The sequence below is a fragment of the Homo sapiens genome, chromosome 8, assembly GCF_000001405.40.
Source record: "Homo sapiens chromosome 8, GRCh38.p14 Primary Assembly".
In the NCBI taxonomy this organism is placed as follows: Eukaryota; Metazoa; Chordata; class Mammalia; order Primates; family Hominidae; genus Homo; species Homo sapiens.
The window spans coordinates 110031788-110175966 of record NC_000008.11 but is presented as its reverse complement, the minus strand read 5'-3'; the positions used below and the strand labels follow the sequence as shown (position 1 = coordinate 110175966).

The window sequence follows — 144179 nt, the reverse complement described above, 5'->3', positions numbered from 1 at the left end:
GTTGACTACATTTTCTAAATAATCTCTTCAATTGATTCATTTCTCACCATTCGTACTGCACCACTCTAGTTTTAACCCTCATCAATGTTCTTTACTAGGAAAAATATCTGTATTCATTTCCAAGGCTTTAACCATTTATCCCTCATTATCCAGTGTAGAAGGCACTAATCACATGTGGCTATTGAGCACTTGAAATTTCATGGCTAGTCCAGATTCAAATATAGAATAAGAACAAAGTAAACACACCAGTCATTATATAAGGAGAATATAAAATATTAAGTTAATAATTTTTATATTCATTACATTTTAAAATCATAAAATTTGGGTATTTTGGATGAAATAGTACATTATTAAACTGAATTTTACCTGTTACTTTTTACTTTTCAGACATTTTTGGAAGTACATATATGGCCTGCATTCTACTTCTGTTAGGTGCCTCTGTCTAACCTACTCCTCCATTTTCTTGGCAGAGTCATTTTTGATACAAATTGGATTGTGTCATTTCCTGCATTAGTCATCTTGAATAGGTCTGTCATATCTTTAAGCAAGGTTACCTCATTGTGCAATTATAGAATAAAATGAGAATGGTGTTGCCTTCAGTTGTACAATTCTACCTGCAAGACAAGCTTAAATTCTCTACCAAGGATTAAGAGTCCTCTTAATTTATTTTACCATCTTTATCCATCCCATGCCCTGACCTAATATTGAACTCTGACCACCTTAGCCACACTTGATTAGTTGCATTTCCAATCTACTCACTTTTCTGACTTTATGCCATTTAAGATCCTGTTTATAAAGCTTTGAAATGCCCTATTCTAAGCAATCACTTACTATTTTTAAAGGCCCAGCTGAGACTTCAACTTTCCAGAAAGGATTTTCCTTCTAACCCTCTACCAAAAAAACTAATTACTTTCTTCTTTGTTCTTAATAACCTTTAACTCATGCCTGTATTTTGTACTTATTACTTGTAAGGATTAGTATATATGCATCTCTCACATTAGAATGCAAGTGGTTCAGACAAGAGACCACTTGAATTCTAATGTGAGTGACATGCATGTAAATGCATGTATAAAAATATGTGTGCTATGGTTAAGCCCATATATTTTCTCTCTACCTATATTCTATTCTGCAGTAATCTAATTCCTTTTCATTAACAGAAAGACAGAGACATGGCTGGTCCTGGAGAAAATACTGGGGATTCTAGCATTCTTTAGAACATTTTTTAAAATACAGTTATTTTTCATCTAGTAATAAAAGCCAGCCATAAAAAAGATAAATAGCACATGATCTCATGAATAAGTGAAATCTAAAATGTTGAACTCATAGCAGTAGGGAGTAGAATGTTGGTTACTAAAGACTGTGTTTGTGTGCCTAGGGGAAACTGGGGAGATGTTGGTCAAAGGTTACAAAATTTTCAGTTAGACAAGAGAAATAAGGTCAAGAGATCTATTGTACAACATGGTATCTGTAGTTAATAGCAACGTATTGTACTGAAAATTGCTATGACAATAAATTTTACGTGTTCCCATCAAAAAAAAAAGGATGTGAAGTAATGCATATATTAATTAGCTCAATTTAGACATTCCACAATGTATACATATTTTAAAGCAGCATTTAATACCCAATAAATATTATAATTTTAAAATAAATTTTATTGTATATATTTTAGGTATAAAATATGACATTATGAGATATATACAGATAGTAAAATGGTCACTATAATGAAGTAAATTAACATATCAGTCATCTCACATATTTACCCTTTTTTAATTTTTGTTTTGGTGGCAAGAGAAGCTAAAATATACTCATTTAGCAGAAATCCCAAATACAGTACAATCTTATTAACCATAGTCCTCATGGTGTACATAGGGGTCTCCAGAGTTGTTTATTTTACATATTTGTAACTTCGTATCCTCTGACCTTCATCTCCCCATTTCTCCCCCTCTCCACCTCCTGCTTCTGGTAAACACTATTTTATTCTCTATCTCTGGTATATCTGACTTATTTTTTAAAAACAATTCCACATGTAAGAAAATCATGTAATGCTTTTTATTTCTGTATCTGATTTGTTTCACTTAGCACAATGTCCTCCAGTTTCATCCATATCATGGCAAATGGCAGGATCTTCTTCTTTTTCAAAGGCTGAGTAATATTCCTTTGCATATGTATACCACAATTTATTTAGCTTTTGTCTGTCCACAAAAATTTAGCTTGCTTCTCTATCTTTGCTGTTGTGAATAATGCTGCAATGAACATGGGATTGCAGATATATTTAGGAGGTGATGATTTTATTTTTTTGCAGATATGCCCAGAGAGGGATTGCTGGATTATATGGTAGTTCTACTTTTATTTAGGAAACTCCACACCATTTTCACAATGACTGTACCAATCTGCATACCCACCAACAGTGTTCAAGTATTTCCTTTTCTCTATATTCCCACATTAAACAAATGGTGTGTATGCCATTTATTATCTCTTTATTTTTGCTAATATCCATCCTAATAGGTGTGAGGTGATATATTTGTGGCATTGATTTGCATTTCCCTGATGATTAATGATGTTGAGCATGTTTTTATTATCTATTGTACATCAAGTCTTCTTCAGAGAATGTATCAGCAAGTCTTTTGCCCATTTTTAATTGGGTTTTTTGTTTTCTTACTAGTAGCTATATGAGTTCTTAATACATTTTGGATATTAAGATATATGGTTATAACTCTTATCAGATATGGTTTACAAATATTTTTTCCCAATCTGTAGGCTGCCATTTTATTTTGTTGATTGTTACCTTTGCTATGCAGAAGTTTTTAGTTTTTATATAGTCCCATATGTATCCTTTGTTTTGTTTTCACCACAGAGAACAAAGCTGCCATAGTCTCATTGAAAAATACAAATGGTAATTCGGCCACGTTATGCCCTGTTTTGCTTAAATAATCAAAAATTACCCAAGTTTACCTGAGAGTCTTTGTCTCAACATCTATGCTATGTTACCAATTTTAATTTCAGTGGCTTTTCTGAGTCCATAAAACCACAACAACACAAAATTATAGCTGTGTATTAGTCTGTTCTCATGCTGCTAATAAAGACATGCCCAAGACTGGGTAATTTATGAATGAAAGATGTTTAACTGACTCACAGTTCCACATGGGTGGGGAGGCCTCACAATCATGGTGAAAGGCAAAGGGGAAGCAAGACACGTCTCACATGGCAGCAGGCAAGAGAACGTGTGCAGCGGAACTGCCCTTTTATAAAACCATAAGATCTTGTGCGACTTGTTCACTGTCACGAGAACAGTAAGTGAACGACCTGCCCCCATGATTCAATTACCTCCCACCAGGTCCCTCCCATGACACGTGGGTATTATGGGAGCTACAATTCAAGATGAGATTTGGGTGGAGACACAGCCAAACTATATCATTCTTCCCCTGACCTCTCCCAAATCTCATGTCCTCACATATCAAAACCACTCATGCCTTGCCAACAGTGCCCCAAAGTCTTAACATATTTCAGCATTAACTCAAAAATCCACAGTCCAAAGTCTCATCTGAGACAAGGCAAGTCCCTTCAACATAGGAGCCTGTAAAATCAAAAACAAGTTAGTTACTTCCTAGATACAAAGAGGGTACAGGCATTGGGTAAAAACATCCATTCCAAATAGGAGAAATTGGCCAAAACAAAGTGGCTACATGACCCACCCAAGTCCAAAAACCAGCAGAGCAGTCAAATCTTAAAGCTCTCAAATCATCTCCTTTGATGCCATGTTTCATATTCAGGTCATGTTGATGTAAGAGGTGGGTTCCCATGGTCTTGGGCAGCTCTGCCCTGTGACTTTGCAGGGTACAGCCCCACTCCTGGCTGCCTTTACAGGCTGGCATTGAGTGTCTGTGGCTTTTCCAGGCACACAGTACAAGTTATCAGTGGATCTACCATTCTGGGGTCTGGAGGATGGTGGCCCTCTTCTCACAACTCCACTAGGCAGTGCACCAGTGGGGGCTCTGTGTGGGGCCTGTGATCCCACATTTCCCTTCTGCATTGTCTTAGGAGAGGTTCTCCATGAGGGCTCCACTGCTGCAGCAAACTTCTGCCTGGACATCCAGGCATTTCTGAACATCCTGTGAAATCTAGGTAGCGTTTCCGAAACATCAGTTGTTGACTTCTGTGCACCCACAGGCTCAACATCACGTGGAAGCTGCCAAAGTTTGAGGCTTTCACCCTCTGGAGCCACAGTCTGAGGTGTACCTTGGCTCCTTTTAGCCATAGCTGGAGCAGCTGCAATGCAGGGGACAAAGTCCCTAGGCTGCACACACCAGGGGGGCTCTGGTCCCAGCCCACAATACCATTCTTAACTCCTAGGTCTCTGGGCCTGTGATGGGAGGGGCTGCCACGAAGGTCTCTGACATGCCCTGGAGACATTTTCCCAATTGTCATGGTGATTAACATTGGACTCCTTACTTATGAAATTTCTGCAGCAGGCTTGAATTTCTCCCCAGAAAATGTTTTTTTTGTTTTTTTTTTCTATTGCATCATCAGGCTGCAAATTTTCTAAGCTTTTATTCTCTGCTTCCTCTTGAACAATTTTCCACATAGAAATGTCTTCCATAAGATTCCCAAAATCATCCCTCTCAAGTTCAAAGTTCCACAGATCTCTAGGGCAGGGGCAAAATGCTGCCAATCACTTTGTATAGTAAGAGTGACCTTTACCCCATTTCCCAGCAAGTTCATCATCTGCCATTCATCAAGTCTCTGGGAAGTTCCAAACTTTCCTACGTCTTCCTGTCTTCTGAGCCTTCTAAGACTTGACAAAGTTCCAAACTTTTTCACATTTTCCTATCTTCTTCTCACCCCTCCAAACTGTTCTAACCTCTGCCTTACCCAGTTCCAAAGTTGCTTCCACATTTTCAGGTATCTTTACAGCAGCATCCCACTCCTGCTACCAATTTACTCTATTAGTTTTTTCTTGCGCTGCTAATTAAGACATACCCAAGACTGAATAATTTATAAAGAAAAGATGTTTAATTCACTCACAGTTCCACATGGCTGGGGAGGGCTCACAGTCATGGTAGAAAGCAAGAGGGAACCAAGACACATCTTATATAGCAGCAGGCAAAAGAGCATGTGCAGGGGAACTGCCCTTTTGTAAAACCATCAGATCTCATGAGACTTTTTCACATCATGAGAAGAGCGTGTGAAGGACCTGCCACCATGATTCAATTACCTCCTACTGGATCCCTCTCATGGCATGTGGTAATTATGGGAGCTACAATTTAAGTTGAGATTTTGAGATATGGATGGGGTCACAGTCAAGCCATATGAGGCTGACTTTGAAAAAGATGGAGAATGTACTTGGAAGATTAATAAAGGTCCACATAATTAATGGGGATTGAAATTATTGACTTGATAATGAACAGAAACTAAGATATCTCCATATTTTAACAAGCAGGGAATTCTATCAGTCTTGATCATAATGTCCTTACCATAGATATGTAGGTTGTCTTCAGAGGTCTTCGGAGGCCTCCACTGAAAATCTGGAGCAGATATTTATTTTGTGGACCTGGAGCCTCTGCCACCATAACACCTCATGATTGATGAAATCTCTATTTAATTATTTAGCTTCTCAGTGACTGCAACTTTATTCTTTGGTGTCTTGCCCCTGTGAGAATAGCTAAGAATGGGGCCACAAATAGAGGCATAAGTGAGGCTCACCTCAAAGTTTAACCCTTTACTCTGAGATATTTCCCAGAGTTCTGAGTGTGTTAATTGTTCTCTGATGTTTCAATCAGTTAATTTTATAGTTTGTATAGATTTCAAAGATATACTACTAATTAGTAGTATATTAGAAAGTACTCCATTACAGGCAGAAGGTGATGACCCTCCATTACTGGCATTTTGTTTAGAGGTCTTTGAATGTAAGTCAATAATTTAGACTTTCTAATTGGCCTACATGCTGGATTATAGAATAATTTACCAATGCAGTAGATACAGGAAGAAGGAAAGGTTGAAAGGGATGCATAGAGGGGACGCTGAGTAATAACTCCACTTTAATACATGATGAATTAATATTAGAGGGAAAAATTGGTGAAATGTGTAATGCTTCATAAATTTTATGCATACTAAAGTTATTACTAGATATATATGACTGAGTCACTTGATTATAAACAAATGTGCCCTGCTCATATAGCTCTTGACTTGACTTCATCTTTCTAGTAGCAAGGTAAGTCACACATGTGGGAAGCATAAAATTTGAAGCAAACATAACGACGTACTTTCTCTAAGTGAACACATCCAATGATGCTATGGTAATACTAAGGATTTTCATATAAATCACTTTATTTTAAACATTGTCAAGATGATATGTCAAGTTTTCTAATTAGTTATCCTGAAATATTCAATTAACCAAAACAGGAAGCCAATGAATTTTCACAAAATTCTACCTAGAGCTAACTTGTAACCTCACAGTTCTTCTAGGATATATCTTGATATTCATCAGTTCAAAATATTGGAATATTTTAGATTCTGAAAGAAAAACTACCATCTCTAATGTCTTATATGTTTTATTTGTATTTATCAGTCTAAATTGGGTAAAGTTGACTTGGCAAGACCTCTTTACCATTGTCTGATCTATTATTTGTCTTTTTTTCTCATCAAATAACACATTTTAAAATACATTGATATCTTTAAAACTCAGGCTGCTTCCTCAGGTTACCCACAATCTTTCTAACCTAAGTGCTATTTTTTAGACTAGAACTTTAATAAAAATGAAATATCAAATATGGTAAGATTTTATATATTAAATTTGTCAATTGCTAAAAAAAGCTCATAGAGGCCTAAAGGGCAAAAACCTTTTCAAATGGATAACTGTTCCAAAGGTCATAAAATGTACCCAGAGCCTTTAAACTAATTAGATTGAAAAGCTTGATTCAGCAAATGCAGTTTACTTACTACAAACCCCATTTGACCTCCACCAAGTTTAGAAATGATTTACATTACCTGTGACATTACAATGATGCCTCTATAACTTTTCTTCAATGTAACAAGGCAAATTTTCAACCCTGGAGATGATCTATGGTCCACCTCCTTACAATTATTAGCAAATGCATATAATTCATGAGTGCTTTAGAGTACAATGTACTGACTTACCTTTTGCTATGGTTTGAATGTGTCCTTAAAAGTTCACATGTTGGAAGCTTAATCCCGATGTTGAAAGGTGGGGCCTAATAATAAGTGATTAGGTCATGCAAGCTCTGCTTTCATTAATGGATTAATGTTACCACAAGAGTGGGTTAGTTAGAGTGAGAGGGAGCTTGCTGTAAAAGTGAGTTCCAGCCCTACTTGCTCTCTTGTTCTCTTGTGCTCTTCTGCCCTTCTGAAACCTTCTACCATGAAATGACACAGCAAGAAGGCACTCACCTGATGTTGAAATCACAACTGTGAGAAATAGTTTTTTATCTATCTAAATTACCTGGTATGTGATATCCTGTTATAGAAGTATAAATAGACAAGACACCTTTAATATTGTTTTTATATATAAGAATATATCCCTTTAATTAACATCTATTGCGTGCAATGTCCAACCTTGGTGACAGACAACACCACTGTGAAAATCACAAGTGAAGGGAATTAATTTGTTTTTCTAATTTAATTTACCTTATAATTTTGAACAAAAATCACATAGTGTATATCTATGCTACTAATCACAGATGTTTAGTTAATCTGCTTGTTAATCACCAAAACTAATTTTTGTCAGTATTACATGGATCTCATTTATCTTGAATATGTAACTAGAAGTAGATTTTAAAACATTAGTATATAAAATTAAGGAGAGGTATGTGAATGGAGAAGCAATTTGTCTTAATTTGTATATAGTTCAGCTAAGGTGTTTTATTTCTGTTTGAAGTCAAACACATTACATAAAACATAGAAAGTGCATCATATATTGGGAAAATACAAACCAAGTATAGTGGCTGCCTGGCTCACAATTCTTACCTCTTCTCTAAGAATGGCCAGAGAATTCGAGGGTGCCATCACGTCTACCCTAGTATCCATAAATGTTTGCTTGACCCAGGCCAATTTGATCCACTATTCCTATGGAAATTTAAACTTCAATGAAGAATCAAATTGACCTGGAGGTCACTGAACCTGAGTTGTTTGAACTCAAGAAGAAGCAGCCACTGAAACCTTACCTTTATAATACTAAAAGAACACTAAGCCTTAGTTTTTAGCTGTTACATCGATTTTATTAGTTATTCCAATATATTTCCAATAAATTATTTTCTTTTTCAAAACCTTATAGGTAAGCAGTAGGAATTCAACTCTGAAACTGGTAGAAGGTAGCCAGATGTTATCTCTTTTGCACATTCTTATACATGTATTTCTAATGCAGAGAGATAGTATTGTATAATGATGAAAAACAGATATTTCTGTGATCCAGTCTTAGCTCCAAAATTTATTTAGCTATTTAACCTGGGGAAAACCATGGTTTTTCTATGTCTCTGTTTTCCCATTTCTAAAACAGAATAATAGTTCCATATGTCTAATATAGTTGTCAGCATTAAATAAGCAAACATAAAGTAGGAGATTTAAACCTAGCACATAGAAAACAATATTTGAGTGTCATCCATTATTATTTCATAGCTATTAAGTCATAGATAGCTGCAATTTATACAGAAAAAGAGAACTCAGAGCTGGGGCAAATCCAAAAGCAAAGACAAAAGGGGAAGACCAAAGGTTAGGATTCAGGAGCAAGTTATGCAATGAAATTTTCCCAAATAATTGCTTTCTATGGACGAACCTCATTTGAAAAGCCATGTGCTTGTTTCCAAAAGTCCTGCCTCTTTTTAAAGAAATCGCACTAAGAATATAAAATCCAAAAATTGTATGCTTTTCTCATGCAGCTCTTTTATAACAAATGAGAACTAAACTGTGAACTATTGATATCATTTAGGTGGTGCCATGTTTTATTTGTTTCATTTTCTTAAGGAAAATATAGTAGAAAACAGGTGTGATTGAAATAACTTATACTTTAGGATTGTGGTATAATAAAATCATGTCAAATAGTAGAAAAAAATCCTTAACTAAAATATTAATAAAACGAAAAATACCCAATGACTCAAGAAACAAAACACCGTAGCTTGGTGTCTACAAAATGAATGCTTTGTGAAAAGGAGTTATTTGAAAACTTTTTTTAAAAAATTTGGCTCAATGAAATAAAGACTCATAATAAAATATGTATTGTTTCATTTAATGCTATGTGGCTAAAACTTAAGATATAACACATCTTAGGCATAACTAACAAAATATTTATTATCTTTCAATGCTTTAAAAAAAAGTATTATGCTGGCTATGTTGGATAAGCATTCTGTGTTAGTTCGTTTCCACATTGCTGTAAAGAACTACCTGAAACTGGGTAATTTATGAAGAAAAGAGATTTAATTGACTCACAGCTCCACAGACTTTACAGGAAGCAAGACTTGGAGGCTTTAGGAAATTTACAATTATGGAGGGAAGCAAAGGGGAAGCAAGTATCTTCTTCACATGGTGGCAGAAGAGAAAGAGAGTTAAGGGAGAAATGCCACACAATTTTTAAACCATCAGATCTCATAAGAACTCACTATCACAAGAACAGCGAGGAGGAAATCCACCCCGTTTAATCACCTCCCACCAGGCCCCTCCCCCAATTCGACATGAGATTTGAGCAGGGATAAAAATCCAAACCATATCATATTCTAAAGTTAGTAAAAATTAATTGTTTTTGCTATAAGGGTAAAATGATAAAAATATATGTAAAAGTATGACTTGCCTTTTTATACAATTTAAATGTATTAGAGAGACAGATGTGTACCAATAAACAAGTACTATGCAAAGTAACATGAGTTAGAATGGAGCAAAGTAGAAGATGGAGTGTAAACAAGGAGAACGAAGTTACTAAGTCCTCCTGTGAGACTAGGAAAACCACAAGAAAGTAACACTGGAGCTGAAGGGCACTATATGCAAAGATATGCAAACATAAGACAGCATTTCATCTTTAAGGAATTAAAGATGGTATTATGTTTCTGAAGTTTAAAGCATCAAAGAGGATACCTAAGGGGAAAAAATACTGGACATACAGGCAGGGACCAAATCTATATTAGATATATGAAATTATTGTTCAACTTTAAAGATGAGAAAATTGAGACATAGAAAAACTATCTTGTCCAAGTTCATATAGGTAAATTATAAAGGAACTATGCTGGGTCCAGGAGTCAACATTATATCTTACAATAAGGATACATACATTGAAGAATTTTGAAGAAGCTCTATGATACTTGGATAAAACATCTTTATTTGTAGGAATCAGGCTATAAGTCATTAGTATTTGATACGCATTCAGTGAAAAAATGAATTGATCAATTGCAGTAGAAATATTAAATTACAAAAACATATACTTGAAGTTACTCATGATGAGATACGAACCTTACTATTAATTGATTTGAAAATTACTATGAAGCACTTAAATTCATCAGGTTTGACAAAATGATTAGAGAAAAAAACAGCAACAAAGAAAATTAAGTGTTCGCTCAAAGCAAATGACTTTCTTTAAACTTAGTATAATCAGAAAAGTCCCTGGATTAGGAATAAAGAGGTCTTAATTCTACACCTCTTACTATTTTTATTATCTAACTACCTATTAACAGAACATGACTTAAAAACTAGTAAAAACAAAAAAGTACTGATTAATGCATTCTCTATTCTTCTGATGAAACATATGAGCATCCTGAGTTTTAAGCAGCAGCAATAAAATTTAGGATGTTATATCCTTATTTATGTTATTAACAGTAACTTTTTATGATGACCGTAAAATATATGGATTCAAAGGTTGTAATTTATATTTTACTATACAGACCATCTGCTTCCAAGTACTTGTCATTTAATCTAAATGATGGGAATAGATAAGCAAATTCTACTTTCTGGATTTCCTGGCTAATGACAACTTAAAGCCACTTCCACAGCAAATGGGTACATTCTTCGTTTTACTTCAGAAAGCAAATAAGTGGTGCATGATACAGGATTTAGGCTATTAACAAAAGCACAGTCCTCTTGGCTAAACAGAAGACTACAAATTATGACATAGTTTTGGCTAGTCTAAAAGTGACCTAAATAACAGTGGCTTAAGCAAGATAGATTAACATTTCTCTTTAAGTATAAGTAGTCCATCAATAATATGTTGACTCTGTGGTGGCAGGAATCTGATACCCTATCTTTTTATTTCACTATGGAGTCTTGTCCTCTTTTTCATGGTTTGAGATCATTCACTACTACCATATAAGTATTACAGCCAGTGAGGAGGGGATATCTCACACCTACTTAGTCATATCTTCTTGGCTAGCACTTAATCACATGGCCATTCATAGCTGCAAGAGAAATTTGTTAATCTAGTTTTTATTATGGGTAGCCATGTGTTAATTTAAAACCTGCAGATGTTATTCCAAAGAATAGCTGTCAGGAGCATTCCATACCTGCCACATCCCTGATAAAATTTTCATGGAGAAAACAGTGATAAGCTTAGAATTGAGGCATTAATTATATGATATAAAAAGAGTTTCAACTATTTGCAGTAAACATCTATAAATCTTCTACAAATTTCTGTCACTCTCAAACAGACGTTTATTAAGGGGATAAAAGATTTTTACTAAGTATATTTAAATCTGTATAGCTATTATTTGTAAATGAGGTTTTAAATAGTTATTTTTATTTATTTTACCAATCAAAACTCAATTTTCTTTTTTTTTCTTTTCATACCCTGCAGATTACTAGGAAAATCTCTTGTTGGGAGAATGAATGAATAAATAAATAAATAAATAAATAAATAAATAAATAAATAAATAAATAAATAAATGTTTAGTACAGGAATACTTTAAAAACATAGTTTGATTGCTTTGTATGTGAAAATTATGTCAATATGGATTCTCATGTCAAGGATTATGGATTCTTGTGTTACGGGTTCTTCACTCACCAAGGGTGAGGAAGCTTATTACACCAAGTTATGCGCTCCAAGTTTATTACACCTCCTTTATCTTAATTTTTTTGTGTATTTATCTGCACATTTTCTACCTCCTTCCATGATCCTATATTCAGCAAGCTTTTGTATTAATCTTATTCATCTCCTTTAAGATGCCCCATAAACCATTCCTATTATATAGTGTTAGTGAGTCATGATACTTCTCTTTGCCAAATGATTTTATTTCATATAATAACTGACAATGAAGGATAATGCATGACCAGAACAAATGAATCTAGAGCAACTATTTTTAAGAGACTGAGGCACTGAGTAGGAGAAATAATTTTCAAGCATTTTTGCCTTTTCAATGCTCCTCAATTCACAACCCATTAATAGATATCTATTCTCTTACATAAAGACTGTTTCATCTCAACACATGAGACATAAGTTAACCACAGACATTTCTTTCATTGAATTAAATGGAATGCTTTATAAAAAGCTGAAATCACTTTAATAATGGTATATCTAACAAATTAAACACATCAATATAATTAAAACATTGAATTCTCATTCTATCATTCAATTTGTCATTTTTTGCCATGTATATGTGGCTATAGAACTTACTAAGCTCTTTGTAGAAGAAATATTTAAACATTATAAATAATATACTTAAAATATTTTTTGAATATGTATGGCTGAAGCTTAATTTTCAACTTAACTCAGGACGTGTGATTATCTTCTTAAGCATGGGCTGCATATTTTTCTACTGATTGAGAATTTTAGTAGGATAATTTTATTATTGAATCTTTTTGAAATAAGTCATACATCTTCATGGAGATGTAATTATTATTTTCTACATAGCATTCTATTTCTAAATGCAATAAGAAAGTGATGTCATTCAATGCACAAATTGGGTGATTAGAATTTATTTGCATGAAGATATGATAAATAATCTTTAAATTTTAAAATAGATTCTAAGATTAAAGTAAGATACTTCAACACTGTGTTTTGGATTGTATAACTTTTATATAAAAGCTTTAAGTTTAGACAATGAAGAGCATATATATACAATGTGAAATAGAAACTTTTAGACAAAATCTGAATTACTTGATACAATTATATGAATTTGGTGTAAAAGTCACTATTTCTGAACTAAATTGATAATTTTTAAAGCCTCAAGTATATGATATGCACCAAGTATCTTATTCCATATAACATTTTTGTATACTGAGGTAACTGAATTCATCTCATATTGTCACATGAGTCCAAAAATGTGTCAACCTGGTAAAAATATAAGCTTTAAAAAAGAGGCAACATAGAACAGTTGAGAGTGCACACCCTGGAGCTATACTGACCAGCTTGAAATTCTGGCTCTGTTGCTTATTGGCTGTGCAACCTGGGCTGAGTTACTTAACCTCTCTGGAATTCTGTATATCCATTTTTTAATTACAATAATAGGGTACTTAGGATTGTTGTGGAATTAAAATTATTTGATACAACATAGCACTTTTTCTCATGTGGAACAAAATGGTCATTTAATTCCTTAACCAGGTGGTTAGAATAGTCACTGTTATCTTTATGCCTTTCTGTTATTGCTGTTGGGTAGTTGTTTCTAGTGTAGATGATGAATGGAAAAATTTTCTAAAGGCATGGCTTGTCTCTCATTTATCATCTCTATTCTCAAGCCACTAACTTAATTTTATCAAAATATGTAATAACAAGTGATAGAAATTATATTTTACCAAATAAATATCAGATGATCAGACATCTATTTTAATCTTTATAATATACTAGTTTTATATTATTTTAATCAATTATTTTTTATAATTTTAATTTTATACATTTTTATTATGAAAGCAAAGAATGAAATTTTTAAAAAATTATAAAGGAGAAGAAAAATTGTAATGCTCTCATGCCATCACTTTTAGTATTTTCTTTTCTTTCCCTATATTATTTTTCTCTGCACATTTTACTTAGCCATAATTATAGTGCATGTAAAATTTTATATCCTGCTTTTCTTCCTTAACTTTGTAACATAAACTTCTTCTTACTAGTACATAGTCTTTATAAGCATTATCGTTTAACAGCTGCGTAACATTTCTTACTAGTCTCATAACAATTAACCATTTCACAAACAACTTTGTTTTTTATTCCCTATCTCAGTGAATAACATGTTTAATGTCTAAACCAGAAGCTGAAATCTTGCTTGACTCCTTTTTCATTCACTGCCACCTTTCACAAATCTCATCAATTGTAAAATTGGATATTCTTATTTTTCTCAATTTAAGGTGAATATAAACACCTTTCTCCAGCAACTCTGCTGCTATCTCAATTCAGGACATTATTTTCCCTAGTATGAATTATTGTACGATCTCTTAACTAACCTTCCTGCTGACTATCTTGCCTGTTAGAAATCTACTATCTACTCTACAGTCAGGGTGATTCTTTTAAATGACAAGTTTAAGCAGTAGCTTTCATGCTTAAAATGTTTAGCCAGTATTCTCAGAGCAAAGTTCCAACTCTTTAATGTGTCACATAGGCCTTCCCTGATTTGTAAGTCTGATAGCTGCACTAGCCTCATTTCATCATTCTACTCTTTGTACTCTGTCCTCTGTTCATAATGAAACTTTTGCATTTGTCAGTATGAGTCATTATTACCCTGGACATATGTACATGCTATTTCCTTTACATGAATTACTTTCTTGCTTTCCATTCTACCTTTACTTCCAACAACAGATAATCACTTAAAATTAATTTGAGATATTCACAATTAAAGCAAGGTCTTGATTACAGGCAAAGATGAACTGAAAGCTTCTTCTATGGACTTTCATTAAAACATGGCTTACCTCTATGCTGACCTTTATCATACTCTATTGTCCTTGCCCTACTTATAAGTCTATTTTCCACAATCAACAAAGTAATCACAGGCTGGGACTAAATTTTGTCCATCTCTAACATAGAATTGTGTCTTGAGTTTAGCAAAATTAATTAAAAATGGTTAAATAAACTAATTAGAGTATTAATTTACCTTTTTTTTTTTTTTGCCATTACAAAAAAACACTTTTATAAACAGCTTTATGGCAGCGGCTTCTTCCTCTTTTCTTTCTTTCTTTTCTTTCTTTCTTTCTTTGTTTTTTTTCTTCTCCTTCTTCTCCTTCTTCTCCCTCCTCTCCCTCCTCTCCTTCCTCTCCCTCCACTCCTTCTTCCTCTCCTTCTCCTCCTACTCATTCTCCTCCTCCTATTATTTTTCACATTTATATGTTTTTAATGCCATTTGGGTATTCTGACTCTACATTCTGATACAAAATTTTTAATTAAGTAGATTTTGTGTAGTTTTAAGCCTTTGAACATACTTCTAGATGTAGGTTTATTATTAATCTATTGAACTTAGTGGGATGGTCAAATACAGTACTCTCCAAGCGTTGGTTCCTTAAATTAGTACTTTTCTTCTAGATTGGTTTTATCATTGAAAGCTCTTATTTCTAGAACCAAGGGTACTTTCCCTCTGGTAATTCTGTATGTGTTTCACTTCGTTCTGCCCTATGTCTGGGGAACAGGACATTGATTAATATTAATCATCAATACAAGAACTTTGTAATTTGTCAGTAATTCTCTCTTTTACACAAGATACTTTTTCATATTTGTATTACATTCATCATTAAGATATAAAAGAGAAGAAATATGGTATTGCTATGGTTAAAATAAGTGAAAATATCTAGAGATAAGTTTTTCTGGAAGGTAGAGTAAAAATACTCATTCATTTCTGTTGGTTTGTAAAGCTGCCATAACGAATTGCCAAAAACTTGGTGGCTCAAAGAATAGAAATTTATTCTCTCGCAGTTCTGAAGGTTAAAAGCTGGAAGTTAAAGTGTATGCTGGGTCTTTCTCTCTCTAAAGGCTCTAGGGGATAGTCTGTTTCATGACCTTCTCTTAGTTTTTGGTGTTGCTGGCAATCCTTGGTATTTTTTGGATTGTAGATTCATCACCCCAATTTCAGCCTTCATCATTACATGGCATTCTCTATTTCTCTGTTTCTGTGTCTCTTTCTTCTTTACACAAGGATGGAAGTTATATTAAATTAAGGGCCTATCGTTCCCCGTTGTTCCCTCTTCTAAACTTAATTACATGTGCAAAGATGTTATTTCCAAAATAGTTCATATTCTGAGGTTCCAGGAAGAACCCAAGTTTGGGGGAGACAATATTCAACTTCATACAGTTTATTTGTTAGTTGTCATTATTATCACTAATGAAGGATTGTTATGAACAGAGAAAAGAAAAAATAATGAAAAAAGAAACACTTTAAATGCAATTGGAAGGAAGAATATTTGAAATGGTTAGGGTTTAGCATATAGCCAATTCTCAATAAATATTTCTGAAATGAATTCCTAGAGATATAAATAAATATTACTACAGGCAGGTTTATTTGTTTTAACTATAAACCCTCACTCCGAATTGCTAAGGGTCATTAGTCTGAAGTTGGGAAACCTCTGAATTTTTTAATTAAATCAAAGTTGTCTATTGTTTAAACATTATTGAATAACTAAATTATACATATAAAATGTCACCAGTATATTTTACTAAAATTATCCTTTGACTTGATAAATATAAGAGTGGATCATGGGTATCATATAACCTCTGACAAAAAAAAATCAAAGTGCTTTAAAGATTTTTGTTTTCTAGGCATGGTAAGAACGTTAATAAAAATTCACATAATTACATGTAAATTATAAATTATCACACAAAGGGGAAAAAATCTTTATATATATATACAAACTGAGTGTACAGAAATAATCATGTGTTCCTTCAGAATATGCAAGAAACACTTTATTTAATTGTTGAACAAAACTGTCCAACAAACAATCAAAATTGGCATATTCCAAATTAAGGAGGTTTAACTGAATGTATTTGCAAAGTTCATTTCATCTTAACAGCCTCTAATAATGAACTTTATTCTTTATTTCCATAAAAATGATAGAAAGAAAGTTGAGAATTCTATGAGTTTTTATTTTTCAATTGGAAGGAGAAAGACATGTTTGTGGTTTTCAGCAAACTGTTTTATCTTTGATTCTACACACACACACAAAAGCTTCCAGAGTGGCCCATTTTTCTACTTTCCTTGGAAAATAAAATATGCCTTTGGGACCATAATTTTTCTATATTCTCACATGAAAGAATATGAATAAATAAGCTGATGCTTACTATTAAAGGAAAATTGAGAGAAATGAGAAAAAGAAGGAAGGAAGGAGGAAGACAGAAAGAAGGAAGGAGGAAGACAGAAGGAAGGAAGGAAGAAGATGGAAGGAAGGAAGGAAGAAGACGGAAGGAAGGAAGGAAGAGGAGGGGAGGGGAGGGGAAGAGGGAGGAGAGAGGAGGGGAGGGAAAAAAGAAGGAAAAGGAGGAAGAATGGTGCTACCATAGAGAACTGCCCAAGACTGGGTAATTTATAAAGGAAAGAGTTTTAATTGGCTCACAGTTCTGCAGGGCTGGGGAGGCCCCAGGAAACTTACAATCATGGTGGAAGGGGAAGCAAACATGTGCTTCTTCACATGAGAGCAGCGAGGAGAAGTATGAGAGCTGAGCAAAGCAGGAAGCCCTTTATAAAACCATCAGATCTCATGAGAACTTACTCACTATCATGAGAATAGCATGGGGAAAATTGCCCACATGATTCAATTACCTCCTACCAGGTCCCTCCCAATGCATGTTGAGATTATGGGAACTACAATTCAAGATGAGATTTCGGTGGGGACACAAACAGACCATCTCAAAAGGATAAGGATATGAAAGGAAGGAAGGAAACAAAGAGAAAGTAAATGAAAGAGTTAAGAAAGAAAGAAGGAAATAAACAGTAACTTTGGAGCTTTTCTTAATCATGTCATATGGTTGCTAACTTCCAGATGCATATATTTGTGCTTTGATATTTAACATTGTAGTGATTCAACAGAAAAGAGCCACCAAATGAAACAAGTTTACTTCTTTTCTAACTAGTATGATTGATAATTTTGTCTGGTCCTGTTTCTTAATTTAATCCAGATTTATGTAAAAATGATTATGTTTTCTAATTCCACCTTTTTCCATTAAAAATGCACGTACAAGTGTCTAGTACTTTTAAAAAAATATTAAGCTATTTAGGCAGGATGAAAAAGAAATAGAAATGGCAGTATCCATCACAAAAATACAGTAAATTACTTATTTAAATTAATATTGTAAATAAACCACAGGCTTTTAAGGAAATCATCAAATGAGTTTTATTAGAGGATTACAGGACATCTCAAAACTTGGTCATATCAAATAGTCATCAGGACAGCACTATTTTCAATCAATGATTTGAAAATCATGAGCCTTGAAGAACTCATAAAATATCATTGTAAAAATGTTTTTTACAAAACATGGATATTCTTTTTTAATAGATTTGAAAAAGTGGCCAGCTATTAGGCTCAGGGAAACATATTCAATGATTCCAAGCAACTGAGCATTGATTACATCTATATCATCCTTACCAAATAATCTTAAATGTTCTCCTGCATGTAGCTATGGGGTTGGCATTAATCTAAATCATTCGAATCATAAAAGTTAATGACATAGTGCAGGGAAATTCAATACGAACATAAGTGCAATGTATTATACATAAGTATGAAAGAGACAGAAATCAAATTGAAGTTGTTAAGAAGTTAGTATTAGTCGGTAAATTAGATACTCAATATTTATGTCATACCTGGCTCATTTCTGTGAATTTAGCAGTAATTCCCCAGAAAATGTGACTTTCTTTGTTTTAGTCCTTCCTGGTTCTTGAACAATAAAAACCACAGAGAGTGAATAATCAAAAATCATCATCTTCACACATGGATTCCTAATGGTGAATCACCTTAACGACAGGATATCTCAGTATTAACCTCAGAGTCCCTGCATTATTATTTCAGTCCTTTCTCCTAGTAGCCTGGCATGAAAATATGTGCTTTTTGTTGACCACTGGTCACAGGAAATGTTGCCACTGCAGTGTTTTTTCATCCTGTGCTGAATCCCAGGACTAATGTATCACCTGCAGACGGGCTTCTGCTAAATATCTAGTGTCTAGATTATATTTGGATACAAAAACTGGTTTCCATTCTCATCCTAGGCACAGAAATATGCCTTTAGTTTGGCAAATGCAATTCCCGGGGCACTGAACAACATTCCTAATCCAAGCTGTGACACCGAGGCCCAGATATTCATAAATGACTAACTGTGATTTCTTAAACCAGCATCCTTGAATTTTTCCCTGAGTGTTTGCTGGAGAAAAATGATGAGGAGAAAGGGAAAAATTCAACCTAAAATTGGAGTGATTAACAAAATTAGAATTATAACAAAGACCTGGAAAATTTCAGTGAAGAATTAACCAGCCAATCCAAGGTGGATAATCCAAATTTATTCTAATCTTAGTTAGTTTCATTATCCAAGAGATCAGACAGAACTGGAATATCTAGTAATATTTTTATAAGCATCATTTAGGAGTGTGACTTCCCTACCAAGAAGATGCAAATTGGAATTCTAGAATATGCGTTCAGCCCTGGGGATGGGATTGGTAAGGGGGCAGATTCCTTAGGATATTAGAATAACAGTCCAGGGCAGGATCTAGTCCCAACTCTTGTTGGATTCCTTCTCTAGAAAAAAATCAAGAACCAAAGCTTGAGCATAAGGTTACTCAACCACTTGCATTAACAAATGACATGTGAATTTAAATCTTTCATGTTCATTAATAATATAAGTAGCAATGTTCAGATTCACTAATGAAAAAAAATTATTCTGGTAAACATTAGACAAGACTGTCCCTGCCTTTGGATCTGAGGAGAGAAAAACCCCAAGATATTGGTCCTTTGGTCTGATGTTCTACAATCTGATTCTTCCAAGACTTCAAGAACGTAAGTGTCAAATGAGTGTTAAATATTATAAATATTAACACCATATGAGTATGGAAGAGGTAAAGAGCTTTGTTCATGAAACTTTTTCCTGAAAAGGTAGAACTTGAGCTGAGATTTGTAGGATAAATAGGAAAAGTCTGATAAAGTGATCAGGGTATTTTAGGAAGAAGGTATATGAGAACCAAAGGCCCAGAGGCAGGAGAAATTTGCCTATCATATCTAGAAGACTTAGAGCAGACAACTTGCTGTTGTGTCTATATTATACTCATTTGCATTTTAGATAATAAAATCCTGAATAATAAGCATTAATTTGTACATAATCTGGGAAATTTTAATGAAAGAGGTGGAATTTCATAAGATCAAGTGATATTTTATTATATTTTACAAGTTTTTTTCCTTTAAACACTATCAAAATTCAGTGAAAATTGAGAATTTAAACAACATGTAGAAAAGAGGCAAAATGTATTTGTTTTGCTTGAATTATAAAGCTCAATAATTTAATTCCTTAGCTGACTTTTTATAATATTACTATTGAAGAGGGTGAGAAGGCAGCATTCAGTAAATTCAAGTGGAAAAACTAAAGAAGAAAAAAAAACATCTATTGGTATGCTACATTTCTAGGGCATATAAGATAGTATTAGTGTCTTTGGTCCCATTCTTTAATAATCTAAACTAAAGATGAAGTCATTTTTATTTTCTAAAAACATAGAAACCTTCATAGAAGACTAACTTCAAAGTTAAACTATTCTGACTTCATTATATAGCCAACAGCTTGAGGACATGGATGATACATAACTCTCATAACCTATAAAGTATATTGCTCTCATAAAGATAAAGCTTTTGGCTAGTAGGTTGCATCTAGTACCATGCTCAAAGGTTACTATAGCAACTCTTTTATGCAAACATGCATGAGCAGTCTTTCACAATTCTCAGATGATTGAAATAAGGGAAGAATTAAAGCATATGAAAGTTCTTTGGAGACTGCTCAGTTGTCAGTATTACTCCTTTGTCAGGTAGCCACTAAATATTTTTAATGCATCATTTTATTTCATCCATGGGGATGTGTTATAGCTACTGGAATTATTTTTCCTTTAATGATGTGTATTATAGAGCAGAGCTACTAAATTAATCTCAGGAAAATTGTAAATTGTTTTTTCTATTTATCCAGCTCACATAGAAAAAGGAGATCTGACTAAATATCTCAGATCTTTGTGTCTGAGATATCCTGCTGTTAGGAGAGAGAGAGGAACAAAGCACAGGCTGTCCAGAGAAGTTCCTCTGTAACTCAGGATGTTATTTTCCCTAGCGGGGACAGGAATAAGGTCCAATACAAGTTTAATAACAAATGGCACATGTTAGAGTCATGAAAAGAACATGATTCCTCCCAAAACTGAACCAGGAAGAAATTGTATCCCTGAATAGACTAATAATGAGTTCTGAAATTGGGCAGTAATAAATAGCCTACCAACAACAACAAAAAAGCCCAGGACCAAACAGATTTACAGCTGAATTCTACCAAAGGTACAGAAAGAAGCTGGTACCATTTCTTCTGAAACTATTTCAAACAATTGAAAAGGAGTGACTTCTCCCTAACTCACGTAATGAGGCTAGCATCATCCTATACCAAAACGTTGCAGAGATATAACAAAAAAAGAAAACCTCAGGCTAATATCTCTGATGAACATCAATGCAAAAATCCTTAATAAAATACTGGCAAACCAAATCCAGCAGCAGATCAAAAAGCTTATCCACCACGATCAAGTTAGCTTCATCCCCAGGATGCAAGGTTGGTTCAACATACACAAATCAACAAAAAGTAATTCATCACATAAAAGAACTAAAGACAAAAAAAATACATGATTATCTCAATAGAAGCAGAAAAGGCCTTCAAGAAAATTCCACATCCCTTCCTTTAAAGCTCACAATATACTAAGTATTGAACGAACATACCTCAAAATAATAAGAACCATATATGACAAACCCACAGCCAATATCATACTGAATGGGCATAAGCTGGAAGCATTCCCCTTAAAAACCAGCACAAGATTAGGATGCGCTCTCTCACCACTTCTATTCAACATAGTATTGGAAGTTCTGGCCAGGGCAATCAGGCAAGAGAAAGAAATAAGGGGATTCAAATAGGAAATCAAATTGTCTCTGTTTGCAGATGACATTATTGTGTATTTTTTAAAAATAAGAAAAAAATAACTGTTTAACTGGTTAATTTTAATTAAAATGTAACACATATTTTGAGCAATATGCATTGCTTTGTTTAAAAGTTTGAAACGTGTTCGCATTGTTCAATTCCCACCTATGAGTGAGAATATGTGGTGTTTGGTTTTTTGTTCTTGCAATAGTTTACTGAGAATGATGATTTCCAATTTCATCCATGTCCCTACAAAGGACATGAACTCATCCTTTTTTATGGCTGCATAGTATTCCATGGTGTATATGTGCCACATTTTCTTAATCCAGTCTATCATTGTTGGACATTTGGGTTGGTTCCAAGTCTTTGCTATTGTGAATAGTGCCACAATAAACATACGTGTGCATGTGTCTTTATAGCAGCATGATTTATAGTCCTTTGGGTATATACCCAGTAATGGGATGGCTGGGTCAAATGGTATTTCTAGTTTTAGATCCCTGAGGAATCGCCACACTGACTTCCACAATGGTTGAACTAGTTTACAGTCCCACCAACAGTGTAAAAGTGTTCCTATTTCTCCACATCCTCTCCAGCACCTGTTGTTTCCTGACTTTTTAATGATCACCATTCTAACTGGTGTGAGATGGTATCTCCTTGTGGTTTTGATTTGCATTTCTCTGATGGCCAGTGATGGTGAGCATTTTTTCATGTGTTTTTTGGCTGCATAAATGTCTTCTTTTGAGAATTGTCTGTTCATGTCCTTCACCCACTTGTTGATGGGGTTGTTTTTTTCTTGTAAATTTGTTTGAGTTCATTGTAGATTCTGGATATTAGCCCTTTGTCAGATGAGTAGGTTGCGAAAATTTTCTCCCATTTTGTAGGGTGCCTGTTCACTCTGATGGTAGTTTCTTTCACTGTGCAGAAGCTCTTTAGTTTAATTAGATCCCATTTGTCAATTTTGGCTTTTGTTGCCACTGCTTTTGGTGTTTTAGACATGAAGTCCTTGCCCATGCCTATGTCCTGAATGGTAATGCCTAGGTTTTCTTCTAGGCTTTTTATGGTTTTAGGTCTAACGTTTAAGTCTTTACTCCATCTTGAATTAATTTTTGTATAAGGTGTAAGGAAGGGATCCAGTTTCAGCTTTCTACATATGGCTAGCCAGTTTTCCCAGCACCATTTATTAAATAGGGAATCCTTTCCCCATTGCTTGTTTTTCTCAGGTTTGTCAAAGATCAGATAGTTGTAGATATGCGGCGTTATTTCTGAGGGCTCTGTTTTGTTCCATCGATCTATATCTCTGTTTTGGTACCAGTACCATGCTGTTTTGGTTACTGTAGCCTTGTAGCATAGTTTGAAGTCAGGTAGCATGATGCCTCCAGCTTTGTTTTTTGGCTTAGGATTGACTTGGCGATGCAGGCTCTTTTTTGGTTCCATATGAACTTTAAAGTAGTTTTTTCCAATTCTGTGAAGAAAGTCATTGGTAGCTTGATGGGGATGGCATTGAATCTATAAATTACCTTGGGCAGTATGGCCATTTTCACGATATTGATTCTTCCTACCCATGACCATGGAATGTTCTTCCATTTGTTTGTATCCTCTTTTATTTCATTGAGCAGTGGTTTGTAGTTCTCCTTGAAGAGGTCCTTCACGTCCCTTGTAAGTTGGATTCCTACGTATTTTATTCTCTTTGAAGCAATTGTGAATGAGAGTTCACTCATGATTTGGCTCTCTGTTTGTCTGTTATTGGTGTATAAGAATGCTTGTGATTTTTGCACATTGGTTTTTTATCCTGAGACTTTGCTGGGGACTGTTGTGGGGTGGGGGGAGGGGGGAGGGATAGCCTTAGGAGATATACCTAATGCTAAATGACGAGTTAATGGGTGCAGCACACCAGCATGGCACATGTATACATATGTAACTAACCTGTACATTGTGCACATGTACCCTAAAACTTAAAGTATAATAATAATAAAATAAAAAATAAAAATAAAAATAAATAAATAAAAAGTTTGAAACATGTAAGAAACCTTGAATTTGCCCATATTTCTAGGAACATGGAAATGTTATTCATTGCTTCTAAAAATGAGTTTGCATTCTTTTTGTTCTTAATTTGCTTTAATTTTGAATTGAATTAAAGCAATACTGACATTTAAAAAAAAAGAAAATAAAACCCCCAAAACTCCTTACGCTGATAAGCAACTTCAGCAATATCTCAGGATGCAAATCAATGTGCGAAAATCACAAGCATTGCTTTACACCAACAATAGACAAGCAGAGAGCCAAATCATAAATGAACTCCCATTCACAATTGCTACAAAGAAAATAAAATACCTAGGAATACATCTAACAAGGGAAATGAAGGACCTCTTCAAGGGAAACTAAAAACCACTATTCAAGGAAATTAGAGAGGTAACAAACAAAAAGAAAAACATTCCATGCTCATGGATATGAAGAATCAATATCATGAAAATGACCATATTGCCCAAAGTAATTTATAGATTCAATCCTATTCACATTAAATTTCCTTTGACATTTTAACAGAATTAGAAAAAATTTATTTTAAAATTCATATGGAATCAAAAAAGAGCCCTTATAGCCAAGACAATACCAAGCAGAAAGAACAAAGCTGGAGGCATTACACTACCAGACTTCAAACTATACTAACAAGGCTACAGTAAGAAAAACAGCATGGTACTGGAACAAAAACAGACACATAGACCAATGGAACAGAATAGAGAACTCATAAATAAGACCACACACCTACAACCATCTGATATTTGACAAACGTGACAAAACCAAGTAATGGAAAAGGGATCCCCTATTTAAGAAATGGTGCTGGGAGAACTGGCTAGCCATATGCAGAAAATTGAAACAGATCTCTTCCTTACACCTTACACAAAAATTAACACAGCATGGAATAAAGACTTAAATATAAAACCCGAAGTTATAAAAACCCTAGAAGAAAACCTAGGCAATATCATTCAGGCCATATGCATTGGCAAATATTTCATAATGAAAACATCAAAAGCAATTGCAACAAAAGCAAAAATTGACAAATGGGATCTAATTAAACTCAACAGCTTCTGCACGGCAAAAATAACTGTTATCAGAGTGAACATACAACCAACAGAATTAGAGAAAATTTTTGCCATCTATCCATCTGACAAAGATCTAATATCCAGAGTCTACAAGGAGCTTAAATACATTTACAAGAAATAAACAAACAACCCTATTAAAAAGTGGGCAAAGGACATGAACAGACACTTCGCAAAAGAAGATATTTATGTAGCCAACAATCCTGAAATAAAGCTCAACATCATTGATCATTAGAGTAATGCAAATCAAAACCACAATGAGATAGCATCTCACACAGTTAGAATGGCTATTATTAAAAAGTCAAGAAAAAGCAGATGCTGGTGAGGTTGTGGAGAAAAAGAATGCTTTTACACTGTTGGTGGGAATTTAAATTAGTACAACCATTGTGGAAGACAGTGTGACAATTTCTCAAAAATCTAGAAGCAGAAATACCATTTGACTCAGCTGAGTCATATACTGAGTATATACCCAAAGGAATATAAATCATTCTATTATAAAGATACATGCACACATGTGTTTATTGTGGCACTATTCACAATATGGACGACAGGGAATCAACCCAATTTCCCATCAAGGATAGACTGAATAAAGAAAATGTGGTACATATATACCATGGAATACTATGCAGCCATAAAAGGAAATGAGATCATGCCTTTTGCAAGGATATTGATGGAGCTGGAAGCTGTTATCCTCAGGAAGCTAATGCATGAACAGAAAACCAAACACTACATGTTCTCATTTATAAGTGGGGGCTAAATGATGAGAACACATGGACACACAGGGGGAAAACATACATTGGGGCTGTCTGTGGGGTGTGGGGTGGTGTGGAGGGAGGGAGAGCATCAGGAAGAATAGCTAATGAACGCTATGCTTAATACCTAGGTGATGGGTTGATCTGTGCAGCAAACCACCATGGCACATGTTCACCTAAGTAACAAACCTGAACATCCTGCACATGTACCCCAGAACTTAAAATAAAAGTTGATGGAAATAAAAGGTAAGAAGATCGTGTCCTTTTCAGAGACATGGTTGGAGCTGGAGGCCATTATCCTTAGCAAACTAACACAGGAATAGAAAACCAAAAACTGCATGTTGTCACTTGTAAGTGGAAGCTAAATGATGAGACCCATAGTGGGGAACAACACACATTGGAGCCTTCTGGAGGCTGGAAGGTGGGAGGAGGAAGAGGATCAGGAAAAATAACTAATGGGTATTAGGCTTAATATCTGAGTGATGAAATGATCTGTACAACAAACCCTCGTGACACAAGTTTACCTATGTAAAAAAACCTGCACATATACTCCTGTACTGAACAGGTAAAACAATTTAAAATTATTTAAATAATAAAAAAGAAAATAACGTGGGTTCTAAAGTATAAATACCTGAGTTTGAGTCATGGATTCACAAATTGCTACGTAAGTGAACCCTGCACATCATTTGAAATGATCTCAACCTTAGTTTCCTACATTTTAGAATCACAATAATAATGCCAACCTAGTAGTATAATTGTAAAGATTCTGTAAATGTATATGAAGTATGTAGCATAGCAGATGGAATACCACAATTTCTACTTAATATTTTTGTTATAACAATGAATTTTCAAGGGGTATACATCTAGGGTCATCACTGTTTCAAATAAAGGACGGTCAAGTTCTAAGCTAGTTCATCCTGGGGAAGATAATTTAACGAAGAGTAAAACATGATGTCAGCCCTGAAATCATCACATAGTAATAATTCCACAGTATCTCCCTTGATAATGCTGAATCCATCTGAAAATTGTCTGTGAATCTGCAAATATATAAATACATTGTATAAATCTAAATGTGTACATATATGTTTGTATATGTATATTGATGCATATATGAGCATGTTATGCATAGATGTGTAATTTTATATACATGTATATGTGTGTGCATATAGATATGTCGGTGTATCTGTGCATGTGCATACACACAAACACGTACACACCCAAGAGGATATTAAAATGCTTACAAAGAGCTCTCCAAGGTGCTGAGAACCGATTGCCTAGATCCTTTGTCATTTTTCCCTGTTGCTACATGATGCCTACAAAAGTGGCAGAAAAGTGAATATTAGCATTGCTCCAGAGAAACTTCACTGTCACTATATCTCATCCAAAGATATAATACCAAGATGGCAGATAAATAAACAGACCATAAACCTCTTGAAGGACTGTCCAAAGTCTTTTGTAATAAGTAAACATGAAAATCTTCTATCACAATAGCTACATATGAAAAAGTAATGATATAAAGAAGAATACTGCTTTGACTTCAGGATTATAGGAAGCTAAAGAGGTTACAATGGAGGTGGAAGGGATGGAACAGGTTTACTGTGTTCTGGTTACCAACTGATATGGTTAGGCTGTGTCCCCACCCAAATCTCCTCTTGAATTGTAGCTCCCATAATTCCCACATTGTGGGAGGGACTCGGTGGGAGATAATTGAATCGTGGTGGCAATTTCCCCCATACTGTTTTTGTGGTAATGAATAAGTCTCATAAGATCTGATGGTTTTATAAGAGGAAACACCTTTTTCTTGGCTCTCACTCCCTCTTTGCCCGACGCCATGTGGGATGTACTTTTCACCTTTCGCCATGATTGTGAGGTCTCCCCAGCCACATGGAACTGTGAGTCCATTGAACCTCTTTTTCTTTGTAAATTACCCAGTCTCAGATATGTCTTTATTAGCAGTGTGAAAATGAACTAATATACCAACTCGTCTGAGTCTGATGAAGCAGAACACACTCATATGCAATGAGTTATATGAAGCAAATGTGTTACTTATAGATAGGCAGCAAGAAACACAAGCAGCCCATGAGCCATTGTGAGTCAGTCTTTCAGGGCTCAGAAAGCTGTCCGAGGGTGAATGGGGTCTGATCCATGTGCATCACAGCTGAGGGACCCCACAAAAGGCTCAGGGTCGTATATCACAGGAATACCATGAATCACTGGAAAAAAGCTTCAAAGATACCCTGCTTTTAGGAGAGAGAGAAACAAAGACCATCCTGTCCAGAGAAGCTCCTCCCTAACTCAAGATGTTATTTTCCATAACAGGGACAGGAACAAGGTCCAGGTTGTTTCAGGCAGTTTCTATCTTCGGACATTCCATTCTCACATATTCTGCAGTTATTCTTGAGAACTACAAGCCAAAAAGGGAACATAATTACAAGCAAAACATGGGGGAGAACACGGTCACCTGGAGAACTGTTTTGCTGGGGAACAGATCATTAAACTGTCTAGTTAGTATAGTGTTTAAAAACTGATTAAACAGTGAGATGTTTAAAGATAACAAATGGCTCACATTCTGATAATAATTTCCTTGACTCACAGGCTTTTTTGCTTGCCTTCAACTATTGAAGATGATAAAGATCATTTATATTAGCTAACGTGAGAAAAAAATGGCTATGTCATTTCCAATTCTAGGCTACTTTTCATGAGTTCAGAAAATCTATCTTTAGCTGATGTTTGACCATCGGCCTTGGCTTTGAAATTCCAAAATAGAATCTGTCGCGGCATTAATAGTTATTCAAGAAACCACTGGATACCATTCAATAAGAGAGGGGATTCTTTTCCCCTTTTTATATTTATTTCATTAATTAAAAACTTATTGAGCCACTGAGTGACCTTTTTCCCTTCATGTCATCAGGTAAAAATGAGTTTAAATTCATCCCATCACAAAAAAGAGATCTAGAGGGGTCGGGCGCAGTGACTCACGCCTGTAATCCCAGGAATTTGGGAGGCCAAGGCAGGCGGATCAGGCCAAGGTCAGGAGTTCAAGACCAGCCTCGCCAACGTAGTGAAACTCCATCTCTACTAAAAATACAAAAATTAACAGGGTGTGGTGGCACATGCCTGTCATCCCAGCTACTTGGGAGGCTGAGGCAGGAGAATCGTTCAAACCCAGGAGGTGGAGGTTGCAGTGAGCTGAGATCGCACTATTGCACTCCAGCCTGGGTGACAGAGTGAGACACTATCTCAAAAAAAAAAAATAGATCTAGAAATAAATGCAAAATTAGTTTATGCCACTATAGTCTAGAATAGCAAATTAATTCAAATATCTTTATAAATCAAACATTATAATAGATAACATTGTTGTTAATGAACATACAAATCTCTAATTGAAAAATAAAACACCTAGAACATGAGAATATCTGCAATAGAATATTCTGTCTATGCCAAATCCTTATCAAATACTTGACACTCACTGGCACTAGAATTAAGATGCCATTTACTTGCTATTTTCCTACTACCTAATACATTTACTCTACATGATTCAACTATAATCTAAAAAAGTAAACCTTAATTGCAATTTATCTTAGTTTTATTTTCCCTCATTTTTAGTTTTATTCTTGTAAGAGATATTATTACTAAATAGTTCCAGTGTGTTTCTTAAGCCTTGCAAGTCAATTTAAATGGGATACACTGAAGGTCTTCACATTTCTATTAGACAACAGAAGATCTATCGAAGAAGGTCTTCACGTTTCTATTAGACAACAGAGGCCTTGGGATTTCCTTGAAACTCGCATCATATGCTTATTCTCTCTTCCTAAAGCCATGGGAGAAAGGGTTTAAAGCAGTACTGTGAATGGGCAGTTAGTATATGTTAACTATTCAGAATAGTCTATAAAATGCATCATTCCTGATGCAGTTAACTCATTTTCTGAAGGAATCCAAGAGGTCAAATTCATTATTTAAAAAAAAAAAGAATATAAAATAAAAGCTCTATTATCAAAAGTCACTACTCTAGTTATTCATGGCATGGTTCTGACTGCTGCCAGCTCTCACAAATGAAGCAGAGTTGGATGGTCACCTCTATAACACAATTAGAAAAATGTGCTCCATGGTATTGCAGAATTGCCAAATAGTAGCTGACAATGTCCACTGCAATACTAGAGTAGAACAGTTTCCAAATAATTTTAAAAGCACCTTTTATTGACTCATGGGGGATTTTTCCACCATCTGGGAAGAGCATTCTGGAAGCCAGAATACATTTTTAGAAATAGTTTAAATAGACAAGAAATGTCAAGAAAGATTCCATCTTTGTGGAAGTCAGTGTGGCGATTCCTAAGGGATCTAGAACTAGAAATACCATTTGACCCAGCCATCCCATAACTGGGTATATACCCAAAGGATTATAAATCATGCTGCTATAAAGATACATGAACACGTATGTTTATCGTGGCACTGTTCACAATAGCAAAGACTTGGAACCAACCCAAATGTCCAACAACGATAGACTGGATTAAGAAAATGTGGCACATATACACCACAGAATACTATGCAGTCATAAAAAAGGATGAGTTCATGTCCTTTGTAGGGACATGGATGAAGCTGGAAACCATCATTCTCAGCAAACTATCGCAAGGACAAAAAAACAAACACCGCATGTTCTCACTCATAGGTGGGAACTGAACAATGAGAACACATGGACACAGGAAGGGGGACATCACACACCGGGGTCTGTTGTGGGGTGGGGGTAGGGGGGAGGGATAGCATTAGCAGATATACTTAATGCTAAATGATGAGTTAATGTGTGCAGCACACCAACATGGCATATGTATACATATGTAATGAACCTGCACGTTGTGCACATGTACCCTAAAACTTAAAGTATAATAATAATAAAATTTAAAAAAAGAAAGATTCCATCTTGAAGCAATAATACTAGGTTACATCATCATATACTCCTCTAAGAAATGTCTCATTATTTTCAAAGGGAACTGCCCTCTGTATGCCAAGGCACAAGATCCAGTATACCACATTCCTGAGACAAGTATCCCCAAGTGTAGGGATGGCACAGGCCCCCCAAAGCATCCTTATTATATTAGTACATCAAGCCCAACGCTAATGGTAATCAATTACAGAAGCTATAAAAGCATTCCTATTTCTGTTTTAAATGTCTTAACATGTAATAGCTTATTTTAGAACACTCCAAAAAGAGTCAAAATATTCTAAAACTGAAAGAAAAATAATAGTACTAATAGTCACCATTTTTGGAGTAGCTATTATCTGTCAGGCAATTTATATCCTTTTTAAAAATATTGATACATTTTTCTCACATATTATAGATTAAAATGGTGGGGGTGGTCAACAAATGTAAAGCATTTGTCTAAGGTTATTCAAAACCACGAGAGGTCTTTCCACTACCCAACACCATTGTCAGGAATGGTTTTCAATCATATTTAGCCATAACAAGAACTTGTAACATAGCTTGTAACCATTATAAGCTATGCATAAGGAAGGATGGAATAGAAAGAGAAAAGTATGAAAAAAACAAAAACAAAATTCTTGGCCACTACAAAGAAATTCTGTGCATATCTGTTTTAAGCCAATGCAAAGACAAATTAGATATATTTCATCAGATAAAAAGTTTAAATGGAAAAAAATGGTCACTCAAAAAATTAGACATACATAGATATGACAATGATAAAAACAGAATTTACTACATTCTATGTCCTAAATCCTGAAGTAGAGGACTATCACATGAGCCGTATTCCATTTCATTTATAGAAACAACTGTGTAACTTAGGTACTATTATTATAACCATTTTACAGATAAAGAAACTGAAATGGAAGAAAATGAAGAAATTTTGCAAAGATTACATGGCTAGTTGGTGGCACATTTAAGATTTAAAACCCAGGGCGTTTAACACAGAGATGCTGTTCTAAATACTACTACGCTGGCAGTCCATATCATTTTCTCTATTACTTGTGATATTTTGATTTGCTCAAGATTTAAAAGATGCCATTATAAATGCTAAAATAGCCTTCAAAGTGATGATCTCACTATATTCTCCTACATAATAATCATTCTTGTGTTTTTCACTAATATACCAGAGCATCCCCTTGCTTTATTGTCTAGTCACATATATGTGTGTGTAAATATCCAAGAAGTAGAAGTAATATTCAGGAATTCCGTTTTATCTATTTTTCTCTTAAGCTAAATATTTCCATAGTGTTTCAACCTTCCAAAAAACTTCCAAAATGTCAACCTTTATTTTTCCTAACACAACCTAAGATTATTAAGCCATTTCACAAATTTAGGAATTCAGACTTAGAACAGAAAAGTGACCTACTCAATATCACATACTAAGAGGAAAAAAAGTGGGTCTTCAGCCTAAGATTTCTTACCTTGGAGTTCTTTCCAATATTTTATTTTTAAAATAATTTATTCTTCTTTTTAGAGAGTAGAAATTCCTAAATTTGGTTAAGGAGGTCACTGTTATTAAAAAGAAAGATATCTTTGTTTCTGAGAGTTATCTAAATGACCCATTGCCAAAGTATTTCTCTACAAATATAGGGCAATACTTAATTTCCTTATGATATTGAAATTCAGGCTTGAAAACTACTACTTACTGTTTTGCTTGGGGCAAATAAAAGTACAAAGTCTATAAAAAGAAAAAAAGAACACTGACTTTATGGTTTTATTACTGGCCTTAGGACACAAATCTAAATAAAAATTTTGTGTGGGATCTGGCTGGTGCTTTATACCTCTCTCTAAAAAGAAAATACAAAGCATGCTTACCATTTGTATGCAGGAAAATTAACACAGAAATTTCCACATTTGAATTCAACAAGTTAGGAGTACAGTGCATCACAAATCACATTACTGCAACACTCTCTAAAGCGTGGTCATTCACAAATTGTCTGTGTGGTTCAAAATATCACACAGTGCTGAGCTTTCTTACCTATTTGCATATATTTGTGCTTTATACCTGCAAGGCCAAGGCTGCAGTGGGGATCTAGGGTCTCCTTAATTCCCAGTATAGTTTTCAGCAGTCAAACTTAGGCCAAACTATATAGAACTGTGTGTAGCCAAGCAACAGCTTCTAATTTGCTGCAGAGTTTGAATATTGCAGAGTAAGTGGGACTTTGAAGCCGTCCTCCAGGGATGAGTAAAGCAGCAGTTCACTTGCTCCTCCATTTGAACCAGTGACCTGAGAACCTTAGGTTCTACTTTGGGATCAGACAAGACTTTGTGAAGATTGCAAAACTCTCCTCATTTTTTTTTCTATCTATACTTCTGTAGAAGAGAAACTGAGACTGTAGTGTCAAAAAGTGCTTCAAAAGTATATTTATAGCCTACATCTGAGTATACTGAACAACTTCAAAGGAAAACTGACTCCATTTATATTTTAAGAGCAGAAGCTTGTGTAACAGAATTAACTCAATGAATGCAGAAAAATCATGTCCTCTCCCCTTTAGCAAGACTTGAAACATATTGTTTCCCTTTAATTTATATTTTCTATAGCATAATAATCAGTCTTTTTTCATAATCTGTAAGCACCATTCATACTCTAGTAATCATTTTCATTTTTTGTTTCCTTGACTTTTTTTTCCTAGAATTATAATTGCATCATCTTTCGCCACTAATGAAAGGGTTGAAATGTATCTTTAAAAAAATTATTTTTCCAAAAGCTGCTTAACATGATAGTGCATTATAATGATACTAATTTAAAGTTAATATCTGAATATCCCCAAAAGGAGAGATTTCATCTAATATTTTATGCAATTACCCCAACTTATCTGACCATAAGAGCCAACATGCCATCACAGATGGCCATTATAAAGACAGGCAAGACACATGTCATTCTTTTTGGCTGCCCATTTGATGTCTCCCCTTCTAATGTTGGCAAAAACTCTCACCTTATGAGTGTTCTTGCAAACATAGAATCTGAAAATGCCAGAAATTCATGTCCAAAGCTTCCATGCATATTGTTAGCAAGCACATGACCTAGACTCACCAATAAAATGCACTCACCGAAATTTCAAAGGAGGGAATAATGAAACAAGTGAGTAGTGGATTACCTGGAGGTAGTGATATTATCCGGGAGCTGAGTTAGTGATGTTGATGGTGCAGGCTTCCTTGGCTAATATGTGGTCATGGCATCAGGATGATTACCTGATACCATTTCTGAGATGAAATATGGAATCTATTTGTTACAGCTGCCCAGTCCTCAGTCTGTTTCAATCTTTCCTGCTGATTTTATGAACATCAAAATTTTCTTAATAAAATAGGAGCCTTGTCTTTATTTTGAAATCCATTTAATAAGCTTTGATTTCTAGGGATATAAAACACTACAAATGAAATGTAAATGTTGCAAACTGCTACCCAATATTACACTTCAAATACATATAACACTGAGCATTTAAGAAGAAAAAGAACCCAAATCCTAAAATTACAGACACTAGATATCATATATAATACATGTATTAGTTTGTTTTCATGCAGCTGATGAAGACATACCTGAGACTGGGTAATTTATAAAGAAAAAGATGTTTAATGAACTCACAGTTCCACGTGGCTGGGGAGGCCTCACAGTCATGGTGGAAGGTATGTCTTACATGGCAGTAGACAAGAAGGAATGAGAGTCAAGCAAAAGGCCTTTTCCCTTATAAAACTATCAGACTTTGTGAGACTTATTCACTACTACGAGAACAGTATGGAGGAAACTGCCCCCATGATTCAATTATCTCCCACCGGGTCCCTCCCACAATACAGGGGAATTACGGGAGCTACAATACAAGATGAGATTTGGGAGGGAACGCAGCCAAACCAAATCAATACTTAAAAGATGGAACATCATTATCTTAGTATAAACTAATCTCTAAGAAGCCTAAATCAAAAGTTAACCGCTAAGTGCCCCACGACACTCTTTTTCTTAAATCAAAGGTGTTCAAGAACAATGGTATATGCCTAAGTCAGATTTGACTTTATAACTCACCCAATTTCTGATTGAATACTCCATTTTTAATTTTTTTTTTTTTTTTAGAACTGGGGTCTTGCTTTGTGGCCCAGGCTGGAGTACAGTGGCATGGCAATCGTACTTCACTGCCACCTCAAATTCCTGGGCACAAAGGAACCTCCCACCTCAGCCTCCCCAGTACCTGAGACTACAGGTGTGTGACACTATCCTTGGCTAATTTTTTAAAACTTTCTATAAATATGAGATATCACTATTTCTCCCAGGCTGGTCTCAAACTCCTGGGCTCAAGGGATCCTCCCACTTTGGCCTCCCAAAGTGCTAAGATTACAGGCGTGAGCCACTTCACCAAGCCTTAATACTCTATTTTTAAGAGGTTATCAACATCTGCATTTTTGAAAAATCAAGATAAAACCAAAGTAGGAAAACACTAGAGTAAAGAGATTTATTTGCTGTGGGTCAAAAGTTCTGGATAGTCCATTTAGCATACGGATCATTAACCTTTGTAAAGAAAAATAAATCTACAATGTGATGATGATATCTGGTAAAGGCACAACTAGAAATCAATAATCAGTAATGTACAAATTTAAAAAGTATTGTTTCTTTTTTTTCAAAAAATATTCCACCTTATTTGAGGATTAGTCTACTTGTTTCTAGATAATTTTATATAATGTTGAAGCCAAATTTATGCTATATAAAACGTTTTCAACAGATGTTTTCCATCTACTACTCTCAGACTATATCCACCCAAGATGAGACATCTGGATGAAAATTTAAAAATTAACACTCTAGGTAATTCCAAATTCACAAATATGTAGAATTATGCTAATACAATATTTGAGGAAAAATTAGCCTTGAAGGAACTTACTTAAAGCTCATTACCTGGTACTGCATATTAGAACAGATCCGGCAGACTGGAAAACCGAGGGTTTCATCAGTGATCATTGCAAATTAGCAAGAAGCTTCATCTTTTCTAACTGATTTAAATAATGTTTCTATATTTGCAACCGTGTACTTGAGAGAATTCTAGGAAACACTGTTATCTTGCATGCCCCTGAATGAATACTCATGGAAGTGGAGAGGTATGGACTCTCATCTCATCAGCTGAATTATCAATAAATGTCAATGACTATTTTTAGTATAAAAAACAATTTTGAAGCCATAAAAACTTGAAATCTGGGTGAGAAAGGAGTAAAGAAAGAAAGAGGTCATAGGTTTAGAAAGGGAGAATGAAATCAGGAATCGGTACTTTCCTGGCCACCTCTAGTTCCAAAGCTTCCAATCACAAGAGATAAATATGTATTTAACTCTAGAAAGTTATAAAGAAAAAAATGAACTTCTATTTAGAATTTTGGATAAGATGTTTAAACATGGAAGTAAGCCCCTGCTTTGTATTGCCTCTGAAAACTAAATGATTTAGAAATACTAAAATTTCCTTATGTAATTGATGTAAATAATCCTTGAGATAATATTACTTGTCCATGGCTCTTGTGAAAAAATAATCAAATATCTTGCTAATTGTTCTCATAAGACTTAACATCTTTTGCTAAATCCTGTTACTCTTGGAAAACAAGGAAAAACAGTTTGAAACACTATTCTCTTAATCTTACCTGACTGAGAAACGTACGTATATCATATCCACAGAGATCTTTCATAGGTTGTTTTGGGTAATTATATTTACTAAATATTTATGTTAAGAGTTATCTGTTTGAGCTTAGTTGAGACCAGTTCTTAAATGAAACACTTAAATTACAAGGCATGATGTAATTACTTCTCTTTCTACGAGGAAATGCATCTTGCGTATTGCTAGGGACTCTCAGAGTCTTGCACCGAAAAGATTCATATATATGTATTGTTGCCAATTGATTTCAAGACTAGCACACTGACAGCTTACAAAATCTTTTACAAATATAACTGTTTTTCTATGGGAAAAATGTGTCCCTCTTTTATAGCTATGATTCAATAATAAGGGTTATATAGTCTGCCACATCAAGCCTCTTCTGGATCACAAAGGCTCCAGTTATTCCCTTTAAACAAAATGTTTCATAGATGAACAGTGCTCTCCTGTGATCAAAGAAAGGAACTGCTTTCATCATAAACCAGATAATCACTGTCTTTTTATTGTCAGTGTTTCACCTCCTGTTTTCCTGTGGTTATTAGCAGGATTTTCTTCTATATATTACGTCCATTATTGCTCAGATGAAGTCTTCCTCTTTCTTTTCCAAAGTGAACCTATTACTATACTAATTATTTTATTCACATAATTAAAATTCTAGCTCATATTTAACCTTGTTAGAGCCATAGTAGAAGAGTTTGTAAGGATAAAAAACCTTTCAAGAATTGATCACATAAATGTTGGCAAATCAAAAGATACTTTATTTGCAAAATATTCTCATATAAGCCAATGTGCTCATATAAAATTAGAACCTTGAATTCCAGTTTGTTTAGTCCTGTCTTTTACCAAAAAGAAAGAAAGTTTAATGCCATATCTTAAAGAAATAAGCTTCTATGGATATTTGCCATTTTCAATGCCCACTACACCTTGCAAAGCAGTAGCATTTATTCTCTAACATATTTTATTTTTATTAAGAAATAGAGGTTTAGGCTTCTACCAATGGTGTTCTATATTCATAAGAAGAGTTTCCTGGGGTTTCTGTAAAACCACCATAATTTCCACTGACACATTTATCTAAACAGTTGATGTCATTTTGGTGAGAGAAGGAGGGCAGCTAGGAAACTTGTTCCCTGTGAGCACTGATCCAGAACACACTGCAAACAAGTCTGTCAGGGCAGCCTTCTGTGGGGAGAGTAAGCCCAATTGCCACATAATCAGGCTCTGCCACCTAGATTAATGCCTTACAGAAAAGGCTAAAATGTGTGCCTCTCTTAAAGTGGTAGACACTTATCTGTCACATAAAACATAGTGCAGGGTTTCTGAGAAATTCTTCTATTATATGTAAATTGATATAAAGCTAATTACCAGAATATATTTATATTATATATTAAAGTATATATATAATATGTGTATATGTATATGTGTATATATATGTGTGTATATATATATGTGTGTGTATATATGTGTGTGTGTATATATATATACATATATATACATATATATATATACATGTATATATATATATACACGTATTCTTGCTGCAGCTGGGCACAATTGCAGCTGGCAGATATTAGAACAACCACCTGACACACACCTGCTAAAGCCACTGCTGATAGTGCTAACAGCAGTGAAACAAGGAATCGATTTCCCAGAGAAAATAAGTCAGAGCCTTGGGGAAAAGCAATTCAGGGAGGTACATAAGAATCTGATTTCTGTATAGTCTAGTGTAGATCATCTTATTTGAGCAAAGAGAACACAAATATTTAGGGAAACAGCTCAGCAGACACTCATATAATCAGCGTTTCAATTACTCATTGAAACACTTTGCTACTTAAGATTTTTAGGAAGATCCACGGAATGGATTGTCTAGATTACTGAACAAGAAACTCTGAGGCAGTGAAACCTCAAGCATCAGCAGTGATGGTGGAGTCAAGGATGAGGATACCAGGAGAAGCAGAGATGTTGCAACACAGAAAGTATGTCATTTTCCCATAATAGTAATTATTTTTTCAAGTAGTGAAAACAAAAAAAAATCAAAAGAAAATCTGGATTTTTTTTTTCAGAAAAGAGATATTGAGGTAACCAGTCCTGGATATGATAGATAACTGTACCTTCTCTACACGTTGGGAATTGAAAATCCATACCCTCATCCCAACATATACACACCCCAAGCTTCCCTGGATCAAAATTTGACATGTGTGATAACAAAGTGAGTATTAACAATTTAAATGTCAGGCTGAGATGTATGGTTCAGGAGTGAGAACATGATCAAGATTTAGCCAAAAACATTCTTCCCAAAAACTTGGAACTGAAACTGATTAAAAGAGTGAAAGAAACTGAATTACTTGTTTGCTATGGATTTCCTATGTTAAATTTATATCAAGCAAATATTGTTACCTGCTTAAAACATAGAAGTAGAAAATACTTGTTAAAACAAGAAAACTATATAAAATAACAGTCTAGTTTTTCATAAGAAGATTTTAAATCCATTGCTTCATATTAAAGTCAAAGGTGAAATTAAAACACTGTGCATTTTATCTTGTTTGATGTTGGAGCAGGATTCTGGAAACACTCAACTCAAAAATTAAGATAAAAAATAAAGAGTAATGAGTTGTAATTAACTTAACAGGATAATTACCTGTCTGTAACGCATTCCCTTGCTTCAAGTGCCTGTGTCAGCAAATTAGTTTCTGACTCTCTGTATTACAGAAATATACTTTTAATTTGCATCCTTATTCCAGAAGGGAATAAGACAAGAACAAGTACTTATACAGAGATAGCAGAGTGTGTTTATTCAGAAATGAGTCGCTCTTTCTGTACAGCTCAACAAATATTTGTAGAATGGGATGGACACTGGGGAAAGGACTGAGAACACAGAAGTAGGAAGCCATGGTCTCTGGAAAGGAGTTGCTCAGACAATCTATTGGAGAGGAAAATCAGTAAACAACTGGTCTGATGGTCTCCAATACTCTTATCAAAATGCACAAAATGGAATAGAACCACAGAGATGGGAATGATTAGTTTTGTGAGGAAGGATGCCTAGAATGCCCCCAAAAGTACATTCAAGTTGGTGCTTGAGGTACAGGGCAAACCCATAAAACCCATAATACATGAACACTTATTCGTTTTTTAAGAAAAAAATTGCTTCAACATGTACAAAGCAAAAAGGAAAAGAAAAGAAAAGTGATTTTTCTAACAGTTTCCTTTGGAAACAGTGTTTCCATTTCACCTTTGACTTTAGTTTCCTTTAGGAAACTATTAGAAAAATAATCAGAAGTCCATATAAAACATTCATGCCATACTTTGTCTAATGGCTGTCGCAAGGCTAAGCTCTAAATCTCTTGATTTTCATTGCTTAACACTTCTCCATCATGGCAGGAAAAGGAGGTTGGACAGGCAGGAAGGGGTACAAATCAAAATTCTGAAAACACAATCCAAGACAGAATAATCCTGAATGTTGAAATCCTGAAACATCAAAATCTCAAAAATATAATTGTGGAAAATTTATTTTAATTCTTTAGAAGATATTTATTTACGTTTTTAAAAGGGATATATTTGAGAAGCATATAAAACAGGATAGAACAATTTATAGGCCACTTTACACAATAAATAGGCAATAACATACATATTTTTGCAAGCATAAACTCTCAGGACTACTAACGCTGGTTGCAGAGGTGTAATAGTTAAAAGCAGATAAGCCATAGTCATAAAGAAATAGGTCAAAAGGGGAATGTTTAAATTCATATCACCATGGTTAGTAATTGTGTTTCCAGCGTTATAACTACTCTTATCTGAAGTGCTGTAATGAAAAACCTGTCTTTCAATGAGATCCAACAAAAACTTTTGTGGGCCACCACCTCATATGCAATCACCCAAATTGCCAAGATCTCAAAAAAATTATCTTTCACAAACGAAGATGTTAAAAAAAGATATCTCTTCATTTATTGAGGAAGTCTCAATGTTTTTACATATACACACAATGCTTATAAAGTAAATGTTGTCATAATGCCCTTTCAAGGAGTCAAATTTGCAAAAAATGCATAAAATGAATTAGAACTCTCAAAAAGTCCCTACACAAGTTATAGGCCAATACTGGAAATGATGCTAACATGAAATGTATGGCATAGTGAATTGTAAAAAATAATCCTGACAATTTAAAATTATAAAAAAAAACTTTTTTAAAACAGAAAAAACTAAAAGAAACGAAAAGAATATTTGACATATGAAAAAGTATATGACAGGAATAGATTATGGGCAATTTCATGGAGATAGTCAATAAGACCTGACCAACTTACGTGATCATTAACTATATTTTGAAGTCTTGAATCATAATAAATAGCTTATTTTTATGTTTTTGGACATGGCTCTCCTTGGAAAGTATGTTCACATTTATTTATTATGTGGCACTGCTCTTTTTGAAATTCTTCTATGGTTTGAGATACAGCAACATGAGCACTCTCTATGAAATTTTTCCATCTTCTGTGCCTGGCTTCTATGTTGTTTTGGGTATGTGGTATATGTACTCATATACAGACCACAGAATGAGCCAAAACAATACCACCTATAGAGAAGCAGCACCATAAGAAGACATAGTGTCTTCTAATCCCACTATTCACAGAATTATTTTTGAACCAGTGAGTAAGTTCACTGGCTTCTTCAGGAAAATTTGAATTTGATTCATGAAAAGGTCCTGTAATGTCATTAGCTGAAAGGAATACCAATGCAGGCAAATGACACATTTTTATGTATTTATTTTTTTTGAGACAGAGTCTTGCTCTGTCGCCCAGGCTGGAGTGCAGTGGCACTATCTCAGCTCACTGCAAGCTCCGCCTCCTGGGTTCACACCATTCTCCTGCCTCAGCCTCCCCAGCAGCTGGGACTACAGGCACCCGCCACCACGCCCGGCTAATTTTTTGTATTTTTGGTAGAGACGGGGTTTCACCGTGTTAGCCAGGATGGTCTCAATCTTCTGACCCTCATGATCTGCCTGCCTTGACCTCTCAAAGTGCTGGGATTACAGGCGTGAGCCACCGCGCCCAGCTGACACATTTTTCAACTGAAGTTTTTATTGTTACTGTATCTTGTGGCTAACCCACTCATCTGAATTTTCCACCAAATGCAAATAAAGACAATAACAATAGTCCCACCTAACATGAGGCAACTAACATGATATAACTATCCTGCATACAACTAATCCCTTCTCCAGAATTTGGCCTTCAGGATTTCAACATTCAGAATTTTAATCCTTCAGGACTGTGATTCTGGGTGTTTTAGATGTTATGGATTTTGATCGTTAGGGGTCTCCGCATTAGGGATTATGATGTTTGGGATTGTGTCTTTTGGGATTATAATCCCAACCCAGTGGAAAGAAGAACAGATGAGTTCCATTGGTAAGTGGCTCTGGAGCCTGATACAAACTACAAAAAAAAAAAAAAAGTAAAGCTGTATTTGATGAAAGAAAATTACCATACCCTGTGTACCCTGGGTGTGCCAGACTTCACACACATTAGCTCATTTTAATCTATTGACTATAGTAGCCCAATATAATCTATTGACTAAAGTAGTCAAGATGTGATGGTTTTGCGATGTTATTGCTGTTAGTTTTTATCCTCGGGATGAAAGTACACATCATCAGTTAGATTTGTTATTTCAACTTTTACAAAATAAATGTTATACTCTTTAATTTCAGTAATAACCTCGTATCCTTACTTATTTTCTTCAAATATCTGTTAAAAGGGCATAAATACTTGCTTAAAAAAAGCAGAAAACAATGAGAATTCCCTAAAAATATACTTCCTGATGGTCCAACATCAAACTAATATATGAATAATACTTGTTCACAATTCTAAACATTTATTCATAATTAACATCTTTGCATAAAACATGAAATATATATTTCCATTTAAAATTAATTTCCAAAGCTTTTTGACAAATATTTACCAACACAGGCAAATGGTAAGCACTGTCAAGTTAAAAGTATTCCTATTTCTTTCATTTATGAATTAAGGAATGGGAAGGTTTCATAGGCAAAAGAAGTCATACATAAACCTGAGTTGTGCCTAAGGCCAATATCACCATTTACTTTGTTTGTAATCTACTAGTTTTCTGCTGGTTTAATTTCCTTTTTAATTATATTCATACTAAGGCTACCTTGCTCAAATTCAAGGTTTCTTGAAAGAGCACTATAAATAAAGAAACAATAAAATTCCCTTTGACTCTCTTTCTCTGCAGCTGAGGAGATATGCAGGGATAGTTCCTTTCAGACAGCTGCTAAATTTATATTTATGTCCTTCCTGTATTTTGTCTCTTGGCTACCGAAATGCACTGTTCATATGTTTCCACATTCTTTGGGTAGAATCTGATGTAATTCCTGGCAGATGCTTTAAATGGGTTCCAGGCTGTTAGATTCTGGCACTAGGGGCTTTGGAGGAAGTCAAGCAGATCTTTCATAATAAGGGATGGTTGAAAGGTGCTTTATACACTTCACAATAGCTATGAAACTATACTGTGGCACATTCTTCTTAGCCTTGCTGTCTCAACAGTTCTCTTATCTGCAACAGAGCCTTCTACTGGACCTTTCTAATCCTGAGAGCATGCTAAAATTCTAGTAACCCAGTAATTACTGGCAGCTTAACAGTAATTTAAGTGCAGCTGCCACCAAGTCACATAACTATGCGTCAAAAACAGAGAGAATATTTTTGAAAAAATGAGGTACATCTCATTCAGGACTTTTTTATTGTTTTACATGTCCAATGTATTTTGACTATTGTAGGTTATCCAATATTTTTTGCCTCACTTTAATTTTTGTTTGATGTGAATTGGATAATTTTCTTTTTATCCCTTTTCTTTTCTAGCCAGTGAAATGTATTGTTCTCCAGAGAGTCCCTTCATGAAAATTATATTGGAAGTATAAAATATAAAGTAATTACAGTTTTTATGGATTTAGGAAACTTGCACAATTGAACATTATTATTTAACCTTCAGAAATAATTTACAAGTTGATATCTGTTACAGACTATAGAGCTATAAATAAAAATTATATACTACCAAAATTCTACTGCTATCACCTACCATCCAAAAAAGAAAAAACAGCAGGCTGCATTGTTTTTGAAGATTCTTAGAATATTTTCCGACAGTGGATCTTAAGCATGATTTTTAAGAAAGTTTCTGGTGAGACAAACTGTTTAAGATCTCATTTTCATAGGAGTGACCTTGTTCAATTAGCTAGAAACTGTTAAGTGAATGAGAACAATATATTATGGTCCTGTGTTTCCTCCCAAAGGACCAGTTTAGATTCTATTGTAAAGCTACTCATTTTATACATTTCTAAACTTTATTTTAAATTGTCAAGTACCTTTATTCAAAGAAAGAGAGGATAGAATAAGCTAACTAAAAAAAAAGTTAGACAAATCCAGATTTAAGTCTAGGCCCCTAGAGAAAATTGGAATGTCTGATTTTCTCAATCAGTGACATTCATTAATAAGTTGCGACCATTTGATCAGAACTCCAAAGCTCCAGTCTCCTCTTTAATGTGATATTTTGTTAATATTTAGAAAATCAGAACAACTATATAGAAACTTGACTAGACTCATGAGATTCTAATAAACGTCAAGGAATCCTGAGCACAAGCCAGACATCAAGTTAATACAAGGTGAGATCCTTCATATTTTTAATAGCTTTATTAATATATATTTTGCATGCCATAACATTCACCCATTTCAATTTACAAATCAATGATTTTTAGTAATTTTATTCAGGGGTTCAACCATCACCATAAATTAATTTTAGAATGTTTTCATCCCCTGAATAAAATCCCTCATGCCCATTTACAGTTAATTCCCATTCTCCTTCCAGCCTCAAGAAATTACTAATTTACTTTCTGATACTATAAATTTGCCTTTTTGGACACTGCATATAAACAAATTCATATAATATATGATCTCATATCTGGATTATTTCATTCAGCATAACATTTTTGAGGTTCATTTATGACACAGCATGAACCAGTAGTTATTTCTTTTTCATTGCTGAATTATATGCCATTGTATGAAGACCATATTTTGCCTGTCCATTTAGCAACTGATTGACATTAAAGTTAATTCCAGTTTTTTACTATTATGAATAATGTTGCCATGAACATTTAGGAGCAGTCTTTGTGTGAATGTGTGTTTTCATTTTCATTGAGTAGATATTCTCTAAAGTGGTTGCAGTATTTTATGTTCTCACAAGCAATATACGGTAATTCCTGTTAATCCACATCCTTGCCAATATATTTTATTGACTGTCATTAGTTATTGACATTCTCTTGGGCATGAAAGAGTGGTTTTTATTTGCCTTTTCCTCCTAATGATGTTGAGCATCTTCTCATTTGATTGTCAGTCTTTTTTGGTGAAATATCTGGTCATATCATACAAGCCCTTTATCAAATTGGGTTTTGTAAATGTTTCTTCCTCGTAAATTCTCTTTCAATTTTTAATGGTGTCTTTTGAGGGAAAAAATTATAACTTCAGTGAGGTCTAATTTATCTTTTTCTTTTATGGGCTTTGCTTTCATTATAGTACTCAAAAAGAGTTTACTTATCTCAGTATCTCAAAGATTTTCTCTTATGGTTTCTTATAAAATTTCGTTGCTTTAGCTCTTTCAAATTTAAGTATATGATCAATTTTTGAGTTAATTTTTGTGTATGGTATGAGATAAAGTATAAATTCATCATTTTCCATGTAGATATCCAATAATTACTCCACCATTTGTTGAACAGACTATCATTTTCCCACGGAATTTATTTGGCACCTTTAATAAAAATTACTTGGCTATAATTATAAGGACTTATTTTTGTGCTCTAAGTGCTATTCCATTGATCCATTTGTCCAACCTATATTAGTACCACATTGTGTTAATAACTCTAGGTTACTGGTAAGTTTTTAAATTGAGAGGTGAAAGTCCTTACACATTCTTCTTTTTCAAAGTCTTTTGATTATTCTAGGTGTTTTTGCATTTCCACATAAAATTGAGGGATATATATCTTTTAAAAAAAGCTTGATGTAATTTCAATAGTGATTGTGTTGAATTTATAGATCTACTTGAGAACTGTCATCTTAATATTAAATCTTCTATACTTGAATATGGAATATCTCCCCATTTATTTAGACCTTTAATTTCTGTCTACAAAATTTTGTGATTGTTAATACACAAGCTTTGCAGTTCCTTTGTTAAATTTATTCTCTTCATAGACTTTTTGTTGTTGGTGGTATTTATTTTCGTTTTAATTTTGGTAAATGGCTAAATAGTACACAACCATAGGACTCTTGTAATAGAGCAGGCAGGGAGTAAAAAAGGTATGAAGAGATAAGGAACTGGAGCTAATGGGAACACTGGACATGATATGTAGCAGTGGTGGCCCTGGGAAAGGACCAATTATAAACACAGATGAAGTACAAATAGATTATGATTATTTTTAGTGTAGGTACAATATATAGTAGTGATTAAGAATAAAATGCTGGAACCAGACTTCTGGGGCTCAAACTTTGATTTTAACAAATACTAGATTTTGGCCTGGGGTAATTTATTTAACAACTCCATATCTCAATGTCTTGATCTATAAAATCTCTAATATAATACTATTGGTGTATACCTCCAACTTTATAGACTTGTGAGAATTAAATTAATAGCTATTTATAAAAGTCGTAAAATAAGGCCTGGAACACAGTGAACATGCAAGAAAAGTTAAATATAAGCATTCTAAGAAATTCCAATCAGAAACACAATGAAATGTGACTTTAGAAATGAGGAACAGAGAAAAATTAGCTTCTAGAAATGTAGGGCACATTTGCCAGAGGATAACTGATTACCAACAAGGCTGGGGAATACAGGACAATATGCAATCAGTTACACATATTTTCAGCTCCTCATGTTTTTAAATGGATGGACTAACCTAATAGAATCCTCCTGGCTTCTGTTTCCATCCTATTGAATTATTCTTCCCCATGGGAAAATGAAGGTCTTGTTGATTGATTATCGACAGAGGGTTGGGGAAGACCCAAATATTAAAAAAAAAAAAAAAAGAAGGTCCACGGAACATAGATACTTGTCCCAAGATTCAGAACATACATTCCAAAGTTTTTGGGGTTTCCAAACACAAAGCCACCCAAACTACATGTAAATCCCACTGCTTAATGAGTTATAAAAATTTCTTGCCCTTCTAGTTAACCTGAATTTAATTTCAGGGGAAAAGAAGGGCAGCAATCAAATATTAATAACTAGAACAATGGCATAAACAGCTGACTTAAAGTATAATATTATTAGTTATCAAAATTCAGGTATATTATGACTCTTATTAAAAATGCAATTCCCTTGAATTACCTAAAAAAATTCTGATTTCTTAGATCCACGGAGAGCTTGGAAATGTGTATTTTAGGAAACACTGATTCAAGTGGTCCACACTTTGATAATCATTTGAGAAACATGAACTTCTAGCAGTTTGATGTGGCAAAAACATTTGCCCCTGCTCTTTTTGCTAAATGATAAAATAGTCCAACTTGTGGCAGCTTCTAGAGAACAAGTGCAATGAATATGCAGAAAATACTCAGTTTCTCAGAGATAGATGGCAAAATTGGGCAAGGTCTCAGTATTTTCTTTTGAAAATCTATTTTCTTATCAGTAAGAAAACAATACATTGTGTAGGCCCACTATCTACAGACAATAATATCTATTGGAATAATTTAATCTCTTTGGCAACTACTGGTTTGTTAGCCCCAATTTCTCAATCTGGGGTTGGGGGGAAGTACCAAAACATGTCTATCTATAATCAAGAAAACACCTGAAAATTCTAATTGCCTGATGAATCGTGTAACTGCCTGTATAAGCTCCTCAGATGACAAAATGCTGCATAAATTCAATGTATTATAATGATGAGTTCATCTTACTGGAAAACATCTAGCTTAAAATTAAAAGATAAATTAACCTTTGCATGATAACTGAAATCAATAAAAATAAAATAATTTGTCTTCTAAATTTTAAATATGACTCATATTTTTGACCTTTCCATTCTAATTATATTATCTTTAGCTCATCTGAGCATTTGTTATACAAAAATAACTTATTTCCAGAAATCTTTGATAGTCTAATATATCATTAAGTATCATGGATGCCTATCACCACATACACAGAAGACACAGCTGTGCAGTTAGACAGGGACCAAATGAGTAGTGGTGAATTAGATGAGCCTTTGTCCAAGTGTTCAAATACTTCAATTCTTCAAAGCTCATTTAGTGTTGCTATTAGAGTCTAAACAGATTAATCAAATACACATAATACTTTATTGACTATATATATTTATATATCTGTCTTTACTATAAAATTCTTGAGGACAGGACTTCTATATTATTTTTTGTTTCTTTTTGTTTTGTTTTCTCTCCAGAACCTAGAAGTATAGAATTGTAGTTAAGCACTAGATCTTTAGACTTGGGAAGCCTTGATTTCAAATTCTGATTCTGTCACTTAATAGTTGTGAAATAAGACATGTTGCTTAATGTTTCTGAGCCTCCATTTTCTTATCTTTAAAAGGAGACACTAAAATTGTCCTCATATAGGTGAATGAAATTTTAAATGAGATGCTGTCCATGAAACTGTACCTTGCACATGATAAGGCGGCATCAATATGGTAGCAGTTGCAATAGCAGCTGTAGCAGCATATATTTGACACAGAATATTTACACAATAAAAAGTTGCTAAATTGGACAATAAGCATGATTTGTATATTTGGCTTATGTTGGCATTATGATCAATATTAGTATTTTCTTATGTTTAAATATACTTACATAAATATAGTCTCTTACATATTTTATGGTCTCTGTGCCTTGAAAATGAACTACAATAAAATAGAAAGCTAGTTAATTAAGATCCCAACACCCTGAACTCATAATGGGTCCCCTATTGTTGTCACATGGAGATACAGGAAGTAGAATGGGGACAGCATATATAAAATAAATGTTACTCCTGTATCCTTTGACTCCAAACTCCATTGTCATCTCCTGGTGAATTTGGCCAAATAACTCATGACCATGAGGAATTCTTCTATGTAGATTTGGCACATTAAGATGGCCTAGATCATTAGTCTGTCCCCTACACCCTACCTGGACTAATGGGGGAGTGAGACCTAAAACTTTAATCTGCATAGAGTTCTAAGACAGAAAAGCAATTCAAAGAGGAAATGTGAATTCAAAAAAGAATATTCCAAAAAGGCCAGATGATACAGTAGCAGAGTCATTAATTGCTTTGTTCCCTAAACTAGAAACCCTAAATCTGAGCACTGTGCATAATATCTTAGATTTTTTTTTAAAGTACTGATCTTTCTTGGGGTTGAAATGTCAGGAAAGCTGCCTTGAACTCTCCTGAGATGACAGAACACCAGAAGAAGATACAGAAATTCACATTTCTAATGGACAACTTTTATTAAAATTGACAGACGTTTACAAAACATTCAGAAAAAAAAATTTAAATAATATGAAAAATATGTGTTGAAATAATATGAAATTACAGAAAGATACAAGAAAGGAATTCCAAATGATTTTAAGAAAAAATAAATAATAAAATATAAATGAGATAATCCCTTAAGATGAATTCCAACTTTATAATTAGCTATCCCATGGAAATAATTACTATTAGCTTCATATTTAATATAATTTATGACTGAATACAATTAATACCTTCCCAACACTTAAATCATTTTTAAAAATTAAACTTGGAATCTATGAGTTAAGATGACTTTTAAATATCACTATCTGATTTGCTATCTCTTTACCTCTCATCAGAAAAAAAACATGGAAAGGGAAGAACCCCACAGGAACAGAAGAATATTAATAACAGATTGTCAGATCCTGGAAGAATTTCATCTACAATTCATCTACATGAATGGAGCTAAACGAAAGTCAGATCTATGGCACACACACAATTAGAGCTTGAAACAAATAGCCATGGATAGAGAGAAAGGAAGAAGAGATTTCAAAGCATTTTACTTTACTTCTCTGTCAAAATTCAAGGCCAGCATCAAAGAAAGTAAAACACTTTTTTTACTATAGCCAAGGAGAAGGGCATTTTCTAATATTGCCAGGACCTGGATAAAGCATTCCACATATACATATACATATACATATACATATACATATACATATACATATACATATACATGAGAGAAAGTTTCTCTCTCCATATACATATGTGTATATATATATGTATATGTGCATATATACACACATATATCAAGACAGTCTCACCTTGTCATCCAGGCTGGAGTGCAGTGGCACGTTTTCAGCTCACTGCAACCTCCGCCTCCCAGGTTGAAGCAGTTCTTATACCTCAGCTGAGATTACAGGTGTGCGCCACCACACTGGCTAATTTTTGTATTTTTTGTGGAACCAGGTTTCACCATATTGGCCAGGCTAGTCTCAGACTCCTGACCTCTAGTGATCTGCCCATCTTGGATTCCCAAAATGTTGGGATTACAGCCTTGATCCACCACACCTGGCCACTTTCCTGATTTATAGTTAAGAAATCCCCCTACCAAAAAAAAATGATTTAAGAAGAGATGATCAAAAATGGCTATCTCTTTGGGAAAAGAGATCAATCAATAGATCTTCACCTCACATCATAGCCTCCACAAATTACATTATTAAAACTCAAATGATAAAATATAGAATTAAACACATATGAATATAAATCTAATCTTAAATGATGAATAAACATAAAAACTTAAAAACAATGGAAGACCTTTCAAAGAGAAAAATGAAAATATTGTAACTGATGTTGTAAAAATGATTAATAATTTTAATACATGTAAGCTTATATAAATTGATAAGAAAATATTAAAACTCCTAATAAATTAGTGGAAAAAGTACATGAAATAAACACAGACACACACACACACATACACACACACATACAGGAAAATGCAAATAGTTAATAAACACCTGAATAAATAAAACTCACTGAGAATTTAAAATAACTATGAATGATAAACCTTGCTTCTCAGTACTAGAAGGGGTATCATGAGCTATCCTATTAAAAGAGAAATTTTAAAATGTATTTATTTTCATTTTTTAATTTTTATGGATACATAATAGTTCTATATATATGAGGTACATGTGATGCTTTGATACAGGTATACGATTTGTAATGATCAAATCAAGGCATTTGGGTTATCCAACATCTCAACAACTTATTCTTTTGTGTTAGGAACATTCCAATTCCACCCTTTTAGTTATTTTTAAATGTACACTAAATTATTGCCAATTATAGTCGCCCTATTGTGCTACCAAATGCTAGATCGTATTCATTCTATCTAACTGTATTTTTGTACCCATTAATCATCCCCACTTTATCCCTCACTCGCTGCTACACTTTGCAAACTCTGATAACTATCATTCTACTCTCTATCACGATGAGTTCACGGTTTGTTTGTTTGATTTTTAATTTTAGCTCTCACGTATGACTGAGAACATGTGAAATTTGTTTTTCTGTGCTTGGTTTAATTCATTTAACATAATGTCCTCCATTTCTATCCACGTTGTTGCAAATGACATGATTTCATTATTTTATGTTTATGGAAGAATAATATTCCATTATGTATATGTAATGCATTTTCTTTATCCATTCATTGATTAATAGACACACAGATTGATTCCATATTTACCCATCTGACAAGGGACTAATAACCAGAATTTATAAGGAGCTCAAACAACTCAATGGAAAAAAAAAAATAATCCACTTTAGAAATGACCAAAATATCTAAATAGACATTTCTCAAATGATGAGCTACAAATGGCCAATAGTTAAATGAAAAAAATGCTCAACATCATTAATTATCAGAGACATGCAAATCAAACTGATTTGATATCAACGAGATATCGTTTCACTCTGGTTAAAATGGCTTTTATCTGAAAGACAGGCAATAGTGAATGCTAGCAAGGATGTGGAGAATGGGAAACCCTCATACACTATTGTTAAGAATATAAATTAGTACAGCCACTATGGAGAATAGTACAAATGTTCCGCAAAGAACTGAAAATAGAACCAACATCTATACTATCCAGCAGTCCCGTTGCTGGGTATGTATCCACAAGAAAGGAAATCATTACATAGGAGAGAGATCTACAGTCCCACATTTACTGAGGCACTATTAACAATAGCTATTTTATGTTTGTATTTTGCTGGTATCCTAAAATGCACACAAACTGACTAAATAATTCTATTTTAAAGAGGCTATTGTTAAGTCTATAATGTAAAATGTACCAAAATGGTTCCATAAATGTTTATGATAATGATGAAAAACTTAAATTGTGTCCAACATTAAGAAGGTGAAATAAATTATTCTACATCAATATAATTACACTTACAATTATTAAAAACCATGTTTGTGAAGTATTGAAATATCATAGGGAAATATTTTTGGTTCATTAACTGAAAGAAGCATTAAGCTTAAATATACAGTTTTAATTTATGTGAAAAAATACATATGCTCAGAGAGGAACTGTCAGAAATACTCTATGATGGTAGATATATTATCACTTTAATTATTTTTATTTTTTTCTATATGTTTCAAATATTAGAATGGCCAAGAATTAGTTTCACTTATGTATTACTTATATTTTATTTTTAATTTGTTTGGGGGTAGAAATATCCACAAGGTATCACAGTCAAAACAGTGAAAGCTTGACCTCTCCATAATCACATCTATTCAGTGTCCTGGGTATCCTTTCAAAGATGATGTATATAACAAATATCCCCTTTTTAAAAACCACATGGTAACATACTATACACACTGACTTGATGTGTATGTGGCACTTGGCTTTACTCACTTAACTATATTTTTTGGAGCTCACTGTGAGCTATTATGTCTTTAGTGCTTTTTTAGACGCTGCATATTATTACATTGTAGGTTTGTTTATATATTTCTCAGCATAGTAACTATATAATTTCACACATATGAATATATTTACCTTATAAAGACATGAGTGGGATAACTAGATCAAAGTGCACATGCATTGATCATTTTAGTAATTATTATAACAGTTTCTTTTAGAAATTGGACTATTTAACACAACCGCCATTAATGTATGAGACTACTTTTTTTAAAACACTGGCTGATAATGTCTTTTAAAAAATGTTTGTATACTTTCCAATCAGAAGAAAAATATCTTAGGTTTCATTTGCATTTTATGGTTATAATAAGAAAAACATTTTAATAGATTAACTTGTCCATCACTTTTCTAAATGTTTTTCACCACAAATGATCACCATTGTTCTAACCCTCAAAGCTTTCCCATATACTTTTGATTGTCCAATTTTTCAACTTGTAGATAGGCCTATTGTCCACACACTCCAAATAAATGTTAAAGCAGAGCTCTCCTTTAAGCTCAATTTCCTAATAGGATTTTCTTTTGAAGTACATAATGCCAAAACTCATTACTTTGGAAGAGGGTAGATATACCTACAGTCCTACTCTTCACCTTTTAACAGCTGCCTGTTTTGTGGTAAAGATGTGTGGAAATCCAGGCTAAAACTATAACCCCTCTTCCAACAGAATGATGTTAGAACCAGGAAATAGCCCTCCTTTCACCTCTTTCACATTGAACTTTTTGCCCATTGTAATTATGCCCAAGGAGGAAGGCATGAGCCTTCTGATAAATATAAACCTGGGCATTCTCCTTAACTCAATTACTGATCCTAGGCTAGGCTTAGCCGTTAGTAATCAGGTGCCATGATTAGCTTGGGTGCTATGTGATTAAGTTTCAAGGGCAGTCAGTATATTTGGAAAGCCTGTTCTCCTAGACAGACCAAAGGTGAAATAGAAAACCTGTTTTATTGCCATAGTCCCTGAATCCTTTTCCTGTGAAAACATTATTATGTAAGCAATAGAATGGAGTAAACTTTTCAAAAACAGTTTGCTATTTCTTCAAGGAAAATACCAAGTTACAATAATTCCAAGTGGTTGTTTTTAAATGCTCCTTGAAATCAAGTACCATGTGATGCTCTGAGGCTAGGGACTGGAACTCTTTCTGATCTGCATCTTGAATTTAAAGTTTAATGTTTGCATAATGAACCAAAAGAAAATTCTAAATTAAAACCTAAAATCATTCTGATTCCATTATAAAGGTAAAAAAATTTAGCATTACTTCATATTAGTTTGTTTATATGAAAATAACCATTTTCTTTCATCAACCTTTTCGAGAGAGCTGTCTTACTTCAATCTGCATCTGCCACAAAAACAGTAACCAAAAAGGGAAAAATGAAACGTTCTTTATCAAAGTGTTTTGTATTTGTTTTCCAAAAACATATGGTTGATATTTTACATATCATTCAATTCTCAGTAAATCAAGTCAAATTTTCCCTAGGTTTTCTCTCTGTTTTTTGTTTTTGTTTTTGTTTTTGTAAATCATAGCATTAAAGATATTGAAGAATATAATCCTCCCATCTATGGCCTTGCAAATTCTCAAATTCAAGAAAAAATATCACTTTTCAAGAATAAGGTGTTTCTAAGACTTCTGTGTCTTGAGAAAACACCTGAAAATCCTAAATGCCCTTTATGTCAGGCCTTAATTTTCCCCCAAAATGAAAGAAAGCCCAGTATCTGCTCCAGGTTTTGATAATAGCTCTGCAGCATGTAAGCTTATTTTCTTTGTATCAATATCAAGTTTGGTTTCTGATCTCAAGTCACTGCTGCCAAAATGTTTACCACATCTTTGCTTGAGTATGTTGCAATCAGCTCATTCCACAATACAAAGTACGTCCTGTTCTTTCCTCCCCTTTCCATAGGCACAGCCTCTGCCTGTAGCCACCACCATCACCAGCTCATGGGGGGTTCTGCCAGGCCACCACTGATGTTCACTTAAAGCCCAAGTACTCTTCAGTTAGCATGTGGTGAATGCTGCCAAGCATGGGACTCACTTTTCAAGAGAATGGGTTCCTCTCTGGCCCAGGGAAGCTTCATAAATGCTGACCATGAGCCTAAGCCTGAACATGGGGACCCCAGGAGCCTGTTTGTTATTCTACTGTGGTCAAGCTGTTACCTAAAGTATAAGAAAAAATACCCTTCACTTTTTCTTCTGCTTTTCTCAGAGTCTTTCACCATAACCACCACAGCTATGAGTTTGCTAATCACTCCTGAAGTCAGCATATCTGAGCCCCAGGCCCACAAAGTACTACCTGGGTATTGCCACCGGGTTTTCAGGGTCTAAGGGCTCTTTAGACAGCAGGTGACGAATCCTGCTAGGACTGAGCCCTTCCCTTCAAGGAAGTGGCTTCCCTTTTAGCTCAGGGTGTGTCTAGAAATGTTACCTGGGAGGTAGTGTGTCCGGAATTTATTCCTTCTGGTGGGTTCTTTGTTTCGCTGACTTCAAGAATGAAGCCGTGGACCCTCGCGGTGAGTGTTACAGCCCCTAAAGATGGTGTGTCCGGAGTGTGTTCCTTCAGATGTTCAGATGTGTCCAGAGTTTCTTCCTCTTGGTGGGTTCGTGGTCTCGCTGACTTCAGGAATGAAGCCGCAGACCCTCGCAGTGAGTGTTACATTTCATAAAGGTAGTGAGGACCCAAAGAGTGAGCAGCAGCAAGATTTATTATGAAGAGCAAAAGAACAAGGATTACACAGCGTGGAAGAGGACCCGAGTGGGTTGCGGCTGCTGGCTGGGGTGGCCAGCTTTTATTCCCTTATTTGGCCCCGCCCACATCCTGCTGATTGGTCCATTTTACAGAGCACTGATTGGTCCATTTTACAGAGTGCTGATTGGTCCATTTTACAGAGTGCTGATTGGTACCTTTACAAACCTTTAGAAAGAAAAGTTCTGCAAGTCCCCACTCCACCCAGGAAGTCCAGCTGGCTTCACTTCTCAGTAGGACCTGAAAAAGGGGCCTCATGACTCTGCCTATGGCCCTGTCCTACTGTGGCTGAGCTGATATCCAAGATGCAAGACAAAGTTCCCTCTTCTCTTCCCTCTCCTCTCCTTAAGCAGAAGGAAGGAGTCATTTTTGTTGCTGCAAGTTCTGCAGCCTGCAGTTGGGGGATTCGTGGCACAAGCACTCCCTCAGCCACCCTAGCCAATGTCTCCCTAGGTCCCATGCTACCCTAGTCCACTGGCTCTGAGCCAACCCCAGAGCTAGAAGTTGCCTAGAAATTGGGTCCTTGTGTCCCAGACTGCCTTTCAAGTTTACCTAGGACCCCGGAGAACTTTGGCCTGCAGTAGCAAGACTTGCCAAGAAACACAAGTTACAACTGCTTGGAGGGGTGATTCCCCTCTGGCGAGGGCTCTGCCAAATGCCCAGACTCTCGAATGTCAGGGCTGCTACCAGGGGATGGGGAGGGGTGCCATTGGTGATTCAAAACTGTCTTTCCTCTCCTTGTCTAGTGCCTCATTCAGTGATATGATATTTAAACCAGGTGCTGTGAGTGCTCACATGATTTTGGGATCTTTTTGTTAAAATTTGGTGTTTGAGAAGGAAAGGGCAGGGGGCACAAATGGTATAGGCTTCTATTCTGCAATCTTACTCCCTAACCTGTATCCATATTTTCTATCCCTACTAATATTGCCCTAATCCAGGCTCTCTTCATTTCTTACCTGAAATATTGCAATTCTTTCTCCCTCCATATTTATATTCCTTCAAGGCATTCTCCATTTTTAGAGTAATTGCTATTAAGTGCAGCTATTATGAGGCATTCCCAATCACCATCACTTTAAGCTTCTTATTACCTATAGCAATAGTTTTACATTTTAACTAAGACAATTTCCATTGAAGAATGTCCTTACTGAGAAAATAAGTCTTAAAACCACTGTCCACAAGAATAAAATAGAGCCTTCTCAGTATAGCATGTCAGGCCCTCATAACCTGACATATGTCAATAAATAGAAGTGTTACTATCTGTTCTCTAACTTCTCTTTAAAACCTTTTTCCTGCATGCGGAGTTATTCCTGCTTCCTGCTACATTTACCTTTGCCTCCAGGTTGTGGATCACATCGCTCTTGTGCCTGGAATACCCTTTTCTTCACCATTCTCAGCTCTTTGGAGCCTTGCTGTCTCATATGGTAAAACTGAATTCACCTTAATTGATTCAACCCCTATAGATTTCCAGCATATACTTGTTAACACATTGCAATTACTTTGTAAGTTTGTCTTTTCACACTAGATTATAACCTCTTTAGGGCAGAAAATGTAATGTATTTATCTCTGTATACTCAGTGGCTGGCTATATATATACACACACACACACACACACACACACACACACACACACACAAGACACTGAGTGTTAATTTTAAAAACTAGCAAATAAAGTAAATTAATTATTTACTTTGGATCCCTAGTATTGCTCACTTTTTAATTAAAAGGAGAGAATTAAAGTTAAAAAATCTTAGCTGACCTAGAAAGGGAGACAATCATTACTAAATGTGGAATTCTAATAAAAGAGCCAAACACAAAATGAGTGATACCAGAAGGACGAAAAAAAAACATTGATCTGAAAACTCTCCAGGGTGTTACATTTGGAAACAGAAGTAAGCACAGAGTTGAATTTCATCTGCAAGTCAGGCATCAAGACCTCATGTAACAGATGCCAACCAAAGCAAAGGCACCACCCGAGAGGAGGACGCACTAATGCAGAACTTAGAAAACTCCAAGACCAGCTTTTGGGAGATGGTGATTCTCCATGAATGCCTTACATTGCATCAGTTTGAGTTCTCTGAGCAAAGTCCTGTGTTGCACACGTAGGAATGTTTGTGTAAGGAGACATTACGGAACAGTAAATCTTAGATGTACCTCCCTCCCCAGAAATCATCCAAGTTTGTAAAGACAAAGACGGCTTTTTTCTCCTCTGCATAGTGGATCTGCTTGTATTTTAGAGTAAAAATAAGGTTACTCTCTGTGGAGAAGATGGACAGGTGACAAGAAATACCATATATGATCAGAGTTGTTGTTTATTTCTAATTTCTAGGTTATTCTCCTGTAATATGTCTCATGTACAGGTACCATCTTGCTCTCAGCAAATAACACTGGGTTGATTGGGACAGTACTCTGGATGCCACTTTTATTATGAGTAATTGGGTAATTAAATGACTTTTTTCCCTCTGACCTAAAGGCCTTCTGTTTTCTGTCAGTAATATTTATCTACATATGTATGTGTGTATATACATAATGATATGTATACAAAATATACATATATTATGCCAGTTTTATATATTTAGATATATGCACACATATTGTTAGTTATACATAGTTGCCAAATATATTAATATGACATATATAGTGTGCATGATTATATGTACATATATATTATGCTAGAAATATACACATATTGTCAGTTATACACAGCATATGTATATTATGTATACATGTATAATATACATATGTATATCACATATACATATATTATTTTATATACATATAATTAGCATAATATATATTTTATACATACCATTATGTACATATATTATTTATATGTGTACATATATATTATTGACAGAAATAATATATATAATATACACACATATTATGTATATGTATATACGTTACTGGCATACTATGAGTGTATATTTATACACATACTATTATATATAATATAAAAATACTATATATAGTAGTTAAAAATATTTAACCCTATTTAGAATCATTTTAATATTAAAATACTTATATAATATACATATTTTAATATAAATAATTTTAGCCAGCTAATTTATTTTCTAAATAGGGTTAACTCTCAGGACTTTCACAATTTCTGACTTAACACTAACCTATATTATTCTGTTTATTAGGTAAGTGGTCTTGCCTATTTTTTATTAAAGAACTATTACTGAATTAGCAAATAAATACTACACTATTTTATGTTCTTACTTAATTTTTTATGACCTTGCTGCAGTTCCTTGAAAATAATAAAGGCATTTCAATATGGTTTCTCAAATAAAATAAATGCATTATTTCTCACCCTGAATAGTGAAAAAATTCTAAATGGTAGGTTTTCTTGCTGATAAGAAAACAGACAGAAAACCAAACTAAATAAAAAATGGCTCTTTCTCCAAATTGTTGAATATTCAAGTTTCACTCAGTTGCAGTTCTAAAGTTTTTACTATTTTTCTTTTAATGCATGAGGTTATAGGCATCCTTTACATGTGAATAGCAATGATGATAAGACACAATCATTTGAAGAGTGAAGGATGTAGAGACATATCATCAGACACATTTTTATATTATGTGTTTATGTGTTTATAAGGTTTAGGAAAAATTTTCCAAAATAGTAGACAATGAAAAGAAACAAAAAATGTATTCTTTTAATTTGGGAAAGACCAATTTCCATGCTGAAGAGAGAACAACACATTATAAATAGGATTAAAATCAGAAAAATGAATTTGATTAATTTTTAGCTACAATTTTACTTATATAAGTATATTTTGTCCTCCACAAAATTGGTAGAGTTACTGTACTACCTTATCCTCCTAAGGTCCCTTCCACCACCAGATATATAATATGATCAAGTTACTATTTTCATGTCAAAACTTAACACTTGTTTACATTAATCTTGGGTAATGTGATTTTTTAAAAAGAGCTTCTACACTTAGTTATGTATTTGGTTGAGGTAAATCTATTGTATTAAGCTTACACAATGTGTTTTGAAAATAGGATGAGAGGGTCAAGTTAATAGAATTCACTTATGATGATCAAATTCTAGATTTTTACATAACTGAAAAAATGGCAAAAGGATATGATTTTCCATTGTCAGTGACACAGAGCATTTTGAAATTGAGTTTCATTTAAAGTAATTAATTTTAATTGAGTAATGCAGAATCATGTTGAAAGGCTCTTTTTATTAATCTACTTTCTTTGATAAATGTTTAGTTTGATGTTCTGTATACTACAATACTTTTAAAATACCTCAGCTTTAGTAACAGTTAGGTTCATTTTACTAATGGAAAACCCAGATGAATACGTTGATGATGAAATTTGATTTCCCAGCATATAGCTTTGTGCAACATTGAAGTTTCGGCTTTTGATTATCTGTGAACCATCTTTTTCATGCTTGTCATCTATATGATGAAATTATTCAAAATATATGACACAGACTGTGATCAAGTTACTTTTAAAATTTGATAGCGAAAAGTGTAACAAACTATAATAAAAAGAAGTAACACCGTTGCTCTCACAGTTTGAAAAGTCACAGCATCATTTCTTCTCTCCTTTCAGACTCATAATGAAACGGGGAAGATTCCCTTGTTCCCCTCACAGGAAGTGTGATGGGGGTGTGGCTTGCTTCTTCAGTGCCCCACTGCACACACCTCTAGGGGAGCACACAGACATACAGGGTGTGGGGCTCCGACCCCATGGCAGTGTCTAGGGGTGAATATTTACAGCTCCTGAAACCCCAGTGGGTGGGTGTTGCAGGGTGCTCTTTTAGTTTGCCGTCTATAGGCAGCTTATGTTAACCAGCTCAATTAGACCCTCCAGCTTGTCACAAGGACAGAGGACTTTCTGTATCCCGGGGTTTCTTGCCTTGGTGTACCAGAAGAATCGGATCACAAGTGGGCTTGAAGAGTGAGCACGAAGTTTTACTGAGTAGAAGTAGCTCTCAGCAGATGGGGAAGCCAGAAGGGAGATGGTTTTCCCCTGGAGTCACGCTGCTCGGGCCGGACTCCAGGTTGTTCCACCAGTAGGTGCCTTTTGGCGCGCTCTTGACCACGGACTACTTGTATCTTCTTCTGCCAATGTGTTCTTCACAAAGTCCAGCTGCTTGTGTGTCTAACTGCTAGGGTCTCAGAGGGGTTTTATAGGCACAGGATGGGGATGTGGCAGGCCAGGGTGGTCTTGAGAAATACAACATTTAGGCATGAAGGCAGGAGTGCCTGTCCTCACCTAGGTCCATGGGGGTGGAGCCTTTGCTAGGGACCACGCCCTCTTTTACCCAGCACTTCCCTTTGCCCTCTTCTGTGTCATTTAAAGGGACCATGCTTTTCCCTTCCCAGCACTCCCATATCAATAACAGGTAAGTAATAGAGCTTTAAATAAGGACACTTAACAATGGTAAGCTGAAGAGTCCTCTTGTCTAAGAAATTTCTACCTTCACTTTAATTATAGCTGTTGAGTGTCAAAGGACATGAAATACCGAGAAGCCAAGAATAAAGAAATATTAAGTAATCTTCAGTGTGGTTTTACCACCACCATTTATAGAAAGCACAGGAAAAATAGTCATTTGGATGATGTAAAATTATACTTACTAAAACATGCCTAAGGTAATAATTCCACACCATTAGATAAGTTACTCTAATGGATATTTTACTCATCAACTCTTTGAATTATGCAAAAATGCGTGTGAGGCTTTTATATAATTTGTACAATTAGAAACAAATTCTGTCCTTCATTATGCATATTTCCCTTTAATTTTGATATATGCTACACATTTAAATACCTTGTCCTTTTCAGAACTTGAATGTACCTATTCACATTAAGTAGAAAAACTCTAGTAACTCCTTCTCATTTTCCCGATTTTACTCCTACTGATAATTTGTCTATAAGAATCATAGGCGCAAAATTATGTGATGAACAGGAATTTAAATCCACAAGAGCTTTTCTTTTCTGGCATTTATAAACGTGGTAAATTTACCCGGTAACATTCTGATGCTAATAACACCAGTATTATTAGCTTCTTTGCTTCTTCTCTTTAGAGGCCATATAGATTAGTTCAATGGTGTAAAATGGGACCACACTCCTAATTCTAATTATCCATTTTGTAAATTTTCTCTTGAATATATTGAATACTAAGAAAAAAATGAGAAAATAGGACATATTATAAATATATTATTCTATATTAAAATAACACACTATATTAAAAATAACTTACACAAACCATTTTATTGACACAATAATATCATGACACATACATACACATACACACACGTGGACACAGGAGTATTTTTCTCATAATGAGCGGTAACAAGGATTTGCCCTAAGCAAAATGGAAGAGCACAGCGCTACTAAACATTATTCATTGAGGAAACTAGTAATTAAATGACCAGAGTAGAGGTCTAGAGGATCAATCATAGATCTACCATAAACTAGATATATAATCTTGACCAAGTACCTATTTTTTTCCATAAAAAAGATACCAAATAATTTCTAAATTCTATCTCTAATTCTAAAGTATTGGCTACAGATTTAGTCAAGTGATATTAATTTACTTAATATCATATCTGATATCTGTCATATCTTATTGATATGAGTACTATCTGATTAATATTTAATGTCTTTTTGTTTTATCTCAAGATAAGCTGATTTGAAGAGTGTCCATCAAAACCTTCGATTATACAAATTCACACAAAGACTGTATGTACATCTACCTATTACATTTGCATATAAACTACCTGAGAATTATTTTTCCATCATATTCATTTTACGTGCAATAGATTCTAAATTACTTAATGTCACTCAAGTCTTTTGTTTCTAAATAATTTTCAGAAATTGAGATTTCTGTAAACAAAGCAATTTCTTCACTGACCTTGATTTGTTCTCACTTACCATAAATGATATTCTAGTAAAGTCCTAAGATAATATTTTTGTCCACTTATTCACAAATGATGCAATAAGTATGTACTATTGCAGACAAAAAATGAATAAAGAGAGAAAATCCATGCTCCTCAACCCTGAGAGACTAAATGGATTTGGGAAAGAAGAAATCACAGACAGGCAGTAAAAATAATATAGACAACACTAACCACAAAATTAATAAACAGAAAAATAAGATGTAGACAAGTTCTATTGAGCCACATATGTGGAGCCACATGTATGTGGCCAACTGTAGAAATCCTATCAAATTCACTAAACAAATTGTATAGACAGTGAATTACAAAGCACATGATATCCATGTTACTAAAATTATTATAGCCATTTTAAAAAGTTTTGTATTTCCTCATATAATTATGGGTAAATTTGAATTCTATATAAAACAACTTTTAGATATTAAATACACAGGGAAAAGGCACATCCACAAACGTGTGTTATAGTTTTGATTATCACAAATCTATCACATCATTGGAATTACCTAATTATACAAGTCCCTAAAAAGTTTTTATAAAACCAAAATCCGCAGCTGTTTACAATACTCTACCCCAATCTTACTCTGCCCATATAAAAAGAGATGATACTCTCGAGAAAGATAATTATGCTTATCTTTAAAGAAGTGGCAAAGAATCTTCATAACATCAAGATACACAAAAAATGTATGAAGCATAAAAATACAGATATCAACTTAATTAAAAGTAAAACATTTCTTAGGCCATTTTTATAAAATTATAAATTTTATCTTGTGGAAAGATTAGAATAAATATTCCACCCATTCTAAAATTAACAGTTTTCTCTCCTGGAAAAGAGAAATGAATTCTAAACTAGATACTTCATATTTATTTGCTGGCTTATAGATTAAGGTGGGGTCAGGATTCCAAATTTCACAATTAGGTATTAGTAGTAAGATTTTAAGAATTGTTCAACTGAAACTGTTGGTTACTCATATTTTCAATCTCACCTCAATGCCCTCAGGGAGAACGCTGATGAAAGTTCCATACTTCCTGGAAGATCTCATGATATTGAAGGTTTCCATGATTTGGGGACTGTTTTTCTTCCTTTTCCCTTCTAATGCCCTCAAAAATAAATTAAATAATGTATTGTCTTACCTACATACCACAATTACATCTGTCATGCATTCTATCTAATGACACCTGGATGGAAAACAAAGAGCTCTATAAATTTGCCTAATATCATGTTTGAAACGTCCCATATTTTATCCTATTTTCACTGACTTCATTAATTGTCAATTTGGGATCTCTCCCCAAATCAAGTAAATATGGTCATATAGACATAAACAAAGCAAATAAAATCACTTATAAAAATAATGAGAGATTTTATTCTTAATACATCATTGCGTTTTTATAGAAAGGCATTCATTCACAATCACGGATCATAAAAAAGGTAGACTCAAAAGATTCACACTTCGCTGCATATGGTATTAATGGCTCTCAATATTTTTCTATTGTCTCCTCTTACATTTGGCAGATATTAGAAAAATAGGAAGAAACCAATGTTATCCAACACCATGAGTACTGTCAAAAAGATATGTGATTTTACACTTGGAATAGCAATTATTTCCAAAATTCTCTTTAACTCACTAACACACCTTTAAAATCATATTACTATATTATGCATAGCAAATAATACTGCCATAGGCTAGTTTTTTTCATGAGATTTGAGCCATCAAACAGGGCATATTTTGAATATTCGCAAATCTGGAGTAATACAGACCTTACCAATGAAACAAAGACATAGGATAAAATGAAAACCAAATGCAGCTTTCATTTTTGTGTATTAACTATGTTTCTTCAATATAGATAGTCTGTGTTTCTAACATAACAGAATGGATAGCACCTACATTTTCTCTTCTAAAGCAGCGCAGTAAAATATTCTAGGTGTCTGTGAAATTTTAATTATAAAACAAATTATTTTTTACGTGATACATAAATGTTTTAGTAACCTATAAAGTATCAAATGCATATGAATACTAAAATTTAAAGAGAGCTATACTTGCTGAACAAATTTATGATTTAACAAGAATCACCAAACAATCACCTCCAGAAAGAGAAAAGTATCCTTTTATTTTGTGCACTCACAGAAAAATCACTGGGATTTTTTAATGATGGTTAAGATAATATATTTCTTAGAAAAATGTTCCTTTTATGAGGTTTGAAACATACCTACATGATTTCAACATTTCTTTGTTAGTTAAAATAAAGTGAATATTGGCTGTAAGCCAGAAAAGTAATTCCATTTTTTAAAGGGTTTTAGCTTAAACGTCTTCCGAGGAGAAAATGATTTTCACTTGCTTCTACTATACAACAGCAGCAGCAAACTTTTTGGCAAAAGGTTTGGGGCTTCATATTATCATAGCATTACAGACATGGAACTATTCACAGACTCATTTATCTTAACACTGGTTTGGTATTATTTTCTCTGGAAAAAAATGTTTAAAAAGATGCAGAAAACCTTTTTTCTATTTGACTCAGTAGTAGGTGAATAAAGAAATTTATTACAGAATCAAAATTGATGAACTGTAAAACAATGAAGAGAATTACCTTCAAGAAGAGAAAGGGGGAAGATTTACCAACTGCCTTATAAAAAATTTCCAGCATCTGAAATTTCTTGTTCTCATTTTCTGAGGTTAACATTAATCATGCATTTTCTATATCATTATTATTATTTGTACTTTATTAGGCCATAAGATATTTTTCAGGTGGCAATAAAAATACTCAGTAAGTGAGGACTAAAATAATTCTAAATATTAATTTTGGAGCTCCAACATGGAAACTGGTAGAAAGATAAAGCATCATTTTATTTGTTAACAGAAGTTAAAATTAATATAAATTAATCAGAGTATAAAATATATTCCCTTTATGGAGTCATTTAGGATAGATGTCAATGACTTCAACTCAGAAAGCATTTCAGAAAAGAGAAAAATTTAGGCACAAGTTGGAATCAATTGTTTCATTGCAGTCTATTTACCTGCTCTATAGGATGATGGTGATTATTGTACAAGAAAAATTTACCTGCTAGAGTACATCATTAACACTTGCATTTTAACATATGTTAATAGTAAAATGTCACTGCATAAATGAAGCTGCTGTACTATCTCCCATTAGGATTTATAATATCTTCTCTCTTGGTTTCCATAACTACTCACATATAATTTTAGATTAAACTTTGAACTCTAAGGCATTAGAAGGCTACAGAATGAAAAATAGAGAAACTAGAAAGCAAATATATTACCATGAGCTTCATACTAAAATAGGAAGTGTTTTTCCATCCCTGGGGGCCACAATCCTAACTATATATTACAAACCTTAAAATATTTTTTTAAAATTCTGATGTCTGGAGTCAACCACAGACCAATTGAAGACAAATCTCAGCCTCAGGTATAAGGCCAAGATTTTAATTTTAATTATTTAATTACTTAAGATAACACAGCAGTTCATAAATGACTCTTGAAATCTCTTTATTATCATGTTGGTTAAGATAGTGTATTAGTACCTTCTCACGCTGCTAAAAAAGACATACCCAAGACTGAGTAATTTATAGAGGAAGGAAATTTAATTCATTACTGTTCAGCATGGCTGGGGAGGCCTCAGGAAACTTAAAATAATGGCGGAAGGGGAAGAAAACACACCCTTATTCACATGGTTGCAGCAAGGAGAAGTGCTGAGCAAAAGGGAAAAAGCCCCTTGTACAACCATCAGATCTCGTGAGAACTCACTCACTATCACAAGAACAGCATGGAGGTAACCACCCCCATGATTCAATTACCTCCCACCAGGTCCCTCCCAGGATAACTTGGAATTAAGTGAACCACAATTCAAGTTGAGATTTGAGTGGGGACACAGCCAAACCATATCAGCTAGAGAACTCTGTTATAAAACTACCTGGGTTTGAATCTTAGATCAGCCTCACTATGCACATGACCTCAGCAAGTTTCCTAATTTTGCTCAGTTTTCTCATCTGTAAAATAGTTATAATAATAGTACCTGCTTCACAAAGTAGTTTCAAGCAAATAAATGGAAGCAACTTGGGACAAAACAAGATACCTAGTATGGGCTCAATGAATAATAGCTGTTCGGATTTTTATAATTATTATTATCAAAATTGATATTTTCAATTCTTTAACAGCACCTTGAACACAATATTACTTCTTGTAATTATTAGACACAGAGATATGCCCACGTAAACAAAATTAAACATCTATCACAAAAGGAAAACAGTTTGGTTTAAACTAGTTCAGTGATTGGCTCTACTACTTTCAGATAGTTATTCGTTACCAGTGATTCATGAACCATGAGCTGTGGGAATTTACACTCTGCATTCTAAAAATGAGAAAAATAAGGACAATCTTTAAAGTCTTTTCTGGTTTTAATGCTATGAGTGTATTTTAGAACATATTAAATGCTAAAAAAGATTGTGATACTAGGTTTCATAAAAAGCAATATTAATAAAATTTATAAAACTATCCTCAACCAAAATTTTCAAACAGCTAATATTGACAAAGATATAGAGGCAAGAGAACACTTGCATACTGTTTATGGGAATATAAATTAGTACATCCATCATTGCATACAGTACAGAGATTCCTCAAAAAACTAAAAGTAGAACTACCATATGTTCCAGCAATCTTATTCCTGGGTATATATGCAAAGGAAATGAAATCAGCCACTTGTAGAGATTGTTAAATTCCCATGTTCACTGTAGCATTATCCACAATCACGGAATCAACCTATATGTCCATCAGCAGATGAATGGATAAAGAAAATAGGGCATATACACACAACAGAATACTATTTAGCCATAACAAGAAGAAAATTCTATCATTTCTGACAACAAAGATGAATCTGAAAAGGCATTATGTTCAGCGAAATAAGCCAGGCACAGAAAGACAAATAGCACATGATCTCATTTACATGTGGAATCTAAAAAATTTAAACTCATAGAAGTAGAGAGTAGCATGGGTTGGATGGGTTGTTGGGGAGATATTGGTTAAGGGATACAAAATTTCAGTTAGATAAATAGGAGGAATAAGTTCAGGAGACCTACTGTACAACATAGTGACTACCGTTAATAACGATATATTGTATTATTGAAAAGTGCTAATGGAATGGATGTTAAGTGTTGTCACAACAAAAATGATGAATATGTGAGGTAATAAATAAATTACCTTGAATTAGCCATTCCATAATATATATGTATATTTCAAAACAACATGTTGTATATGATAAATATCTCTAATTTTATTTATCAATTAAAAATTAAATGTTAAATAATATATAGCCAACACTTACATTGCAGACATGATTCTTAAGAATTGAAAGTGTTCGTGGTAAAATATGAGAGTTCAATTCTCTAATTCCCCTGCCTTTTCCCATGATGAAAATCATACGGCCATGTTAAGGAAGCAGGCTGAGCCACAGTAGTTGAAAGTCCTTTCTGGCAAATGGGGAAACTTTAAAAACATATATACCAGTATATTATTTATGGTCACAGACAAAATGGTAGTCAGTAGCATAACTGATTCACCAAAAAAGGCACCAAAAGAGTTTTTCAGTATTATGTTTCTTTCTTTTTTTTTTTCTTTTTTTTTTTGAGATGGAGTCTTGCTCTTGTCACCCAGGCTGGAGTGCAGTGGCGCAATCTGGGCCCATTGCAACCTCCACCTCCCAGGTTCAAGCAATTCTCCTGTCTCAGCCTCCTGAGTAGCTGGCATTACAGGTTCCCACCACCACCCTCAGCTAATTTTTGTAGTTTTGGTAGAGACAGGGTTTCACCATGTTGGCCAGGCTGGTCAAGAACTCCTGACCTCAAGTGATCCGCCCACCTTGGCCTCCCAAAGTGCTGGGATTACAGGTGTGAGCCACCCAGCCTGGCCTCAGTATTATGTTTCTAGTTCAATTTTTTTAGTTCTGTAGTATTACATAAAGCTCCAAAACAAATATTATATTTTAATCATATAAAAATATTGCGTATTAAATTTTAAAATTGTAGCAAATAATTATAACAAATAGAAACAAGTAAGCAAGGAAATAGATGAAATTTTTTAAGTTTTATTTTAGGTTTAGGGGTACATGTGCAGGTTTGCTTTATAGGTAAACTTGTGTCATGGGGGTTTGTGGTACAGATTATTTCATCACCCAGGTAATAAGCCTACTACCCATTAGTTATTTTTCGCGATCCTCTTCCTTCCACCCTTCACCCTCCAATAGGCCCCAGTGTGTGTTGTTCCCCTATATGTGTCCAGGTGTTCTCATAATTAGTTTCCACTTATAAGTGAGAACATGCAGTATTGGTTTTCTCTTCCTATGTTAGTTGGCTAAGGATAACGGACTCTAGCTCCATCCATGTTCCTGCAAAGGACATAACCTCATTTTTTATGGATGCATAGTATTCCATGGAGTATATGTATCACATTTTCTTTACCCACTCTATCACTGACAGGTATTTAGGTTGATTCTATGTCTTTGCTATTGTGAATAGTGCTTCAATGAACACACATGTTCATGTCTTTATGATAGAATGATTTATATTCCTTTGGTTATATACCCAGTAATGGGATTGCTGGGTCAAATGGTATTTCTGTTTTTAGGTCTTTGAGGAATTGCCACACTATCTTCCACAATGGTTAAGCTAATTTAAACTCCCAACAGAAGTACTTAAGTGTTACTTTTTCTCTGCAGCCTCCTCAGCATATGTTATTTTTTTTTACTTTTAATAATAGCCATTCTGACTGGTGTGAGATGGTATCTCATTGTGGTTTTGATTTCCATTTCTCTAATCATCGGCAATGTTGATTTTTTTTATATGACTGTTGGCCACATGTCTTCCTTCTTTTGACAAGTGTCTGTTCCTGTCCTTTGCTCACTTTTTAATGGGGTTACTTGTTTTTTTTTTCTTGTATATTTGTTTAAGTTTCTTATAGATGCTGGATATTAGACCTTTGTCAGATGGATAGATGCAAAAATTGTCTCCCATTCTTCAGGTTGTCTGTTCACTCTAATGATAGTTTCCTTTGCTGTGCAGAAGCTCTTGAATTTAATGAGATCACATTTGTCAATTTTTTGCTTTTGTTGCAAGTGCTTTTAACATCTTTATCATGAAATCTTTGCCCATTCCTATGTGCAAGATGGTATTGCCTAGGTTGTCGTCCAGGGTTTTTTATAGTTTAGGTTTTTCTTTTAAGTCTTGAATCCATCTTGAGTTAATTTCTTGTATATGGGGTAAGGAAGGGGTTCAGTTTCAATCTTTTGTATATGGCTAACCAGTTATCCAAGCACAATTTATTGATTAGGGAGTCCTTTCTCCATTGCTTGTTTTTGTCAGGTTTTTTGAAGTTCAGATAGTTATAGATGTGTGGTCATAATTCTGAGATCTCTATTCTGTTCCATTGATCTATGTATCTGTTTTTATATCAGTACCATTCAGTTTGGGTTACTATAGACCTGTAGTATGATGCCCCCAGCTTTGTTCTTTTTGCTTAGGATTGTCTTGGCTATTCAGACTCTTTTTTGGTTCCATATGAATTTTAGAATAGTTTTTTCTAGTTCTGTGAAGAATGTCAATGGTACTTTAATAGGAATAGCATTGAATCTATAAATTGCTTTGAGCAATATGGCCATTTTCACAATATTGATTCTTCCCATTCATGAGCATGGAATGTTTTTCCATTTGTTTGGATCATCTCTGATTTCTCTGAGCAATGTTTTGTACTTCTCCTTTTAGAGATCTTTCACCAGGGGATGGAGATTTTTTCTTTTCCTATGAAGAAATATTTAGATTTTAAAACAGACTGAACACAGAGAAGGACCAACATTTTCAAAAGCACAGTTAGTCCAAGAAACTGAGAAAAAAAAAACTGTCTTATATTGAAAATAGATGGCTCCTTTCCACACTACCTGGAGAAGGGTTCCTATAGTGTCCTTCTGGATTCCCATTGTAACAAAAAGGGGAACTCACAATGTCTGGAGCCCTTGAGGTCCTGCAAATGAAGGAGGAGGATGTTCTTAAATTCCTTGCAGTAGCAACCCACTCAAGGTGGTGCCAACCTTGACTTACAAATTGAACAGTGTATCTACAAAATGAAAAGTGATTGCACCTATGACACAAATGTCAAGAGGAACTGGGAGAAGCTTCTGCCGGCAGCTTGTGCCATTGTTGCCATTGAAAACTCTGGTGATGTCAGTGTTATACCCTCCAGGAATCCTGGCCAGCAAGCTGTGATGATGTTTGTTGCTTCCACTGGAGCCACTCCTATTACTGGCTGCTTCACTCTTGGAATCTTCACTACCAAGATCCAAGAAGCCACATCTGCTGGTGATTACTGATCCCAGGGCTGAGCACCAGCCTCTCAGAGGCATCTTATGTTAGTCTGCCTACCATTGCTCTGTGTAACGCAGACTCTGTAATATGTGCATATTGACTTGTCATACAACAAATAGGGAGTTCACTCAGTGGGTCTGATATCGGGAATGCTAACCTGGGAAGTTCTGTGCATGGGTGGCACCATCTCCAGTAACATACATGGGAGGTCATGCCTGATCTCTGCTTCTGTAGAGATCCTGAAAAGATTGAAGAGGAAGAGTTGGTCACTGTAAAAAAAAAAAAAAAAAAAAAAAAAAAAAAAAAAAAAAAAGCTGTGACCAAGGAGACGTTTCAGGGTGAATGAACTGCTTCAGCTCCTGAGTTCACTTCGACTCAACCTGGTTTGAAGGCATTCAGGTGCCCACTGTACTTATTCAACAGGTCCTCACTGCAGACTAGAGCACTCAGTTTGCCACTGCAGTGGGTGTGCAGCTCCCACTGCTCAGGACACTGAATAAATATGAGCAACCACTGAGTGGTCTTAAGCTGTTCTTCCACAGTCTCTTAAACAAGATGGAAACAAAGATGGTTGAAAATAAACATCAGTTTATTAAAAAATTATCTATATCCTAGGAAGAGTTTAAGCATATAAACTAGAAAACTGCTAATAATCTATTCTGAATAATGTCTGACACAGTGCCATATATATATATGTATATACACACATGCACATATATATAGAGACTTGATGACATTTTAAAAATACCTTTTATTATTTCTCAACAAGATAGCTTTGAAATTTTTTATTCAAACTAGATAAATTAATTTATTTGATCCTTGCAAATATTTCACAAAGTAGTAAAACAAAAAAGGGAAGAATACATGAACTAATTTCCCAGTAAGGATAAACAGTGAATTCTCCCTGATTGGTTATCCAGAGAAACACGGCAGTTTTTTATGCAGGGTAGTTGAGAGATGGAACAGAGTAAGAAACTATTGTTTCCATAGGAATAAGAAGTTGTGCCAAAACAATAAACCAATCAACGGCAGCAATTTAGCAAACTGAAGTCATTTCAGTTCAGCCAATCTTACTGAAAAACAATTGCCGTCTTGAAAATGGGAAGGACTAAGTGGTTATCCAGAGAGAAACTCAGCAGGGATAACATTTTTGAAATTTCACAGCCTGAGACCTCAAATATGCAATGTATTTAAGGAAAGTGATTGAAAAAAATATCCTAATGTTCTGAGAATAAATTTACTACCAATGTAGAAATGCAGTTAAGAGTTCTTAGCAGCTCTAGGATGTTTCAGTTCTAGGAAGAAGCATTTAAACACCAAAGATTCGGATGATCGCCATTTCATCTCCTTCACTAACTCATACTTTGATCACTCTGTGAATTAATAGAAGAGAGGGTCAGTATTATTATTATTTTTTTGTTGAGACAGAGTCTCACTCTGTTGCCCAGGCTGGAATGCAGTAAGCAATCGGCTCACTGCAACCTCTACCTTCCAGGTTCAAGTGATTCTCCTGCCTCAGCCTCCCAAGTGGCTGGGATTACAGGTGCGCCCCACCACACCAGATAATTTTTGCAGTTTTAGTAGAGACAGGGTTTCACCATGTTGTCCAAGCCTTGATCCACCTGCCTTGGCTTCCCAAAGTGCTGGGATTACAGGCGTGAGCCACTGTGCCAGGCCGGTCAGTATTATGTATGTGGAAACAATGTAGAATAAACAATCCACTGGTGTTCACTAAGATTCTGCAGGAGGCAGTGTTCATCCAAGGGTACCTGGAGCACCATGTATGTCTGTTTCCAGCAAACAAACAGGATCTTTCTTCCATATCTATGCCTTGGTTTCTACCACAAACCAGTATCAGCTCCAAAGACAGTATAAAATAGAGATGGTGCAATTACACTACAGGTGTAGACTTTCTAATTCTGGCTCTGTCCATTTTGGATTACATCCCCAAAATCATGTTAGTTGACTTCTCAAACATTGTTGAAAAACAGTAATTCACCTCAATATCTAAAAATAGCATAAAAATTAATAGTTCAAATGGTGTTTATTAATTTCTGGTCAATATCAGATATTGAATATACAAGACAATTGAAGCAGGGCCACATTCTTTAAAGATCTTTCAGGAGCATTAGCAGACAGCTAGGACTCCATCCATGTTACACGATAAACTCCATCAAATTGGCTTAAGAAGAAAAACAGAAAACATATTGCTTAAGTAACTGAATAATGCATGAGTAAAACTAGCTTCAGGTGCAGTTTGATTCAAAGGCTCAAAAGACAGCATCAGGATCCTGTTTTATTTCTCTCCACTGAATACGGCTCTGCCCTAAAAGCTAGTTTTACTCACATATGGGTTTCTCCCTCAAGGTTCAAGATCTGTGCAACCAGGTCTCTGTTAGAGAACAGCAGTTCCAGGGGCAAAGTCAAAGGTTGGGAGAAAGGAGAGAGAAGGGACCTTAAGTAGAGACAGCTTCTCTCTTCTAGTAGTTAAACAAAAATCCTGTGTGTGCTTCTTTATGTCCTGAATAGGGTCACATTGTGACCAGAAGTATGAGGATGCTAATGGGCTTATGTCTTTGGAACTAGGCACAGGGTCAACTTCACCCAAACCATGAGGATAGAGAGCAGAGAAAAAAAAATGTTTCTCATTGTGAATTGACTGTGTGTTATCTGACAAAGGAGCAATGAATGCTGAGGAAGTCAGCACCAGGTATCCAAGATGTATCTTATAGACTGTTTGTTTGTTTTAGGGAAAAGGCTATTTTCCTGGAAGGCTGACTACTGGCCTATCATCTCCAGCTGGGAGCCTGGATAAAATTCATAACTTTACCTCTGTGTCACAAAAGGATAGAAAACTCTATTATGTCTAGTGGAAAGTTTTTCTCTGTAGAATATACTATAAATGTGGATTTTTTTCCTAACGAAGAGTTTTCTTCTATGTGCTTCCTTCTCAGATTTCTACTTTAAAATGTTCTTTCAAAGACCTCAAGGAGTTTAATGTACAGAATATCTTTATTTATTTTTTTAAAAAAAACTAACAACAACAGCAAATGTAGCCAAACCATATAAAATTTAAGGTTGGCATAGCAAAGTTGCTGCCTATTTTTTAAACTGTAGCAAAGCAGAAAAGTGGTGTAGATCCTGCTGAGGGTAGGCCACATGACAACAAACATTTGCCAATGGAAACGGGGCTCCTGCATGCAGGCTACCGAGCACAGGCAAGCCTAAATTAGCATTTCCGGGACACAGCCTCCAAGTGTCCCCTAAGGGAACAGTGGTGGACCATGGTAGACAGTTGAGGATGGAAGGCCAGCAACTGGGTCAACAGTGTGGAGCTACCCTGCTAGGAGTAAAAGAATAAAATAAAGTACAGAATAAAATTAGGTCCTGGTAAGAAGTCTTTATTAGTCTTTCTGAAAACCAAGTGAAATTTCTGTCCAGAAAAATACATAAGGGCACACAAAATGTTGTATTCAGTTACAGGGTGATCAAAGCTGCCCTAAAGTACAACTATAAACAACTCCATGAATATAATCCCCAAGTTAAGAGACCCTGTTATGAACTAAAAATATTAAGTCATCCAAGCAAATAATTCCTTGTAAGAATAGTGTTTTAAAATAAAGCAGCTTACAATAAAAATAAAAACAGGAATAGATTGTAATAAAGAAAGAAGTCTTATTGCAGAAGCATAAAATCTGAAGTGATTGCATATATACTCAAAATACACATCAGCTTGGTTTAAGATGACTACCTTGTTATATTGAATGTGACAATAAATGCCAGGAGATATGTATTAACAAAGAATTTTACATGACACTCTAAAATACAAAATGAGGAATATTTTAGTGGAACCATTCCCACACAGTGCTATAATCAATTCAAAGACTTTAACTACATTGATTTTAAGAAGCTATTTTATTTGAGTGTTTTCCAAGTATTCTTAACTTTTCATTTTTGTTAAGTCTTATTTCATACACTTGATCTCAAACAATAACCTCTTCAAGAACAATGACCCAGGAAACAAAATCCATCTATCATTTCCGTAAACTTAGTCTGAGGCAGCTCTTTCAGGGTCTGTCATTGCACATATCACACTCAGTAAGCTGGGTGACTAGCTGGGTGACGAAGATTCTTGGAGGTCCCCACTATGTTTTAGGGGCTTTACAGCTTCAGCAAGTTAAATTGAACCACAAAAGTATGCATTTACTACTAGAAAAAGCAACTGCATTTACAGAAGGTGAATTAAAAAAAAATTTGGTGTCAGAAAAACTTCTAGATTGTCTCACACATGGTCATACATTTAGCATTTTCCTATAATTTCTAAGGAAAGATGAAATGGAAACAGCATTCTAAAAAACAAATATTTATCATCTAAATCATTCTTTTAAGTTGCAAAAGTGCTCAATCTAGCTAATAGGAAGTTCATCTCAGAATTCTAAGAAGAAAAACAAAAAAATAAAATACATAGTTTATAAATGTTGAATTAAAGCAAAAAGACAAATGGGTAGGACGTAAAACATAGAAATGTTCTATTAAGTCTAATGCCCTATTTTCTTGGCTGCAATAACTTAAATGATGATTATATTACTAAAATTCCTGTCTGAGAAACTTCAGCACAGAGTTAACATGACTACCACCCTGAATAAACCACACTTCTCTGAGTTCATCCCACCTTCTATACTACTCTGTATCTACACTGGCAGGACACAGAAGAAAAACAAATAACTTCATTTCAGTGGACTTCAAATTCTGGAGAGAGAGACACTGAGCAGCCCCTTAATGGTTCAAGTTACATGTTTTGTGATATAAAATGCATAGCAATTTCTTTATAACATTGGCTTGAAGGATCAGAATGAATAGTATTGGAACAAGCTTTAATAAAATGTAATTACATTTGGACCTTAATATATGATTTTGGTTATGATAAGTTCCATACACAAGACAGTGGTAAATAAGTGAATCTTCTTATCCCAAGAAAAATTATCTTGTGACCCCCAGTTGAAATTATATAAAATAAGGTTTATAGGAAACTATAAACCTATTCCTATAAATTAGAAACTATAATTTATAGTTTATAGGAAACTATAATTGACCAAATTAAAAGGAGTGACAGTGAAATTCAAAAGTACCTTAGGCTTTGGAATTATATTGGCATAGTTCCAGCTCCTCACTGCTCCTTGGGAAAAATGTCATTGTTTCTCATCAAGTTTTTCTCATTATCAAAATATAGATTACAATATTTTATAAACTTCATAGGAGAATTATTAAATGGAGTAAGTTTTAGAAAGAACCAAATAATGCCTGGCATATAATAAGCATTCAATGAAAGAGTTAACCAGAGTAAGAATGAAGTTAACAGGGAGTCAGCTGTTGATTTTCATAGTTCCAATATGCTCAAATTTCAGTTTTACCACTAGCTACCTATGTATAAATAACCGATTTCTCCCAACATCATGGTTCAAATTTTAGTTATTATAGTCTATTAACTAATTACATAAAATATAAATTTTGTTGTTAAATCTTTGGTCTAAAAATCATAAATAATCGATGCACATTATAATTAGTGACCACATCACTTTTTTGGAGTCTTTTGGTGACTGGTCACTACATGTCTATTATTCAGTCTCTGTACAGACAGCAAAGCATTTAGTTGTACAGCATACTCATCACCTAGTGAGAAACCCAAATACCATGAAGCAGAGAATAAATAATCGAAGGAGAGAACTGGCCAACAAAAATGAAAGTGACGCGAACAAACAAAAATCTACCGAAAATAAAATACAAATTAATGTAATTGGAGCTATACCTAATCTTGGAAATGTTGACATTATTGGCATGCAAAAGACTCCAGAAACTCCAGACACAAAGTCAGAGGAAATGAAAACGTGATTGTGAGAAAAAGAATGAAGATGTCCCAGAGGAAGTAACACACTGAAAGTACCAAGGGTAAAATTTTGGAAGCCGACCTAAATTTTAAAAGAATATAACAATTTGTTGCCAAGGCATTGAAGAGATACTGGCTCCATATTGTAAGTTATGCAACAAGAAGAAAAAGACAAGCACTATTCAAACTGTTTTAACAAGAGGTTTACAAACACCTGTTAATGTTTCTAATGTTTTAAAATAGTGTGCTAAATAAATATTAGTTTAATTATTTTTCCATTTTTCTATAAATCTATAACAGACATCAAGAGTGTTTAATGTTGTAAGAAAAATCTTTAAATGTCATAAAATAATCATAATTGCATCCACTGATTATTAAGATTGTTTTGCATGCTGTCAGCCTACACACCATTTTTGTGGTTCTGGACTGCCACACCAAAAAAGGACGGTGTGTATTTGTTCTGAGAGAGACCACTGTGTATCTTCCCTACTCTGCATCTTTCCCCTAAGTTCTCTACTAGTATAGAACCTTACTTCCTGGGCTTGAATTATGAGGAGAAGGGCAGAGAGCAGAGGACATAAGGTCAAAAACTAAGAATTGCTAAAAAAAAAAAAAAAAAAAAAAAAACCATTTTGGAAACAAGTAGTCTATTCTCAAAGTATGTATACCACACTCTCCTCTCACTCATTCCACTAAATATGCAGTTCCTGATAACTAAAAAAACATGTAAATTATGAAAATAAGTACATTATAGTTTTTACAATAGTCCTTTAAAAATTAGAAGCAATAGTAGAAAAGAAGATGTATTGAATCTAAATAAATCTCTCTGCCTGTGCAAAATTACTCTCTTCAATGCACTTTGAAATGCTTCAACCAGGCTTGTTCTAAATGTCCCCATGGATTGTATTAGAAATATTGTATAAAATAACCCAATGCTTTAAGCTTTCTAACCATAATGAGTTGTAATAAGAGTGAAGTGGCAGCCAGAATAATATTTTCATTAATCTTTGTCAATTTAAGTTAATCATATAGTGATATTCTTTAGTGTGGATATTTTAAAATTATCTTATTTACTGGTATTACATGTAATACAGAAAATTCAGAGAAGAATGAATCTATTTTCTGGTCCTAAATGGCAGGCAGCTGGATATGTAATTATTATAAATGACATTCATACTAAATTAAAGGCAGGTAAAAGTTTTGTTTAACATTTACAGAATAAATGGACCAATAAAAGACTACACACACGTGCACACACACACACACACACGCACACAGCTGTTGTCTTAAATCTATTGAGAAATAGCTTCATTTCAAGAGATATATTGAATTTTAAGAAAAGCAAGAAAACCTTGAGGGAAGACATAGATCAATGTCCCTTCTTCTCACATACAAAATGTAAGGAAGATTTCAGTTCATGCTTTTCTTTGAATTAGTTGTGAACAGAGGTATTTTTTAAACTACCTGATTTCAACTCATTTCTCAGGACAAAACTTTTCTGAAATTTAGTTTAATGAGTTGCAAATCAGAGAGAATAATGATAGTGTAAAGGTTATTGTTTTGAATAGAAAAGAAAATGTATGAAAATCTTCTAGCACAATATCTAGAAAGGTGAATTGACTAAGACTGATGGTAGAGTTAAACATTTAAATTTGCATTCTGAAACTTAGCTATTAGATATTGATTCATGTCTTGCAGTGGGTTACTAGCAGTGCACTGATTTGAGGTTATCTTATCCAACACTTATTGGCTAAGGGATTTGGAGAAACATAGTTAACATCTCTATAACTTAGTTTTGCCTTGTGTAAGATACAAATAATAATAGTACTTACTCTCAAATTCTTGCTGATACTTCTCATTTAGTTCAATGAGATAATATATGTAAAGCACTTACTGCAATGCTTGGCATGAAATAAGAACATTCATTTATATCATAAAAAAAATATTGAACACCTACTATATAAATGAAGAATTTATCTAAGTGCTGGAGATAGAGCAGTGAACCCAATGAAGCCACTACCCTCAAGTAGTTCATTGTGGGAAAACAGGCCTGCAAAGTATTTCCAAATCAAATAAAAAATATTCTATTAGATAACCATTTCTGGTTCTAAATGGAAGGCAACTGAATATGTAATTATTAAAAATGACATTAATACAAAATTACAGACAGGTAAAAGTTCTGTTTAATATTTACAGAATAAATGGACCAATAAAAGACTGTCTATATATATGAGGAGGATAAAATATAACTAGAGTGTGTGAGTACAATTTTAGTATAGTGCTCAGAGAGGACTTCTAGATGAGCAATCCTGAAGGATGTGAGACAACAATCCGTTATGCAAATGTCTAGAATTAGCAGGTGCAAAGGTCTAGGATGAAAGTTTGCTTGGCATGTTAGGAATTACTAGAAGGCCAGAGTAGCCAGAGTACAAAGGGTAAGGAAGTAAGGTCCAAAAAATAGTAGAGAACAATATTCCAAGGGAAATATGGTGGAATCCCTAGGCAGCATAAAGAGCTACCTTTTACTGAATTAAAGGGAGACCAGGCCTGGTACAGTGGCTCACACCTGTAATCCCAGCACTACGGGAGGCCAAGGATGGGGGATTGCTTGAGGCTAGGAGTTCAAGATCAGCCTAGGCAACATGACGAGACCCTGTCTCTACAAAAAAAAAAAAAAAAAAAAAAAAAAAAAAAAAAAAAAAAAAAAAAAAGAATAGCCAGGTGTGGTGATATGCCTGTTTCAAAAAGAGAGAGAGAGAGAGAGAGAGAGAGACAAAGAGAGAAAGACCAGCTAACATGATTATGGGTATTTGTCTAGTCGCATTCATCTGCTTCTATTACTATTTTACTTATCCCTTCAGGTATCTAATTTTCTGTGCTCTTCTTCTCTTCCTCATGATCCCCTTCTTCCTCCACCTATTTGCCCTCCTCTTATGATTGTTGTTATTGTTACAATCATAGTTTTTCTCTTCCTTCTCCTCCTCCTCCTCTTCCCCCCTTCCTTTTCTTCTTTTTTTCTCCCCTCCTTCTGATTCTTCTTCTTCTTTGTGGTAATCGAGATATTTACCACATAAATATCAAAATAATTTACCTTTTTGACTTACCATGCATTCATCAGCAAAATCGTATAATAGAATTATTTTGAAGATTATTGAGATAATGCATGAAAATATATACTATCATGAAATATAATCAGCTGTTGAAAAATAATAGTTCTGATTATATTCATATGTGTTCAATGATAGTTGAAGCTGAAATATATAGAGTTTGAAAATGTGGATATTTGAGGGGTAAGACAGAGTTTTCCCTGAATCTCTGAGAAATAAACTTTATACAATGTTCTCAGTAGCAATAGTTGTTTTACTAGGAGCTTGAACTGTATAACAAATCTCTCTCTGAGCTTCCTGTGTTTAACTCGTTTAACCCTAATGGAAATTCTATGAAATATTTCCATTATTACATCCCCATTTTACAAATAAGAAAATTGAGACACAAAAAGATTAATGCCGATGTTGCAAAGGGATTAAATGATGAGCCATGTTGTAAACCCAGGAATTGTCCTCCTCATTCTGTTATTTAGCCTGTCCACTATGCATTGGTTAAATCCTAAACTTAAGACTATCAGAGAAAATACCAAGGACAGTCATATCAAGAAACCAGCATGGGCTAGTACGGCAGCTCACACCTGTAATCCCAGCACTTTGGGAGGTAGAGGCAGGTGGATCACTTGACCCAAGGAGTTCAAGTCCAGCCTAGGCTATATGGTGAAAACCCTGTCTCTATACAAAATACAAAAGTTAGATGGGTATGGTGGCCAGTGCCTGTAGTTCCAGCTACCTGGCAGATCTAGATGGGAGGAAAACTTGCGCCCAGGAAGTCGAGACTGTAGTAAGCTGTGTTTGCATCACTACACTCCGATCTGGCCTAGACAACAGAGCCAGACCCTGTCTCAAAAAAAAAAAAAAAAAGAAAGAAAGAAAAGAAAAGAAGAAAGAAAAGAAACCAGCATGATAATGGTAGAGTAGAATATTTACAGTTTGAGAAGATGAATATTTGAAATCAAAACAACCAAGAAGGAAAAAAATGGGGCTATTTTTCTCTAATTCAGAAGCGTAACCCATGTGACTAATCAGAATACATTAGCAAGTCTAATATGTACAAAAGCCAGCCAGTGTATAGCATAATCTCAGGCTCCTGCTCACTTCTGCCAGAATTATCAACCTCTATTTATTTTTCTTTATCTTTGTTCATTATTTTTCCATTTGAATTCCTCTGTAATGTGTCTAAACATTCATTTTATCATATGCCTGTTAACTATACAATTTTTTCTTCCTTGCCTTGCTTATTTACATTATTTGTCCATTTTCCCATTCATTTTTTTACATTCTCTCTCCTTTGGCATGTAGCAGTTTCTGCTTATTAAAGTCTGTATTTATAAACACATATACAAGCAATAACTGTATTCAATGTACCAATATAAAATGATATTTGTAAAATATTATATTTGCAGAGCTGAAGTAAAGCAGAAAGACAACTAAAAATTAAATACTATCTCTGTATTGACACTGGGAACCTCATATCAAAGATAAAGTGTTTTACGTAGGACCACAAAGTACCACAAGATGGTGGTAGAATTAGGATAGGACTCCAGTTGCCCTAATTTGAAATTCAGTACTTATTTCCAGCAGGTCATCCTTCTCAGAAAAGAGGGAGTGATCCAGGTTTATGTGATTGTGTATGTATGTGGGTTTATGAAACATTTTGCTAGAATGTTAATAGCAGTAGTTAAACATTTTTTATCTAAAATATATTTTCTCTCTATCAAAGAGCATATTTTGATTTGGCTGAAAATAAAACAAGATGAAACAAAAGGTCTGTAATGACTTTTTTTCTATTTAAAGTCTTGGCGAATGAATAACTTTGTTAAAGAAAAAGAAAAGCATATGCTATTAATGGCCAACTCAAATTCAGAAAAAAATAGCACAAAGAATACTCATTCTTATATAGTTGAAGCAGCTTAAAGTCTTATTTTCAAATAAATAATTTAGGTAATTTGATGATATCTCATTAGTAACAAAATGAATCTGTAGGTAAAACTTTGAAATTAAACTTAAATATACATTACTTAATCTCAGGATCCATTAATTAAAAGTCTGAACTATTATCATTTTATCTTTAGTTTCTCTATTTTATTTTATTTTCTGAGATGGAGTCTCGCTCTATCACCAAGGCTGGAGCGCAGTGGTGCAATCTCAGCTCACTGCAACCCTGCCTCCCGGATTCAAGCCATTCTCCTGCCTCAGCCTCCTGAGTAGCTGGGATTACAGGTGCCCACCACCATGCCTGGCTAATTTTTGTAATTTTAGTAGAGATGGGGTTTCACAATGTTGGACAGGCTGGTCTTGAACTCCTGACCTCAAGTGATCCACCCATCTCGACCTTCCAAAGTGCTGGGATTACAGGCGTGAGCCACTGCGTCTGGTCTAGTTCCCCTAAAATAATAAAAGCTGGAATGTATTGACAAAAAACTTCTTAGGAATATAAAAACATATAAATTCATATAATATAGATTGCATATGGAACTTACACATGCCTCTCAAAACTATTTTTAATATTATAGAGAGGTATATCAAATACATTCTTCTGAGAATCAGAACTGTAACTAGAATTTTAGGAATCTGTAACCTCTTACATGTGAATTTCAAGAAAGAAAATTTGTTATTTTTTAGGTGAAAACTTCTATTTTTATGCTATAATGAGGTTTACAATAATGAGAGTATCATAATTTTACCTTAAGTTGTTCCCTTTTTAGTGATAATACATTATTCATATAACTGGCCATTAAAGTGTGTCTGCCTTCTTGTTTAGAGTTTTTCAGAGCCAAAATCAGGCTGTCAAATCTGTATTGTTTTGCTACTACTGACTATTCTAGCCAATTCGTATCAAAAATCACCCAAAGAGGATCAATATGAATTCTTTCTTACATACAACAGGGAAAAGACATCTCTCTCATTCTCACATAACAAGAATTTGTTCACACCCATAATTGCTTACCTAAGAGCCATAAAAGGAGCCTCAATAATTGCATCTGTCATGTCAATAACATTGAGCCACAATACAAAGAAGTCACTGTGCTTTAATATCTTAGAAGAGCTAATCATATCATGACCTTCTTTCTGCTTGCTCATTCAATACCATACCTGAAAATCTTAGTTTACATTGGAGGTATGTGAAATTCTGTAACTTACATGTGCAACTTAATGTAACTTCAGTCATTCAATTACTTTAATAAATACTCATTAAGAACTCTGTACCAGAAACTCTATTAAATTTGTAGCTAGAAATTTGTAGCTAGAAAGCTCTTTGGCAGTCTTTAATTTTCAAATGTACAAGAAATAAACCGCAGAGGCTACACCATGAAGAATGTGGCCTTTATAGTAAGGCTGAAATAAAACAAACAACAACAAAAAAACTTAGGGCATGATGAGAAGGTCCATGGTTTATCATAACTGTGAAGCTAGTTCAGTACCTAAAGACCCAATATACAGAGAAAATTTGCACATTTTCACCCTGGATGCTATGGATCTTTTATCTCTGACCCTTGTGAGTAGTGTGTCATGGCCCAGAGTTTCTGAACTGAAGTAATAATTATAGTTTGATTGACTGGTTGTACCACATATCTTAGTTCATTGTTTGGACTGAAATAGAGCTAAAGTCAGTGACTGGAGGAAAATATCAAGGTACTTTACGGAAGAAAAAAATGAATATACTTCTGAGACCCTCTAAATAGACAATGTATATGAGTGGAATACATGTGTGATTAGGGTGTTTTATATTCAAGAAACCAAGGCATTTGGACTAGGCATTCATATTGTGATTTAATGAAGAGCCTTAATAGCTTGGAAGGAATGAGAATTCTCAGGAGCATATTCCAAAGTTGTACTAATAGGGAGTACTTAGAAAGCACAAGTAAACCAGATAGCAGAATAAGAAGGTCAAAAAAGGGGAAAATGCTCAATAATAGCACTGATTAAAACCTCAGATTGCAATGGAAGGTCTGTAAATGAGGAGATTTCTTTGGCTGTCTCAAAGGCACTTCAACATTGACAGGACATAAAGTAAATTCATAAATTCTGTTTTCTATATTAAACATTAATTCACTAGTGTTCACTGGATCATACTTCAATCTACCAAGTCCCTCAAGACAGAAGTCCAGGATCCATCCCTGACACCTCCATCTCACCCTAAAATTCAATTCATTACTAAATTTTAATAATTTTAATTCCTAAGTATCTATCCTTCACTTCCATTTCCATTATCAACACCCTACCCAAGCTATCAGCATCTTTTTTTTATCTACTTCACTACACTACAGTGAGATTGATCTTTTTAAAATGCAAATAGGATTATGACACTCCTCTGTTTAAAGTCTTTCAACAACTCCCTAATGTTATGAGCAACATGACTTGAATCTGAACATAGCTGCATTTCCATGCTATTATTTCACCTCCACTACAGTCTCATTTTGCCCCACCTTGGCTCCAGTTACACAAGTTTATTTCAGTTTCTCTAAAACTTATACATATAAACGTACACAAACACAACCTTTGGCTTAGAATTACATGTGAAAATTTTTAGAAGAGAAATGATTCTCTATAAATGATGGTTTAGAGGTGCCGGAAAATAATGTGATAGTCATCCCATGGAATCATATAACCAGTGAAAATATGATTTACTTCCAGCAGTATTGTTATAACAGAAAAAAAAAAGCAACCAGGAGACTGGTTAAATGAATTATAATATATCCAAAATGGAATACTATGTGGCAATTAAAAACGATGCTGTATAGAAAAGTTTCTCAATTCTTAATTTGAATGCAGCTACTCAAAGATAATATTAAAATTCAGAGTCTGACTCAGTAGAATTTGAGTGGCATCTGTGATAATAGATTTTTAAAAGTAACTGATATCCACATTGTTCATTCCATGGACCACGCTTTTAGTAGCAGGGCTATGGAATTACATGTAATATATGATAATATGGTAAAGACCTTGATATTTGTTTTAAAAACATTCCAGTAGAATGTATACTGAATGATACAATATTTGACAAAATATAGTTAAATAGACAGTGGCAAATAAAGGTAGACACATCATAAATGTTAAATGATTGGGTTTCCCTCTACCTTGTGTAAAGCAATTATGAGTAAGTTTAAATGTTTATTTTCTATTTGTTTTCAATTGTAGCAATAAATTGTATTATGTTTGTAATAATAAAACATTAAGATATTTTAAATGTAATAAGGAAATTTGACTATGTTTAAAATTTTAAATGTAGAATTTAATAGCAAGTATATACATGAGCTCCACATGCTGTTTGAACTAAAACTAAAGACAAAATGAAGAAAATTTTCAACAGGAGTGATTTTGGGGGCTATTATTTCTACCGTTCAGTATTCATTAAATTTTCCATAATAAGTTATTATTACTAACATAATGGAAATATTTATTTACATTATTTTAAATAATTACTTAACAAAATTCCCATGGGGAATAAGATTTATGTATTTTGAATGAGTATGTAAATGAGTCTGGGAAATATAACAACAAATCGTTTTTTCTTCAAGCAGCATCCTTATAATGAAAATTGTGTCATGAAAACAAATAATTAGCAAGTTAGTAGTGTCCTTCAGTTATTACTGATCTCAAAGCAATATACTTATTTAAAATTTTAAAAATGCTTACAGAATAATTATTTTACATTGAGCTCTGATAATTCTCTGGAGATGTACAAAGAAGAAGTAACTATTATCCTTGAGTAATATATAAGTTCTACTGGGAATTGCGAAGAAATGAACACATCCTTTGATGAGCAATATAATAAAAATATGCACACGTTTCTATGGGTACACAGATAAAAGAGGAACTTTCTCCACGTAGAGTATGTGCATGTCAATTTCATGGAGAACATGATATTTGCATTGAGTTTCAAATAATGTATAGACATGTCCCTGGCAGATAAAATAGAAAAAAGTCATTTCAGAGAGAGAAAATATAACTCAAAATGAAGGCATTCCTTGTGGTGGGAGTTTAGGAAAGATGGCAAAAAAAAAAGTATAGATTAAGATTGGGGTTGTTTTTTGCTTGTTCAGTTGTTTAAGTTTCTTATAGTTTCTGGATATTAGAAAAAAATTTAAAATGGGCAAAACACATGAACAGACATTTCTCAAAAAAAGGCCTACAAGCAGCTAACAAACATCTGAAAAGATGCTCCATATTAATAATCATCAGAGACCTGCAAATCAAAACCACAATGTAATACTATCTCATACCATTATAATGGTTATTATTAAAAAGTCAAAAATCAACAAATGCTGGTCAGGCTGCAGAGAAAAGAGAATGCTGATACACTGTTGATGGGAATGTAAATTAGTTCAGCCATTGTGGAAAGCAGTTTGGAGGTTTTGCAAAAATCAAAAAGAACAAACTGTTCTAATAAAAAGACACATGCACTCACATGTTCATTGCAGCACTATTCACAACAGCAAAAACGTGTAATCAACCTAGGTATTCATCAGTGATGGACTGGATAAAGAAAATGTGGTACATATACACTATAGAATACTGTGTAGCCATAAATAAGAATGAAATTATGTTCTATGCAGCAACATGGATGAAACTGGAGATAATTATCCTACGCAAATTAATTGAAGAACAGAAACCAAATATCGCATGTTCTCATGTATAACTGAGAGCTAAATATTGGGTACTCATGGACATAAAGATGGCAATAACATAACTGGGGACTACTTGAGAGAAGAGGCAGAAAGGGGGACAAGGTTGAAAAACTAACTGTTGGGTACTATTCTCCATATCTGGAAGAAAAGATTATTCATCCTACAAAGCTTAGCATTACAAAATACACCCAGATAATAAATCTAAACATGTATCCCCTGAATCTAAAATAAAAGTAGTAAAAAAGCAAAATAAAAAATAAATAGGTTAGAATTGGATTGAAGTTTTAAAAAAGGAAAAATTCCAAGATGCTATGCTAAAAATGTCAAACTTACATAATAGGCCATTGCCTACAAAAGTGGTATGGTTTGACTGTGTCCCCACCCAAATCCCATCTTGAATTTTAGTTTTCATAATCCCCATGTGTCATGGGAGGGACCTGATGGGAAGTAACTGAATCATGGAAGTGGTTACCTTCATGCTGTCCTCATGACAGTGAGTTCTCAACGAGATCTAATGGTTTTATCAGGGGCTTCCGCTGTCACTCAGTTCTCATTCTCTCTCCTGCCACCATGTGAAGAAGGATGTGTTTGCTTCCCCTTCCACCATAATTGTAAGTTTCCTGAGGCCTCCCCAGCCATGCTGAACTGTGATTCAATTAAACTTCTTTCCCTTATAAATTACGTAGTCTCAGGTATGTCTTTATTAGCAGTGTGAGAGTGGACTAATACATGAGGCAAAATAATTTTTAAGCAAAAGAGTAAAATCAGTCACAGTTCTTTCTTTTGTAGAGAAAAATGTCAAAATTAATATGAACAATAAATTGTAAAGGCTAGAGAATTTGACTATTGTGCAACATTTGTCTATTAAAGAGGTACCAAGAAACAAGTGTCCACAGATAACAAAAATATAAATGCAAGAACAAAGTGTCATTTCATTAGACTCATCTGAAATCCGAAAATAGTACTATGTATTGCATTGTTTAACATTTATATTGTTTTTATCTTTTTCAGGAAACAAAATAATTCAAAAAGTTTTGTTACAAAGGAGTCAATGTAATTTAATTCACTCATTGAACGTCCACTATACACTCCACAGCCTATGAGTTGTTGAATAGTTAGTTATATAAATAATGAAACCTTTGATCAGGATCGACCTATATCATTGAGACTACTTGGTAGTAAGAGTTTTCCATCTCTGTCAGTCTGTATAAGTTATATGAAGTCTATCTATATTGCTTCTCTAGTTTACTGAGTTTTAAAATTGTGTTGTTCTGCTAATATCACTGCATTTTTTTCTTGGTTAAGCATACAGAAGAATTACAGAGCAATTACAGAACACTATCTCATGAGAAATTGAAGGGAAATTATGCCTAATATGAATGTTGTAGCTAAGAAATAAATATTGGTGGTAATGTTTACAAAAACAAAAAAAATTAAATACTCTTTTGACAAGATTATTGTTCAGTATTAAAACAAAACAACAAAGAGGGACTGCAGTGTGGTTCATCCAGACACAGCCTCGCTGGGTGAATGTGCCTTAAGATAAGGTCTGGCTAGGCTTGGCTTCTTGCCATTGTGTAGGCTCAGCTCTTCTCAAGATTCCTTGAACAGCAGGCTAGCTGAAGTTTGTTTTTCCCATGGCAATGGCAGAAGTGGAAATTATTAACAAATTGTGTCCCGATGGAATATTACAAAATTATCAAAATCTAAAATATGAATACCATTGCAAAAAAAAGGGAAATGTGTGTGACTTATTGAATGTAAAAATGATATAAACAATACAGTTTTAACTACATATTGTGTACATGTAACATAATGTGTAAACATTAATTGTTACACATTTAAAATTATAAAAATATTTTATTATTTAAAACTGTTTCCAAGTGTTGGCTTGAATTTTAAAATTAAACCATTTTCTTTGTTTTTTCTTTCATTTTTTTGAAATTTGGATGTGCATTTTCAGAAATATGAATGTGCCAGAAATGATAAATGTTTTAAAGTTGTTTTCAAGGCAAATGTAACAAATGTAGAGAAGAAACACACATGCTATATGGACAGAACTAAGGAACCTCAATGTCAAGTAGATTGCAAATTCATAACATGAAGTAATAACATTATGTCTACATTTATGATAATTTTAATTATCAGAAAACAAAGTTTGTAAAAAGTGTGAACATTATTTCTTATAAATATTAGATGTACATATCTAATAGCTTAGTCAATCTTATAATTCACCAATGAAAAAGTACTCTACAATGATAATAAAAATATTTTATTGTGCCCAACTTACTGACTTACTGAGAAAAATTACACTGTTAGAATTACAGGAAGGTTTTTTTTACAAAGCATAACGTTTACTGAAACTTGGACATACTTGCTTTACCTGGCTCAGTTACCAACGAACTGTACAAAATGAAATGATTCCAATAGTCAAGGGTTTCCATTAACCTGGCACTGTACAAAATGAAGCCTCCCTGTATGTCACTTGCACCATTGAATCTTATGTTTATACAATTTTATTGTGCCAAAAAGGAATAATAAATAGTTTAAACCTTTGAAATACTCATTGGAGAAGTTGGCTTAAAAAATCTAGCTGTTCTTGATAAGATTTGCTTTTAAAATAATGAAGTAAATTTTAAAAATCAATAATGTGTTCATTTTTAGTAATGTTTTTGTTTGTTAAAATTTAACAGTGTTTTAATATAAATATTAATAATTGAAATATGAAAAATATTTTTCATGGAAAGATTCATTTTTCAAACAAATAGATCATTCTATAAGATAATTTTACCTGAGATGGTAATGGAACCGTAACAAATTGAGCAATACTCTGGCTGGTACAGAGAGAATTTTCAAATGCGTAGAACTAGAGGAATTATGCAAAATCCACTACACTAATGTGAGCAGTTTCAAAAATAATAAAAAGAGCAAACAACTCATGTCTAATTAGTCAAAGAGACAAGGGACTACTTCCACACTGCATGTAAGTGGCCATCAACATTACAGCAGACACTGTTCATATTTACTCTAATAACAAGGCAATAAAAAATTGAAGATATCTGAAGCAGAATGTACTTATCTGTTAGCACATTGAAATTTTTTAGTTTCCAGAGATTTCTACAAAACAGAGAGAGTTTTCTATTAGTAATGAAGATGTTTATCTCATGGAGAAGATTTTTATGTCATCTCACTTGTTTGTACTGAAGATACAAATTTAATCAACAGTTATTAATAAATGTGTTCTTCTCTAGCAGCCATTTTGTACCTATGATGTGTGATGCATGAAGCCATAAGCAGGATTTGCCCAGGTAGCTTTCTGCAAGGGGTGCAGCTTATCTGTCAGCCTGATTGCCTGAATTATTCACTGGAGATCAAGGACTTTGCCCTTCTTAAAAATAACTTATTGGATTCATTAATTTAAGTAATTTGTGAAGATGACAAGTACATTTGTTGAGAAAAATCCAAACCAAACATTTTATAATAAACCATGTGCAGTTCACTTAAATAAAATATAATCATAACTTTAATTTGGGTGTTCAGAGTTATAAACTTTCCCCTTAATTCTGCTTTAGTTGTGTCCCAGAGATTCTGGTAGCTTGATCTTTGTTTTCATTTGTTTCAAAGAATTTCTCAATTTCTGCCTTAATTTCATTATTTAGAAAAAATATTCCAAAGCAGACTGGTTTATTTTATTTTGAATTTTTTTAGACAGTGTCTCACTGTGTCACTCAGGCTGGAGTGCAGTGTCACAATCATGGCTTACTGCAGTCTTGACCTCGTGGGCTCTGATGATCCTCCAACTTCAGCCTCCCGAGTAAATGGGACTACAGGTGTATGCCACCACACCTAGCTGATTTTTGTATTTTTTGTAGAGATGGCTGGTTGCTCTGTCCCCCAGACTGCTCTGGAACTCCTAGGCTCAAGCAATCTACCAGCCTTAACCTCCCAAAGTGCTGGGATTACAGTCATGAACGACTGTGCCTGGCCCAGAAACACATTGCTTAATTTTCATAAAATTCTGTGGTTTTAAGAGATCTGATTGGTATTGATTTCTATTTTTACTGCACTGTGGTCCAAGAGTATGGTTCATATGACTTCCTTTTCTTTAATTTGTTGAGAATTGCTTTATGGCCAAATATGTGGTTAGTTTTAGAGTATGTCACGTGCAAGTAAGATGAATGTATATTCTGTTGTTGCTGAGTAGAGTGTTTTGTAGATGTCTGTTAGGTCTATTTTATCAAGTGCTGAGTTTAGGTCCAAATATCTTTGTTAGTTTTCTGTCTCAATAATCTGTCTAATACTGTTGGTGTGGTGTCAAAATCTCCTACTAATATTATGTGGTTGTCCAAGTCTTTATAATTCTCTATAAACTTGTTTTAGACTGAAAAACTATATAAAAAATCAAATAAGTCAAAGAGAATCAGAAATGACAAAATGAGCATTATTACTGACCCCACAGAAATATATAAAATCCTCAGAGACTATTACAGACACCTCTATGCACATAAATTAGAAAACCTGGGAGAAATGGATAAATTCCTGGAAGCATACGACCTCCCAAGACTGAAACAGCAACAAATTGAAACGCTGAGGAGACAGATAATGAGTTCAGAAATTGAATCAGTAATTAAAAAAAAAACGTACCAATCTTTGAGAAAGCCCTGGACCAGATGGAGTCATAGCCAAATTCTATCACACATATAAAGAAGAGCTGGCACCAATCCTACTGAAACTATTCCAAGAAATCAAGGAGGGACTCCTCCCTAACTCATACTATGAGGCCAGCATCATTCTAAAACCAAAACCTGGCAGAGACACAATGAAAAAATAAAAATTCAGGCCAATATCCCTGATGGATACAGAGACAAAAATCATCAACAAAATACTAGCAAATTGAATCCAGCAGCACATCAAAAAGTTAATTCACTATGATCAAGTATGGTTTATTCCTGGGATGCAAAGTTGGATCAACATATGCAAATTAATAAATGTGATTCATCACATAAATAGAACTAAAAACAAAAACCACATGATCATCTCAATACATGGAGAAAGGCTTTCAATAAAATTCAATATACCTTTATGTTAAAAACCCTCAACAAACTAGGCACTGAAGGAACATATCTCAAAATAATAAGAGCCATATATGACATACCCATAATCAATATAATTCTGAATACCCAATAACTGGAAGTATTCTCCTTGAGAAGCAGAAGAAGACAAGCATGTCCACTTTCACCTCTCCTATTCAACATAGCTCTGGAAGTCCCAGCCAGAGCAATCAGGCAAGAGAAAGAAATAAAATACATCTAAATAGGAATTGGGGAAGTCATACTATTTCTCTTCACAGACGATACGATTTGATAAGTAGAAAACCCCACGGTCTCTACTTTAAGTTCCTAGATCTGATAAACAACTCAAAGTTTCAGGATAAAAATTAATGTACAAAAATCCATCGAATTTCAATATACCAATAACATCCAGGCAGAGAGCAAAGTCAAAAATGTAATCCCATTCATATAGCCACAAAAAGATTAAAATACCTAGGAATACAGTTAAACAGGGAGGATAAAGACTTCTACAGCAAGAATTACAAAACACTGTTGAAAGAAATCAAAGATGACATAAACAAATCGCAAAATATTCCATGTTCATGGATAGGAAGAATCAATAAGGTTAAAATGGCTCTACTGTCACAGGATCCTTTGGAGTGTTGCTTTACTAGCTGGAAACTTCTGTGGATGGTGATGCCTTTGCCCGAGTTCTGCTCAGAACCTCTGGGCTCGTCTGCCCACTCGGCCTGTCATGCTGTGCTCAGCTTGCGCTACCCGTCTGGATCCCACACCTCCCAAGGGCAAGCCAGGTGTGGAGCAGTGAAAGGTGTGTGAGCGAGTGAGCGTGGGGTCCAGCCACTGTGCACAGGTGTCAGAGCCCTGGCTCGGGGAGCTCCCAGATCTGAGGTCCCCGAAGAGCCGCAGTTTTCTCCTTTTCTCTCCTCTACCTCTCATCACAGGCGACGTCGCAAACAACAGGTGTGTTTTAGCCTTGTATGTGTTACAGCTCATTCAGCCCCACCATTCAGCAGGTCTCGAGTTCTTGTCCCACATCCAGGAAGACTGAGGTACAGGGACAAGTGGAGGGTGAGCAAGGTGAAGAGGTGCTTTATTGAGCAACAGAACCACTCAGAGGAGACCCCCAGTGGGTTTATCCTCTCCACAGGAAGTTTGTCCCAATGAAAGCCCAGATCTCAGCAGGGAGGAACCCCACAGTGGGTAGCTCCTCTCCACAGGCAGGCCATCCCATCATCTGTCAAGTCTGGCTGAGTCCAGGGTTTTTATAGTGTTCAGAGGGGAGGAAGTGTGTGCTGATTGGTCCATTGGTAGCCATGGGTAGGCCCAGAAAAAGCATTATAAGTTTTCTCTCTGGTCCGTGGAACTGGCAGGCTGGCCCCCAGTTCTCAGGCTGTCTCTGACCTAATGATTGGGTTTCACCATGGACCAGCCCCTTTCCACCCAGGAGCCAGTCTGCATCCTGCCACCATTAACCTTCCATCCATGATGCCCACAGTTCCCAGGCTTTTTGTGCTGAGGGGTGCCTGCAGGCCTGTGCCAAGATGCCCTCAGCCCCCACTTGGCCTTTCTCCCATGTTGTCAGCATCCAAAGTCCAAAGGGGATCGAGGCAGCAAAGTGCTGGCATGGCAGTGCTGCCCTGAGCGTGTGCACACCCAGCTGGTTCATGACAGCACCCTGGCTCTCCCACAACTTTGCTCTGAAATCAGAGCAGGTGCAGGAAGAGACCAGGCAGTAGGAGCAGGCACTTCCATGCCTGCATTGTCGGGGGGCTTCCCAGGCTCTTGAGAGTGCAGAGATGTCTGGGTCCACCGCCTTGGTTGGGCAGCTGCAGCGGGGTTCCCACTCCTCCAACTTGGAAGGGGGCGGGGCTTCCACCTGTTGCCAGCTCCTGCTGGCTACAGGGAGTGCACAGCCCCAGCTGCACCTATCCCACTGAAGCTGGCATCGTGGCAGCGGCTGCTCCAGATGGGTCTTTGTTGCCGTCAATACTACCCAAAGCAATGTACAGATTCAATGCTATTTCATCAAACTTCCAACATCATTTTCCACAGAATTAGAAAAAAACTATTCTAAAATTCATATAAAACAAAAATGGAGCCTAAATAGCCAAAGCAGTCCTAAGTAAAAGGAACAAAGCTGGAGGCATAACATTACCTGACTTCGAATTAAATGACAAGGTTATAGTAACTCAAATATCATGGTACTGGGCAAAAACAAACACACCAACAAAGGAATAGATTAAATAACCCAGAAATAAAGCCACGTACCTAAAAACCATGTGATCTTTGATAAAGCTGAGAAAAACAAGCAATGGAGAAAGGACTCTATTAGATAAATGGTGCTGTGTTAACTGGCTAGCCATATGCCCAAGTTTGAAATTGGACCACTTCCTTTCACCATATACAAAAATTAACCCAAGATAGTTAAAGACTTAGACTTAAATGTAAAACCAAAAGCTATGAAGAACGTAGAAGAAAACCTAAGCAGTACCATTCTGGATATAGGCTGTGGCAAAGATTTCTTTATGAAGACTCCAAAAGCAATTGCAAAAAAAAATGACAAATGGGATCTAATTAAACTAAAGAGCTTCTGCACAGCAAAAGAAACTATTAACAGAATAAAGAATTTACAGAATGGGAGAAAGTTTTTGCAAACTATACATCCAGCAAAAGTCTAATCCAGCATCTATAAGGAACTTATAGGAGAAAAACAAGTGGGCAAAGGACATGAATAGACACTTTTCAAAAGAAAACAAATATGCAGCCAACAATCACTTGAAAAAAAAGGTCAACAACACTGATCATTTGAGAAATGCAAATCAAAACCACAATGAAATACAACCTCATATCAGTCAGAACTGCCATTATTAAAAAGTCAAAAAGTAATGGATGCTGAAGAGGTTGTAGAGAAAAAGGAATGCTTATACATTGTTGGTGTGATTGTAAATTAGTTCAACCATTGTGGAAGCCAGTGTAGCCATTCCTCAAAGACCTAAAGACAAAAATACCATTCGACCTACCAATCCCATTACAGAGTATATACCAAAAGGAATATAAAATTTTTCTATTATAAGGACACATGCTCATGTATATTCATTGCAACACTATTCAAAATAGCAAAGACGTGGAATCAACCTGGATGTCCCTCAGTAGTTAAATGGCTAAAGAAATCATTGCACATATACACTATGAAATACCACACAGCCATTAAAAAGAATGAAATCATTAATTACTAATTTATCAAGATGTCTTATTTAAGGTGAACATGTGGGCAATCTTGGTAGTCATGGACCTGAAGTAAGAACCAGATGTAAGGTATAGTTTCAGTATAGTCACCCTCAAGGTTCATGGGCCCTAAGCAAGGAGGTAGAACTTCCCGAGAGGGTAGGTGATTTCTCAAAGCTTGGTAGTTAAGAAACTAGGTTGCAGGCGATAAGCATATTGAGCAAAAATGATTGGACTTAGATGTACTGTGTAAGATGAATGACTGAATATACTTAGCATGTCCTTTGTAGAAACATGAATGTAGCTAAAAGCTATTATCCTAAGCAAATTAACACAGGAACAGAAAATCAAATACTTCATAAGTGTGAGCTAAACATTGAATACACATGGACACAAAGAAGGGAACAATAGTTACCTATTCAGGGTGGGGGTGGGAAGAGGGTAAGGAATGACAAACTACCTCTTGGGTACTACGCTCGCTATCTGAGTGATGAAATAACAAAACTCCAGTGACACACAATTTACACATGTACCAAACCTGCACATGTACCCGCAAACCTAAAATAAAAGTTGGAAGGAAAACAAATAAAACATAATTATTTGTTGTAACAAATAACTATTAGGGAACCATTCTTTTCTCATCATATGGAAGTGCTAGAATGAAAAGATTGTCCTCTTTCTCGTCAAAGTCAGTATTTCTCCTAAACAGACATGATCGATCTCATTGGTGAGTTTAAGAAAAGGAACAGGCAGCCACCATTCTACTTTACGATTCTAGGAGTCAATGATTCCACGTAAAAGTGAGATCCTTCAGTATTTGTCTTTCTGTATGTGACTTATTTCACATAGCATAATGCCCTCTAGGTTCATCCATGTTGTTACAAATAGCAGAATTTCCTTCTTTAAGGTTGAATAATATTCCATTGTATAATATGCATACATCATGTTTTCTTTATCCATTGACATCTCAATTGATATTTAGGTAGTTTCCATATTTTGGCTATTGTGAGTATTGCTGCAATGAAAACACAAGTGCAGATATCTCTTCAGAATCCTGATGTTAATTCATTTGGATAAATAACTAGAAGTAGGATTGCTGGATCATATGGAAGTTCTGTTTTTTGAAGAACCTCCATACTGTTTTCCACAAAGACTATGCCAATTTCTATTCCAAATAAAAGGGTACAGAGTTTCAGTTATGCATGAAAATTAAGTTCTGGAGATCTGCTAACTCTATAGTGTCTATAGCTCACAATACTGCAATGTATGCTTAAACTTTGCCAGAAGAGTAGATCTAATGGTAAGTGTTCTTGCCATAAAAAATTAACAATAATAATAAAAATAATAAAGAGGGTGGGAGGAAACTTCAGGAGGTGATAGATATGTCTATTGTCTTGATGGTGGTGATGCTTTCACAGCTTTAGGCTTATCCCCCAACGCATTGAGTTGTTTACATTAAGTATGTACAACTTTTTACATGTCAATCATAACAAAAGAATGCTTTCTAACAAACAACCCCATCAAAAAGTGTGTGAAGGATATGAACAGACAGTTCTCAAAAGAAGACATTTATGCAGCCAAAAAACACATGAAAAAATGCTCATCATCACTGGCCATCGGAGAAATGCAAATCAAAACCACAATGGCATACCATCTCACACCAGTTAGAATGGCGATCATTAAAAAGTCAGGAAACAACAGGTGCTGGAGAAGATGTGGAGAAATAGGAACACTTTTACACTGTTGGTGGGACTGTAAACTAGTTCAACCATTGTGGAAGTCAGTGTGGCGATTCCTCAGGGATCTAGAACTAAAAATACCATTTGACCCAGCCATCCCATTACTGGGTATATACCCAAAGGATTATAAATCATGCTGCTATAAAGACACATGCACACGTATGTTTATTGTGGCACTATTCACAATAGCAAAGACTTGGAACCAACCCAAATGTCCAACAATGATAGATTGGATTAAGAAAATGTGGCACATATACACCATGTAATACTATGCAGCCATAAGAAAGGATGAGTTCATGTCCTTTGTAGGGACATGGATGAAGCTGGAAACTATCATTCTCAGCAAACTATCGCAAGGACAAAAAACCAAACAGCGCATGTTCTCACTCATAGGTGGGAATTGAACAATAGAACACATGGACACAGGAAGGGGAACATCACACACCGGGGTCTGTTGTGGGGTGGGGGGAAGGGGGAAGGATAGCATTAGGAGATACACCTAATGCTAAATGACGAGTTAATGGGTACAGCACACCAACATGGCACATGTATACATATGTAACACACCTGCACGTTGTGCACATGTACCTTAAACCTTCAAGTATAATAATAATAAAATTAAATTAAATTAAAAAGATAGTAAAATTTTTAAAAAATGCTTTCTAAAAAAGAAATAAAGCAAAGGAATAGGACTTGCTTCTTTCTTTTATTTCAGATATGCTGAGCTGCAGAAGGTACAGGATCTCTCTTCAACCGCATGACAATGTTTTAGGGTAGATCCTGCACTTCAAAGAAACTTCTTCAGTATTGCGAGGGGCAATAAGTTTTGTAATGGGTTAAACTATAAGGAAATCATTGTAACCACCATCTCAGTCACATTCTCTACTTATAATCACCATCTGTCTGACACCCGTGTGTATCTTTTTACTGGACTAAACCCAAGAAAGGAATTAACAGGTATGATCTATTAGGTCTCTAAAACCTAGGAAATATTAGTAGAGTGTGGTTCTGGAGTAAACTTCTTATTCTGGTTTTGGGCTAATTTGATACCAAATTTTTGCTGTTTTTCTTATTACCAATCTGATCCTTCCTCATTATTAAATGTCTTCCATGCTCCACCCTGTTTCTATTCCAGGTATGTCGCTGTCTGCATAATATGCAAACCTAACACTTGAGTGCTGATCATGTAAAAGATACTGTAAGTTTACAAGTACCATTGAATTTAAATGAAATTTAAATTCAAATCAACCATATAATATAGGTACTTTTATTTTTCCAATGTAAACAATTTACCAAGCTTAAGGAACTTCAATAGCCATTATGAGATCATATATCTGGAAGATGGTAGAACTGAAGTTCAAACCCAGTTTTAGATAATTCTAAATCCCATGGTTTTGAAATGTTTCAGGTTAAACAATCCTGACAAAAATCCAGTTAATTCTACAGATGTAATAGTTATTTGTTGTATTATTTAAATAGTTGAACAACTACCTAATAACTATTTGTAATGTGCCAGTCACTGTTGTATGTGCTGGCCATAGAATACTGAACAAGACTGAGAATATTTTTTGCTCAAGAAACATGACGGAAGGGGGATGAGTAAATTACTAGATGGATGGATGGATGGATAGATAGATAGATAGATAGATAGATAGATAGATAGATAGATAGATTTAAATAGTGAAAGGGTGCTACAAAGGATATAAAAAAAGAAGCTAATGGAATCAACACTGATGGAATTGAGAAAGGGGATGCAGCAAGACCAGTTTAGACTGGATGATGCCAGGAAGCCTCTCTGCATCAGTGATTTTTTAGCTCAGCCCTGAAGGAGAAGTCAGCAAAGAGAAAATCTTCAGTTATGACATGGATGAAGCTGGAAACCATCATTCTCTGCAAACTATCGCAAGGATAAAAAACCAAACACTGCATGTTCTCACTCATAGGTGGGAACTGAACAATGAGAACACATGGACACAGGAAGGGGAACATCACACACCGGGGCCTGTTGTGGGGTCGGGGGAGTGGGGAGGGATAGCATTAGGAGATATACCTAATGTTAAATGAAGAGATAATGGGTGCAGCACACCAACATGGCACATGTATACATATGTAACAAACCTGCACGTTGTGCACATGTACCCTAAAACTTAAAGTATAATTTAAAAAAAAAGAGAAACAGAAGTGTGAAAGGGAAAGAACATAAATTCTGAAGGCAGGCCTTTTGCATTTGAAACCTGTAGAACATACCACATGTGTGACCATATGCAAGCTATTCCATGTTATTTTTTGTCAGTTTTCCTTTATAAAATGGAGAAGATAATCACACTTCATAGGTTTGTTATGTCATTAAATGACTTAATTTATACAAAAGGCTTAGGCTAGTGCCTCAACGTAGCAAACAATATGTTAGTGTTTGGTACCACCACCATCACACCATCGTCATCTTCATTATCCTCATTCCAAGTAGAACAAGTGGCTTTTCAAGGCTTTAAAGCTGCTTTCTGACACCACTATTATTATTACCCCAAATTTACAGAAGACTGAGGCCAGACTCAGCTGATTTTCTATTCCAGCTGTCCAAGTACACTGAATAGTAAGAAATGCACTAAAGTTTAATTGTTACTTTCAGTTTTTGTGTCTGAGGCTAAAGGTAATAATCACTTGTTTTAAGAAATATAAATAATTTGGAGTTAAATAAACTTATAAGGAATTATGCAGGTATTAGTATTTTATTACCATAATATCACAGTACTGGATAGAGCTCATACTGGTTTTTATAAAATAATATTTGTACTCAAATGTATTAAAATAATGGTACAAAGAAAATATTTTCTGTATTTTTGGATCCCCAAATCTAAAGTTCTTATTGGAGTATTACACAGTATGTTTTTCTGATTTCTACTGACTTAATCATAAGAATATATATTCACTCATACATATATTCAGTTAAATGAAAATTACTCAAGACAAGATATTTTAGTGAATCAATTATACTTGGATAACATTATTTTCACAGTCTTATTTCAAGGATCTGGAAATAGTTTATTCTTATAAAATGTTGATAAACCAGTGAAAAATGAAGTAAACTGAGGAAGGTGATTTGTTGTCATTAGACTTGTATGTACTTGTACATAATTGGATTAGCTAATTTAGAAAAAATAATGATATGTATAAATCTTTCCTAAACACACGAAGATCATCAGAATTGTTCTACTGAAACTCTTTGAGAATTGAAACCTTTGTGTAGATTCCAGCTTACAGCCATTATCTATCACTGTCATCATATGAAAAAAAAAAAGGTACACCTTCTCATGCTGAGTTTGAAAACATAGAAGGAAAATGGCGAGTAAATTTTAATGTATAAATTGATTACTAAGATATTCCATGGCAATGTAGTGCTCTTCACCAAGTCAATTTTAATGCCTATATATTTTTTAAAGAATTCAGAATAAGCAATCAGTAACATAAATTGACCTGCGGCTGAATCACTTTATTTAAGTGACTAGGAAATACATTAATGAGAGGAAGAAAAATTGTGAAGTATTTACATGTGGCTTGGATTATCATTCCCTGATTTTCTATATCTATAGCCATATCTGCTTTCTGTTTCTGTACTGTAATATCTAGTTATATCCATTAAACATGTGATAAGCTTTTTTGATGGTGATAAAATTTTAAGGAATTTAAAATATTTTCAATGTACACATTAAGGATGTACTCCTCAACATGCACGTATCAAACTAAACTACAGGGTTACAGTAACCAAAACAACATGGTACTGGTACAAAAACAGGCACATAGACCAATGAAACAGAACAGAAAGCCCAGAAAGAAGGTCGCACATCTATGACCATCTTATCTTTGACAAAGCTGACAAAAGCAACGGGGAAAAGACTCCCTGTTTAATAACTGGGATAACTGGCTAGCTATATGCAGAAGATTGAAGCTGGACCCCTTCCTTACACCATATAGAAAAATCAACTCAAGATGGATTAGACTTAAATCTAAAACCCAACACTATAAAAACCCTGTAAGACAACATAGGCAATACCATTACAATATTACAGTTACTTATATAAATAGAAATATTTAACTAATTTATTTGTTTACTCTTTTCATTTAACACATTTTTAAAGCTATTTTTTGTTTTTAGCTCTTTTTACTATTTTTAGCTCATGCACAGGTGGTCTTGCATTATTATACATAAAATTTATGTAAGTCTAATACGGGGTTAATCCCATTTATATTATCTTTGTGAATATTTTATTTTTATCAATTTCTTTTGGTGAAGTAATATAATGCAGACTCTACAAGTAAAAGTCATATGGTCATATAATCTATGTTAAAGGAGAAAATACATTTTTTATCTCATTAAACTATAATTTAGTATTACTTTAAATTTCTCTTAAATGAAAGTCAAGTCTTCCTTTCAAAATATTTTCTTTCTTCCTTCTCTAATTCCCCAAGAACATACTTTGAATATCCTTGTTATAAACTTCAAATTAGTTTTTGATTCTTTTTTCCCCTTTCACTTCAATACATTCATTTAGATACTAATTCATGTAACTTTTTATCCCCATATTATTTGAATTTAATAAGGAACATAGCAAGTCATAATTTACCTTGCGTTACATCCAATCTCATCTACTTTTATTCACTTTACATTGAACTCTTTATCAAGAATGGTACTAATAATTTTACTCTTTGCCTCATAAACATTTAGTTACCTACTGATACAGTTCAGTCTCTTTGTGCTACTATCCAAGGTCAGAAATCTAAGTTTTCTTTGTGGAGAGAATTATGTCAGCTGAATGAGTACGTAATTTCAATAATAATGTCTAGAATATTGACTAAATTATTTTTTCAACCAAAGGGCTCTCACGGCACATGCATGACATTCTGCTGCCTTTATGGACTACATTAGAACCTCTGTGTCCCAAATTGTCTGTAATGTATTCTGTGATCCTGTATAATTCCATTATTATTATTATACCATTACTATTCCTATTACTTGCTTGCTTAGCTCCGTCTTACCTATGTTTGGTTAGGTATTGCTATGGGCTGAATGTGCCCCCCCTCCACCCCACTTAAGTTCGTATGTTGAAATGCTAACCGCCAATGTGATGGTATTAGGTTCTGGGGCCTTTGGGAGGTGATTAGATCACAAGGGTGGAGCTTTCAAGAATGGAATTAGTGTCCATATAAAAGAAACCAGAGAGCTTGTTTTATGTCTCTGCTCTCAGTCATGTTCATTTGCATAGAACATTTATATTTAACTACCTTTAGTGTTTTCCAATGAAAAAGGTAACACAGATATTTATGGATAAATAACAACAGACAGATCAAAATCTTAAGACTGACAGACCCTTTCACACTTTTTACATTTACTCTATAAACTGAAGGACACCCATCACTCTACTCTGCTATTGAAATTGTACCACAAAATTTGAAACCCAGAGAATTAATAAACAATTTACAAGGAAGCTGATATTTTGCTTGGAATTTCAGATTGCATTCATCTTCAAGCTTTCTTGTGAATAACTGTGTAAAAGTAAAATTCACATTACAATTATTTCTGTGAAAACATACTGCTGAACATCCATTACGAATGTAGCATATTTTTAGACATTTTTGAGGATAGGGTGAAAGAATTAGCTCTAACATAAACACATATAAATAGTGAGGGAAACTTCAAATAATTTATCATCAAACATTGTAAACAAATTATACAAAGTACTTATACTACTTAAAAGAAATCGAGGTCAATGAAAGTTAGATAAGTCAGTAAAGACACATCTAGGATGTAATCTGGCCATTTATTAGGGAGAAGATAAAATATATAATAACCTATAAATGAAAATAAATAAATAAAGTCACAGTATGAAAACTATGATGTTCAAATTTGCATTTTAGAGAAAAGGGAAATGGAAATGCTTGGCCAACTCAGGACATAGAATAGCTTATACAGCCAAAACAACTATGTGCTTTCTTACATTACTAACTGGAAACAAAGATCTCTACTTTCTGCAACTCACCCAGAGTACTGAGCATGCAAGAAAACCTTGTGGTCAAAGCATCTGAGGATAGATTCCTGGCACTCTACCTGTCTTAGTTCAGGTTGCTATAATGGAAACACCATAGACTAAGTGGCTTAAAAGACAGAAATCTATTTCTCACACTTCTGGAGGTTAGAAGTCTAATATCAGGGTAACAGCAGATCTGGTTTCTGGTGACCACACAACTTCTGGATTTGCAGATGAACATCTTCTCCTTGTTCATCTGCTTTTTGAAAACTTATATTGATTCTTAGCGATTACATTGTTTTCTATATGTTTAAAACTGATCTGCATAATATTTATACTTTTCCCAAAGGCCTCCAGTTTACATAATTTGTTAGCTACTTTTTCTCTAGTTTATCCAAACCTCTCCTCTATTCTTTATTTCTTACCTCTATCTGATAATTCACGCCATATATGTTGATATTTTGATTACTGGAATCTCTTTTATTTTCTTAGCCTATCAGAGATAATTGACAGTGGTTCAGATTATGTAAACCCATTTTATATAATGAGGGTATAATTAATTTAAACAACTAGGTGCTTTAAAAACTGCATTTCTCATCAATTATTGCTTTATAATTGAATATTTTACCCTCCTGGACACAGGAACTGGCAAAGATTTAATGACAAGGATACCAAAAGCAATCACAACAAAAGCAAAAATTGACAAGTGGAATCTAATTAAACTAAAGAGCTTCTGCACAGCAAAATAAACTATCAACAGAGTAAACAGAAAACCTACAGAATGGGAAAAATTTTTGCAAATTATGCATCAGATAAAGGTCTTATCCAACATTTATAAGGAATTTAAACAAATTTACAAGAGGAAAGCAAACAGCCCCATTAAAAAGTGAGCAAAGAACATGAACATATACTTCGCAAAAGAAGGTATTTATGTGGCCACAAGCACATTTTTAAAAGCTCAATATCACTGATCATTAGAGAAATGCAAATCAAAACCACAGTGAGATACCATCTCACAACAGTCAAAATGGCTATTACTAAAAAGTTAAAAAACAAAAACAAAAACAAACAAACAAGAAAACCAGACTCTGGCGAAGTTGCCAAGAAAAGGGAACATTTATACACTGTTGGTGGGAAGGTAAATTAGTTCAACCATTGGGGAAAGCAATATATAACAATTTCTCAAACTGCTAAAAGCAGAACTACGATTCAACCCAACAATACCATTACTGGCTACACACCCAGAGGAATATAAATTATTTTACCATAAAGATAGAGGCATGTAAATGTTCATTGCAGCACCATTCACAATAGCAAAGACATGGGATCAACCTAAATGCCCATCAATGACAGATTAGATAAAGAAAATATGGCACACATACACCATGGAATACAAAATACAGCCATAAAAAAGAATGAAATTATGTCTTTTGCAGGAACACGGATGGAGCTGGAGGCTAATATCCTTCTTAAATACCGCATGTTCTCATGTATAAGTGGGAGCTAAATGATAAGAACTTAAGAACACAAAGAAGGGTACAACAGACACTGGAGTCTACTTGAGGGTAGAGGGTAGAAGGAGGGAGAGATGCAGTAACAATAACTACTGGGCACTGGGCTTAATACTTGGGTGATAAAATGATCTATCCAACAAACCACCATGACACGAGTTTACCTACATATTATAACAAACCTCCACATGTACCTCTGAACCTAAAATAAAAGTTTAAAAATTAAGTAAAAAAAATTATCTTTCACTCTTTGATTTTAAAAATCCTGGAAACAGTTGTTAATATGAACATTTATGCATTAAAAACAAAACTCAAATCAACAAGTTGGAATTCTACCTTAAAAGAAGCAACATAAAATTCAAAGAAGGTCAAATATAACATTCTGCATTTATACAACAGAAATCAATTGGGTATGTATATAGTCTGAGGAATACGAATAAAAATCATTGCATGTGAAGGAAATTTAGGAATTATCTAAATGTAATTTGTCCATATTATACTCTAAACCAACAGTGGGATGTGTCAAGACTCATCAAGGGGTAGGTCAGTCTGTCATAGAAATGAGAGTGATACAGAAATTAAGGATTTTGGATAGGCCCTTGGAGAAGCAATTTCTACAATCATCCCAGGAGGTTTACAAGCCAACCTTGGACAAAGAGAAATATGCTTAAATAAATAACATAAATAGCATAGACAATAACATAAGTAGCATAGACAATAACAAAAGACGGCATAGAGAATATGGTTACTGAAGTCCATAAAAAATTAGTAATGGGAGTTTCTATAGATGTAAGGATTAATTCAGCTTAAAATCTCAAAGGCAGAGCTTACATAAGGTGTCATAAGTGTACTGAGGTGATAAGGGTGGAAATAATTCACATTTAGGAGTTTACAAAAACACTCAATCTTATTCATGTTTGTATCACAGGGTCTGATACAAGGTAAAATATTATTGAGTAAATTACCATTAAAAAGGACAAAATCTTATACAGGGAAAGACCAAACAGATATAAGATTAGAAGTGGAGGTTGGCTTTGTAATTTTTTAATTTGTTTTAAATTTTAATGGCCAACTTGAAAACCACTGTGTTACAAATTTCTTACTTTAAGGCCATATTTTTTACTTAAAAATTGTAATTTCTATCCTACCCCCTGGTAAGACCTAACATTTTCCTGGCTTGGGTAAGCATTCCCTGAGGAATTACAGATAGGAAAAAAAGGCTGCCCATGGAGGAAAGAATATTAAAGCCAGATTGTGAAGGGTCTTGAAGATGGTTCTAAGGAGTTTGGACCTTATCATAAAGAAAAATATTATAGCAAGTTTGTGTCTCTTAAAGTAAATTTTATCTTCATTATGGCAGATAGTTTAATGTAGAAATATTAAAGATAAGCAAAATTATTACGAGATTTTACAGGGTTAATAATATTGAACTACAAAAAGTAGAGCAATAAGTTAAATAACATTATCAGGAGTCAAATAAGATCAATTCAGAAAATGCGGAACATTCTAAAATACAATTGATCTGTTTATTCCCAATAATATATTTATGGGAAAAAATAGGAAGATGAAAAGATATTTAAGAGACATAATAAATAAAATCAATAATATTTGGTTGGATACTGACATCCTCCCCCAGAAAAAAAAATACATTTTTGTGACTTGGGGAAATCTGACTTATCAGTTGTCAGGTTATTAGACAATCTAGTAATGTTAACGGATAACTTCCAGAAGTTATGTGTAATTTTGATATAATGACATAGAGTTGTTAATATATTTAGGGATGAATTGTCACCATTATTGTATTGTACTATAAAATGCTATAGCTAAAAATAAATATATAAACACATAAAATATATAGGTGATATATAAAATATGCAACAAATATAAAATATTGAAAATAGTTTTGGATAGAGGTGATGAGTATGTTGTACTTATTTTAATATTCACTATGCTTTTAAGTATACTTAGCTGTTTTGAAATAAATAGTTTAAAAAAGCTATTACATTAGTTTACGTTTTAGAAAACCTCAAAATGCAAGGATCAGCTAGGTAAGCAAACCAGTATTTTGGAAAATGAGAAAAGCACTTTGGGAGGCCAAGGCAGGAGAATTGCTTGAGCCTAGGCATTTGAGACTAGCTTGGGGCAACATAGTGAGACCCTATCTCTACCAAAAGTTTTTAAAAAAAAAAAATTAGCCAAACATGGCAGTGCATGCCTGTAGTCTCAGCTACTCAGGAGGGTGAGGTGGGAGGATTTCTTGAGCCTGAGAGGCTGCAGTGAGCCAAGATTGTGCCACTGCACTCCAGACTATTAGACGCAGCAAGACTCTGCTCCAAAAAATAAATAAATAAATAAATAAAGGTGGGGGGTGGGGGGGGGAGGAGAGAGAGAAGAGAAACTAGAATTATGAATAATACTAAAGCACAAAATTTTATAAAGTAGGTGGTACTTCAAAAACAGGTCTTCAAAATAATGTAGTTTTTTATTTCCTTCTTCAGGATCAAGCCATTTAAAATTTTAAATGTAAAACTCATCCATTATTATCCACTAAAATTGCAAATTTAATAATCACATAGAATAAAAAATGCTGCATCAAAGTAGTTGTTAGAAATCATTAAAGCTAACTTTTGAGAAGGGCAGTTGCTTTTGTAATATTTTTACCCATCTCCTCTTTACATGGGTGTTTATTCATTTAAACTTGATCTGTACCTGTTCTCTTTCTATTTATGAGTCCCAGCTTCTCATTCTTGGGTAATTGAAGTGTTTCATCTTCAAAGTACCTCTTCTCAGGTCCTGAATAGCTTACATCCTAATACTCTAATTCTCAAAGGCTTATCTGCTACACTGATATCAGAGGGTCCTTATGAAAGAAACATTAAGGACCATACGAGATGACAGTTAAACTCAAATTATGTAATGAGGTTCCTCTGTGACTTTAGAATTTGTCATAGTCTATCGCATCTGGGTTATTCAAGTCATATCTAAGACAGCACTAACTATAAAATGCACCAATAACATGCATTTGCCACTAGGGTCTTTACCTGTGTCACTTACTCTTTTTTTTAATTTTTATTATTTTTATTTTTTATTTTATTATTATTATACTTTAAGTTTTAGGGTACATGTGCACAATGTGCAGGTTAGTTACATATGTATACATGTGCCATGCTGGTGTGCTGCACCCATTCTTGTCATTTAGCATTAGGTATCTCCTAAAGCTATCCCTCCCCCCTCCCCCCACCCCACAACAGTCCCCAGAGTGTGATGCTCCCCTTCCTGTGTCCATGTGTTCGCATTGTAAAATTCCCACCTATGAGTGAGAACATGCGGTGTTTGGTTTTTTGTTCTTGCGATAGTTTACTGAGAATGATGATTTCCAATTTCATCCATGTCCCTACAAAGGACATGAACTCATCCTTTTTTATGGCTGCATAGTATTCCATGGTGTATATGTGCCACATTTTCTTAATCCAGTCTATCACTGTTGGACATTTGGGTTTGTTCCAAGTCTTTGCTATTGTGAATAGTGCCACAATAAACATACTTGTGCATGTGTCTTTATAGCAGCATGATTTATAATCCTTTGGGTATATACCCAGTAATGGGATGGCTGGGTCAAATGGTATTTCTAGTTCTAGATCTCTGAGGAATCGCCACACTGACTTCCACAATGGTTGAACTAGTTTACAGTCCCACCAACAGTGTAAAAGTGTTCCTATTTCTCCACATCTTCTCCAGCACCTGTTGCTTCCTGACTTTTTAATGATTGCCATTCTAACTGGTGTGAGATGGTATGTCATTGTGGTTTTGATTTGCATTTCTCTGATGGCCAGTGATGATGAGCATTTTTTCATGTGTTTTTTGGCTGCATAAATGTCTTCTTTTGAGAAGTGTCTGTTCATGTCCTTCACCCACTTTTTGATGGGGTTGTTTGTTTTTTTCTTCTAACTTTGTTTGAGTTCATTGTAGATTCTGGATATTAGCCCTTTGTCAGATGAGTAGGTTGCGAAAATTTTCTCCCATTTTGTAGGTTGCCTGTTCACTCTGATGGTAGTTTCTTTTGCTGTGCAGAAGCTCTTTAGTTTAATTAGATCCCATTTGTCAATTTTGGCTTTTGTTGCCATTGCTTTTGGTGTTTTAGACATGAAGTCCTTGCCATGCCTATGTCCTGAATGGTATTGCCTAGGTTTCCTTCTAGGCTTTTTATGGTTTTAGGTCTAATGTTTAAGTCTTTAATCCATTTTGAATTAATTTTTGTATAAGGTGTAAGGAAGGGATCCAGTTTCAGCTTTCTACATATGGCTAGCCAGTTTTCCTCTTAAAAAGTTGTACTGCTGCAGTGATGTATTCACTGCCTTAATAATAGGTTGTAATTGTCCTCTTTCATTCACAGAAAAATCTGGTGAGCCGTGTAAACTGGAATAGCATTTAACTTCTAAAATAAGACTTGCACCAGAATAACAATGCTTCACATATAATGGCAATAGTGATCCTCTCAACTGTATCTTTTGTCCTTTTCCTGAGTAAAGTTTAGACTGCCCTTATTCTGAAACTATTTCTAAATCTATTATTTAGATATGTTATTCAGTATATTCTCTCAAATGATAAATGCCTAAATAAGTTTAAGACACTATAAATGACACAGAACATGACCATGAAACATGCTATTAAAAATCCAAAGCAATGAAATAAGGCTAAAATCAAATCAGCCTTTGAATGTTTTAAGGAGATGGACACCACAAATGATAGAATTCATATTTTGTGATACTCTCCACTGAAGAGGACGTGTCCAGCACAAAGCCATGAAGAATATAGTTAAGATAAGTTTTTAGGTCCAACCAATATCTCAATGATTATGTGCAAAAGGATATGGCTATATTAATTTCATCTCTTGATTAAAGAAATCATAAAAATCAAACAAGATAGCCCACCTTTTTAGTTATTACAAGGACATATACGGTCATGTATCACTTACTGATGGTGATAAATTCTGGAAAATGTGCCCTTAGGCAATTTCATCATTGTGCGAACCTCATAGTGTACCTACACAAACCTAAATGGCATAGCTTACTACACACCTAGGTTAGATGGTATAGCCTACTGCTCCTAGGCTATACTATATACTATACTAGGTACAGCCTCCTGCTCCTAGGCTACAAACCTGTGCAACATGTTACTATACTGCATACTGTAGGCAATTGTAACACAATGGTAAGTACTTGTGTATCTAAATATATCTCAACATAGAAAAGGCATAGCAAAACCACAGCATTATACTTTATCATAATCTTATGAGATCATCATCATATATGTGGTCTGTCATTGATGAAATGTTCTGCAGCTCATGACTGTATTTTGAAAGGATAGGATAGTATTTAGAACACATGTAGAAATATTCTCTTATACAAAGCAAGACATTTTGACAGTGTATTTAAAATACTGTTGATTCAAAATATAACTATTATAAACATATTCAAATATTTTTATTATCTGTAGCAAATAAAACAGATTAACCATATTTAAATGTATTACTGTATTGTATGGCTTCCAACAAAATGGAATTAATATCACATTTGAGATATTTCATCTACAAAAAACACATCTGACTCAAAGAATACATTGCAAAATGTTTACTAAGTAATACCTAATGGTATATAGTAAAATAGAGGTAATAACTATATTTTATAATGACACTTTTTTTCTTTAGAAAATCAATTTTTGGTGACTCAAGTGAACTGCAAAAAAAAAAAGGGCAAATCATAACAGCACATTGAGCGTGCCCTACTTACAATCCAGCTAACTGCTCAAAAGAAAGACAGAGCTCGGTAGGACAACGATGCTTTCCCTTGTGTGCCTTTAGCAGGCAGTATCCCACACAACTACACAATATCACCCAAGGAATCATCAGGGTCTGCCTATTGATGTTGTGCTCTTCATTGTTTATGAATTGAGAAGGTGAGTTTCAGCACAAAGTGTTCTAGAAAACACCAGTCATCCTTCTGTTTTTTTCTCTTTGTTTTTGAACTTGAGGATCATAAGTTTGTTAAAATAGTTTCTGTTGACCTCATGGGCTGTATAGGCTCAACTAATCTCCTGATTATCTTTATTCTGTCTATCTGATGCTTTTTGATGGTAAGCTGTCATTTGTAACTAAGTTCATTCTTTCAAAAGTTTTTGTGACTTTTTTTCCTGTGGCATAAAGAAATCGGAATGATAACCTCCTTTTTGCTGTTTTAATTCAGCCAGGGTAACGTACCTTTTAATAGTAACCTCTTTTTTCCTTGTATTTGATTTTTGCGATCAACTATATTACCACTTGCTGGGTGACAGAGTAATACCCTGTCTCAAAATAATAATAATAATAATAATAATTGCCCTCTATCTCTGTCTTTCTGAGTTCCAGTAACAATCTCCTTCCTCTGTCTCCTTAAGCCAAAGGTGGTAATAGTTTGACATCCCTTTTCCCTTCCTCTACATCCTTCCCACATCTTCATAAATCACCCTTTATTAAACAATTTTTTAATCACTCCATGTTCATCCCCTTCTACTTTCATACTGGGACATTCATAATATTTTACTTACATTTGTACCATAGTGCTTAAAACACTATAACAGGTTATAAGTAGTTTCATAAACATTTATTTCTCCAATAAAATATGAGTTATTTGAAAAAATATCTTGTTTATACATATTTGTATCTTTCAGCACATGTGTTTTCCACATTATTGAGTACCCAATAAATATTTTTACAATTGAAATTTACTTTGAGATGTTTGGTCTTTCATATAAAGATAAAGAACAAAAGTTCAAACCCTTACTTTGGAAGCTAACATTTATCAGCTTACTGACTTTGCATATGTAATTTAATTTCTTTCTTAAATCACCTTTAGACATTGATGGAATTACATCAGCTATTGGTGAATGCAGAAAACCTTTAATGAAAGGTCATGGCCATGATTAGAGAATCAATGCTCTAAAGGGCACTGAATTAAATTTTTATCTTATTCTGTGGAAGATTAATTTAAGTGATTTTATCTTTTGCCAAAAAAAAAAAAATTGCCTTTTTTTTGATACCCTATGCACTGATGAAAATGTGTGCTGTTATTAAAGAAACAATCAGGACCATTCTGTGATGGAGAAAATAATGCTGCGGATGGCAACAGCCAACTTCAGTTTATAACATTCTTCTAACAATTCAATATATGGCATCTATAAAAAACCTAAATAAATAAACTAATTAGTACTGGGGAACTTTCATCTCATATTCTTTGCTTCTTATCCAACGACAAGATATTTGATTTTTTTTTACAGGCACACTTAGACACACACACACACACGCACACACAAAATCAAATGGTTATTGAATGTTTAAGCAGAACACTCTGTTAATCCTTAATAAATCTGTAATATACTTAGAAAAATAACAGATATATAACATTTATATGGCAATATAAAAGAGAAATGAACCTTCTATGCCATACCCAAAAATCATCCCTAAGTAGGCATGGCTATTGATCAAGTAAATGGCACAGGTAGTGATCATTATGAGACTTAAAAATTAAATCATTATAACAGGTCATGGAGGAAATGTGGTTTAAAATGGAAACTGAAGGACAGAAAAAGTTGGAGGAATATCTTTCAAACTAAGAAATACAATACACAAAAATACAAAAATGGAAAAGTATCAAGGATATTTAAAGAACGGCAATTATACATGACTAGTGTTGAGTACACTGACAAATATTTGGTTAATATTATGGCATAATTTGAACACCATTTGAAGGAGAATAATAATGTCTGAGTTGACAGTTGAAAGCTACATTTTAGCGATACAATTCTTTTCTTTTTTTTTTTTTTTAAGGAAACTAGATGTCCATTTACCTACCAAATAGATGTCTTGGATAAGTTACCTCACCTCTCTTTGCCTCGATTCCTTCAACCATGAAGTGGCATAGGAATATTGAAACAGGAAAAGTCCCCTTATGCCTTTGGCAGGGCATGCAATGAAGGTGTGGCTCGCTTCTTCGGTGCCCCGCTGCTCAAACCTCTAGCAGGAGCATGCAGACAGGCAGGTTGTGGGGTTCCCATCCCCACAGCGGCATTTAGGGCTGAATGTTTATAGCTGAAGCCCCAGCGGGCATGTGTTACAGGGTGCTCCTTCAGTGTAGCCATCCATAGATAGTTTGTGTTAGCTCGATTAAACCCCCTGCCTTATTGCAAGAACAGACGACTTTCTGTATCCCAGGGTTTCTTGCCTTGGTGTACTAGAAGAATGGGGTCACAGGTGGGCTTGGAGAATGAGTGCAAGGCTTTATTGAGTGGTAGTAGCTCTCAGCAGATGGGGGAGCCAGAAGGGAAATGGATTGGGAAGATGGTTTTCCCCTGGAGTCAGGCTGCTCAGCAGCCGGGCTCTCTTCCAACCTCTGGGGCCAAATTTTGTGCCATTTTGCCAGTCAATGGCAGCTGACCTGCTGGCGTTTGCTGGTGCATGTTGGTGTGCTCCTCCACTGGTGTGTTCCTTTTGATGTCCAGCCACTCGTGGGCATGCCCACTAATGTGTCAGGGTTTTTATAGTCACAGGATGGGGGTGTGGTGGGTCAGGGTGGTCTTGGGAAATGCAACATTTGGGCACGAAAACAGAAATGACTGTCCTCACCTAGGTCCATAGGCACAGGCGCAGGGGTGGAGCTTTAGCCAGGGACCGGCTCTTCTCTACCCAGCACTTCCCTACCCCCCTCTCATATCATTTCCCCCCTCTGAAGAGGTATAGCTAATTGCTATTAGGATATGGACAGTGACCAGTCTTAAGCTACTTCCTGCTGACAGGTGGCATTGTTTTGGGGAAAACAGCAGTCAGATCCCTCCCAGAGATCTATCTAAGGGTTTCTAGCACAGGGAAGCCATTGTCGGAGGCTGCGGTTGCCTGACTATTTGGAGTTTGATAGCTTCTAGGCGTGAGAGAAAAAACAAGTTTTATAAGGCTAAGTGTGCATGGGTTAAACATGTGTATTATGCAAGGAAATAATCTAGTGCCAAAGATTACAGAGATAAGAAGTGAAATATACCAACAATAACATCGTACCCTGAGCTGTTTCACCCTGGTGAAAGAAATTAAACCTTGTATGAGACTGGTTAAACTTTAGAAGAGAGCTAGAATTGTTCTTGTCGTATGTTTAGCAGATAACAGATGTAGCCTGAGAATTCTGGGGTTTGTGGGCTTGCCCAGTGGCTATTACAGCTTCTGCATCTTTCTTGTATTTCCCTTTCTCTATTGTAAAAGACCAAGGTAGCTATTTTCAGGAGGCCCTCTAATGTACTATCTGGTCCCAGGGCCTGTTTCTGCAACTTCCTCTTGCTATCAGGGGCTGCCTGAGTAATAAATTTATCCTTTAGGATTAGCTGTCCCTTGACTGAATCATGAGATAGAGAGGTTTGCTTTACCAAGGCTTCTCTTAGCCTTTCCAGAAAGGCAGTAGGATTTTCATCAAATGCCTGGTTGATCATGGACAACTTAGGATAATTGAGGGGCTTGGACTTAGTCGTATGTAAATCCTCCATTATGTACACCTGAAAGTGACTCCTTTTTCAGTCTTCCATCTCATCACTAGGACCTCATTTAGGGTCTTTCATGGGTACTGCTTCTCTTCCAGTTGGATAACGTTCATCCCATTCCCTGACACTATTTGTGAGGCAAAGCTCACCCCCAAATCTCTCTGGCTGCTTGCAGAGCAACTCATTTCTCAGTGTTCTTCAGGGTCTGATTCAAAACTAACATAATGTCTCTCCAGGAGAGTTCAAATATTTGGGTGAAATTCTGGACAGTCTCTACATATCTGTCAGAGTCATCTGAAAACTTGCCAAGATCCCCCTTAATTTGCTTTAAGTCCTGTAGGGAGAAGGGCACCCGGACCTTACTGGCTCCAAATTCACTGGGCATTTGTTGAAGGGGCAAGAGTGAGACTGGGACTTGTTTAGGGTGAGGATTTCTAGGAGGGGACAAGTGAGAGGCTGAAGCTGGATAGGGAGATGGGGGTGGGCCCAGAGGAGCAGGGCTTGAGGGAGCTAGCTCCTCTGCTGGGGGTGCCTCTGGGATCCATATCTTTAATTCCCTGGATTTGCCCCTTGCAGCCTTCCCTGAGATGTCAAACAGGAGCACTGGATCAATCCTACATTGTTGGCAGATATCTAGATTGCCTGGCAATGTATAGAAAGTCTGCACGTACGGGGCCTCAGACCATCTGTCCTCACGTCTACAGAAACGTTCCAACTGCTGGATGGTATCAAAATGAATGGTTTCTTCCTGAGGCCAAGTCGATCCTTGCTGTAAATCATAATTTGGCCAAATATTTGTGCATAGGGCTATGAGGTGTTTTTCCTCCAGATTCTGAGGGTCAAAGCAGTCCCAATGGTTCAGGATACACTCCAGAGGAGTATAAGCTGGGGGTGGTGAAAAAAGCTGGCTGCCCATTCTGAACGACAGGGAATAGAGGCACCCCTCATTCCCTCCCTTCTTCAGTGAATACTCAGGGTGTGATGGAGAGAGAAAGCGAATGTCCTTCCTTTCCATTCCTCCTCTCATCTCTTGAGTCCCAGCAACCTTAGCAGGTGCCGACCATCAGTACCGATGCGGTATGTACCCATGAAGCAGGGAAAACCTGGAGAATAGGAATTGACCGCCCTCACCTGTGCCTCCCTTTCTCCCTGCTGTTGGCAACCTTTGAGTTCCCTGGCTCTGTTTATGCCATGAAGCATGGCCTCCTGTGGGGTGGGGGGTTTTGTCAGCAGGAATTGGTCCTGCCCATTTACATTGTGGCTGTTGCCTGGCTTTGGATCCCTCAAACCTTGTTTTTCTTTTTAGGCCTCAGTCTGAAGCTTAGAATTGAGTTTGGGACTGCAAAGGTATTTTAGAGGCTGTTTATATCCGCCTAAAGTGTCTCAAATAAGCCCTGACGAATTTGCAGTTATCAGCCAGCAGGGCTTGTTCCTCCGTTAACTTTGCCATCAGAAACAGAGTGCTGGGAGTTGGGGGAGCCCTCTCACTATGAAAAGAAAACAAGATAGAGAGAAACAGTTTAAGGTGCAAAAAGGTGAAATCCTGGGGGAACAACCCCTTACTCAGTGCAAGTGGATCCCTCTAATCCTTATATCTTTCCTCTGGTTCAGAAATTCCTTGACCAGGGGAGAAACATTCCATTGGCAAGGCAGGCGAGAAGCGCCCATCCATTGGCCTGTGGGGCCGCAGCTGTGGCGGGGTTTTCTCCCGCCCCCTCGTCCTAGGCAGCACAGGCGGCTGCAGCTGCGGCATTGCTCTCCCCGCGGCCTCGTGGCTGTTGGGTTGGGCCTTTGCCTGCTGCGGGCACACCCAGGCACCTGAGCTGGGAGGGGAAAGGATAAGGAGAGGTGCCCTGAGCCCTGCGTGCCTGCTGCTGTCGAGGCGGAGGCATAGAAGATACCTCTAGGAAAATAGTTGGTCTGATCTGCACCTTTGGCAGCTGAGCCAAATGCTCGTGTTACTTAGTAACATTGCCGCAGCCAGTAGCAAAACTCAACATTATAAAGTAAGATAAGAGCTATTTCAAACCGTGAGAGAGAGAAAACAGTTGAAGTCTGGGAGTTTTAACCAGCCAGGGTTAGGGCAGAGTTTTTAAGACTCCATGAAGGGCAACAGAGCCTCTTACACGCAGGAAAGGAAGAGAAGTGGCAGAGTTTTGGAAGAGAGGCAGACCTGACAGTTTCGCATTCGCACTCAGCTTCCAGGTTCCTGGGCCAGGTCCCAGTAGAAACAGGAAAAGTTCCCTTGTCCCCTTCGCAGGGTGAGTGAGGGCGGTGTGGCTCGCTTCTTCCGTGCCCCGCTGCTCAAACCTCTAGGGGGAGCATGCTGACAGGCAGGTTGTGGGACTCTGACCCCACAGCAAGGTCTAGGGTGAATGTTTACAGCTGATGCTCCAGGGGGCGTGTGCTACAGGGTGCTCTTTCAGTTTAGCCAACTGTAGGCAGCTTGTGTTAGCTCAATTAGACCCCCTGCCTTATTGCAAGGACAGAGGGCTTTCTGTATGACGGGGTTTCTTGCTTTGGTGTACTAGAAGAATCGGATTACACATGGGCTTGGAGAATGAGTGCAAAGTTTTATTGAATGTAAGTAAAGTAGCTCTCAGCAGATGGGGGAGCCAGAAGGGAGACAGAGTGGGAAGGTGGTTTTCCCCTGGAGTCCGGCCACTCAGCAGCCAGACTCTCTTCCAAATGTCCTGGCCAAACTCCGCGTCGTTGCGCCAGTTGATGGCCTGCTGGCCTCTGCTTTTGCCTGTCAGTGTGTTCTTCCGTCAGTGTGTTTCTCTTGACATCTAGCCACTTGTGTGCGTGCCTGCTAGGGTCTCAAGGTTTTTAAAGGAACAGGATGAGGGCATCATGGCCCAGGGTGGTCTTGGGAAATGCAACATTTGGGCATGAAAACAGAAATGACTGTCCTCACCTAGGTCAGTGGGCACAGGCCCTGGGATGGAGCTTTAGCCAGGGACCCGGCCTTCTCTACCCAGCACTTCCCTGCCTGCCTCCCATCTCAGTATTATCTACCATATAAGGCCATTGTATGGAACAAATTGGATAATCTTTACAAAACACTTAGAAAAGTCTCTGACACATTATAAGCACTTAAAACAGTTATTAACAGTTTTAAGCAACAGCTGTTGCTTTTGTTGATGGTGGTAATGAACGTGTTTAATAATATGCAGATGCAAGAAAAACAATTAGAAGAACATTTCTTCAGTAGTCTAATAAGATTCTTATATAAAATGGTAGTGATGACTGTAAGATAATAAAGATATATTGTTTTAATCTACCTAACATGTGCTAGTTTGCTATGCCAACAATAGGAAACCAATACACATGTTAATACCTAAAAACATGGAAATGCCTTTGCAATTGGTCAGTTGGAAGAGGCTGGAAAAAGTTTGAAGAAGCATGATTTTAAAAGCCTGGGTTTTCTTAAACAGGCTACTAATAGAAATGTGAATGTTAATGGCTGATGATGAAGTCAGTGTGGAATATGGAAGAGGAAAAACCTTTAAATTTGAATTGATGCTATAATGGATTGAGACTTTTAGGGATATTGGAATGGAGCACATGTATTTTGCAAGTTGTACAAATGTGGCCCTTTGGGGGGCAGATGACTGCGATAGGCAGAATAATGCCCCGCCAGTAATGTCCATGTCCTATGACTATGTTACCTTATATGGCAAAAGTAACTTGCAGATGTGAGGAATTAAAGACCTTGAGATAAGGCAATGATTCTGGATTATTTGGGTAGATTCACAGGGACCCTTATAAAAGTGAAAGAAAGTATTGTGTTAGGGTAAACAGACAGATTTGATTATTCCAGCTCCTGGATGTAAACAAGAGGAATGAGCCATGAGCCAAGGAATCTAGTCAGCCTGTAGAAGCTGGAAAACACAGAAAAACTCACTCCCCTAGAGCTTCCTGAAGGAAAGTGGCCTACTGACACTTTTATTTTAGCTAGTAAGACCCATTCAAACGTCTAACACTTTTAACTATAATAGATATTTGTTGTTTTCAACCACCAGATTTGGGACAGTTTATTACAGCAGAAATAGGAAATTAATATATGGTGAGAATTAAAAGGAAGAAAATATTATGAAGGATCAGCAAAATGTGGTCACTGATTATATGTGGAGGGTGGAAACAAATAACTGAGGAAGTTAATAATATCATTTCAAGCCAGAGAGTAGGGGAGTAATGTCTCTATTTCACAGACATTGCATATTAAAATATTTTATTATTTCTAAAAGCCCACCACCTGTCACATTATACCTTGAAGTTCTACTCTCTAATTTGTCTCAATTATAACTCTGTTGAGGAATTTTGGTGTCATCATGCTAATGCTAATATCTCATCTTTAGAAATATCACTGAACCTGTGGTTCTTTTCATTATAATGTAATGTTTGTGGTTCTCTTCACTTCTCTGTTGAAAATGAGGCCCCATAACAGCAGGCACATTGCCCTCTAACTCTGCAAGGCAAAACTGAATAAAATAAACCTTGAAATAAAGAAAAATTAAAATTTTCATTCACTTTTCAAATGCACTGTGCTTTTCATCACAAAATACAGCTTTAGAAAGGACAGAAAGAAGGTCTTCCTGTGTGTGACACACAGTTCTACAGCACAAATTCTGATCAGTCTTATAAGATGTTATATCTCTATTTCCGGAATCATCTTTTGTACATTGGCCAAGATAATTTATTCAAAAGACATGTTTTTAAGTTGTGGCACACCAACTCAATCAATAACTCTCTACCTCACCACTGATGAAAGTTACACAATGATTAAGGAAGAAAAAGCCTCATAAATGGGAAAGTAGAAACTTATACATACCTTGCTATTTCTGCCCTCTCCAGTATATATAATTTCTTCCCACCACCTAGCTGTCCCACCAGACTCCTGCTACCATGTGATTTATAGAAATTTATCCAGTAATTCCAAGTAATTTTGCGTAATTATTTTTTACTTAGGAGGTATAATGTAATTTTGACCCGTACCAAAGTTCATAGTCCTTCCAGTAGGGCAATAGAACAAGGTCTTTGAAATTTTACTTACACACAGAGAGACATAAACATACATTCACAAACTTCAAGTGATTATTTAATTTATATTAGGCAGGACACCATTAATCCTTAAGAAATTTACACTCCATTTGCTTTTTGTTGTTTCTGGGCAATAACAGCTTAACTAAGTAATGATCCTTTTTACTTTCTCATTCAGTATCAAAAACACCTTTTGTGATTGATTAAGTGCTAAGGAATGGACATCTTAAATAACTGTGAATATAGCTAATACAGTTTAATAGACTTAATGGTAAATATTAGTGGTTTTAGATTACAGGGCAAACCTAAAAAGGCAGTATGGGGTTTTGAGAGAAAAGAAAAGTAACTTCAAATGGGACTGAATGTGAGTCTCAGCTTTTTCTGGTACTACTAGTATTAAATTGGACAACTCAGTGAAACTCTATGGGTCTCAATTTTCTTATATGTAAAACTTAAATAAAAATACCTGCCTTGCATAATTGTTGAGGCAAGCAATATTATACTGTGCATATAACACGAATAGCACATAATATGTTCAGTAAATGATGTTTGTTACTTAAATAACACTCTTCTCAACACTTAGTTGTCTGAGTAATGTTACAGAACTTTTACACTTTTGATTTAAGATTTCATAGACACATTGGAGAGGAAATGAGGAAGTGCTAACTTATGACAGATTCTTTTCTGGTGACATTAACCCGAAGTCTATAATTATCCATGAAAGTTTACAAAAGCAAGAAAATATAGTCCGTTTCACCCCCAGGCTTCTTACTGAAAACATTGTTCTTTTTAAATAAAATATTTAACCATATTTACCTCAAACATGTTCTGATCATCATCTTGACTCTCAAATTAAATTATGATCAAAGCAATTGTCAATGTATACCAAAGTTTAAATAAAGCCGAAAATTTATGGTGACTGGTTGGCATTTAGCTATGTGTCTTAAAGCTTTACAAATAATGGTCTCTCCACTTGAAAAAAATATCAGTCTTTAGTTAAACTGACAGTTCATGACTAACAGGGGTTTTCAAAAGCAACCTGACACAAAGCATTTTCCTTCTTTTGTAACAAATGGATACTGCATGTGGCCATAGTTTCATTTTCATGTATCTACTATTACAGCCATAATGTAAAAGTTAAACAATGTTTTATTTTAAATTCTTATTTCTACTCACCACTGTTACTGATTAGTTCAAAATAGGAAACTAGCTATAATAATCTTAGTCCTTAATAGCAATTATTTTGACATCAAGCAAACTTCTACTCTAGAAAATGTTTCCTGCAGTTACTTTCACTGACTGCTTATAAGGTCCCACAGTTTCCATATTTGAACGTTGTGGAGCCCACACTTAAATTCCCAAGAGGATTTTAATTAGGGCCTGAGCAATGCTGAACGCGTATGTATTTTGTTTCCATTCTTAATGAAGCAAACCCACCTCAAGAGCATATACGGCTTATAAACTACATTGATTTCTCAAATATTTTTCAGTTGTATTTATATGTAGCTAATATTTTACTCTCTCCTCTTCATGGCATTTCATTTTTTATTCCCTTATACTCCAGAAAAGGCAGAAAAATATTTTGGGAAGAAATTATTGGGTGCATATATACATGGATGTTCATTTTTCAGTGAGAGAATAAAGTAATCAAAACATGTAATTTAAATTTATGTGTTCTGCTTTATTAAGGATTCAAATGTGCTGTAACTGATTGCCTGTTAATGCTTCATAGGCAAATGGGAAAGATAGGAAAGCATAGGGTTAAAATATTCCTTGGGACTAATTAAACTAATTTTAGAATCACATAAGTTTCTTCAAATTAAGTGAATTTCCCATCTTTGTACCAGTCTCATCTTTTCTGTCTCTCTTCTTTAGTTCATTCCTCCCAAACTCCTGAAATGCCAGTCACTTTTTCTATGTACTTTACTCTTCTGCACATAAAAATGCTGCATAATTGCTAATGTATGCTGTGGTATCAGTGTGAAGATACTAATTTAGTCATAGGAATACTAACTGCATAAGAGTAAGATGATTATGGGCTAACTGAAACATAAAACATGAAATTAGATATAGGTAAGAGGTAAATAACTGGAAAGTGTGAAAGATAAATACAGACATGTTTCAAAATCATACTGACCTGATAGTAAAAGTTGAAAATGAAGTTCTCAGAAAGAAATTAGTGCCATGATATTCCATGTAGGAAAGTAGTTTTAGAATACATATATACTAGATTTCAAGGCAACACTGAATCGTGCAGCGAAAAAAGATGGTAGTGAATCTAAAAGCAAAATATTTCATCCAGATACCTGGATGACAACTTAGTTGTTGGATACCATAGAGGCAAATCATTATTTTAGATACAATAAAAGTTAATGGAGGGTTAATGCTACCAAGAATTATTAAATTTTGATGTCAGGTAATGTTGAGAGCATTTATTCAATATTGGTGAAAAATGTTCAGTAATGAAACTGCATCTGGTCTGAAACTAAACCAGAATTAGTAGTAAAACAAAATAGGCACTAGATGGCAATATAAATGCTGATATACATATTTAAATATATCTATTACTGATTAGGTGGAATATTCTAGAATTTACTGTTGCTAATACTAGTAATTATGAAAATACTAGTAATTATGGCCTGAGAACAGCAAAGTATGTCTCTTACTTATTTTCCCCTCACAGTATGTGTTTCCTAGCTTCCAGAGCTGCTCAAGTCACACAGTACTGTGAAATGATGAAAAGAATACCTGACCTATCAGCCTCAGTTTCCTTAGAGTTGCATTTGCAAAAGTGCTTTATAAATTGCAACTATGTAGACTAGTACTATAGAACACTATCCTGCATGTAGAAGCCAAAGCTTAACAAATATTTTGAATGAAAAAGAAATTCATACTTCATAAAGACATTGATTTTACTCTAATAAAATTAATCCAGAAAATCAAAATCCCATTATCTTTGTAAGTTCTTTAATCTAGATGAAAATCACTTTTAGATAGGGTTTTAGATAGGTTAATGGTTTTAGATATGGTTAATGGTCTTTAAGGAAGGGCTAATACTACTGGGCTTTAAAGGCTTTGGAAGGCTTACGTAAGAACAGACAGACAGTATTTCTGACTCAGATAAAGGCCTATAGAAGATGCTCAATAAATAATACTTTCTGTGCACATTGTCTACCTTTCCTATGCGTATCACTCTGACGGTGAGCCCCATACCTTCTCCAATATACCAAATGACCCCATACCTTTTACTCAAGTCATTTTAAAGCAAGTTTTTAAAATATTGAACCATTTCATTTGACTTTTTTACATTGTAACCAGAGGGTATGAGGTTTCTGACTATCACATACTTGGAATTTGTTTCCCCTTGAGTTGTTATACCTGGCATGTCAAATTGTTTTACATGCTAGATCCATAATTTAAAGAGGGAAAATACACTTAGTTCCTAGTCAGAGAAATTCAATATGCTCTTCCAGGTCGGTGACAACCATAATTAATGCCTCCATACATTTAAGCATTTCCATTTAGGGTGGACAAAATACATCTATTGAAGTGGAGGAGAGTATATTTTTTCTTTAAATCACTTCACACAAGTAAATATTGCTAAAGTTTAAGATACATTAGATTGAAAAACATGAACACCGAAACTCGTCTCAATAATATCGCCAGTGTTCTCCTTGCTAAAAAATCCAATGGAGTACTTTTTGTTGTTTGGGGTTTTAGGTTTTGGCGTTTTTTCCTCCTAACTTTTCTGACGCCTTTGATGAGGCAGGCTTCTCAAACTTCAAGTCGCAATTCTCAAAGTGTGATCTGTGTAACCCTAGGGGACCTTAAGACCCATTCTGGAGGTCTGAAAAATCAAAACAATTTTCACACTAACACAAAGTCATTATTGGTCTTTCTTGCTTTTTTGACATTTGTATTGATTGTGCAAAATCAATGGTAGTAAAACTTCTGGTACCTTATCATGAATCAAGGCAGAGGCCCCAAACCTTTCCGTAATTCTTCACTACAACATGCTCACAGTTAAAAAAAAAAAAAAAAAAAAAACAGCCATTTTCACTAAATAACATCTTTGATGAAGTAATGAGAATTATTAATTTTATTAAATCTCAACCCTTGAATACAATGTGTTTGTAATATGCCATGTGACAAAATGAGAAGTATATATTAAGCAAATCAGTTGAATACCAAAGGAAAGTGCTTATGCAATTGAGTTGTAAGCTTCTGAATTAGCTGCTTTGTTCATGGAACATAATTTTTACTTGAAAGAACGCTGACAGTTAAACCATGGTTACTGAGACTTGGGTATTTGGCATATATTTTGCTAAAAATAAATTTAGTAAACCTATCCCTTCGCTACAAACAACTGATAGTATGTGTTGCCAATGATCAAATTTGAGCTTTCAAGAGAAAATTAAATATTGGGAAACTAGTGTCTGCCACTGTACCTTGACAGCTTCCACGTTCACTTTTCTAATATGAATAACAGTTATATTGATGAATGCAATTTTTTATATTATATAATGAAATGTTTCAACATTTGGAAGATCTGTATAACTAAGTGAGCCACTATTTTCCAAATGACCAATGAGAGATACTACAAAATTATGCGTGAGTTAAAGATTCACTTAAAGTTTAAATATACTGAGGGATTTTAATGTAACAAAGTGCAAAAAGTTAATTAATATGGTTTAAATTCCATATTGTAACTAACATTTAAGAAACGATCATTAAAGAGAAAATTCATAATTATCATGAAAGGCTATGAAAATACTCCTCTCTTTTCCAACTGAATACGTATGTGTGTCCCAAAATACCTTAACCCAAACAATATGCTGCACCAGGTTAAATGCAAAAGTATATATGACAGTCCAGCTACCTTCTATTAATATACACACTTAAGATATTTGCATAAAACAATGTCACCCATCTCACTAAATGTTTTTAAATCATCATTTTGACAAAAGTATGTTATTTTAGTAACATCCAATGAATGTATAAATATTTTAGTTAGATGAACTAATAGTTTTAAATCTTCTCAATTTTATTTCTAATATAATAAATATTAATAGTTATAATCTATATAAACAAAAATGCTTTGGATTCGTCAAAATTTTTTAAATATATAAAGAAGTTCGGAGACTAAAAAGTTTGAGTATCGCTGAATTGAAGCATAGTGTGTGTGCTCTAAAAGTGGAATCTTTAACTCCTAAGGTTATATGTCATCACTCTCCTGGATGTCGTTCTACTTCTTTAGTAGCCCCTTACACTCTCCCCTTCCAGTGTTCCTCTTTATTTCCTCTTCCCTTAAGTGTTAGGGACTCTCATGATTCTTTCTTTAGTTCAGTTTTGTCTCATTCTCTATTCTCTCAGAACTTTTCCGAAGGTTTGAATGTGCTGATCACTCCCAAATCTACATTAGCAGAGCAAAACCAAATATTTTAAGGTTCTTATCCTATATCTACATGTCTACTGTGTATTTCTATTTGTCTGTACCACCAACATAATAAACTACACAAGTCTAGCCATGAGCCCATCATATCTTTGACACAGAAGCCCTAATCTGCAGTCTTACTTTTCATGAATGGTATCACTATTTATCCAGTTATTTAATAAATTTATGGTAGGGTAAGAGAATGCCATCCTAGGCTCTGGCCTCTCCCTTAATCCCCACATTCAGTCACTATATCTTATAGAGGTTACCCCCAGAATATTTTGATAATTGACATTTCTTTCTCCTTTTCCACAGCCACTTCTTGGTTAAGATTATTATTCATTAACTGAATTATTGTAATAAACTCTTAGCAGATTTTCTGTCTCTAGCAACAGTCTCTTAAAATCCGTTTTCTACCATGAGCCAAAGCGATGTCTCAGTTTCTTCTCTGATTAGAATTTTCCCCATAGGCTTCAGGATAAAATTAAGTCTTTGAATATCAGACCTTCATGATCTGGGCCATATCAAACTCAATACCTTCATCTCTCACCACTGCTCAAAATAAAGGACTAGAATTTCAATGACTAGCTCTCACACAATTGATCCCACATCTCATCTCTAGGCAACATCAAAGAATACTCAAGTTGAAAGGATCTTTAGAGATAAAGTAACCATATAATTTATCATCCAAACCAGGACACTTTTGAGAATGAAAAGGGTGCTATTAATAATTACATTGGGATAACAGATGTAAACCGGGACTGTCTCCAGCAAAGGAGCCTGTAGGATCACTGTCCTTGGAGATCAACTAGTCTATGAGAGAACTTGAGTCATTAAAGTGAAAGTGGCCATGCTGGTCATAACAATGATTAGATGAGAATCAGCCTTTCCTATCTCCTGTTCCATTGCCTTTTCTTCCACATTATGCTGCTTTTCTAATAACTTTCTCAAGATAAAAATCACATAGCCTTGACTTTTCACAGAAAGATGTTACACATCAAAACATATGTCTTTTTAATATAATTACAGTAAATATATGTGATAACTTTATCTACAGTCAAAAGTATCACTATTAAGGGGAGCTCTGTAATGTGTAAGAGGGATCAAAAATATCAGCTAACATATGCAAAAGTAGCTTTCGTTTCAGTAGGAAAGTATTATCTGGTAATAATAAAAGATGTCCCAGATCCAAAATCCCCAAATACTTGACTAGGTAACTTAGCCACTGCTACTCCAGCTGTCTGTGTGTTTGTGTGTGTGTGTGTGTGTGTGTGTGTGTGTGTGTGTGTGTGTGTGACACAGGGAGAGAAAGAGAGAGAGAGAAATCCTCATAAGATTCCCTGCCCACAGGAACTAGACTGAATCATATTTAAATAACCCAGAGACTCATTTATCCTGGCCCTTTGCTAATTGCCCACCCTGCAGTAGAGGCAGGCACATATGGCTTCTTGCCTTCTTTCCCATGAACCTATCCAGATCAAAAAGCTAAGTTCCAAAAGCTAAGTTTTCTTCAACTTGAATATTGTTCAAAACTCATTGTTTCAAAGCAGGGCATGAGATAGAATGATCCCAAACAAAGCAATGCAAAGGTTCATTGAAGACAGAACTTACCCCTCTCTTGTCCCCCGAACATCTCATTTTCATCATCCATTAAGCCGTACCCTTCAACTTCATTGTTTCCACTGTGCCATACACAAGTTTCTTTCCCTTGAAGAAGAAATAAAATTAGAGAAATCTTGAGTTATCTTTAAAGGCTATGGTATGAGAATAACAAGGTGTTCATCAACTGATGTGATAATGTGTTATGCTCCAATAAAACTTCCTGCCTTTAAGACTAGAGTCTGAGTTTAAGTTATTAGCATCAAGATTATACTGAAACAGAAATCTAATTAGAAAACCATTCATAGTCCAAAACAAATAAACAAAATCAAGATTGTGTATGTCTATAGCACCTAATTCCTATCATTGTGACATACTCAACTTATATATATTTGTATATATGATAGAAAGTTATACTCTGTATTTTATGTTAACATTATAGAATACATACTTTTTTTCATTTTGCTGCAGATTGACATCTCAATTTTACAAAGAAGGTAATAACTTTTGTTCCTCATAATTAAGGGAGGGGAAATGTCTTCTGTTCTACTCTTTCCAATCATAACAAAGCACTTCAGTCATAGTGCATATAAAAATCCCATAAGCCAAACACAAATATCATTGCATCAAAAGAAGACACATGCTTGATGTGAGATTAACATTTCCCAAATGCTTTCTATTAAGAACATGTAAGAAAAATTCCTAAAATTCTGTCAATGTGCGGATATCTTTCCAGTTACAAAAATAGCAATAATATTAAAAAGTGTTTCCTTGTATTGTACTTCCATTGTAACTTACATGCCAGGAAGCATAATTCAGTGGTGAATCTATCCCTGCTTCAGTCAACAGGGATATTAAATAGTATTTTCCAGTAAAAGATATGGACTTTCAAGCATTTGTGAAATGGTTGATCAAGCCCAGTTAAATTTTTTCTTTTTCTGGACAAAAATCAACCAGAATAATGCCATTTCAATTCTCTATAGCACAGTAGAACAAAGAGGAGCTCAAAAGAATATCAAGTAAAATGTTGTAATGTCACATAAATACTTCTATCTCCAGATTATTAATACTTCTATCTCCAGATTATTAGAAACTGAGAGATGACCATACTTGAAAAATATATAACAAACCACATTACACAGCATTTTAATTTGCTATATATATTTGTTTAAGATAACTATATTGAGAATGCTACATTGTTATCGTTCTATAGTATGAGTTTGAAGATTCTTAATGCTTTTGCTATTATCAAGAAGTCTTCTTCAATAGTTCAGAGTTAGACATTTTAATCAATATTGCCCTAAATGCCTGCTCTCAAGATTCTAGCACTCCCCACAAAAATGATATTTTAATAACGTTTTTCCTTTGCATGCTAAATATTTTGCCTTTATCTATGCTCCATTGACTGTACTATTAAAAATTACTAAACATTCCCTTCACTTCTTTACCAGTTTTTAACTCCCTCTCTCAAAAATCCAGTTTTACTAAGGACATTGTTTCTTAGACCCTTCCCTCCATTCTGGGCCCAGCAGCTTCAGAGCCAGCCAAATTAACCAGTGTCATCTATACAGGGCTTGTCACTGCTATGCTCCAAAACTTCAAATCTATCGCTACAGATGTGCTTTGCCTCCTAGAGCATCTAAGATGACAACTATCCCATTAAAATAATAAACAATGTTAATAAAGAAAGCCTAAGAAGTTTCACTTTCTTCCTAAAAAGAATGAATGCATTCCAAAGTGACATTGCTTCATTACTGGGCAGCAGTAATTCTAAATATAGAAACTGGATGTCCAGTCACAGGGAGAATAAGATGAATAGGAATTTAGAGAACTGATACTTCCCTGTGATCTCCATCATGGAGTACTATGATGCAGTTTATTTATTCATTTAAATATGTATGTTGAGTCTTTACTGTATGTCAGGCACTGTTACAGGCACTGAGGCTAAAGAAATAATATTTCCTCTCCCTCAGTATCTTACAGTCTAAGAGTAAGTAATATCTACATACAGGAACACCTCTGCTTAAGAAATCTCCTTGGGAATATCATGCGTTTTAAAATATTAAAACTAGAAGAGCTTATAAACATCATCTAATCTATCCCCTTCACTTTATAGATGAGGAAACTGAAATTCAGGAAAGGTAGTTAAATTAACTACCTTCAAAAGCCCAAACTAGATCCCAAGTGTTCCAACTCCCAGTCCAGGGCACTAAGCCACAATATTCCTCTCAGGTCAGGAATATCTCAGAGACATTAAAAAAGAAAAAAAAAAATCCGGGCCGGTCTACAATGGCTCATGCCTGTAATACCAGCACTTTGGGAAGCCGAGGCGGGTGGATCACCTGAGGTCAAGAGTTCAAGACCAGCCTGGCCAACATGGTGAAACTCTGTCTCTACTAAAAATACAAAAATTAGTCAGGCATGGTGGCAGGTGCCTATAATCCCAGCTACTCGAGAGTCTGAGGCAGGAGAATATCTTGAGCTCAGGAGGCGGAGGTTGCAGTGAGCTGAGATCATACCACTGCACTCCAGCCTGGTGACAGAGCAAGAAAGATTCTGTCTCAAAAAAAAAAAAAAAAAAAAAAAATCCATATTCCTTTCTTGGGATTTCTCCCACTACAGGGAATGTGACTTGGTACTGAAATGGAGCTTTGAAGTGAGACAAAATAAGCTTGGACATAATTTTACTAAAGATCCAGACATTGAACAATGGCATCCAGCCAATAACCATAGTCCTGCAGCATTGTCATCTGTCACCTTTCTTCATGTGTTGACTAGAGAGAGGAGTTGGCAGCACATTGGACGTAGACTCTAATTCCATGCAGCTAATGGTTTGCAACTAAGCTACACAGATTGTGAAACAATGGCAAAAAAAAAAAATCTGAAATTTAATAAGAAAAAAGAAATGCTCTAAAAACAGAGATATTGTCAGAGAAGACTACTTTTAAAAAGCGATATGGAGCCACCTAGTGACAGAATTTTGTGTTAATAGAATTACATTTGGCCATAAACAGCAAGTTCACAGACTGAAAGATATAAATGGCTAGGTCAGGAACAGAGGCTAGTTTTGTGTGTATATAAGGTCTCAGTTGTGAAGGAGACACGAATCATCTGTCAAGATCTTCTTTTAAATTATTTGTATTTTGCATTTACTGTCAGCAGAAAGCTTAAGTGTGCCTTCTGAAACAGCTCAAAAAGTTTCCAATTTAATAGCTCTTCAACAAAGTGTACAAGTTAGAGATAATTGGATTCCATTTTTAAATTCTTATATTTCATCCAACCAAATTAGGCTCAAAAAGTCAATTTCTTTTCATCAGAAAATATCTGTCAATATTTTCAAACAGAATAGAACAGGCTTTTTTTTCCCCCTTATGAACTTGTAAGAGGCTTTTATGAGTGAGACACATTTTAATAACCAAGCTACATTTCTAAGGAAACTAAGGCAGCAGAGAATTGTCACTCCAATTAAAACGCTTTGTATGTTCAAATAAAATAGAAATAACAATTGTATGTATTTACTCAAAGGAATTTGTACAGAGGCATACTTAATTAGAACATTTCAGAAATGTTGTGATTGTTAGGACAAATCCTGAGTCAGAATCATATCAGCTTTTGTTTAATCCTTAAATCTATTTTTTATATGAGAAATGAATTATCATTAATCCTGAAATCTTTCAGAATGATGGATGTTTGGTAATGATGAATAAATACTAAAGATTGGTATAAATATCAACTTACACTGTTACATAACTGAATCTTCTATTATGTAAACATTCAATGAAAAAATATTAAAATTGTTAAGAGAAGGTGAAAACTAATTCAAAATAGTTTATTTTAGCTTTATATGGTCTTTGCTTGACCAAAAATAAACTTGAAAATATCTTTTGCTTTATTTCTTAATGTTGAAAATCATTATTAAAAATACTGGAGGCTTGCACTCTTTGTTAACTGAGCCTCTGCCCTATAAGGGACAGGGCAGTGAGAAAAAAAAACAGTTGCAGAATCCCTTGAGTCTTATCTATGACCTAAGATAACACACATAAAGTATACATTGACTTCTGATGAATGAGATTTTATTGTATCATATTGAGATATCAGCACACTATTAACTTCGCATTATTTTTTTCTGAGCAGTTCTACTACATTCAGCCACAAGTCAATCAAATAATATTTGCAATAAGATAGAGGTCTAGGAAACTGAAATCCTGGGCATAACATTTTTAAAGTTTTAATAAGAAGAAATAGAATCAGATAACATCACATAAATGTGTTTTTTAATGGTGTGACTGATCTTACCAAGCAAAAAGATAGCAAAGTTAAGACAGCTTTGATGTGTAATTTTAGATAATGTGACAATGGGAAATGTAATATGACTACGGAAAAATCAAGGAGGGAGAAAGACTGACAGAAACCTAGAATTAGGGATATAGGTTTGATTAAATGTCTGTGGCATATTTCAAACCGAGTAAGTGATGTGCATATCAGCAGGATCCTCAGACAGTCACTATAGCTACAAATCCAAGAATGGCCACCTGTGTGTGTTGTGCAGACCAAAAAAAACACATTCACTCACTGTGGATAAGGCTATTTCAATGATGTCACCATTGAACACAAAGGAAATAGGATAAACATAGCTGTCATTATGAAATGTCTACTGTGTATTTGACACTAGGCTAGGAGTTTTACATACTCCATTTCAGTTAACATTTACAGACTCCTTAAGCTGGTATTAATAGTTGTATTTAATAAGAAAAGAAACAGACTCTGAGAGGCATTCTGAATCCCCTGTCTGCCTCCAGAACCATTCTTTTTTCTCTGTGTTTAGTGAGCTACATAGTAAATACAAGTATGCCTGATACATCACTATTATAAAACTGAAATTTTATTCTAAATCTGTTTACCTAACAATAAAGAAGCTACTTTTTTCAAGATCAGAGAATGCTTTATAACAGGTAAACTAAAAATGCTCACTCCTTTTTCTTAAGAATTTTGGTGGATTAGTCTCAAAGCTGACATTGACATTCAAACATAAGAGACCATAAGGATCACCTCCAAGGCTTTTTAAAATACAGAGTCCTGGGTCCTACTACTCAGAGAATCTGGCTGAATGGTTCGAAAGTGGAGCCTAAAAATTTACATTTTGACTCATACTCTTTCCTCCACTGCTCCAAGAGATTCTGTTGTACACAGTCCACAAATTACATGGGAAACATTCCTATTATTACTGCTTCAAATTTTTGATTGATTTTCATTAAATTTCATGTCATGTCCTCAAAGCAGCTTTTTATTTATTTATTTATTTTGTTGTTGTTGTTGTATTTATATCTTTTTTCATGGTGGATCTTATCAGAATTTTTACCTGGTCATAATTGCAAGAAAAAATGGTCATTTTGTGGAGTTGATTCTTAAAGATTCTTAAAATATTATATTTATTACATAAGAAAAGCTATGACTTATATTTTTAGAATTTCGAGTAAAATAACTATGCTATCAAAACATCAATAACATCTACTGTGATTGTTATAAGGTCTTCATTTTATTTAATATATTTAAAATTTTACATATGTGAAAAATCACTTGTACTGAGCCATTCCTGTCATCGTACAAATGAGCAAAGAGATACACAGATACAAATAAGCATAATGTAGCACTGGACATCACATGGCAGCAGGAGCAGATCTCTCAATGCACAGCCCACTGCTGTTACCAGGACACTGTCTGTCATCCCCCATGTGAGCATTCACCCACAAACCTGAATCTTAAGTGAATACTGCACAAGGTCCTTCCCTGTGCCATTCAGAGCATAAAAAGATGAAAACACTGGACTCTTTTCCTCTTGCCTAAAATCCCAAATACTGGCAAAAGAAAATGGATTTATTCAAATGATCCTTTGCTAAACTAAGGTCCAGAAAAAGGAGGCATTTAAGTCTTTGTTGTTGATAATAACAGAAGATTTGAGTTAAAGATGTTTTCCAGGAACCCCCTTCTGTGGAATGGCACCCAAAAGAAAGAATCCGTTTTGCAAAACCTAAGGCTATTTAAGTGCTTATTTTTCACCTCAACTCTTAGACATAGCCACTGGGTTGTATTAGGTTGATGCAAAAGTAACTGTGGTTTTTGCCACTGAAAGTAATTGCCAACCTAATATATGGCTCCCTTTAGCAAACACAGCCTGGTCCCTTTAATGCATGGAACATAGCCATGTTCTCAGTTGATTTTCACCTCTTCATCTCCCACACTAAATTATTCCCTTCTACTTGATGCCATCAAAAATATCCTTCTATTGTGTATATATACTATTTATACTAGTTTTATTTATCCATTCATATGTTGATAGACACAGGTTGATTCTATATCTTGGCTACTGGGAACTAATTCTGCAATGAACATAAGGGAGCAGATATCACTTCAAATATTGATTTCAATTTTTGATGATCTCATTTATGTAGGGAATCTAAAAAATGTAAAATTCATAGAAGTAGAGAGTAGAATAATGGTTACCAGAGGCTGGAGTGTCAGGGAGAGAATGGGAACTTGGTCAAAAGATACAAAATTCCAGATAAGCAGAAAAAAATATGCTTTGAGATCTATTGCACAGTAGGATGACCATAGTTAATAAAAATGTATTGTATATTTTAAAATAACTAAGTTCATAAATTTCAAATGTCTCACCATCAAAAATAGTAAGTAAGCAAGTTGATGGATATGTTAAATATCTTGATTTATTTATTCCACATTGTATACATATATCAAAACACATTTTATGTCATAAGTGTATACAATTATGATTTGTCAATTAAAATAATATGTAAAATAGTCTTCTACAATACAAATTCTGCTCTTTTCTATTTTTGAAGGATCATGAGAATAAACTGCATCAACACAGAGAATGTACAGGAGTAAGTCTTGAATGCAGTATCTACATATCTATTCCACTATTTTCATCAGTTGCAATACAATTCTACTGTGTTATAAAAATAATGCCAGTGCTCATATTGCTAACATCTAGCAGACCACAGCAATAACTTATTATTTACTAGACTCTAGATGGCATCATATTTTCAACTTATCACACTTTCAACTTCCATTTTACAATGAGTAATAAACTCAATTACATCTCCAGCCATTTCTTAGTGGCAGTGCACCTGCAGCTACAATCCCTTATAAGACCCCTATGAGTCTAAATTCTTCCCTTTTTCTCCTTCCCCACCAACACTATTTTCCAGCTGGCTCTTGATAAGTTCTGCTCATTTTGCCTTTCCCTGCTCAAGCCACCAAATTAACTCTTTCACGCTTCTCTGAGCCATTTATCCTTTTCCTGCTGCCAACAGCAGTTTTTGTTTTGTTTTGTTTTGTTTTGTTTTGTTTTGTTTTTTTTGCTGATAGCCTTTCTGCTTTTCTTCCTCATTAGATTAATTTTAGAGAATCTCTTAATGTTTTGGTTGCAAAATAACTCTTACCTAGAGATATATACACAATGCATTTTCACAGTTTTCTGGAGACCCACAGATGGATCTTATAAAAGGGTTGTATCACTGAGTGAGCTCTAGAAATTAGGAGCTATGTTTAGTCTAAAAAGGTAAAGCTAGTGAGAGTCTTTTTTACATTTTTTATAATACAGTAAGATAGTAAAGTTGTAAAATTAATATTCATATGTTTTGTCAGCCAAAAATATGTATGAGAATATACCTAAGGCTATTAAACAATTAAATATACTTAACAAAAATGCTAAATTCCATTCACTATGATTGTTCATATGTAACCTCAAAAGGTATTTGGAAATGTCTGGATATTAATATGTAATACTAATAAAATATTCAAATAATAAATAATTATTTTTATTTAAATATTTGGCATCACCAATACCATCTTCTGAGACCATTTTTATTTCACAGCTATGTTTTGTGCAAATCAAAAGTAAAATCAGATTAAGGAGTTTTTGGACAGAGACTATGGGGTTGATCTGATAAGCAACTGCAGCAAAGTTTCAGGATATAAAATCATTGTACAAAAATCAGTAGCATTCCTATGCTCCAACAAAATTCAAGCTAAGAGCCAAATAAAGAACACAATCTCATTCACGATAGCCACAAAAAATAGGATACCTAGGAATATGGCTAAGAAGGAAGGAAAAAGAATACAATTTCAAGAATTTACAATGAAAATTACAAGACACTACACAAAGAAATCAGAGATGACACAAACAAATGGAAATATATCTCATGTTCATGGATTGGAAGAATCAATATTGTTAAAATGGCCATACTACCCAAAGCTATTTATAGAATCAATGCTATTTCTATCAAGCAACCAATGACATTCTTCACAGAATTAGAAAAAAAAATTGTTTTAATTATATGGAACCAAATATCCAAGCAATCCTAAGTGAAAGAACAAAGCTGGAGGTATCACATCACCTGACTTCAAACTATACTATACAACATGGTACTGGTATCAAAACAGACACATAGACCAATGGAACAGAACAGAGAGCCCAGAAATAATGCAGTACACCTGCAACCATTCGATCTTTAATGAAGTCAACAAAAAACAAGCAATGGAGAAAGGACTCCCTATCCAATAAATGATGCTGGAATAACTGGCTGACCATATGCAGAAGACTAAAACTGGACCCTTATCCTATACTATATATAAAAAGCAACTCAAGATGGATTAAAGACTTAAATCTAAAACAAAAACTATAAAAATCCTAGAAGAAAATTTAGAAAATACCATTCTGGACATAGGAACAGGCAAGGATTTCATGAAGAACACTCTGAAAGCAATTGTAACAAAAACAAAAATTGACAAATGGAACTTAAGTAAACTAAAGAGCTTCTGCACAGCAAAAGAAACTTTCAACAGAGTAAGCAGACAAGCTACAAAATGGGAGAAAATAATTGCAAACTATGCATCTGACGAAGGTCTAATATCCAGAATCTATAAAGAACTTAAACAAATTTACATGCAAAATGCAAATAGCCACATTAAAAAGAGGGCAAAGGACATGAACAGACACTTTTCATAAGACAAACAGATGGCCAACAACATATAAAACAATGCTCAACATCACTAATCATTAGAGAAATACAAATCAAAACCACAATGAGATACCATTTCACACCAGTCAGAATGACTATTATTAAAAAGTCAAAAATTAACAGATGCTGGCAAGGTTGTAGAGAAAAGGGAAAGCTTCTACACTGCAAGTGGGAAAGTAAATTAGTTCAGCCATTGTGGAAAGCAGTTTGTGGAAGAACTTAAAACAGAATTACCATTCAACCCAGCAATCCCATTATTGAGTATATACCCCAAGGAATATAACTCATTCTACCATAAAGACACAAGTATGCATATGTTCATGGCAGCACTATTCACAATAGCAAAGATATGGAATCAACCTAAATATCCATCAATGGTAGACTGGATAAAGAAAATACATTACATATACACCATGGAATACTATGCAGCTATAAAAAGAACAAGGTCATGTCCTTTGCAGCAACATGGATAGGGCTGTAGGCCATTATCCTAAGCCAACTAACACATGAACAGAAAACCAAATACTGCATATTCTCATTTCTAAGTGGGAGCTAAACATTGGGTACTGATGGACAATACAAAGAAGAGAACAACAGACACTGGGCCTACTTGAGGGTGGTGAGTGGAAGGAGGGTGAGGATTGAAAAACTACCTATCCAGTACTATCCTTCTTACTTACCTGGGTGATGAGCTAATCTGCATACCAAACCCATGTTACACAATTTACCTGTATAACAAACCTGCACATAAACCCTGAAGCTAAAATAAAATTGAAGAAAAGTAAAACCACAAATATATATCTAACAAAGGTAGATAAGAATGTTCAGATTCAGGTATGAAAGAATTTAGTGATAGGGTTGGGGTGCCAGACAAACATGAGTTTAACCTTTGCCTCCATTTTTCTAACTGTTTGAACTGGAGAAACTCACTTGTATCAGTAAAATACTGATTCAAGTACCACTATTAAATGATAACAGAATTGAAGGCACTGTTATTAGGTACCTAATACCAAAGCTTTCACATACTAGAAGTTCAAATAAATGGCAGTGTTTTTCCACCTTGAAGCTATTTTCTCTTTTCAATTTTCACACAATATCCTACAATGAAGCAAGAGATTCTTGAAGATGATGTTCATCCTAAGCTAAGCCACATCTAGCAAATGAGGAGCCTTACCCTGTGTAAGTCAAGCCTCCTTTTTGTAAACATAACAGGCTGTGCTATCTCCAACTCATGAACTTTTATTCATTACAGTTCCATTCATAAAGTAATAGGTATAGGAGTGCCTATAAACACTTTAATAGATACCAAATTGCTGCTAGGAAAAGGGATTTGTTTTCCCCTTAAAGCCAATAACTCCATCTCACATTTACTTTGAAACAAAATGGATTCAATTTGTTAATAACATTTTGTGACAGTGATATTTAGCAATTTTTAAAATGCCTAAAACGTAGCTTCCTCTGCCCTAAATACATAGACTAAACATTTTATACATTTTTATTGCAGAATTAAAGAAAGTAGCTTATCATATCTGTCACACACAAGGTAATACATTACAAATTTGCCTTTTTTTAACTTGGATTAACTCATATGAATTTGTACATAGTACTATCCAGTGTTTCATTCTGTGCCTGTAATTCTTTAAAGGATGTATGTAGCATGCTTTTAAATTTAATTAATTTTTACTTTTTAATGTCACATTCTACTCTTATACTCTAGTTCATTAAAAGTATATGCCCAACTTTGAAAATTTTAGTATTGAAGCAAAATTGAATGGTGAAGCTTCTAAATCTGCCATATATCTAAGAGTGAGATTCCCATTGCTTTAATAATGAAGAAAGAGTCACTAATATATACTCTCTACTGCTTTATTCCATCAATGTATATCTGGTTTGAATGAGAACAATTAGAATGCAGTGTTATAGTTTAAATATTTGACTAGCCAAAATAATGTTTTGAAACCTAATCACCAACGTGATGATATTAGAGGGGGCCTTTGGGAGATCATTAAGTCATAAGGCCAGAGTCCTTATGAATGGGTGTAGTGCCCTCATAAAAGAAGCCCCAGAGAGTTGCCTTACCTCTTGCACTATGGGAGGACACAGCAAGAATACAACATCTATGAACCAGCAAACCCTCATCAGACATTGAATCTAATGGGGCCTTGATCTTGAATTTCCCAGCCTCACAAACTGTGAGAAATAAATGTATGTTGTTTAAAAGTCACCCAGTTTATGGTATTTTGCTGTAGAAACCTGAGATAAGAGGTAAAAATAATAGCAAAGCTAATGTGTGCCTATTTAGGTGTAATATTTTCAAGTAAAATATTGAATGCCACAGACTATTCACTAAAAAATAGACAGTGTTTATTTTATTTGCTTATTTTTTTCTTTTGAATATCAAGTTCAAAAAAGTGGAGTTAAGCATGTTTCCTGCATCAAGTAACATTTTCCTCATCGATCCATGTAAGACTCCACTTCTGTTTCACTTTTCTCTTTCATTCCCACTCCTCATTTGCATCCCATCTCCCCAAGTCATCCACTGTAATGTGTTGGGTGTATCTTTCTTGTAAAATGTGTAATGTTAATTGATATGTGGCTGTGGATTTTATTTACATAATATATATGCATGCAGGACTCATGATTTATTGCAAATATATTAGAATAAGCAAATGATTTATAACATAATTCTTGCTGCTGTGAGGTTGCAGGACAGACTTGTGTGAACCAACAGTAGAAACAGGGAAGCTGTTGCCAGAGAGTCATGTTACAGTAAGTCAGGAAGGTGGTTTCAGCAAGGCTAGCAGTAATGGCAAAGACAAGTCTCCACATCGATTTCAAAGGAAAATTAAACAGATTTACTGGTAGATTTGATGTAGACTCAGCAAAAGAGAGAATCAAAGATGACCCAACGTTAAGGAGCTGAGCTGAATAATGAGAAAGACTATAAATGAGCAGCATCATTTTGAGGGAAGAATAAGAAATCAAAGTTCTGTTTTAGATAGGTTAAATTTGAAATGCTTATTTGATATCCAAAGAGCTAACACATAGACATTGAGATCACTTAGATCTACATCTAAAGTTTCATGAGGACAATAGGATAGAAATGTGAATGCTATTTTTTAAGTCATGGGCTTGAACGAGCTCACTTCTGAGAGGATCAAGATCCAAGCACAGAGCCCAAGAGCATTCTAAAAACTTAGAGGCCAGAAAGACAATGTCAGCAGAAGAGACCGAGAAGGATCAGCCTATGAGTTACAAGCCAAAACAAAAATCATAACACAAATTTAAAACATGAATCTGGAAGTACTCTGGAAGCCAAGTGAAGAAATGGTTTCAAGTAGGTGGTGAGCAACTCCGTTGAATGCTGCTTAGAGCCCTAGTGAGATGGAAACTGAACTGACCATTATATCAAGGTAATGATTGATCTTGACAAGAGCAGTTTCAGTAGAGTGATAAGATAAAGGCCTAATTGAGTGAAAAAGAATACTAAATAAGAAAGTATAGACAAGAATAGACAAAGCTTTTGAATAGTTTTCTTATAAAGGGGAGCTGAGAAATAAGGTCAGAGGAGGATTTTTTAATGGAAAATATTGCAGACATTTTTCTTGGTAATGGGAATGATCCAGAAAACGGGGGCGGGGTTGGGGTGTATTAGTCCATTCACACACTGCTGTGAAGAAATACCCAAGTCTGGGTAATTTATAAAGAAAAGTGGTTTAATTAACTCACAGTTACACATGGCTGGGGAGGCCTCAGGAAACATACAATCATGGCAGAAGGCATCTCTTCATAGGATGGCAGGAAAGAGAATGAGTGCCAGCAGGGAAAATGCCAGACCCTTATAAAACCATCAGATCTCATGAGACTCACTCACTCTCATGAGAACAGCATGGAGGAAACCACCCCCATGATCCAATTACCTTGGTCCTGCCCTTGACACATAGGGATTATTATAATTCAAGGTGATATTTGGGTAGGGACACAGAGCCAAATCATATCAAGGCAATTGTTGATGAGGGTTAGAGAGGGAGAATTTCAGGTTCAGTGTCTTGTTCAGGTCAGAGAAGACAGTGCCCTATGGTGAGCTAGGGCCTTGGGTTGGATGGGAACACGGTCTACGCCTCTTCAGGAGTACATTTCTATTTCCTCTTTCCTGTAAAAGTGAATTATCCACATCACATTTCTCATAATACCATTAGTTTCCACTCCTACGTTATTTAGTCTATTCTTTTTTACAGCAGTGACAGTGACACTGTTACACTCTTTTTTTTTTAAATTCAGGAGGTAGATGTGCAGGTTTGTTACATGAATATATTGTATAATGGTGGGGACACGCTTCTTTAGAATAATTTATGTTTACTTACAGCTAACTAGCAGTTGACTTATATCGTTGGATGATTGAGACCCAACAAATAAACTGCTTGAAGTCAGAACTTTATTAGATCAGTTTTTCAACACATGGCCTTATGTTCCCTCAGGTGGGGGTCTCTGAGACCCACTCAGAAAATCAACGAAGTCCACATTTTTCCAACTGTATATCTATGTGAGTTCAAATTATCTTCAACCAAAACAACATACAGGAAGATATTGAATGCATGAGCACAAATGAACATAAGAGAACATCTCTTCTATTGAAGAGATTTGCAAACCTCTAAAACAATTCTTTTTCTGATTTGCAAATCTCTAAAATATATTTTGTTTTCAAAGACATAGTCATTGTAAATAAAATGCTGTTTATTTTAACATGTAATGTGTTTTCTATTATTTCTAAGTGAATTAATGATTACATATTTTTAAAATTGCTGTTTTAACTTCTAATATAGTAAACTGGATAGGTGTGAATCATAAAATTCAAAGCTCTTTTGAGCCTTCAATATTTTTAACAATATTTTTAACCCCTTATTTTAGTGTAAGGGGTTCCTGGAACCAAAAACTTTAAGAGTCTCTGTACAAGATAAGCACCAATGTTCCTTGCCATCCTAAAATAACATGCCTTAGCTCTGTGCCATCTCTCCTCAAATTGAAAGCAAATTGAAGGCAAGAATCATGAATTTTTAAAGGCTATTTATTATTTTTCTCTTTATTAAAGATGGATTAAAGACACCTACTTTTTTACATTCTCTTTTTTTTTTTGGAGTCTAATTTTCTCCTTTTTATTTACCAACTTTTTTTTCCCCTGCTACCTTTTTATTATTATTATTACTATTATTATTATTATTATTATTATACTTTAAGTTCTAGGGTACATGTGCACAATGTGCAAGTTAGTTACATATGTATACATGTGCCATGCTGCTGAGCTGCACCCATTAACTCGTCATTTAGCATTAGGTATATCTCCTAAAGCTATCCCTCCCCCGCCTCCCCACCCCACAACAGTCCCCAGAGTGTGATGTTCCCCTTCCTGTGTCCATGTGTTCTCATTGTCCAATTCCCATCTATGAGTGAGAACATGCAGTGTTTGGTTTTTTGTCGTTGCGATAATTTACTGAGAATGATGATTTCCAGTTTCATCCATGTCCCTACAAAGGACATGAACTCATCATTTTTTATGGCTGCATAGTATTCCATGGTGTATATGTGCCACATTTTCTTAATCCAGTCTATCATTGTTGGACATTTGGGTTGGTTCCAAGTCTTTGCTATTGTGAATAGTGCTGCAATAAATATATGTGTGCATGTGTCTTTAAAGCAGCATGATTTATAGTCCTTTGGGTATATACCCAGTAATGGGACAGCTGGGTCAAATGGTATTTCTAGTTCTAGATCCCTGAGGAATCGCCACACTGACTTCCACAGTGGTTGAACTAGTTTACAGTCCCACCAACAGTGTAAAAGTGTTCCTTTTTTACATTCTGTAATTAAAAGTAACTCACAATGGGTGTTCAATAGATATTAGATGGATTCTTAAGTGAGAGACACTTACATAAATGATTAGGAAACAAGGGAAAGGTTTTCAAAGTGAGAGCGCTGGGCCGGCTTCTTAGCACTGAGACTTGAGCCCATTGAAGTTGCTATTTCCTTTGGGTTAGTTAGTATATATGTATTCTGGTGATGGAGAAAGCATTCTTCCCCCTTTAACGTGCCATAAAGTGTAATAATTAAGCTCAAGCACTTTGAGACCAGAAAGTTCTAAATTTAAATCTAATCTCTGTTGAAAAATGTGACCCTGGGTAGAGTGCTGAAGTGGCTTGAACCTAGGATTCACATATCTAAAATTGGAATAATAGTGCATAGCTCAGTTTGTCACATTGCTTTTCTTGTGGACAGAGCTAGAAAAGTGTTACTTAAACTTTTAGTTGCTGGATCATAAGAAGAGGGGATGCGTAACTGGGGCCTAACATTAGGGGCAGTGGGGGAATTCAAGGTCATAGTTATTGACCAACAGGTATAAAAGTATTTCAGTAGTTTAACAGTAGTAATGTATTGCCAAATGGCACGTAAAAACTGAATATCACTTGTAGTCATTGATAAGGGCGATACATGTGTTCACCTCAAGTTCTCACCATATATGTTGTAGTAAAATAATCTCTCAGGTCAAATTCTGCCATTCATCTAAACATTGAGATAACAAGCACAAAAACAGTCATGTAACTTGTTAAGGGAAACCTACCCTCTTCTCTAAGCAACACATTTAGCATTTTGCATAAAAGGACCACTCTGGGCAGATGCAAGGAAGCATGGAGGGCAGAAACAGCAAGTATGTACTAAAATCAGGTGACAAAATCCTCTGTGATGTCGAAGCACATAGAACAAACAGAACTCTAAACCACTGACATGATACTGCTGGGCTTGCTCGATTGATGAAAACCACTCCTGCAAGAGAGTGGGATATGCACAATCTTCCTAATCCATCTTCTTGATCCTATGTTAAATGCCATACATTTCATTAATTAAAAATAATCTGTAATCTCTTATGACAACATATGCCCTCTGATACAGATTTTAAGACTTCCCAAGTCATGAGCACCAAAAGGTTGATTTTTGTTTAAGGGTCTTCAAATATTAAATAATTGCCTCTCTATTAGAGATCTTACTTATTATTACACACCTGCAAAACATTGTTTACACTAAATTATTTTTAACAATCATACAGATAACAAAAACATGATTGTGAAGTCTTTTAACTATCCAGACCAAATGCTGGACCCTCCTGAAAATGTGTCTTCATCCATTTCTCTTTCCATACCTGCAATGAATCTCCAGTGCACTGAACCAGGTAAATTTGCAGTGACAGGCTCAAGAAGTGCCCTGGATCTATTATGCTCAGCAAGTATCAGGATTTCACAGAGATACGCTCTATTCACATGATGACCACAAAGCTGCATACCTGGAGCAAATTGCCTGCAATTCACTTGTTTTTAATCCCTACTAAAGTCAATGGCTTTAGTGGTTTAAGGTGATTAGAATGTAATCTAATTAAAAAACATGAGATGCCACAGACAGAAAACTGCAGAAGTCTCTGTATGTTATAGCAGACATTGTTTTAATTCGCCCATTTTAATTTATAAGCAAATAAAACTAGAAAGGAATTACTATATTCATTAACATTTATTCAGTTTAAGAATATTCTAAATGTTTTATCCTGAATTATATATATTTATATTATATATAAATAAATATCATAATCATTATATATAACTATAATAAAATATTATAAATATTTTATATATATATATATATATATATATATATATATATATATATATATAAATATTTTGAGACAGAGTATCACTCTGTTGCCCCGGCTGGAGTGCAGTGGCATGATCTCGGCTCACTGCAAGTTCTGCCTCCCGGGTTCACGCCATTCTCCTGCCTCAGCCTCCCGAGTAGCTGGGACTGCAGGCGCCTGCCACCATGCTCAGCTAATTTTTGGTATTTTTAGTAGAGACGGGGTTTCAACGTGTTAGCCAGGATGGTCTCGATCTCCTGACCTGGTGATCTGCCCGCCTTCGCCTCCCAAAGTGCTGGGATTACAGGTGTGAGCCACCGTGCCCAGCCTATTATACATATATTTTTTAAGATAGAATCTTGCTCTGTCACCCAGGCTGGAGTGCAGTGGTGCAATCAATCACAGTTCACTGCAGCCTCAAACTTCTGGGCTTAAGGCATTCTTTCACCTCAGCTTCACAAGTAGCTGGAACTACAGGCATGCCCCACCATGCCCAGCTAATTTTTTATGTTTTGTAGAGATAGTTTCTCACTATGTTGCCCAGGGTGATCTCAAACTCCTGGGCTCAAGTAATCCTCCCTCCTTGACCTCCCAAAGTTCTAAGATTACAGGTGTGAGCCACTGCACTGGGCCATGAATTATATTTTATTTATTGATTTGATAATCTGAAAAATGGATTCAGTCCAGGATCCAAGAGCTATTTATCATAAATTAAGTTTGTATAGTTTAATCTTCTCTATATATAAGCTTACCTTAGCATAGGTAATTTCTAATATCCAATTTAAATAAATTCTAAATACTTTTTTAGAGTTTAAGCGAAAAAGTATTAACACTAATATTCCTGTACCTTGCATAGTATGCCATTAGTAGTTTCCACAAGCTTTTGTTCTAACTCCTTGATTATATCAATGTCAAGGTTTTCCCTTCTTCTGCTAAACTGTGCTTCTGTCCCATAATTCCTTGACATGTTTTACAGCGAATACAATGCATAAATATTTGTGTTAGCCATTCATGATTTTTACCAAAACCATCCAGATCTTACTCTTCCGGGCACTTAGTAGGATTGTACTTCCTGGTCCCTTTGAGGAAGAGCAAGGTAGTATAACATCCTAGCCACTGAGTCATAAGTAAAAGTGACATGTCACCCTCTCAAGTCAAAGCATGTATTACATACATGAAAGCACCTAGAGCTGTCTTTATTTCTGCCATAGTGACCGCAAAGCTTCAAGATGGTGGCTATTTTGTTTGCCTGGTCTCTGAGTGACCACCGAGAGCAGAGCCCACCAGCTGATCTATGATGAACATGTAGCTTGAGGAAGAAAGAAATCTTCTTTGTTTTCAGCTAATCATAATTGGACTGTTTATTATTTCAAGGTAATGGAACCTATCCTGCCTGAACCTACTCCAGCCATGTGCAGTTTCAATTCCTTCCTCAGGCCTTGGTCCCCAGTCTTAATCTAGCAAGGTAAGCTGCACATCATAAAGGCTTTATAATCACCCCTTTGTCCATCTCCCTTGAAATTAGGCCAGGACCAAGTTCCAGCGGACTTCTTTTATTATTTTTCAGAGCATAGTCCTTTTCTAGCATTGCTTCTAAAGCTGAAGTCACTTCCTAAGATAACAATACATTAAATCCTACTAATCACTCTACAAACAAACAATGTTTTTCAAAGTATGTCTTAGAAAAACAGAGTTGGTCCCACCAACAATTTCCTTTTGAAGTGTCCATACTTAAATTTAATCGTGTGTGTGTGTGTGTGTGTGTGTGTGTTTAGCCTTCATTGCATTTTCTTAATTTGGGGAACTGTTAAGAATGATTCCTCCCCAATTCTAACAGATTTTAGCTGTCAATCATGTTGGCTGGGAATGTTAGGTGGCTCACACCTGTAATCCCAGCACTTTGGGAGGTCAAGGCGGGAGAATTGCTTGAGCCCAGGAGCTGGAAACCAGCCTGGGCAACATAGTGAAACCTCATCTCTACTAAAACAAAACAATAATAACAATAACAAAAAGGGATATGGGTGTCACTCAGGCTAGCCAGTCAGAGTACATTACTATGAGAAGAACATAGTTGACACAAGGACAGGCACTGGGCCTAAACAAGGCCAGCCATAAGCCCTTTGAGTGGTTGACACACATTCTGGCCCAATAAGGGCTGTGCTCTTTTTCCGTAAGATCACAATGTGTAAGGATGATATACATATACATACTAGTCTACCAGGGATCATCCTATTGTTACATGGAGAAAGCATGCTCAAAAAAGGAAATGAAACTAAAACTGAGA

General features: G+C 35.0%; 1 pseudogene, besides 2 other annotated features; it reads left to right on the top strand.

The window, feature by feature from the left end:
• Positions 70003-70891, top strand: RPSAP48 (ribosomal protein SA pseudogene 48; annotated as a pseudogene).
• Positions 92798-93299: an enhancer, noted in NCBI's record as "H3K4me1 hESC enhancer chr8:111094897-111095398 (GRCh37/hg19 assembly coordinates)". NCBI's record gives its function as "activates a minimal SCP1, AML or CMV promoter by ChIP-STARR-seq in naive H9 embryonic stem cells {active_cell/tissue: H9 hESC(naive)}" and the evidence as "EXISTENCE:reporter gene assay evidence [ECO:0000049][PMID:30033119]".
• Positions 143897-143986: an enhancer, noted in NCBI's record as "active region_27816". NCBI's record gives its function as "activates an Ori minimal core promoter by ATAC-STARR-seq in GM12878 lymphoblastoid cells {active_cell/tissue: GM12878}" and the evidence as "EXISTENCE:reporter gene assay evidence [ECO:0000049][PMID:35858748]".